Source organism: Agelaius phoeniceus, chromosome 10 (assembly GCF_051311805.1).
Source record: "Agelaius phoeniceus isolate bAgePho1 chromosome 10, bAgePho1.hap1, whole genome shotgun sequence".
Taxonomy (NCBI): domain Eukaryota; kingdom Metazoa; phylum Chordata; class Aves; order Passeriformes; family Icteridae; genus Agelaius; species Agelaius phoeniceus.
In genome coordinates, this window is record NC_135274.1 from 9629556 (window position 1) to 9773734 (window position 144179).

At 43.4% G+C, this 144179-nt stretch overlaps 1 protein-coding gene and 1 long non-coding RNA gene across 4 annotated transcripts; one reads left to right on the forward strand and one right to left on the reverse strand.

Moving 5' to 3' along the window:
* Nucleotides 1–14240: 14240 nt before the first annotated feature.
* Nucleotides 14241–119420, reverse strand: EPHA4 (EPH receptor A4). 3 transcript variants are annotated; one of them, XM_054639255.2, is made up of 18 exons: nt 119264–119420; nt 118260–118327; nt 113278–113941; nt 78262–78417; nt 62914–63252; nt 42688–42812; nt 41360–41519; nt 39423–39534; nt 34162–34220; nt 33283–33396; nt 32917–33102; nt 28949–29010; nt 28217–28426; nt 25554–25703; nt 22976–23169; nt 19923–20078; nt 18763–19638; nt 14241–16558 (listed from the first exon to the last, which is right to left on the reverse strand). In XM_054639255.2, the coding sequence occupies exons 1-17, from the start codon at nt 119352–119354 to the stop codon at nt 19524–19526; spliced, it is 2961 nt and encodes a 986-aa protein (XP_054495230.1). In that variant the 5' UTR covers nt 119355–119420; the 3' UTR covers nt 14241–16558; nt 18763–19523. The 3 variants fall into 3 exon arrangements, with proteins under 3 accessions (XP_054495230.1, XP_077039959.1, XP_077039958.1); XM_077183844.1 differs by lacking the exons at nt 14241–16558; nt 18763–19638; nt 19923–20078 and adding an exon at nt 22621–22695 and having other exon boundaries at nt 22900–23169; XM_077183843.1 differs by lacking the exons at nt 14241–16558; nt 18763–19638; nt 19923–20078 and adding an exon at nt 22621–22695 and having other exon boundaries at nt 22882–23169.
* Nucleotides 119421–124874: 5454 nt separating this feature from the next.
* Nucleotides 124875–133474, forward strand: LOC143694852 (uncharacterized). The gene is made up of 3 exons (XR_013183578.1): nt 124875–125115; nt 131258–131320; nt 133407–133474. It is a non-coding gene; the product is annotated as an uncharacterized LOC143694852 (long non-coding RNA).
* Nucleotides 133475–144179: the final 10705 nt, after the last annotated feature.

Below are 144179 nucleotides of genomic sequence, written 5' to 3' on the forward strand. Positions count from 1 at the left end.
CAGCCACAGAGAGTGGCAATAGGCAGCATGCAGGAAAACAAGCTTGCCTTGAATTAATGAATTGACAAACTGGTTTCTTATAATAATTATGAATCATCATAAACTGTAAACTTCTAACTCATTATATGTTATTAACTGCTTATTCAGCTCTTCTCTTTCTTGTCTTTTGTCTCTTGGGAGAAATGGGAAGGTGTTTCAGAGTTTCCTTGGAATCTCTGCCTTATGGTTGATTACTCCAGTGCTATTCCCAGGAGCATCTAGTTATCATCTCAAACAGGGCTATTACTCTAATTTAGAAGAGTATTAACAATTCTGGTAATCTGTCTATGCTGAAAAAAAAATGTGTCCAGATAGCAACTGCACACACTGATAAGGAAGTTTTTATAGCAGAAATCTGGTTTCATATCTATAATTCTATTCTGAGCTTCTGAGGGCATGGCTTCCTTATAGTCCTGAAATAGGAAATATAATATTTACTAAGCAAAGGTAAGCCTTCCTGGGACTACACATTGTTAATCATCAAACCTCACCCTTATTCCAGAGAACCGATGTCACAGAGCAGTTTAGGCTCTGCTTTAGTGACAGCAAGGCATGGCCAGAGCCAGGAAGCCTCCCAGGGCCTCAGCCACATCCACCATCTAAGCCCCACCTAAGTCAGTAAAGTGCACAAACACAAGAAACAAAAGTTATTATTTTTACAACAAGTGAATGTATTTTCTTTAGAGGATAACTACTTATAAGCTGAAGGTTAAAGAATAACTGCTTACAAGCTGAAGTTAGAGTCTGTAATTTTTGCATTTTAAGGAAACTTGTCACAACAGGTACACTCACAAAAGAACATTTCATGCCAGTGAAGTCAAGCAAGTAAAGAAATATTTTTCAGTAATTTCAGAGAAGACAAGCTAGTCCTAAGACCCTGATGTTACATAAGTTTAAGCATCTAACTCCAAAAGGGTTGAAATTTGAGTGAGGACCCTAAAAAACACAGAGGCACCCAATGGAAAGGGTTCACAGATCTAGAGAAAGATGGTTCTGATGAGAGAAACCAGTCAGGGTCTTTCACTACCAATTAGTCATGTGTCAATAGCATTAATTGACCTTGGTGCAAACCTTGTTCGAAGTCCCTTGGAGGAGCTGGAAAGAAGTTCATCAACTTGATTTCTTTGGATCCTGATTGAAGGAATAAAACTCTTGCAAACTGCCTGTTTTTAAAAAGTTATAAAACCTGATAACAAGTGTTTGTCCTGTTCTGTTAAAATGAGCAGCAACCTAAAGTGCTCAATCTACCAACCAAAAAACAAAACCAAAAAAAGCCACAAAACCTCTTTAGTTCCTGAAGGCCATTTTTCAACATAGCATATGAAAATGTAAAGATTTATTTGGAGTAGAGAAAATAATAAACTTTTAAATTGGGGCAGGGTTGTCTGGGCCAATGGCATAAGCATGACCACCTACCAACAGATCAAGGAAAGAAAAGGTGTTTTAAAGGCCCCATGACAGGTAATTTCTATTACAGCACAATGAAGATCAATCTCTTTCATATTGTATCCATTAGTCTGTTCAAATTGTCCATAACAGCAAAAAGATTAGCTTCAAGAAAGCATTACTTGTTTGAAAGTGTTAACACAATTAGTCAAACACTTTCATTTCAGGCCTGTAAGTATTTATCTCAATCTAAATACATCCCTGAGACAAGGCAGCTCCAACGGTATGCAATTACATGTGAAAGCCAGGTGAAACAGAGAGGACATGAAGCTGTTTTATCTCATTATCAGCCTGTGCTTCAGCTATATCCTGCCACAGCCTTGCCCACCTGTACCAACACTTCTGCAAGTGATTCCTAAAAGTCCTCCTGGGCTATGACTTCCCCTTCCTTTTAAATGCAGATGTGAACTAATGGAGGGGCTGCACATTTCTGAACCAAACTCAGGGAACATATTACTTGCCTATTCAGTGATTTGAAGGCTTTTTTTCTTTTCCTTAAGAGCCTTTATTTTGTTGTGTGTATTTTTTTTCTAATTTAAACAACATGGGCTTTTTCCACACTCTGTTAAAAGAGGAAGGGGGAAAAGAGCTAATTATATCTGAACTGAAGTGTAACCATGGCCCTATTAAATAGGTAGCAGTTATGGGCTATTGATTGTAGTTCACAGGAAAAGCTTGTCATGTAGTGTCAAGAGGTTAATGTAATTACAAGAGTGGGCAGCAGGATCAGCTGTGTCCTCCAATAGGCGAATAACTAAAAGCTGCTTTAGAGACACATAATATTGTCAAAGCATAAATAATTCATCCCAGCATTCGAGAAGAAATTACTGCTCTGTTCCAGCATATTATTCAGCCATTAAAATCCTGCCCTTGTAAAGTCTTTTGATGTAGTCATATTTTCAGTTCTAAGAGCAGTTTTGGAGCATTCAGCTTTTATTAAGCTTTATATTGTGCAGTTTTCAAAGTAGTAAAAAGGATATGAAATAGACTTACAATTTGTTTAATAACTGCATTGCGATTCAGATAAGAGGGAGAGAGCTGTGTGGATTTATGGAGTGCCTGTGCAGCACGAAGAGGAAGCTGTGGTGTGATGTGATGGAATTTTTAACTCCCTTAAGCTGGACAGAATTAAAGGGCTTCAGCTATTTACCAGCATTGATAGCTGCAGCAGTGTCCAGAGTTTGGTGATCCATTTCTCCAGAGACAGCTCAGTAGGAGCCAGGCTAATCTTGACTCCGGCTCTTTGCTTGTCCTTGGTAAAGTTGTGGCAATTTGATGGTGACTGGCTTCCAGTTTACAGCTGCATTCTGAACTTTTTGCTGAACTGAAGCTGCCCAGGTTGACTGTCAGGGCTATGGTGCTGATCCATGCTGGATTACAAGACTGTTCCACCAGGCTCTAGGCAGCCCCAAGCACAGGGATAGCTGGTGGAACAACAAAAGAGACAGAGGAAGGGCAGGGTGTCACAAGGGGCCTCTGCTCTCCTCAACTCTCCTGTCCTCATACAAAGTTAATCTGAAGCCTGGACAGTTCTGGTATGCAAGCAAACCCCCCAAAGTGCCCTTCACTAATAACTCCCAAATGAAATTTCTAGATACAATTTGCAAGTAAAACACCTTTGGGGTCTCAGCCCATCTATTCACAGACTCAGGCTTGCTGTGACCATGCATGCAAAGGAAAAAAAAAAAAAAGTGGAATCTGAATATATAATTCTGATCTCTCTGGTTATTTTTTATTTCCTCTTCCTGTTCTTGCCCTGCCCACAAAGGCGCCTAGAGCTGGAAAGCTACAGCTGGAGGCAGAGCCTTACCCTCACCTCTGCTAACAGCACTTCTGCAAGAATGCTGCCAATATCAGGAACTCTACAGTGAGCTCTCAGGTAATGATGGCTGTGCCCCACTGTTCACTCCTCATCAAACACAACAGCAGCCTGTATTTGGTACACAATTACAGAAAACAATTGTGGGATGAAATACTGCAGCTCTCAGACACTACAGGGATCGGCAGCAATCTGACCAAGGAAGAAATTGAAAATCTAACTACAAAGTCAGTACAGGAACAAAGGGAAAATATAAACTAAAGGTAATGCTGAGAAGACCACAACTGTGTGAAGTAAAAGCTGAGAAATTATTTCAGGGGAATGGTTCACCAGAAAAGAAAAAATATACAAAGAAAACACCAAGAGGACAAAAAATAATCTCTTATCTTTTGCCTTAAGAAAGCCCTTAAAACACCACTATTCTGGCATAGCAGTTACTACTCTAGCTTATTTTCAACACATAAAAACCAAGTGAATTCCTGCCAAAAAACTTGTATTCTATTTTTAATTCTACTTTTGACCAGAACATCCCCAAACTATAGATATTTTGTCAATGCCACCTTAAGAGACCACATTTCTATACCAAAGGGGAGTTTGCATTTTTATCCAATAATTTCTTTTCAAAAACAGAAAAAGAAACAAATTTTCAGGAAAAAGACTCAGAGCAAGCAAGTCAGTCCTCCCCAGGAATATCCTCATCCCTGAGCCATGTATAAACTGCTTTTCTGTGCCTGTTTCCCATGCAGTCGTGTGCGGATGTGTGCTGGGCTCTGAGGGGAGTTTGTCTTGGCTTTGTGTGGATCTCTGTGGTGTTGACAGTGGGATTTTGATGTTCCTTGCACTGTTTCAGCCAGAGCCTGAGGAACAGAGCCAAGTTTAATCCTCGGGGAAGTTGAATTTAGTATCTTAAATTCCTCATACATGAGTAAGATAATTAGGAATGTGTCAATATTCTGCATACACAGGTTGCAACTCCATGTAGTTAATTAGGAGGCTAAGCTTGAAACTGCCAAACCAAGTCTGAATAGCAACCTAAAAGCAGCTTTCTGATGGTTCAGTAGTTACAAGGCATGGGAAAAAACCCCACAAAATATGCAAAATAGGATCTTTATGCTGTTTTTCTGTCCCTTAGGGTTTGTGTGGCCTCTGGCACCTCTGAAATCTCAGCAGTGGTGCTTAGGGACAGCCAAAGGCCAATCCCACATTGAGTCCATCAGGTAGAGATTTGTCCAGCCAAGGACTGTACTTTTTGTCATTAAATCTCATCATCCCCCATCACCTGGCCTGGTTTACACTTTATAGTTTGTATTCCTTGAATTTACCCTCTGATAAGCCAGGATCAACAACTGCTTCCCATGCACACCACGTAGTGCAAATGAGATCTGTGCCTTGCTCCTGTGTCTGTGAGCAGGAGCTCAGCTGTCTGCCCTGGCCCTGTGCAAACACAGCATTCATTGCTGGAGGTTGGACACAGACCCAAACTCGTCCTAGGAAATGAGCCAAGAGCTGAAGTTTTCACCTGGCTTGGATTTGAAAATTTTGCAGTTCAGCAGTTTTGAATAGTAGCTGTGAAAAAGCATCAACTACTAGGATGAGACAAAGGCTTGTTTGGAAGGTTTTTTACAATTTTTGCAGAGAGCTAGTTCCACATTTCTAGTTCCTAAAGCACTCTGACCCCTGCTCCCCCCCAGGGAAGAGCTGGCTGGGCCCAGTTCTTTGCTGTGAAGAGATTCACTGGGTAACTGAATAAAATAACACACAGGTTACAATCTTTCTTCTTTTGAAGACAATGACAAAACTCCCAGTGGGGCTGGGATTTAACTTGAGGATTACAACTGCTGTGAATCAATCCTCTACCAACTTTAGAGGAGTTGGACCAATTAACACCAGCCAAGGGCTCAGTCCTTTCATTCTACCCATATCCATTATTGTTTTCCCCAGCCAGACTCTGTCATTCTTTTTCATCAGAATTTCCCCTCTATCTCCCACCTTTTCTCATTTCAAGTTCTGACACTTGACTTGCAGAGCCCTCTGAACCCTTAAAAACATTTGTTCTCTAAAAAGCAACAGAAATAAAAATGTTTGGATTTTTGCTTTGTCAGGAATCTGCTTTACTTGTGTCCAATTAAAACAAATATAAAAAAAATAATCTCCTCATCTTCAGTGAGGAAGGAGCTGGGGCTTTTAAAATATACAAATCAAGTGAAATAACAGCCCAGACTGCCAGCCCCAGATCAGATGTGCATGGAGGGACATATGCAATGCATTACAAACATGCACTCCTCAGGCCATAGCCAGAGATGTCTTGGGTCTATTGTCTGTGTTCTGAACTCCTTAACACACAACAAACTTTATGTTCTTAGATTATCTTTTCTTTTGGCACTTAGTAAACACAGTTATATGATTTTAATTCATCAGAGAAAAAAGAATACTCTTCATTTGTGACTCAATTTTTCATTGTGACTGCTCTAAAAATGAGCAAATTCTCCACTTTGAAAAAGTCTGTAACATGTTTTTTTCCATGTTTTTGTGTTAGAAGTTTTTCCTTTGCCTTTTTTCTCCTCCTCTTTCTTGGCCTCCCTTTTGTTTCTCAGCCTGGCTGCAGCTCTGTCCCAGCTGCCTCCTCATTTCAGACCAACTTTTCACAGCCTGGAGACCAGACTGAAGCAGAGACAACCTCCTCACTCATCAGGGCTGCTCAGATTTATACCTGCTTACAATGCTGGGACTGAACTAAAGTGCTGTAAGACAAACTGCACTAACTCTGTGCTATTTCATGCCAGGAAAACTCCAGCTGACTTCTTAAGTCTTCTTTAATGCTGTTTTGCACTTCTAAAAATCCAGGCCTTAGAATATAAATAGGGTTTTTCAGTTTTGTGTGTTTTTCTTTTAAATTACAGTTTCTCACTGAGAAAGTTTGATTGATTCAGGCAACATAAAGAAAAAAATTCTATGCAACCCAGTTGATCAGTCACACACTGAATTTCAAATAGCAATGAATCAAAGAGGACAGTTCATGAGCTGAATGCTTGGCTGTACTCTTCAGCAAATCCATTAAAACAATAGCTTTTAGTTTACAATATGATACATAAACAGCAAGGGCAGCACCATTGATATCAGATATCATCTACAAGGGAGCACTGCTGAAAGGCAGCTGCTTTAGCTGGGTTCCACTTGAACCAAAGCCCCAGGACACAGCACTGACTCCAAAGGGGAGGGAAAAAGCTGCAAAATGAAACAAATGAAGCAGGGCAGCTCCAATCCCACCAGTCTGACATTGCCCTTGGTAAACACTGCACTGAAAGCCATTGCACCTACAGGATGAATGCAGTTCATGCAGTTACCTATGGGAGAGGCACGGGGGGTTTTCTGCACAGATTCAGACTTTACAATGAACACAATTTGTTCACAACCAAGACCTTCAGTTGCTCAATTTAAGATTCCATATGCTGTTCCTGCTGGTAATGAGATATTAAAGATTATGAGATAAACCAACATGGCATTCTGATTCAAACAGGCAATCTTATAAGCCCATGGAAATCCCTTTTTTAATACAAGCAGAAAGGGCTTAGCATTAGTACAAGTTTGTTCAACAATCAATAAAATTAGACCCAATAAGGAAAAGGATGAGTGAACAAAAAGATTTCTATCCCAGCAAGAAAATAAGAGTTAGAATTACAAAAATCATCTGGTGGCTTTTCTTGTGCTGGGGAGCTGTTTGGGTTATGTGAACACTTGGAAGAGCCTGGGCAGCCCTGTGTGTGTTGACAATACCACATAATGCTCCTCAGTCACACATGGGGGACAAATTCCTCCTCAGGACATGAACCACACACAGCAGAACGTGCTGGGTTTGACAAATGCTTTGTTAGAGAGCAAAGGGAAGAAGCATTCCAGTGCCCAGCAGCACATTGTCCTTATTTCCTCAGCAGTTTAAGGAGAGCTGCTTTCCTTTTTTCCCTGACATGTGTCTGTATGTGCAGTGGGTGCTGTAGTGATGCCACTGCACGTGTCATTGTGACAAGCACAAACCTCTCCAGCCCTGAGACTGCTGCAGTGGGGGCAGCCAGGAGCTCACAGTGCTTTGGGAAAAGGGAAACTCCTCACCAGTGGAGATTCAGGAGTGAGGGATGAAGGAGGTTTAAAGATGGAAAAGAAAAAATAACAGACATAAATGGGAGCTGAAGAAGAGGAAGTATGATTAATTTGGGATGATTGTAGTAAGGAAGCAATCAGCAAACCAATAAACCAGGACTTCATCAGACAGAGCTTGACTTGGGGCTGTCTGCATGGAGGGAATGGAGACCCAAGCACTGGTGCAGAAACTCAGCACTGGCACTGCTGGTAACAGTGTGGGGAGCACACTGCATTAACAGTTAATGCAATGAAAACATGCAGGTTTCTGGAGAGAAGAATGTCAGGTAAAACCTGCCAAGGGCATCTCCTGCCTCTGCTGCCAGCCCAGGCCCTGGCTTTGTCTGCTGCTCTCTCTGGTGTCTTTGATCAAGGCAACACAAACCAGAGCTCAGGCCCAGAACTGGCTGTGTGTGCTTTCAGAACATAAACAGATCCTGCTCAGCTTTTCTTCTCCACTGTGAGAAACAAAAGCTTATTTCAGTTGGCTCAGGGTTTGACAACAATTAACTTTGCAAGGAGGGAATGGAGACCATGTAATTTTTCAACAAACTGCAAAACTCTAAGCCAAGAAAATATTTGCCCCCACTTTCATTTAAAACACACACACAAACCCTGCATAATTTTGCAGGTGTTTCTGATTTAAGCCACACTTGTTTGTTGCTTGCTGCTTTCCTCGAGCAAATGCTAAACTAAAGGTTTGCTATAAAACAAAACACACCTACCACAAAAGCACCAGGACTGCTGTTCCCCCACATCTCAGCCCAGGAACATCATCCCTTGGGATGTCCCAGGACACACAGGGCTCAGGTGCATCCCTGGCTGAGCTTGGGAGCACAATGAGGCCAGCAGGAACTTGAATCAGTTCAGCTGTTAATTCACATAGAAAGAGCATTTTCATGTCCTGATACCATAACAGCTCCCAGACCTGCTACCCAGTCCAAAAAGGGAAAAATCACATTTTATCCTCAGGGAACTGCTCCTTGTGAGTTCTTTCTCCCCTTCCAAGCAGCTGCTGGCTGGGGAACCAAGAGCAGGGCAGCAGTGTAATTGTGGCTTGCAATTAAAAGATGCCCAGCAGCTGTGATACACCTTGGATAATTTCCACAGCTGGCAAAGGCTGGATACACATTGACCACTGCTGATTTTATACACCTTGAAAAGGGCATGTTGAAGAAAACCTGTTGTATTATCCACAGATGGAAACAAAAATAATGCAGCTGAAAGTCAGGGTAGCAAAAAGATGCAATGTCAGGAGTGTATTTGTCTTTTTCCTTAACCAAACTACTGCTATTCACAGGTAAAAAGGGACCCCAGAGAAAGAATTTTGCCAACTGAATTTCTTTCAATTTACTACATCAACAGTCCCACCCCAACTCTCAAGCCAAGCTCAAGAACATATTGATGTGACTTGATTGTTTTATGACAAGAAGATATTTTTTTTACTAAAATACTCCCAAGGAATTTCTTCCTGTAATTAGTAAAATGAGGTTGACCCAGGAATAAATCTGTGCTTTACAGGGAAGGTGATTGCTCCTAGGGATTCTGATTGTTAGACTACAGACTAGAATTCCCAGGTTCAGAAGCATTTTTAAAAAAGTTCTCAATCAACCCACAAGAGCCTTGGTCCCAACCCATCAGCAAACAGGTCTGAGAGCTGAAGGTGATGACTGAGCCCTGTTCAATGAGGGCTGGTACCTTTATTTGGGTCTGAGTCACCTTCTGACAGGCAGCTCTGTATCATACCAAAGGCATCCCTGTGTATTATGCACATTCATTGCCAGCTGGAGTTGTCTAACTGTGTTGAAAACAAAAGAATAATGACATTAATGATTTGCCCTAGAACATATTGCTGGGAAAGTCACACTTCAGAACTTGACAGGTTCCTCCTTAGTTCTGTGAGTACAAGTAGCTGTCAGTGAGGTAAAATACCAGGAAAAATCCGACACTGGTGTTACAAAGCCTGCCTGAACTGTGTCCTAAGGCAGCCCTGGGACAGATAAGCCCATGCACAGTGAGCTCAGGCCCCATCCTCCAGAGCAGCGTGCCCACTCTGTGTGTGTCAGTGCAGAGTCCAGCCTGCCCTCAGCAGGGCAGCTCTGCCCCAGGGACACAGAGGAGCTGAGCACAGTGCTCAGAGCTGCACCACCCCAGCCAGCCAGAACACAGCTCTCCTCCTGCACATGTGTGTGCAAAAGGCAATTACACTCACACACACAGATGCAGGTAGATTTTGTGCCACTTTGCTGTGGTGAAAGGAGCTTCTGTTTGAAAATTCCATTGCTAGATGCTACTAGGCATCTCCTAGGAGCTTTTAATTGAGAAAAACTCCTCAAACCTTTTTCAAAGGATCCATAAACCTATGCCTTCCACCATTTAACTTGTTACTAAGCAAGAAGAAAAACCCACCCATTATTCCAGCAGAGCTCTTGCACAACCATCTGTATATTTGGCTTATAACACACAGTGCTGTTGAAGACAAACACAGGTTTAACACATCACTTACAAGTTATTCCAAGAATTGAAACACTTGTGTGGATTTCCTTGGGTTTCAGAATAGCTCCTTCTTAGAACTGCCACAGTCAATCAATTAAGAAAGCTAAAAGTAATCAGTCACCCACGGTTGATTGGATTTAGTACTTGGTGAATGCTTTTTTGTTCTTGGATCAACTACACCCACTTTCAAAGCTGATTAAAAATTGTTGATGATCTCTTCCACCTGTTCAGGGTGATAAACTGGCTCCAAAACTAATAATTTCCAAAACTCTGCCTAAGTCAAAAGTGGCTCCTAACAGGGTGCAGCCTGGTGTGAAGACAAAAGCAGGTGAAATGTGAAGCAGCATCTGTGGAAGAAAAGCTTATAGACATCACTTTTTGAACCCACACTGTAGAGAGCAGTGTCTCTGGGCACAGGAAAAGTGGAGTTGCTGCCTGCAAATGCTCAGCAGCTGCCACTGCTCAGGCTCTTCCTGCCTGCCTTCCCCAGAGCTGCCCTGCAGGGACACGGTGTGGGACAGCATCAGTGTGGCTGAACCTCCAGCACTGGAACCAGCCCTGCCCTGCTGGTGCTGCAGAGAACACAACAGGCAGCTCATTGAGCACTGCTAATCCTGGCTCTGCCATTCCCAGGGCTCCTGCAGGCACATGGAGCACAGTGAGCACTGGGAGAGTCTGCAAAAATGGCAAAAATGGTCTCTGAGGATGTCGTGCTGCAATCCAAACCATTTGGGCAAATAAAACCCCTCTGCCATCAAACCTGAAAACAGAAGCTGACAAAGCCAGGAGCTGCAGGACTCCACGGAAACCCTCCTGTCTGTTGTTGGATACCATTATTTTGTATTGTTCAACAAGTACTTCAAATATTTGTATGAGTAATGGCAACATAAAAAAAAATCAACAGACAAAATACCAGCCTAAATGTGCTATCACTGCTTTAGTCATTGCCAAACCACAATTGAAAATATATTTTCTGGTGAAATATACAAACAGAATTACCTAAGTTTCATGTGGCACATAGATAAGAACTAGATCTTTGAGATGATGCAAGTCAGGGCACTCCCAGTGAAATCAGTTCATACCACCTGCAGGCTCAGATCAACTCATTTATCCTTATTTCCTTAATTGTCAGTGTCACCTTTCCTAGGCCATTCATTTCTGCTGCTTCAATCAACCCAGCAGCCTCTGTAATTGTGGAAGAATATTAACATTCAATTTTAACCCTTTTTTTAGAAGCACTTTTTTCAAACATAATTTTAACAATTTTCCAAAAAGATAGAGGTAAATGATATTTTATACTTATCACCCATTGTGAATCTGCTGGCTGGGTAAGGTCTCAGACACAGGTTAATGTGCTCAGCAGATGAACCAGGCACTCCCTGGGGACTCCTGTGCTGAATTCTCACATGTTCAGTTTGCAGGTGACTCCACTGGCACATGGCATTGAGAGGGCACAGGCCTCCACAGCATTCTGAAAACTTGAGGCCAGAATCCTGAAAGGGCTTTTGGATTTAAACCTGCTGAAAACTGGCACCTCCAATGCCCACTCCCCTCCTGCTATCTGCATTTCCAGAGCATGAGAGATTGGTCCAGCCTCAGGTGCTGAGCAGCCCAACCTCTGATGATGTTCCTGGGATGGGGGATCTCATCCCAGCCCTGCAGTGAGCTCAGAGACACCTCCCTGTGGCACCTTCGACCTGCTCAGGCCCCCTTAGACCTTGGTGGCTGTGGGGAGGAGGCAGGACACAGTTTCACCATCCCAGGGACATTGTCATGGTGAGGAAGGGCTGGCACGGAGCAGGGGAGGCAGGAGGGAAGAGGCAGCTCTCTCCAAGGCTGGCTCAGGGCACGGATTGCAGCAGGCTCCAGGGCATGAGAGGCACCAGGGCAGCACAGCAGGGCCCCCCACACAGCTTTCGAGCCCCTCTGAACTCATGTGGCTTCTTTCTGTCATGGTTGGCTTTGAAAAGTCCCTCCCCAAGGTGATTAGAGTGCAGTTTAGGTAATTTCATCAGCAGGATGCTTAGTGCAAGGCTGAAAATCCAAGTGGGAAGTGGGAGCTCATTACCTGAACTGCTGCACCACTCTGCCAAGCAGCATCATTAAAAATTGGCAGTAGGCACCTACCCACACCTATAAATGCTTATTGACCCTGGGGGAGGCTGGTTACCTCGTCAGAAATGGGAGGGGAGCTGGGTTCCTCATGATGGCTTTGTTCTGCTGACCAGTGGGATTTTTCATTTTAAAAATAGTCTTCAAAAAGTGAATGTCTCAAAATGCCACAGCCCATTTAATTAATTACAAGATTTTATAGAAGAGAGTAATGAGTAAGTTCAGGAGAACTATAAAAACAAAGATTTATATCATCTTTTCTTGGTCTGGTTAAAGGCTAGTAATCCACAGCAGATTACTGGGATATAATTGACCCATATATATATAAATACATGTATATGTATGAAAGCAAGTTAACGTAGCATATTCCTATGGCTACTCTCTCCATCCACCCATGGAGAATACATTTTACTAAACTGGTTGGAATGAAGTACTTTAGGTTTTAATTTTACTTTTAAAAGTCTACATATAACTTTCTTGGAGGCTCCTATAAAGAAAGAATTATGTTCAGGGCCACTGCCAGAAATAAGGTATGTCAGGGGTCTGTAACCCATTCAATAGAGGATCAGCCAATGGCCCAAGGGTACTTCCCTTCAAGGGAAAGGGTAAAATAACTGAGGTCAAGGCCTCAAACCCAGCTCTAGTTTTAATCATGTTGCTGATTTAGAGCATAACAAGCCTTTTTTTTTTTTTTTTGCAATTGTCAAAAAACATTTTGTTTTTCCTGACATGTCTACAGTGGCCCCCACATCTGTTTTTTGCACTACTCCATGCTCAGCTCAAGGACAGGGATGTTCACCATGAATGAAATGCAAATATATAGGCTTTAGGTGGAAATAGATTCACTTGCCTCATGCTACTGTATAAATTTGTGGATAGAATGAGTGGCAGGGAGAGAAAAAAATGTCTTTTTGGCAAGGAATCTTTCAGTAAAATCCATATACTTGGAAGTAAATTAAACATTGGAGTAAAAAGTTTCTAGAGGATGATTTCTTAGATTTGGGAGCTAAAAGGGGAAAAGAGCAGAGAATCAGCAAAAGGAGGGGAAGGACCCAAGTGTTCAACCCTCAATGGACATTTTGAAACAGCAGTTTCTTAAAAAAAGATTTAAAGGTTCTTCTTTCATTTCACAATGAGGCTAAATAATTTGTAAAACATCTTTGTGTGTGTGAACTGGAATCTGTTTCTCCACCCATGACACATCTCCCTCAGTACCCAACTGCTGAATCCTCAGAGACACCTCAGAGACACCCAGCTGGCTGCCCTCCTCACCCAGCTACTGAACTTCTTTTAAATCACAACCACCCAGTGCTAGCAGCAGGGCTTTTGGCCACCAGCACTGCACAATGCTGCTCTGCTGATATCACTGGAATCTTTCCCAATTCGCTTGGTTCAAAATCCTCTTCAAATAGCTCAAAATCTCAAGGAAAATTCTACAAGAGCCACGGCTGTTTCTTTGCCTGCAATGAACGGTGTGCATGTGTAGTTTGGGTAGTTAAAGGCCTGTGTATCCCAAACTAAGCAGCAGCCCTGCTGTGGAGGTGGTGGCTGAGGCCACTGCACCCTTGGCACCCACAGCCCACACATCATCACTCAGCAACGTCCTTTGCACAGCATCCATGCTCTCAGCTCCTGGCTTGGAGGGAAACTCCTCAGGGAAATTGTCCCTCTGCATTTTCTGCTGCTCCTGACACCTTTCCATGAGTGTCCAACACGAGTTCCCTGGCACAGGCAAAGGCAGCCCCTGAGCAGAGCACTGAGGGCAGTAACAGAGCAAGGCCATGGCTGCACAGGAGGGGTGACAGCCTGGCCCAAAGGACACGGGGATAACTGCAGGAGTTCTGCCAAGGACACCTGACCTTAGACAAGGTCCAGCTGGGGAGCAGGGGACAGACACCATCCCTAGCTAATCCCAGTCATGAACAGGAAAAATTATGGCCCCGTATCCATTTTCCCATGGATAGCACCTGGTCTCCAAGGAAGGATCATTGATGTTATTTCCAAGCTGGCTGCAGCACCCCACCCACATCACAAACACCATGGCTCAGGACAGCAGCAAGGCAATCTGAAATCTGCTGAAGAGAATAAATCCCTTTGGGGCAAACACCAGGATTGTTACTCTGAATTTTCTATCTGTATCTGTTGTGGATAAACTCTAAATTAAAAGCAACATGCAATAATTAGAAATAGTCCATTTCAGGTTTGTACAGCAACTACTTTATTATTTTCAAATGCAAATGTTTGCATTGTTTGCTATTTTACAATTTTACAAACTAGGTATAAAAGACCATAAATAAATGACATAAGTTATGTGTACCTAAAATTCACGGAGGGAGAAAAAAATTACAAATTAAAACAAAATAGAAAAATCTATATATCTAACCCAGAGATCGTTCAAATGCACGAACCAAGAAATGCTGTTAGATTTTTTTCAGTATGAACTAAATTATAATATGCCTCATACATTCTAATTTACACAGTCCTTGCATATTCCAACATACTTGCAGTGATACAAAAAAATAAATGCACTCTCTTTTTATTTGTCTGATTAGTATTTCAGATTTTTTTTCTGGTTATGAAAATGTCACATAAAAGAAAAATACTGCTTTTTAAGTCCTGTTTACTGGTTACTTACCAGCTTTTTTTTTTTTTTTTTTGTATTTTATACATATATATTTTTAATACATAAGATCCATCACAAAATTAGCACAGCAAGAAACCCGGACAAACATCAACCATTGGTGTGTGAGCAGGACAATTAAAGACACTCATTGTGGGGGACAAGCTGGCCTGTCCCCGAGGGCAGCAGTGTCTGCAGCAGCCTGTGGTGGCCCATCCTCGCTGTGGTGGCCACCTCTGGCAGGCACAGCTGGCACATCCTGGTGCCTGCCATGCCCAGCTGCCCTCACCTCCCTGCCAGCCCTGCTCCTGCTCCTCCAGAGCAGGAATTACCATGGAGGGTCAGCGAGGGGGGAAAGAGGGCACAGGAGCAGCCTTGGGCACCAGGTCACAGTTCTGGGCAGGGCTGAGTGCCCAGACTGCCCCACGTGTGCCCAAGAGCCCCTGGCCCACGTGGGCAGCACGGCCACCTGTCCCTGGCCGGTGCTGGTGACCCTGTGTCCCTGGGTGCAGGCACTCAGCTCCACTCCAGCTGCCCACAGCACACCAGGGTGAATTCCCCAAGCACAGCAAGCTCTCCTCAGGCGGTGTCAGCATGCTGCAGCACTGCTCCCTGGGCCATGGAGTGTCTTCTGCTGCTCTTCAACTGCCCTTCAACTGCACAAGGAACAGGACACACTGCACAACTCTTGCTAACTGTTAACTTTACAGGTCTTGTTGCAATTTGTTCCTTATCTGTGCTGGGAACCAGGGAAGTGTTCTGATTATTACGTTGCACACAGAGCAAGGTGCTTCTGTGAATGGAAGAACTGCATATATTTGCTAGCATTCAACAAGTCTTTAAAATCCTATTTTTGAAGATAAAAAAGGCTACGTAAGAATTCAGTTCAGGATTGCCAGTGGATGGAGATGCAGGTGTTGCCTCCACCACCTTGCCACTGAGAGTCTGGTTGTTCTTGGTCATGAGCAGGGCACTAGTACAAATAAACAACACTTAACAAGAACCTTTAGCACCCTTTAGATCCTGCATCCATTACTCCAAAACTAACTTGAAATTGCCCCTGTTTCAGGCTGCTGAACTACTCAACAACGTTAGTGTGGCAGCTAAAAAATACACTTACAGATACAGAAATTTCAACACTTTCTTAATGTGTGTGTTCTTGCTATCATTTCAGACATGAGCTATCAGCCTGGTCTCACAGGACAGAGGTGTTTGGGGCACGGTCACAGGGAGTTCTACACAGGAGGTGACTTGCACGCCGACACACGCACACAAGCACACATACACACCTTTCGGAGGAGATAATAATCCATTATCCATTCAAGGAAAAAAATATATTTATATCACTGCAATGGCACCTTTAGTGTAAAATGTCACTTCAGCAATGTACACAGGCAGCTCACAGGAACTGGGTTCTTTGCTGTGGCACCTGGCCTGGCGTCCATGGTAAGATGTGTAGTGCTCTGTCACCTTCATTCGTCCGGGATGCAGCGGTGACAGCCAGGGGAATGAGGAGAGACAACAACAAAATATATAAATAAAACCAAAGGTAAGCAGAGAAAGCAGAAGAGGAGGAAAAACAAAATCCAGAAGTCTGCAGGGCTTTGACACAGTACATTCCTCAAGTGACAACTGGGTGCTGAGTCTTAACCAAGTCAGTTATCGCTCAGTGGAGAAAAACAACGGAGTGGGTGGCCCAGGGAAAAAAAAAGAGTAAGTAAAAGTCACACTCTCTTCAGGGACTGATGACTGTTCAGCATGTGTTTTCCAGAATCGGTGCTATGGAAGACGCAACTGTGGGTTCAGAAGGCTTCATGTCTGCTCTGTGTTCCTCCATGGTCAATGTGATCAACAGGACGGGCTACGAGGCTGTGAAAGCAAAATCCATTTCCCTGCACGAAAAGAGAACCCAAATAAAATGTATTAAACCACATGCTCCAAGATAGACACCCAAACCTGCCCAAATGGCAGTGCTCAAAGGGTGGGAACCATTTGCCTTCCCTGTCCTTCTTCCTTCCCTCACACTATTCCAAAGTCTTGCTTTCATGGCATACCTTACATACAGGTATGTAATCAACCAATCTATCTTTCTATCTATACTTACATGGGGCACCTTTTTTTTCCCCTCCATCTGCTCTCTTCAAGCTAAAATCACATTCCAGTGGATGCCCCTCCTTGGCCATATTTTATCTCACAGGAAACACAACCACCAGTGGCAGTGCTGAAAACCCAGCATCTGAGCTGCCTTCACAGTTTTCATTCTATAGGGACACAGTTTTCCATTTTGTGTAGAAAATATTGCACTGTTTTGAATTACCACTACTAGACTCTGAGACAGCAATTTAACAAACTGGCCAGAAAATTGGGTGTATTTTGGTTTTAGATAAAAAAGATGATCTCAACAGAACGCAACAGATTTACAGCAAGGAAACTTCAAGTATCTCTGCACTTGAGAGGCAGAAGAATTTTTCCTGCTGAAAGTACAAATGTCAGGTCTTTAAGATGAGTAACTACTTCTTATGTTGCCTGGCAAAGTGACATTAAAACATGCTGGTTTAAATAGATTTTTTAAAAGAAATCTTAAATTTCTTGAAATGGAAAAGCTTTTATAAGTAATACTGCAGAACAGTTTATACTGAGCTGTCATGACTTGACAGGATCCAAATTTAGCATCTCATATTCAGAACAAGTTGTTCTCTGAGAGAGTTTGGAGTGAGGGAGAGTTAGTGGTTAAAATCAGCAAGTTATTGTTAAAAGTGACAAAAAAAGTGATGTGAGTGACAATACAGTATGTGTGATTTGTCCAACTGAGTGAACTGCTTTGGATTTAGGATAAACTCAATTATTAAGAAAGTTTGACCTATAAAGCCACTAAATCATTTCTGAATTTGCTGTCAGGTGTGGAATAGGACCAAAATATTATAGACTAAAGAACCAGTCTTAGTGCCATTAAACGATAAATCTCACCTTTCTGACATTGTGCCTGGCACAGCTGAAATGCAATGTCAGTTCTAAAGGACATGTCATGAAAATCCTCCTCCTGCTCAGTACAGAATAAGTGGCCCATCTTTTTTCTAAGGTCATCTCATCACTTTGGTCCTCAGAAGGACTTTAAAGAATCTAACTTACATACTCTGTTCAAAAAGAGTAATAAAAGCTTCATGACAAATAATTCAAGCCTCAGTGTGTTCAGAGCTTTACTGGATGAAGCTTTATCCTGTGTGACCTGCTGAGGACAACCACATTGCCATAGCAGTCTCCTCCACCCAGCAAGCCAGGACATGCTTTCAGTCACCCAACTTCCATCTATCCCCTGGAGGAGGCAGAGGGGGCAGCTTTTCCATGCTCCCTCCTGATGGCCATACCTGCAGAGGGGGGTCAGGCCCCAGCTGTGCAGTCTGCACCTGGCACTCACACACCCACAGCTGCCCTGATAATCCCAGATACCCACCCTACAGGGCTGGTTTTCAAGTGGAGCTTGGTTCCCACAACTGATCCAACAGGATCGTGGTGCATGAGCTGTTACCCTGCCTGACACCCAAACTGCACAAAACCTGCAAGGCTGCATGCTCTATCCCATTTTTATCTGCTCCCTTTCCCATAAAACCACTGACACCACAACTGAAACACATCTTTCTAAAACCCAAACACTGTTTTTACTGCTGTTCATGAGAATGTAGGAAAAGACTTTGGTTCTTCTCAGTGCATTTATGACCATTTGTACTTTACACTGTGGCATCCATTCATGTTGAGCTTTTCCAACCACAGCATAAGGGCTCTCAGTGTGAATTGAGGTCAAGCTTTCAGCACTGAGCTGAGCCCCAAGACACTCCTACACCTTGTCTGCACACCCTACCAGGCAACAGCTTGAGAGCAATTTGAGATAGTGCAATTTTCACTGCCATCAAATAGAGCAAACAATGGGAAAGGCTCAGCAATTAGTCTGGGAAACCAGCACAGATTCTTACAAACCAGTTAGGAACCCCAAACAACACATACCACAGCAGTTTTTATTTTCCCCCAGCAGTGATGAAATCCTAACCCAGCTTACAAAATAAAGCACCATGAATATGTTGGACACAGTACTTCCACTGACCTTCCGTGAGGCAAAGGGAGTAAGCTTCTTGAAAGAGAAAAGAAGTCTGAAAGCTCCACAGCCACGATTGTCACAGCTGACTACTGGCAAGATGGTCACAAAAGTCTTTCAGTGACAGGCTTCAGCATGGCACAACAGCCAAGAACCTCCCCAGAAGTCCAGTTTGGCCCAGTAATCCACAAGGTGGGTCACTTCACGTCTCAAGCCCATAAACGGGTAGATCACTAATTGGCAGGCACTGATTAGCCACATGATATTCTCACTGAGGTTTTTGCAAGGTGTTAGTGATGCATCAAGTCTGCAAAGAATATCCTAGGGCAGATTCTTCATTCCAGTGAAAGATACACAACGGTGGTTTCACCCACAAATAAAACACTATGGTTGTAATCCTACAGGTCACAGGGAGAAGGAAAGTAATGCTCTTGTTTTTTAAGCACAGTATCTGGCAGCAAACATAGCATCAAAACTTGAATGTGACTTTATATTTATATAGATACATGTATTTTACATATCATTGATCAACAGAGAAGTATGTTCCAAGAAACCATTTGTTCCAGGTCTGGTTTCAAACGACGGCTCGTCATTTCTGGAGGCCCCCTCCCAACACACACGCTCGGCTTCCGCAATCTGTACATCAAGCAACGCTGCAGATCTTGATTTCCACGGGCGAGGAGACGAAGTAAAAAAAGTGCAGTTCTTCAATTAAAGTGCATGGATGAGGTAAACTAATTTCAAGAGTTTTGAGTTTATTCAGTGCTGGCTCAGACGGGAACCATCCTGCCGTGCATCTGTTGCATTTGGGTGCGCATCGCTTGGACGCTGCTCAGGATCTTGTTCTGGTGTGCCAGGGCCGTGATCCCAATCCTGGCCAGGTCCCTGTGGAAGGCAAGAGAACAACAAGGGGCTCAGAGTGGTGGATCAGATGCTGAGATGCAGAGAAAAATATTAAGAGTCAACCACAAGCAGCATTAGCAAAAGCAGATGTACAGAAATGTTTAATTAAATAAGTGGAGGCATTGTGGAGGCATTTTAAAGTTATCCTCCATCCAAATGAAAGGCATTCCATTCCTTTAATGAGTGTAATGATATGCAGCACAAAGCAAGAGAGGCTGATTAAATCCAGATTTACCAGTTTTTTTGTTATATCTCTGAGTACTTACTCCTGGTTCATATGCACCACAGCCTCTAGGGTGGTATAGCCAGCAGCTGTGAAGTTATCCTTGTATCGCTCCATTTTCATGGCTTGGAGCCAGTCACTGACAGAAACAACCGCCGAGAACTCGGGGGAGCTGGGATCCAGCAGGGCTGTGCTAGGTCTGGATGCCAAACAGTGAAAGGACAGAGAAATGGTGTCAGCTGGATTACAAACCACAAACCCAAGTTTGGTCTCTGCAACAATTAACCTAAATGATGAGGGAAAGCAAGGGCAAGAGGCTGTGCCCAAAGAAACTCGGCACATCAACTCAGATCAAAACTGAACAAGATGCAAAGGAATGGGCCAGTTTTTGCTAAGAATGAATTTCACCTGAGGTTTCTAGTTTTGGTTTGAGATCTAATTTGAACCACAATACAGCTTATGATTTCCATCTCAGAAATAACCAAGCTCACAGAAAATGCTTTTACTCCCCAAAACAAAGAAGATGGCAATGCTGGAAGGCATTTGGCCTGCTGGGTCTGTATCTCATGGGCAGCAGTGCCAGACCTTGCCAGCCCTGCATGAGTCAGACCAGCTCAGCAGCTATAGAAACACTGCTGAAGTATGTGCAAAGAACTGGGAGCTCACACCCTGCCAGACTGGTTTAGAGGGTAAAACTCTGGGCAGGTTCAGATAACTCCTGTTTCTAGCCAGGTCTGCTCAGTGCATTCAATCAAACTCAGGACAGCAGGGAGTTAATCCCCTCTTTAATCAATCCATTCCTGACCGAGTGTGTGCCAGGAGTGGCGGGAATCACACCAGCTTCGATCTTTGTTTGCACTGTGGAATGTGCTTCTCATTTTGCCTTGCACGCTTTTGCCAATAATTATTTTTACAACATTTTCTTCTCTTATTAATATTGCATTTACTATTTCATGTATATCATAAGTCACAGTTTCATTAAAGCACTATAAATTAGTGTTATCTATCTAATCAAAACAATTATCATTTAGTAATTTATTTGAAAATGCACATCATCAAAGACTAGGTGTGCAATAGCATGGTTAGGTCTTGCCTGAGGCATTGAGTACACTCTGGCAATACTTGGTTCAACTCTTTACTGCATTATCTAACACAAGACCAATGATGATAACCTATTTATATATAATTATGCTTTATGTATAAAGTCATATATTAATAATGTTATATGCATATTTGAAATTCCTACTCTGAAGACAAAAAAAATATTTATAAACAGCCATGAATGTGAGATGACCTTGAATAGGCTGTTAACTTACATACACAGAGAATGACCTTGAACAGGTTATTAACTATTGGAAAACATATATATTTTCAAAGACCACCTGTAAATTGAAAAGAAAGCAAAATGGAGGAGTTCATACTGTGATTTCAACCACATTATCACAGCAGATCATACTGTGATTCTCACCACATGAATTATTTAAGCCTCGAAGGAGGATACATTTTTGCCAGGCTCCCAGTGCGATTAGGGCAATCTGGAAGAGGTGGTGATAGTGGCCTCACAGGGTTAATGATCCCTCTTCTGGTGACATACATTGTAAGCAAGACTCACAAAGGGACATACAAGCTTAAAAAAGGACATTGTTCTGTTGGAGGCTGAGACAGAATCTCTGTTACTCCCCCACTGATTCAAGAAACTTAATTTTGCATTGTCTAATGAATATTTTTGGACCTTTCCTCCTACTAAAAAACATTTTCCTATTATCTTCCTTGCTCCTTTTAAACTTTTTTCCCATATTTGCTGTAAGCAAATCTACCTGACAAAGCAGAGACATTTGGAAAAAATGGACCAGCACTGGTAGAGATCAGTAAAGCTCCTATTACTTCAGCAGTGTTTCACCAGCTTACACAAACTGCTGATCTGTCCCAACAAAGCTATTTTGGTTTTACCCTACAACTCTGGGAGTTTTCCTTCCTGCTGCACTTCTCTTGCACGTACCAGGTACACCATGCTCAGCAAACAAAACAAATGTAATGCAGGATCAGTGGAGACATGAAACCGGCTTTCCACAAAATTAAATTCAAATTCACATAAAAATTAATCCACACCTTCCCCAATGCCCGCGAGGGGTTGGCTGTAATGCTGCAATGCTCATTTGCAAATCCTACACAAATCTTAGGGTTTATAAAACTTGATGATGTGCTTTTCCTGCAGAAAACCACATCACTCCTGTTAGCTGCACTGATTGAGGTGACCCTACCCACTCAAGCCCCTTCACCGGGGGAACAAGGGGAAAGAAGCAGCAAACTTTGCTTTTCAGCAGAGCTTGCCTGTGTCAGGACGTGCTTAAGGCTGTGCTGGGAACTCTCTCAGCGTTGGTGTGATCCAGCACAGCTCTGCTCACTCCCCTTTCCTGCTGGCAGGGCTGAGCCTGGGTGCCCTGGGGGCCACATGGAGCCAGCAGAGCCCTGTGCTCACCCAACACAGAGCAGCAGCTGCTGTGCAGGCTGGCCCTGGGAGCTGGGTGCCACCTGCACTCTGTGTATGTCACCTGCACTCCTTGTGCCACCTGCGCTCTGCATGTGCCACCTGCACTCTGTGTATGTCACCTGCACTCTGTGCCACCTGCACTCTGTGTATGTCACCTGCACTCCGTGTGTGCCACCTGCACTCCACCTGTCACCTGCACTCTGCCTGTGTCACCTGCACTCCATGTATGCCACCTGCATTCCGTGTGCCACCTGCACTCTGCCTGTCACTTGCACTCCATGTGTGCCACCTGTACTCCTTGTGCCACCTGCACTCCGTGTGCCACCTGCACTCTGTGTGCCACCTGCACCCTGCCTGTCACCTGCACTCTGCCTGTGCCACCTGCCTCCTGTGTGCCACCTGCACTCCACCTGTCACCTGCACTCCGCCTGTGTCACCTGTACTCCTTGTGCCACCTGAACTCCTTGTGCCACCTCTACTCTGCCTGTCACCTGCACCCCGTGTGTGCCACCTGCACTCCATGTGCCACCTGCACTCCGTGTGCCACCTGCACCCTGCCTGTCACCTCCCTGGTGCTCCCTAGTCCGTCCCAGAGCAGGGCTGACCTGGAGCTCTCGCTGCCTGTCCTCTTGAGGCTGTTGGGGTTGCGGATCAGCTTGTCCAGCATGTTGACGATCTGCCCGAACTTGGGCCGGTCGCTGCGCTCCTTCTGCCAGCAGTCCAGCATCAGCTGGTGCAGCGCGATGGGGCAGTCCATGGGCGGGGGCAGCCGGTACCCCTCCTCGATGGCCTTGATCACCTGCAAACGGCACAATCAGGGAGACATTGGAGACCATCACACCCTGCTCGGATAGTACCAGCTGAGTACCAAGTACCGTTTATCCCAGGGCTGTCCAGACTACGGTGACAAATCCCCAGTTAAGCGATACAAAGTGGAAAATTGCACGCGGACTCAGACAGCTGGTGGTCTCAGAACTGTCATTTCTCCTCAGCAACTCAAAACTGAAAGTGTACCCAGAGCAGACATCAGATACAGCAGGGCAATTTGTCACAAAAAAGCACATGGGATACAGGGATGACAGAAGAGCCCTGGTTAGAAATAAGCAACTAGCCTCGTTGGACAGAGGGCTGGAGAAGAAACAGCTCTACAGCAAGTCTTTATTATCAGTCAGTTTTGGGTGCAGTATGTTGAGACTGTATTTTCCCCATAATTTTTAAGGTACAGCAGGTCACTCCCTCCCCCTGTCCTCCTGGACTAGCTCATCTCTGTCAGTAAGAGAGGCCTTGCAGAGAACCTGCTCCGTCACTGCTGTATGCTCTGAGCCAAGAAATGCAGAGGTGGGAACCCTTTTGTGCAGCTTTACAAAAGTCCAACACATCTTAAGTATATATTTCATATTTAACAGAACCCAGAGAAACTCAGAGTGAAATCACTTCAAACCCTCTAAAAAGCACTCCAGAGGCTCTAATGGCTTCTTAGCTCTCTCAGGAGAATGGGACACAACCAGAACTCAATTCTGACATGACAGGGACATGACCCAGGAGCCTTCAGATCTGAATTAATCAATATGACACTGCTGGCAGGACTCACCATGAGACTAGAGACCACGAGTGCTCAGAGACTGAGTTGCACTAAATTCTCTCCTTCTGGACTTGTCCAATTAGTGGCTAAAATCCACTGGGAGGACAAGGTGAGCGATATGCTTGCATTATTAGCAGCTATTCAGTGACCACAAATAAAGTGGCTCTCACTCCTCCAGGAAGTATGAAGATCTTTTTGATTTCTCTTGATTCAACAGACACTGAGTATGATTTGAAATCCCCTTCTGCTTTGTTGTGAGAGGAACTGCTCTTGCCATCATTAAGGAAGAAAAAAGGCATGTCTATGCTCTGAACTGTAAAGAGTGTGCACAGACAGTAATATTGGCTTTCCCTGTCTTGTTCAAGCCAGCTTTTCAACCTGGTCTAGCAGTGCACAGTCTCAGTGAACACCGGCCTAACATAAACAGCTCTAATAAAAGCAGCTGTTTGTTGCAGGGAGCTCCACTGTGCTGTGCAGACATGCCTGATATAACCAAGACACATCTGGTGTTTTATTTTCTTGCTAAGTCTTGATGACTTCCTGTTAGCAAAAGGAAGGCAAGATTGGGTGCCAGAAGAGACATTTCACATCAGAAGGAAATTAAAATTATATCTCCCATTTAGATTAAATGCCATCCACATCTAGACATTCTTTGAAAACGTTCAGCTCTACAGAAGAAAGCAGATGACTTGTAAAATGCCTTAACCACTCCCATGGCTGTATATTCAGATTACCATTTTCTTCCTACCTTACTTGCTTGTAAATCCCCTGGGAAAAGAATTATGGATAATCTAGGCCTCATTTTCAGTGGGATTTTTTTTTTCCATTTAATAAAAATTCTATTAGCAAAAGCTCTTATTAGCATTATTATTAAATACTCTTGTGGAACAGCAGCCATTGTGCACAGTCCCTCTTGGATCACACTGAAGTAGTCCAGATGGTATGGTTAAACAGGACATGCATAATTTAAGAATGGTCATTTACAAAAGCTGCTTTTTAATGCCCTCAGGGGGCAGCTATGCCATTGTCACAAAGATGCTCTGACTGATAATCAGAACTGGATTTCCTATGTGTTGATTTAGATATCCTATAATAATAAAATCACCTAGAAGAGTTATAAGCATAGTAGAGCTTCAAGAATTAACTACCAATAGGAAGCCCAATCAAATTCAAGTGTTTTTCTCTTAAAGATATTCAGTAAAATCAAGATATAATATGAACATTCAAATCTTCCTTCTCTTGACAGTATTATGATTTGACAGTTTAAATATATTAGTTTCCCTTTCCTCCATTTTTCTATAATTGCTATTTTTTTTCTACATTTAAAAGACCAAACCAAATAAACCCTTGTGTATAGACCCTAACTTGAGAATCCCCTATTCTGTGAACTTAGACAAAGCTTGAAGTATTCAAGGAACTTTAGTTCCAGAGAGGTTCCCTGAGAAAACAGGAGTCTACCACCCATGGTATCCTTTTAAAAACCTGGAATAACCATCTTATAGCTACATAGCAACTGCCACAGAAACACATGAGCAGACATCTAAGTGCAAAGATGAAGGCACGGGGAGGGGAAAGGCAGGGGGAGCTCAGCAGACACTCACATCCTGGTTGGACATGTCCCAGTAGGGCCTCTCCCCGTAGGACATCACCTCCCACATGACGATGCCGTAGCTCCAGACGTCGCTGGCCGAGGTGAACTTGCGGTAGGCGATGGCCTCTGGCGCTGTCCACCTGATGGGGATCTTGCCCCCCTGCCACCAGGGAAAGAACCACAGGCTGGTGAGTCAATGCAGTGCTCTGTGTGGCTGACACTGCTCTATGTATTCAAAGTACAAAATGTTTTTTTGTGTACAGCTCCAGAACCCTTCTGAAAAACGCAGCCACTTTCTCTCCTGCTCGCCATAAAGCTGTCAGATCCAACCAGGAGGCAATGCTGCCCATCTGCTTGCTTCAGTCACCAGGAGGAGAACCAGCAAATTGTTAAATGTATTTTTATCAGCCCTCCAAGAGATCTCTGCTCAGGGCTATGCTGAAGCCTGAGAACAAGCCAGGGGTTTTACAAAGTATATATTAGAGATTTAGTTGACAAAACAAATAAGTACACACTGTTAATTACTATTTCCTTGCTTGCCTGTCTGACCTGTTTGGCCTGTTTCAGAAAAATGGGATTATAAACATTTTGCTTTTTAAAAAGGTAAAATAAAGAGAGGATAAACTGGGAAGATTTATGAATACAGTGGTGTTTCCCATGGGCAATATCCCAACTCCTACCAGAGATGTGAGAAGGCAAGCAAGCCTCTGGGCTCTCCCAGACCCTGGAGGACGAGTTCAACACCAAACCAGGGTACAAGACTGCTTTTGATACCTGTTGGAGAAATCTGCCTCTTCTTACAATACTTTTTTTTTTAAACAAATAAAAACACTTGGCCATTTGATTTGGGCCACTGAGGTCCTACACTGTTTAAAAAGGAACTCACTCCATCCTGTTTATCTGATTTTGCCTTAGCTGAGTGATCCCAGGCCAGAGATTTTTCCTTTTGTTTATGCTAATATGCAAGGTGTTTTTAATTGAGCTTTTGGTTTCCTGCAGTTCCATCTGGGGAATGACTTAAGCTGAACAAAGGTTTTTGGATTTTTTTTTTCATTTGCTTTTATGCTTCTTTGATTAAGTTTATTTTGGTAGTTTTTTTCCCAGCCATCTCCTAGATAGCTTTTATCCATAACCGAGTGCAGTGTGTGCATACTTAATAGTATATTGTTCTACTATATCTCTCAAGTGTTTAATATGGACTGGTTCCAAGCCAAGGGAAATCAAAAGGGGTCCTTCCCCTGGCTGCTTCAGCCTTTGCATCAGGCCCTTTGTGAATCAGGTTGTGGCAATATGTGCCTTGGTGACTACAAGATGCTCTCACTTTAATGAGTTACTAACAGGAGCAGAACACATCATTTTCTTAAAAAATGTTGCTTTAAAAATTGCATTCTATTGCAGCCTCTCTGGTTATGCAAAAGCTTTATTCCTCCTTTCAGACACAGATGCACTGACATTGTTTATACATGGTTGTCACTCTAAAAATTGTCAATAAGCTCTTTATATTTAGCTGCTTGAGCACAGTGGAGTTAATCCAAATATCCCTGATCCTTCATTACTGATACCAAATGAAGACAATGACTGTAAAGCAAATGTCATTGACTCTCTCTAGTTTACTCCTGAGAGCCAACAATACCATATCTTCAATTGCTAAATTCAAAGAGAAGCTTTTCAGTCATTTCTGTCTTGCCCTTGTGTGCTTGTCTAAACTCTGATTTCCCGGAATGCAGCTTTTCAGACCTCTGCTTCTGCTTCTTCCACTCGCCACCCTTATGAGTGAGAGAAATCAAGGCTGGCCAGCATTTAATACTACAGGAGCCTATCCTTCCCTGTAATGAGCTGAGAATCCATTAAAGGATGAGTGTTGGGATTAAACAGCAAGATCTGAGTGCTGCAAACAAACTCAGCACTAGGGAGAACAGATGGAGAATGGCAGATATTTAAAAACGAAGAAAAGAAGCAATTAAAAAAGGAGACTTTAAAAACAGAATTTTTCTCTTTAGGTGCATGTTGATATCAGAGGTATTGGTACAAAGGCTGGTAATGGCTGGGATGTTGTTTTGTGGCCAGAATACTTGCATTAGCCCTATTCTTTGTGCAGCATATTAAAATGGCTTTAGCAAAATTACCTAACAGTGGGATGCTGAAATATAGATAAAATGGGAAAGAAACAAAAATTGGGAATGCAGGCCTAACACTTTTCCCAGTCCAAATTATTTGACCAAATAATTTAGGTCAAATTGATGACTGGCTTTGTGACAGGCGAAAGTGGAATCATCTTTTTAAATTTTTTGTGGCGTGTCTACACCTTCTGTATCAAACATGAGTATGAGCAGCCATTTGGAAACCCTGTTTGTAGATATCAGAAGGAGCAGAAATCCAGGCTCTAATTTCTGGCACCAGATTCCTGTCATGTGCTGTATCATGATGAAGGAACGAGGAATACATGGGTCACATCCTCAGAAAAGAAATACTGCTGTGGCCACTGCTGTAGCAGCAACAGCACATCAATTTATAGGAGCTGTGGAGCCTGGGCCAATGTTTACTTTTAGGCTGTGATTTAGGTTTTCACTTGTGACTGAGACTATTTTAAAACAAACCACTGACACCTCCCACACAGTCAGACAAAACCAACATGCAGGCACGACAACATGGCCATTTTCCTTCCCTCCTTACCCGTGTGGTGTAAGCTGCCTCAGGGTCATCCTCCAGCACGCGGGACATGCCGAAGTCAGACACTTTGCAGACCAGGTTGCTGTTGACCAGGATGTTGCGAGCGGCGAGATCGCGGTGCACGTAGCTCATGTCAGACAGGTACTTCATCCCTGAGCCAATGCCACGCAGCATCCCCACCAACTGGATGACTGTGAACCTGCCATCGTTCTTCTGCATATGGGGAAAGGAGCAAAATCACAGAGCATTAAGCTAAAAGCCACGTTATTGCCACTGCTGAAATTGGCAAAGAGCAGAGCTGTGGATTCCCATCTTCTCTCCAATAAAATGCAATGTTATTTCCTCGCTCTCCTCACCAGGATCTATAATTCACCAGTAAAGCAAAAACCCAGAGGTTCTGTCACAGCTTTCAGTGATGCAGTACTCTGTTTGCAATGAATCTGATTTTAATGAGTGTACAGCACTGCAATGCTTTCAAAAATGGAGCAAGTCAGAACTGTTCACATTAAACACGGATTGTTTAAAATCCTGATATTTTAAAAATTAATTTATTTTATATTCTTCCACTTTATATTAATTCTAGTTTTCGATAAAAGCAACACCAGAAAACAGAATTTCCCAAGTACAAACATAATTTCTTTAAAACTGCGCAAATTTCAGTATCTAAAAGAAACAGAAACAGAAAAAGATGTTTCCCAGTATAAAATCTCCTTAGCTTTTGAAGAAATCACCTACCCTGAGGAAGGCATCCAAGGAGCCATTCTCCATGTACTCAGTTATGATCATTACTGGCTTACCTAGAGTGTGCAGAAAGAAAAACACAATTCCTTGATGAACACCAATGTTAATGGGATAAAAATGGCTTGCACATGATTTTACTGCCAAGACACCTGGCTTACACAATCTAATTTAATTTGAAACGCACCAAGCTTATGCCTCAGCTGTGGGAAGCAAGAGATGAAATATTACAGGACAGAAACATTTAATGGGCCCATTTGGAAGGTTAACCCTTTGGTTGATTCATTGACAAGGTCTTTAACTAAAGTGGCTCCGGTTCCCTAAGGAATATGTGAATTGATAATTGAGAACTGAGAAACAAAGATCTGTCCAAACCTGACAAAAATCTTTAGTATTATATATTGTTCGCAGAGCAGAAAATGGAATTTGTGAACGCTTTGGTCTTTCTGTCTTTTTTGAAAGATCAATGCTTTAGGCAAGTTGGAAGCTGCCAGAAGCTACAAGGTATTCCAAGACAACTGGATTCAAGAATGAAAAATGCAGGCTGTTCCTTTCAACCTTCTCTGTCCCAAATTTGTATTCTGTGTTTCTCTTGTTATTTATAAATGAGCCAAAGCCATTTGCCTCCTGAAGTCAGCCAGGGGCAAAATGATTCAGAGCCCTGTGTCACACAGGGGGCACAGAGTTCAGCAGCACCCAGCTCCCCATGCTGCAACAGGGGCCAAGCTGGGCAACCTGAGGAGAAATGCCATGTTACTGACAGGGCGATGCTTTCCAGGCACTCTCCTGCATAAAACAACAGCAAATACACCAATAATGTTTGATGTTGCCTTGCAGAGTTTTATAAAGATCACACAGTGCTGAAACTGAGAACACTTAGGTGCATGCAAGGAACACTAATTATTTCATGGAGTTAAATCCTACTCCAGATTTGACATGCAGGTAGAAATAGGTCTGATAAGATCTCATTTGTAGAAATAGGTCTGATAAGGTCTCAAAAGAGCAATGGCCGACGTACAGAAGTAACTCATCAACGGCTGAATGGCAAAAGCCCAGTCCCAAGATGAGCACTTTTAAGGTGAGCACCTGACAATCAGTGCACCTGACATGGCAAACCTTCCTCTCTCTTATGCTTTATCTGCAGGAACTATAGTTTTCTTCCTAAATAAAAGATGGTGTCCCAGAGAAACTCAGCTTTTACTTCCTGGAGCAGGTCTGAATAAGGGAACAACATAGGGATAGAAGGCTTCAAAGGCCAGGTCACCCAGACTGTAGATAGCTCAACTGAATCTTGGTATGGGAAGTATCAGAACTACTTAATTTTTCCTTGCTTCTGTCACCAGCAAGGATCTGCTCCAGAACAACCATCTCTAAAAATTACCCTACCGTGAAATGTTGCAGCATTTAACATTCCCCTAATAGTTTCTACCTCAGTGCATCTTTCACCAAGATTCTTTTCTCTTCATTTGTCAGGGATTTCTGGTTCTGAAGTAACCTTTTTTTAATTAGAAAACCATATGCTAGAGGGACTGACTGTAGGAACATTTTACCACATTTCACTTAGGCCAACATCTATGTGCGATACGTAACTTATTTCACTCATCATTACTTATTTCACCTTTCCGGTCCCAACCTACCCTTTACAGGCCTTTTACTACTCCTGCTTTTACAGCCCTTCCCTGCTGGTATCCAAATTATTACTGGTTTGGTCCCAAGCAAGCCAGCATGCCTGGGAAATGCCATTACAGCATGTTGCAGAGAAGCAATGGTATTGCATAAAGCAAACTGCTCTGGATGAAGGGCTGAGTGACCTTGGCTGAGCACATCTCTAAGTAAAAGGATGTGATTAAACATCATCCTCCCTCTAATTCACCTTTGAAAGCATTCTTTGGTAGAAAGAGAAAAAACTTCAACCAAATCTGCACATGGCACTGTTTCATTTATGCTTTGCAACTGCGACGGCCACTCTTCCACTGAACAAATACAGCTAAATGAGTATTAATTAACCTTCTTCAATCAAAAGATACTATGTCAACGTAGAAGGGAAAAAAGGAAGACTCTTTCAGTGCATTAACATGCAATTTCATTACTCAGACACTTCTTTAGCAGGGGAGGGGGATAGAGAGAGGAGGGAGAAGTTACCATCAGCGAGTCAATTATTAAAGTACTTGACTAGCAGCCAATAATTTATTCATGGTTTTTTGCTGCCTCTCTCAACCCCCATCTATACCACTATTTATCTCACATTTTAATTTTCAGTTTATTAAATGCATCCATTTATCACAGCATTCAGCAAACCTATGGAGAAATGGAGATAAATGTGTTCTTAAGTGGCCCTGTTTCCCCAGGAGTGCAGCTGGCAGTAACGGAGCTGTGCTGCTGCTGGAGCATCACTTACTGGGAGCCAGGAACGGGGCACTGCCAGGTCACTCTGCCACCTCCTCCCTGGGTGAAAATTCCCAATCATTTTAATTCACTGACAACTGCATTATGCAAATGCCTACGGCCATTTATAAGTGCTGGAGCTGTAGCAGCTCAGGGGCTTCCAGCCTCAGTGGGATTGCAACACAAAGATTCTCCTGTTGTCTTTCTTTTACTGAGGTGCTGAAAGAATCACTGTCTGAGGAAAACACTGTGGCCTGATCACAGCCCCTTTGTTATAACAATCACAGAGAGAGACACTCAGACCTTCCAAATTTAAACAGAGGGCTGTATTTTAATTTTAGTTTTGAGGGAGGCTCTTAGTAAAGGATGGCTGAAATTAGTCCAAACTGCTCTTTGCCTTTAAAAGCAAACTGCCACACACTGTATGAGCCATTTTCTACTGTTGAGAGAAGGCAGACCAGGAGGCAGCAACACAAATGAGCAGGGGTAAGATTTCCAGAAACAAAAGTGGCAGAGTAAGTATCAGCTCTCACTGACATTCAAGAGGGACAGAGTTTTACAGTGGAACTGATGGTTTTGATAACCTTTTATGAGAGGTACTTTTTGTTCTTCTAGTGATATTTTACTTTTAAACTTTTCATCCATCTCAAATTTTAATTGCTCTCACTATTAATACCCTGCATTCATGCTCCTCATGCTGCAGAAGGTGAGGTTCACAAAGTCCACTCTGACAGCAGCTCACAAGATCACTGCCTGCTTTCTATGGCAGCCTGAGCATGAACCCCAACACCCAGAGAGTGTTTTAGGATCAGCAATGAGAGCCAGGCTTTGCCACCATGCTCCCCTGGGCAGAGACAATACCTGCACCATGGCAGTGGCACCATTTCAGCTCAGCCCCAAGCACTGGTGTCTCACAGGTGCATTTTCAGCTCTAGCCTACAGACAGCACCCAGCCAGCACTGTCCCTCTCTAAAGCACTGTCAGACTTAAAAAACCCCAAACAAAGCAAACAAAAAGATTGTCCAGGTAAATTCTGCACAGTGAAATTAGCACACCTGTAAATCAGAGAAAACAAATAAGCAAGTTTCACACTAAAATACCCTGCTTCATTTCAAAGGCTTGCTCCTTACATCTGTGCTTTGTACTTCAAACATATGACTGTGTAGTTTTGTTTTGGTATTTTTCCCCCATCATTTTGAATTCTTCGCTCACCATCTGCTTTTGCCTATCCTGTAACAATCATCTCAGTCTAGCAAAGATGTGAAAGATGCCTGCTTGGCATAGCAAGAAGGGATAAAAAAAAAGCCAACCCCTGCAGTATTAATTCCCTCTACAAAATCTTGTACAAGCTGCCTACAGATAGAATATCAGTTGAAACCGTAAACCCATTTATAGCTGACAACAAGATTAATGACTTGTCCTGCACTGATTTCCTCCTATTAGCTATCAGTGGATCTGTTCCATCTGTCATTTTACAGGAAAGAGGGTAAGAAGGAAAAAAAAAAAGCCAGCACACACCATACAGACTTAATTTCTCAGTGACTTCTAAATTGGACTTGTCATAAAAATGACCTACTTACATTTAGTAACTACACCTTCCAAGTGGATGATATTGGGGTGGTCAAATTGTCCCATGATACTGGCCTCACTCAGAAAGTCTCTCCTTTGTTTATCAGTGTAACCAGCTTTTAGAGTCTTGATAGCAACACAGATCTCTCTTTTTCCTGGCACTTTGAGACGTCCACTGCACACTTCACCAAACTCCCCTTGAAGAAAAAGGCACAAGAATCCATGGTCAGGAGCCTGAAGCATGCACTTGTGTTGTCAAACTGTAATGTCAGTACATTTGGGAGAACTGTCATACAAAAATCATAGGATCACACATTCCCTAAAAGCAAATTTAAAAGTGTATTTACGGGAAAAAATGCAAAAGTTCTGGCACTTACCCACACCAATAACTTTTTCAATCTTTATGCAGGAGGCATCAATTTCTTTGGCAAATTCCCTCACAGCTTGGTTTGGATCCTCATATGTAAAAGGATCCACATATGTTCTAACACCTGCAAGGCAGAAATGTTTTATTTGAAGTCACTGATCTACATGCTGCTGAACACAGAACATATGAGACTGAAGCCTTAATGATATACAACAGCAAAGAGAGTGTACAATAAAAATGTACTGTAAGCCAGGAATGACTGATAAGGAAGGAAGGACTTAAGTATTTTTTCCCCCCAGTACAATATTTTAAAGTGTAAACATTTAATATTTCCCATTATTGATGTAAGGAATCAGGCTTTTGCCAATTAATGAGCTCCAGAAATCACAGCCATCACTAGCATAACCTGTCAGGGACCTGGGAGACTAAAACACCAAATCCCTTTTTCCTATGGGAGCCAGGGAATTCTGAGCTCAGGTCCTGGGTTTGGTACATGGAAATAACAATAGGATTCAGTGCTGGAAAAAAGGCAGCAAAGTTCACACTCCCTTTCCTGCAGGATTGCCTCTGGCCCATTCAGAAACTGCTTTAGCAGAGTGTTGTGGGGAAAAACCTTGCCTAGAAATCAAGTGGCTAAGAACAGGTATCTTTCAATGGGAAGGAACAATGTAAAAACTTGATAAACCTTTCTCCCCTCTGTACCCTCAAAACATTTTCCCCAGACACTTCTATTTTCCCTGTTACTAGAGTAAATCAATTTTGAAGCAGGAGGGGAAAACAGAAACCTGTTCTCCTCAAGAGGAATGCAATCCCTTATTTCCTGAGCACCAGAACATGAGCCATGTTTCACAACCCAAACCAAAACCCCCAAGCCCCAGGGCCTTTTTACCTTGGTTCAAGTGCTTCTCCTCATCTGCCTCTTGCTTGGCCTTGCTGTACTTACTGCGCCTGTCAGGACAAAGCACAGCAGTGAGTGCACAAGGAGGATCTCGCTCTGCACCCAGCTCAGCTGTCCTGACCTGCAGAGACTCGAGCTGCTGGCACCTGCCACAGCCATGACACAACACACAGCCAGGGCAGGAGGATCCTCACACTCCCCTGCGTGATATTGGCATCAACAGAGCATCAAAGGAAGCACAAATCTATTTGTATCTCAGCTTTTAAAGAAAGGAAAAAAAAAAAAAGTTTGTGCTTCTGCCACTTTTTCTTCAAACTTACTTTTGAAATTGAGAGCCCAAATTGCTTTTTATCCCTACCACATAGGGATTCAAATGCTACACGGAGGTGTTTTGGTAGATTGACTTTCAAACATCATTAGGCAAATGCCAACATCAATACACTTATTTAACTGCAAATTTAAAACTGGAAACAAGTCTCTTAACACAGAAATCGGGATCTCAGCAGAAAAAAAGGAAGAACCACCAACCCTGACCATCAAAAACTAAGATCCCAAGGATTTTGCTTATTCTTTAAATCACTGCTTAATTGAAGGGGCTGAAAAACTCCTGATGGCAGAACTCTTCTACTAACTCTCTGAGCTGGAGGCAATAGCATAGCAGAGTATGTTAATTCTATAGATTACTACTTCTACACCTACACCTGTGATACTGTAGTCTAGTTATGCATTTAATTACTTCAGCTTTCAGCTCCAATGGACAAGGAGCACTACAAAAAGCTAACACCAGAAGTTAGTCCATTAGGAAGGATATTTAGGATGCTCAGCCAAATGTGTAGGAATTTGAAGTCGCCCAGCATCCAGTGGTATGTAGATGCAGAGAAATTATTTGGGCTTTACCCACCCATCCTTGAGTGTTCAGAACCAAGCACAGAGCAGACACTGATGGAGAGAAGGGTTTACTGTTGCTTACTCTCAGTTTGCCTGTTCCCAGGAAATCCAAATTTCCCAGTCAGACCCAGGAGAGCTGACTGGCAAGAGGCTGGGGTGGAGAGCAGAGGGAAGGCAGAAGGAGAAACCAGCCTGGAGAGCAGCAGGGGAGAATGGCACTGCCAGCAATGTCCAGCTGCTGCCTGGAGTGGGGCAGGGGACAGCCAGGCCTGCCAGGGACACCAGGGTGACACTGGGTTAACTAATAGGCTGAAAATGGTGAATAAGGAGAAGAGGAAAATGGGAGCAGGTACAACAAAAACCTGTAAGATGTGAGTTGAAAGGGGTCAAAAAACTCACAGGTAACAGGAAGAAAAGACACAACTGAGAGCCTCACTTGCAGCAAATCTCCCTGAGTCCTACCATACCTCTCCTGTCAGCAAAACCCCTCTGCCCCTTAGCAAAAAGCATCTCACATCCCACTCTGCACCTGCCCTGTGGGGAATGGCAGCTTCCCACTGCTGGCAACTGGGAGCCCATCCCCAGCCCTTCCCTGTGCAGCCCTCGGGCTGGGTCATACAACACACTATGCCAAGAATAAAAAAATACAAATTAACCATTAAACAGAAGGAAAAAAGTCCTGTTTGACATGTGACAACAACCTGATCTTTGAACCAAGGGTCACAGCTCCCAGCATTGACAGGACTTGTGTCCAGACAGAAAAAGCAGGTACACATCCAACCAAAAACCAGAGGGAGCTGCTTCTCTTGGAACACAAATGGCTCCAATCACAAGAAGAGCATTATTGAAACCCACACTGGATCCAAACATCTACTTAAACAGTTTATTTGCCCAGCACTGGTATAACAGAGCTGAGTGAAATAATGGGATGATGTTCTGCTCCCAGCTGCTGAACTGAGTAAGAAGGAAGGGGCAGCACAAATCTCACCCAAGGCCACAAAAGGCCAGGCCAGCTAAGGGGACTGCAGAGATGGTTTCAGGTATTGTACAACTTCTCTCAGAAGAAAGGAAAATAAAGGGAAAAAGAAGATTCTGCATTTTAATCAGGATCCTTTAAATTAATTTTATTAATGTTCAGGCACAGATGGGAAATACAAAATGCAAACAGACTTTGCATGAAAGCATTTTAAGTATGAAAAAAATTCTCTTTATTTTATTTTTAAAAAGTTCAAGCACCCTCACAACAGATTAAAAAATAACCTTCCCCCACCAAAACTTGAAGGCAGCAAAAAGCAAAGGGAAACAAAGGGATTACTGTTCAAGCAATGTAATTGTAGCTTATTAAGTTTAAATAATACCTTCTAAACTAACTACCTACTTCCACCTCTCGCCGTGTCACCTGCTGACCTCTCCTGCCTGGCTTTGGGCAGGACACTGCTGTGTGCCATTGTCCTGGAGAGCAGCCCAGGAGCCCCAGCCTCTGGGGCAGCTCACCTGAGTGGCAGAAGGGAGCCTTTGTCACAGATCCGAACCCCCTAATTACGGGGATTTGGGCAGTGCTGATTAAGTAGCCGGCATTCAGGAAAAGAACACAGGAGCTTTCAGGAGCTGCAGGGGTCAGAGACAGGCAGAGCTACAGGTGGGGCTGGTGATGAAGAGGAGTTAACAGCGGGGGGAATTAGCAGGCACTGAGGTGAAACAGCAGGACCTGGTTGCCATGGCCCTACTCCTCCCTCCTCCTTCCCACACCAAGAGGGGATGGGGGGCTCAGGAACCAGGCTGGCAGAGCACCTGCTCCAACACCACCGGGAAAAGGTGGGCAAATGTGTCAGCAGAGCAAAGATAAATCAATCTCTCAGCTGGAAGAATTTCAGACAGACGCTTTCAGATGACCAGAGGATTTGGTCAGACCATCTTACTACACACAAGCCTTTTTAGAAGGTGTCTCTCTCTGTTTTACACTTCCCCAAATCCTTTGCAACTCGTTTTGAGATGCTGCAACTTCCCTCAGCATTCCTTCAGAGCAGGGTTTAGGACCACCCACGCCCTGTCCTGCCTGCTGCTCCATGGATGTCCCCATCCAAACCTCGGGAAGTTTGCAGGAACATTAGGCAGATTGCTTCTCGCATAGCAGGACAGAGCCAAACAGCCTGAGCTGCCTGAAGGCAAAGTCCTTGGACTAATTCTGCTGGAAAGATGAATTTTGGGATTTGAACAATGTCTTGAAAAAAGCATGAGGCTAAATTATCAGTAATAACCCAGTGTTCAAAAGTGGGCACCCACAGCATATGCCCTGTTCCCACACTGGCTCATGGATGCACAGAGGCCATGTCTGCAGGCCAAAGCACAGGCTTGATTGTACAAATATGACTTTCAGGTCATGGTTAGATTACAAAACCTTCTCATGGGGACTCTCTGGACAGAAAAGCTTATTCTCATCTGAAGTAATTTTGTAACAAAGTATAATTATTTTGCTATTAACTTCTGCTGGCGTAGGAACATCGTGAAATATCCCCAAAGTCCACACCTCTAAATGACATTGTGATGGTGGTTAAAATCATTAGAGTAACAGGGAATGTTAAAGTAGATTCTGTTTATTGAGAGCTACTTCCAGCTACTGGAGAGCTGTGTATTAAGGGCTATTAATTAGCAAGGCACCATTAGTATGCACAGAGTACTTTCACTGTCCTAGTATTTCATTCATCTTGCTCTCTTTCCCCTTCCAAGGCCCCTCTGAGAGGGACCAGCACAGAGCCAGGGGACATCCCCGAGCCCAGGGCCACCAGGATGTTTTATATCCATTGCCACCAGTGCCTGGACCAGGCAGAGCCAGGGGACATCCCCGAGCCCAGGGCCACCAGGACGTTTTATCTCCACTGCCACCAGTGCCTGGAGTGGCTGTTGTCCCTGCTGCCACCTGCTCTGAGGTGCCTTTGTGTGACTGCACACCCCTGGGCAGAGATAAGTGAGCAGACAGCCCTGGGCAGAGCTGTCTGAGCCCAGCAGGTCTGTCAGTACCTGGCTCCAGGCAGCCTCTCCTCTGACAGCTTTATGGCCGATCCTAACGAGAATCAATACCAGGGCAAGGGGTTGACAGTTCATTTTCTAAAGCGTGATCCATTGAGGGCCAATCACCAAGCAGTGTTTATCAGCCTTGGGAAGAGACATTTTTTTATGGGGGGAGAAGGGGAAGGAATCATCTCAAAGCAGCTCGACAGGCTCAATTCTCCAAGGTGGCGACTCATAATTAGAAATCCAATGTATCCTGCTATCAATCCTACCTTAAATAATAAAGTGATCAATAAAAGCAAGAGGAGATTAAGTCATCAAGCTCAGTGATGCTATTTTCTGTTGCAATGGCTTTTAATAAACCTGTCTCTCCACACCACATTTTCATATGTTCTGCTCGTCTTTGCTCTTGCCAGCACGGAGGCTTTGAGTTGAACACCCACAGAAAGTGATCACAATGCATGTCTACTTTCCAGATATTACAATCATAGTCACTTAACTGCTCCCCAGGACAATTTAAAGAGAGCAAATGAAGAGGAGTTTGAGTGCATTTACAGCTGATGCTATTAAACTGACCAACAGAGATTGACAAAATGTGCATCACTCAGATCCCAGGCTTCAGATGCAGTAATGATACAAGCAGTTTTATCTCAAAATTACACTGAAGCAAGATCATGCTGATCTTTTTAAATGAGATTGAACACAAAGATGAAGACAGAAACACTCACACTGTGTTTCTGCTACACTGTCCTCCCACTCACAGAATTGTTCCTGATGCCTGGGTTGAATTTGGGAGAATGAACAAGCACTTGGTGAAGATTATGGTGCTGCATTGATGAAAATACCCATCGATCCAGTTCTGCTGTGTTACTGCATCTGATGCTGAATGACTGTGGCTTCCATTTTGCAGTCATACTCCCTCACACACAGGAAGGACTAGTACAGACTCACAGACTAGCACAAAAATCACCAGCATAGCAGTCTGATGGCTTAGTTAACAAAACTGCCATTGTTTATTCCCTGTCTGTCAGGAGTCAGTCCAAGAAAATCTACTGTACCCATACCCATTAAACTTAACTTCAAATTACACTAACCACAAATCTCTAGCTGGCTTGCTTCTCAATGCCAGTTATTGGAATCAGCTTTGCATTTGAAGGGCAAATAGAGCTGGAACTATTGCCATTACATCACATGCTGTTTGGTACTAACGTCGAGAAGATCAAAGCTACACGGGAGAAGGCTTGTAATGCAAATGTACTGTTTATGATGCTAATCAAAGAATTTAGCTTTGTTTGGAGGAGACAAAAAGCTGCCTGATGAAAGAGAGAGAGGGAGAGAGAAGCTTAAGTTCTTACCTCCTGCTGATGACAAAGGCTGCAATGAGAATGACCACAAGAACAACACTGCCAGCCACTGAGACAAGAAGCACTGTGGGATTGGTACCATCGCCAATGATGGGGGAAGGAACTGAAAACAGAAAAGGGAGCATTTGTGTCAGACAACCTCAAAAAATCAACCTAGGTAGCAGTCAATGAGCTCAATGAGCTTTCTGGCTTATGAAGGCAGTTTAGAGTAGCACTCACATCTACTTCCAGGCCTTTATTATATAGTCATTTGACACAATTTTTCCAACTGCTAATGAGCTGAAGACATGATGCTTGATAATTATTTGGGGAACTTCAGTTCACCAGGCACAAGGACTCCTCCCCTCCAGTGCTGCTCAGAGGGTATAATGACTAATTTTTTTGCCTTTCTAATTGCTTTCCACACTTCTTTCCTCCTCCTTTTTCTTTCAGGGGGCCCAGATGATCACTCCAGAGTAGGAGAGTAATTTTAAAACGTCTACTCTCTTCCTGATGGATTGTTTTCAGTTGTTAACATCCTGAATGATATTGCCACTAACTGGCATGACCTTCACTTGATTTAAGGAGACCTATATGTCCGAAATAAAATAGGTTTGGTCACAGTGCCTTTCTGCCACTGAAAAGCAAACATTTTGGGGGCTAAATCTGCATGTTTCCTTGAACAAAGTGAAAAGCCTTACTGACAACATAGTTTGAACATTCTTGTCTTTATATAACTGTCTAAAGAAAAGTGCAAGTATGGAAGCTGATGTAGGACACCTGACTGATCTGTGTCAATAGCTTGTAAAGGAGAGTAACAGGGTTCTATTCTCCTTGAAATAAGATATTCCAGAAATGTGCAAATGTCTGCTTTTCAGAAAACAAAATCTCTGAAGCATCAATGGCTTCCAAGTGCTTATGGAATGCCTATTTCCCTATACCACAGTGAAGCACTGTCACTGCTAGAATCTACAATACAATGTGGAATTCACATTCTCTGGAAAAATCCCTTTGCCCAGGATTTTTCTCCTAGGATGCTGAGAAGCCTCAGAGAAAAAGGAAAACTATTATCTCATTTGCTTCTCCTGTGTTCTGCTCACATGTGGAATGTGTTTGGAGATTGTTCACCCACAGGTGATTGTTTCATTGGATTCTGGTGTGAGTTGTTTTCACTCATTGGCCAATCAGGGCCAAGCTGTGTTGGGACTCTGGAGAGAGCCAGGAGTTTTCCATTATTATCTTTTTAGCCTTCTGGAAGTATCCTTTCTGTATTCTTTAGTGTAGTTTAGTTTAGTATTCTTTAATATAATATAGTATCATAAAATAATAAATACAATAGTACAGCACATCCAAATAGATATCTTGGGCCAGCATCATGCTTTCACCAACAGCCATGTGGCCATGCAGGAACATCTTCTCAGAGCACACACACCACAGCCCAAGTGTGAGAAACAGCTACTCACTTTTCATAGTTTAGGAAGGTTTATTAAACCTTCTCAAAAATACAACAGAAAACTGAATAAAGAAGAAAGGTTACAGCGCCAGGAGCAAAAGATTTTTCCCGCCATGTGCTCAGCCCCCTCACAATAAAGGTTTTCCCTTTTTAACCTTTTAACCCCTCCCAAAGTTCTGTCCATCAACCCCTTCTTTGCTGTCCAGTGGTGGAGATGTCTTCCTCAAATCCTGATTGGAGGTCAGGTGTTCCATAGTGACAAGCCAGCCCGCCCATTGTCCCTTGATAACCATGCCAGGGGGTACAACACAACTATAAATCTATAAAACTTTTCTTAACCTATATACATGATATTTGTCTATTAATTGTGAGAGTCAATCATGGCATTACTCATCTATCACACAAGCATCCAGCATGAAACTCCCCGCACACAGCCCATTATATCAGCACTCCCTGCAGGAGGAGCAGCAGAGGGACAGGGTGGGGATGCCTTTACCTGTGTTGGTGGTGAACTCGAAGGGCCCACTGAAGTCCCCATAGCCTGCTGCTGTCCTGGCCCTCACGTGGAACACGTAGGAGGTCAGGGGGTTGAGCCCTTTGATGTCCGTGTTCCTGGAGGCCGTTTTCACGATGCGATAGCTGCGCTCGTTCTGGTCCTGCCAAGGCAGAGCACGGGGTGATGGAGTGAAGCTGTGAACCTGGAACCCTGCTGCCTTGCCAAAACTGTCTGATCAAAGATGAGTAACAGCAATGGAATTCTCAAAATACACCCTGAGGGCTCCTGCTGCTGGCCTTGCTCAATCCCCCTAGCACCGTGTGCTGCACGGGGCTCTGAGCAAGCCAAAAAAGGAGGATGAGGCAGTAAGTATGATGCTCATATATCACTGATTATTTAAGAAGTCACACAATGAAAACCCTTGGAAAACAGCCAAGCATTCAAATAGGATCCTCTTGATGAACAAGCACGTTTTACTCACACATGCTGGCACTTTCCTTTTCTTCCAACCAGCCAGAAGCCATTTAAAAAAATGATAAAAATATTTTAAAAAAGAAAAGACTTAGAAAATATCTTCCAGAAAGTCCATTATTAAAAATCATTCTATTTCTGGCTGGAAAAATCTATCAGGAAATATAATAATCTAGCTTCCCTGCAAAGCAGATGCCTTTTAATGTATGTGGAAAGCAAGTAAGTGATTTTTTTTTAATAAAAAAATTAGAAGTATTCATGTGCATGTGAGAGACAGCACGCACAAGCAAGAGCAGGTAATTGTTCATTTTTGCAGAGACCCTTCAAAGAAAATGGCTCTTTTCATAATTCCCTACTTGAGAAGTTATTTGAAGGAATAACATCTCCCTCTAACTTGGAAAGTATGAAGAATCTAATTTTCTCTCCTTATTCTCTATTAAAAGCCAGCCAGTCCACGCTATCACTCTAAGCAGAAGCTGTCGGCAAACAGACCTTATTATTATGACTCTGTTATATAGTTCATTATTATACTTCTGTCTATGAAGTAAAGCTAATGTCTCACTTCTGCCCAACACTATTGACTCTCATTATAAATGTGATTGCTATAAAAGCTCAGTTTCTAGGCAGGTAAGAAATAACAAAATAAATTCATACTGTACAGCAGGAACAGCCTATGAGTCTTACTCTTTCAAGCAACCATTCAAGTGCATGAAATCCTTAATTGGATTTTATTAAACTGAATCTATTTCGTTTCAAATGATGGAATCCTATCTGGAAATAAACCACAGTAGAATGGAGTAAAAAAGTTGTGCCCAAGCCCAAAGGAAACTCCTGGCTTGTCCATTTTTGAGCAGTACCTTTTCATAGTATTTGACCTCATACTCCAGGATGACTCCATTTGGCCTGTCAGGTTCCAGCCAAGCCAAGGCAACACTGTGCCTTGTTATCTCCTTAGCCTGGATCAATGCAATCGGGGACGGAGCTGCCAGGAGAAAAAAAACCAACAAAAAACAAAGAAACATTATAAGCAATCATTTAGTTTTGATGAGGAACATGTATTTTTAGTTGTAACTTTCACAACATGAGCACTTTCAGAAATTGTGTTTTTCCTGGGGGGTGAGGGGAAATTAGAAACATTAAAGATTTTTCCTGTTTTCTCTACCAAAATGACATTTAATCTTCTCTAAGAAGGATTGGGTTTGGATGCTGGACAGTACTAGATAGGTGGGTTTTGAAGTAACAACACAGTTGTCTAAGCACTGCAGTGTTCATGAGACCCAGGTAAAAACCTTCAAAAGAGATCATGGTACTTAAAGGATCTCTTATTTTTGTCCTGTGTCATTTTGGTCCACAGTCGCTCTCTTCTTCCATCTCCTAAAATTAACTGATGTTATTCCATTAGCTATTTACTTTAAAGGAACTATGAAGTACCTGAAGTTCCAATCTTGTTTTATCTAAAGCTGAGAAAATATTGCCACTGAATTCAGTAAGGCCAGAGTAAAGCTGAATACATATGAATTTGGGCCCTCCCATTAAAACCAGGAAACTTGTATTTCAACAATCTGAGCCAATTTGTGCCTAATAACTTGCCCTGCTTACACCCAAATCTGTGAGCAGTCCCTGGAAAATGGCCAAGGGCCAGATTCTGGCTTTGGTAGCTCCTTCCCAGCCAACAGGTACCAGAGACTGCTCCAGTGTGTGCCAAAATGGCATCTCCTGACCCTGTCCCACGTGGTGCTGCAGTGATGCCATGAACAGAAAGAGCAGGATTGCACCACCACGGGTAAGGGCTGCAGCATTTTTGGAAAAACTCTACCTAGCAACAAGCTAAACTCCGAGACCCTTTAAACTGTATCTGTGTCAGTAATAAAGGCTGCAATGAAGAAGATAATGGAAAACATCTCTTTGTGCACCGTGCACTGCTTAAAGAGCCCCTGCTAATGCTGAAGTTCAGGTTTCTGACTGGCTGGAGGACAATGCCTTCTCCCTTTGCCTGTGATAGCAGCAGATTCATGGCTGAGCTGGGGAATGGGCTTTCTGAAGATTTATGAACCCGGCTGCCCCTTTCTTGCTGTTGTGTTGCTGTGTGGTCACATCTCTAGCCAGCTGTTATCAAGCTCTTTTGATGCTGACAATAGCTGGTATAAATGGTGGAGTCTCCAGGGATAAAAAGGGACATTCATGAAATTTTTAATCTTATCTAACAAAGCTGTCCTGTATAACCAGAGATTAGAGGTCTTCCTAAATTGAATATATTTCTTCTTTTGTCCCCTGATGCTGTAGCTGCTCTTTTTCCCCCCCCCACTTCCCTTTCTTTTTGTTTCTTTTTCTACCTTTAACTTTGGAATGATGATCCATGAAAATGTTATAAAGTTAAAAGTATCCTTGAAAGAGATATCCTTGAAAACTACCAAGAAAGGCAAATAAATAAAACAGTCACTATAAATGAAAGGAAAATTGAATGTTGAAAGCCTCAAACCTACTTGACCATATCAGACAGTTCTGATGGAAGTGAAAATAACCGGTAGATGCTGCAGTCACAAAAGGGTGTCTCCTCTTGATGTGAAACCATCAGGGAGCTGCTTCCCGATTTACTATTTGACAGTTTGGCATCTCTGTTAGAAATGCCTCCAAAACCTTTATCTCTTTTTTCCTTGTCTGTCTCTCACAGGCAAAGGCAAATACTGAATGACAGAGGAGACTATAAACACACAGCCAACAGGGAGGATCCAGGTGTGCTCCATCAAATTATATCTGTGGCACGACTGCAAACCTGCTTAATAACCTCACACTTCCTCAAGAGAGAATCAAACCTTTTTTTAATTCCCCTCTGCAATAAGAATACTGCTCAGCTAATAAATTAGAAATCAGATTTGTTACCCTAAAACACACACGCACACGCCATTACCGATAAACCAAGCGGAGAGAAATCTGCTTAGTTAATCGCTGCCTCATGCAGGGCAGACAAGCAATTCTTTTTACTGAGAATCCATCACTTATGCTGCTCTGACCTCAAGAACTGTAGAGAGAAAGTTCCCTTTCTTTCCTTTATCCTCTCTTTAACCTCCTTGGTTTGCCATTTCATTTCAGCCAGCATCTATATTGGAATTTAGTGAGTCCTTCAATATTGGGCAGGTAAGTGCTGTATGAAAACACATTTCTTCTCTGTAAAATGGCTATTTGCAGCAGAAGAATTTATATTAACTAAGTCTTCTAGTGAAAGACTCTCAGCTTTATATAGCTTAACAAGTGCTTTCTCACTTCTCACAAAAAATGGACAGCTGATCTTAGGCATGGCACCATACTGCAATAAGCAACATGCTCCTGGCTTCCAGAACACAAAAAGGACCTGTACATCAATTCCTTCATTACTCCTTACACTTTTAAGAATGGCCATATTTTTCCCTTCCTGCCCTTTATATGCAAATTCATCCTCCTTAACTTTTAGTATCTTCTTTTGTCCTGGATTCTGCAGATGAGCCATTTGTTCCTTTGTTTTGACTGCACACCCTGCCTCTCCATAGCTATACAGAAATCCTAAGGATGCCAAAGTCCAACTAGAGAACTGCAAGAAGCTGTTCAGGAGTGACATCCCTGCAGCACAGACCTACAGTGGTCTGTGCAATAGGATGGTGAGCTGAAACTCTGAGGACCTTGAGGAGCTGGACCCAGTACCCAGAGGATACTACAGTTATCCCACTGCATATAATCCTCATTTACCAATTCCCTTTTATTTCTGCAAATAGCCCTACAAATCAGGTTTATTTTTAACCCTTGCTTTTCAGGATCCACCATCTGACCTGAAAGACTGGACTCCTGGAAGAACACCAGTTTCTCCTTGCACATGTATTACCAAAGGACATAAGAGTCTGGTCAATATTGTGCAGGATAAAGAGGATGTCAGCACTGCCAGCTCAACATGGCACTCCAGGCAGCAGACACAGCCTTCTGAGTAAGCTTGTGCAAAATATTTACATTCTTTCTTCTGCCTTTTGCCTTTAAATTGCCTCTTAGGGATGATGTGAAGATAAACGTGTAACAGGTTGTAAAATGATGCTTTGATCATAAGCAGAATAAAAGACAGAATACTCTCTCCTATGTGCGTGGGCTAACTGTTCATTAGATGCATACATTCCTACATAAAACACGTTGAGGACAGCTTGACCAAAAGTAATAATGTTCACAATTAAGGTGTTCACAGTAAGATCCCATGAAACTTATGGAAAGGAGTGGGAGATCACTTCTTCCTTCACCTTTTGCACTTTCCTCCACCCTGCTCCTTTATGTTTGGAAAGGAACAGTAAGCAGTGACTTGTTTCTCAATCATCACTGCTTACAACAGCCAGCTTTCTGCCACACGTGCACAGACTGCACATACCAAGCACCAATTCTACCAGAACAGCCCATTTCACAAAATGAGGTATTTTGGTGTCTAAAAAGGGGTCTCTCCTTGAACAAAAGCACCAAGTGTAACTTTCCTGAGTTCAAAGCTCAGCAGTTCCTCTCCCTTAAAAACCCCACTCCCTACTGATGTGAATGTTGCAATTTTCTTTCATCTACTTCCTCAATAACCTGCCATTAAACACCTACTAGTAGTTTTATTACCTCAGTTCTGAGCTTGCGGCCTACAGAGAGAGAAAGAGCACAGATGTACTACAAAAACTTCACCCAAATGCCATAAAGCCATGTCCCAAGGCTAGCCAGTGCTGAATTGTTGCACTTTTGAGGCACTTTAAAGGATGGCAGAGGCAGAGTGTCAGTTTTTCATTACTGGTTCAAATTAGGAGGGGTGGGGGAATGGAAAGAGGAAAAAAACAGGAAATAAATAGATGCAATAAAGTCTCTGGCATGTAGGCATCCATGAGTGAAAACAGCCCTTTATGAAACTACAGCACATGAGTACTCAGATATCAAAGATACACAATGCCCAGTGTTTTATTGAAGATGCCTTCTTACCCACAGCGGGGTTTACTTTCCACTCCCCATGATTTGAATTTAAATGGATCATGTTTACTCAAGGGGTCTTTCACTGACTGAAAAATATACCCACAGTTTGTACATTATCTCAGCTAAATTCAAATAACATATTTAAATTTAATTACTTGAAGCTTAGGGGTTTTCATGCTTTTCTTTATTCCCTCAATTGCACACAACACTTATTTGTTCTTATCAATGGCTATGCACTTTGTCAAGCAGCAAAATTAAATGCTTGAAAGCACTAATGATGTTACTGTGATTAAGGGTTTTTACCTTCCAGGGTAGATACTAAAAGCCTGCTCCATTATTAATTACTTAAAAAAAAAAAAAAAAAGAGAAAAAAAAAGAGAAAATATTTCTGAGAATCTAACACTGAAGAAAAGTCCTCTTAGAAATCAAAGCAAGAAAATAAAAGGTCTTTCATTAAAAAAATCTTCTCTTGATTAGGACACAACATATTTAAGGGAACCTGGCCCATTTCAGGTTTTCTCTTTGACTATTTACCTTGTAACACTGTGGGCGTTTACATGAGATTTTGTAAATTATATTAGTAAATAATCTCACAGCAGGAAAACTATATACAGAACAAAGAATCAAATACATTTTTAATAATTTCTAAAGGCCCATGCTCTGGACCAGATTCTGATTCTTTTATTCATGCAGGAGGGCATTTTAGTTGACTAGCTGTCACACTGACTTCAAATCGAGGGAAGAGAGAAATGTCCAAGCCTCTTTAGTAACATAAAATTATTTACACAGTTTTACATAAAACTAAAACATATTTATCAGATTAAATTAAAAAGAAGGCAGTTCTCTTTCACAGAATCACAGCATTGTTAGGGTTGGAAGGGACCTCTGGAGATCATCCAGTCCAATCCCCTGCCAAGGCAGGGTCACCTGGGCAGGTTACACAGAAATTAATCCAAATGGGTTTGGAATGTCTCCAGAAGGGGAGACTCCATGACCTCCCTGGGTGGCTGTTCCAGTGCTGCTCTTCCTCATGCTGAGGAACTGCTTATGTTTTAGTTTATGGCCTTTGCTCCTTGTCCCATCACTGGGCACCACTGAAAAGAGCCTGGCACCATGCTCTTGGCACCCCTTTGAGATATTGGTATGCATTAATGAGATCTCCTCAGTCTCCTCCAGACTAACCAGGCCCAGACCCCACAGTCTCTCCTCATAAGAGAGATGCTCCAGACCCCTCATCATCTTTGTGCACTCTCTCCAGTCACTCTTCTTCGTTTTTGTACTGAGGATCCCAGAACTGGACACAGCACTCCAGATGTGGCCTCACTGGGACCAGAAAACATTTTAGCATGACCACAGTTCCAAACATATGCAAAGCATATGTACAAGGCATGTATGCTCATCAAGATAAGCACAGCAAAGGCTCCTGCACATGTGTGAGGTGATGTGCACTCCCAGATTAGATGTCTGTGCACGTCTGAGGAGCCAAGCTGGAGTCTGGCATTCCCATTCCTCACTGTCAGCATGACAGCTACGCCTTCTCCCAGGGACCTGCCAGAGTCTGTGGGCTGCCTCTGTGCTTTAAAAACTAACCACATGCATATTTGGGGCTTTTTTCATTATTCCCTCTGTAAAAGTGGAGCAAACACTTGTGCTAGTGATGATTGGGCCAGGTTAGGACTTGGACAAGGATCTAGAGGCCTGATTGCTCAACCAAGCCACTGGAAGCTTCCCAAGACATTCCCGAGTCCTCTGTCTTCCCACCGTCTGCCTCTCCTTCCCCCAGGAATGACGACTGGCGAGGAACACCTCCAGCCTGGGGAGTGAGACAGCCAAGATCCAGGGCAGCATGTTCACGCTTTTAGTGTTTAAAGCAAAGACTTTAAATCTCCTCCCGTGGAGTAAAGTGCCCCAGGTTATCCACCAACACACCAAAACCCCAGCCAGTGAAGGGAGAAGCAGTGTGACAGCTGAGCTTGGCCTCCTTCTCCCAATCCCTTTAACCAGCCCTAATGCTGCTGATCTGAACTTTCCCTCCTTCTTGCTAGAAATTACACAGCTGAGGGAAAGCACCAGCTTGGCCACAGGATATTCTCACAGGACACCTTCATCCCAAAATAACAGGCACAAGGGATCTTTCCCTTGCTTTCCAGGCTCTGCAACCCAGTCACAGACCTCCGAGGAAAACAAGTGACAGGCTCTCAAACCTAGGGACCAGCTCACATCAGTTGTTTGTAATGACGTGTTCATAAAGAAAGGGGCTAGAAAATGAGATTTTAAAGACTGTTAACACAGTATTATTATGTTTTAAACATTTCCTCTGTTTTACAGTTTTCATTTCTTGCCTCTCCCAAAAGAACCTGTGCTGCAAAACTTGCCAAACCACAAAAGCTGGCTCTGACTTGCATCAAATCAAAAGCTTGAAGGAAAACCCAGGCTCTCAGCAGCAACAAATAGTAGTAGTTGAGGATTATTAGAGGCTGTACTTTTACTACCTAAGTCCAGATTCATTTCTTGGCGACTAGCACTGGCTGCTGAGCATCCACAAAGAGCCTGTGGATTTTCTGGGCTGCACATCCAGTTCTGTGTCACTTTTAGCACAGACTACTTCAACATACCAGAACCCCTCTAATTTAGATGAAAACTATTATAGGAATTGAGATGTGATCAGAATTCCCTGTGGTTTACATCAGAAATGAAGGGAGGATGAAGAAGATTTTTGCAAGCCCAGGAGATGGCTCATTCTGGGGATCAAAGAGGGCCAGCTCTTGACAGCAATACATTATGCTCAGGTACTGGCTCCTCCAATTTTGAAGGCGAAATAATGATGTCAGCTTATGCAATGCAGGTCTGGAATTACTCCAAAGATCTGAATCTGCAACCTACAATCTCAAAGATTGCCTTAAACCAAAGGATTATAGAATCTACATAGCATTTAGCAAGAGATTTGTACTACAACTCAAGCATGGGGTCTGTTTCATCTGAAAACTGCTTGTTTTCTTTCTGCTAGCTTGCTAAGAAATCTTGTTGGCATGTTCTGACAAGGATAACTTAATAGTTGCCAAGAGAAACATGGCAGAATACTGTGTATTTCCTGTATGTACCAATGCCAGTTTAAAACAAACAGGAAAACAAGCCTTTCAGTTGGAAGCAATCTATAAAAATCTATCTGAACATCACAACCACTTAAAAATCCCAGCACCAAAACATTTCTAAATGCTAGAATGATTAACATGGAAGGGTGAACATACTTTGAGCTGTGAGCTGCTCTAGAAACTCTAGAGCTATAAGTAATTTGTTAAGATGGATAATTAGTCAGCAGCTGTCTGACCTGAGCAGGTTTGGAGCCGCTGGTCACAAAGCAAGTCACGCTGCACTTACTCTTCCCTCTGGTTGAGCTTGGAATCTGACCCAGTATAAACAGCAATAAATTTTGTAGCCTAAAGAAGCCAACACTGATGCTCCACTGCATTATATTGGCTTGAGAGAAGCAGAAAAAATGGGCCAGGGAGTCCAGACAAAGAGAGACTGCTGTGGTCCAGAGCTGTCATACTTAGAGGTGGGACCCCAGGACCTGAATTTGGGCGGGACACTTGTGGGAAGGATGTGCTGGAATAATCCTCTCACTTCTCAGCTGCTGGTCCAAGCAAGCACAGACCAGCAGAAACCCCTGATGGTGTGACACAATGTACAGCACCCCTGAGGACAGTGGCTCGGGAGGAGCTGAAAGGAGGAATTAGAGACCATAGCCCCTAGCTATTAAAGCAGATGATAAAGTTGGAAATGGAGCATTCCCCAACAGTTCAAAATAAGTAGTCTGAAGCAAAATGCTCCACTTAGCATCTTTCCCTCAGGGCAGCTCTGCCTCACCCACATGCCCTGCTGTTCCTCCCAGGAAGCCAGAAGTAGCCACCAGAGTTAATTCCTGCCCAGAAATAGCCTGTCTTTCACCCTTGCACAGGAGGAGGATCTGCTGAGCTGCCTTTTGTAAACAAACTACACTCCCCCTCAGCCCCTTCCACCAGGAAATCAAAGCTACCCTTAAAGAAACACCAGCTACCCTGAAATGAGACCCCATCTCATTCTCTAAGCCCTTCCTCAATCAAACAACCATCCACTGCTCCTCCTTCATTGTGCCATCCTCCTGCCCACAGTTAAGGCACGTTTGCACACACATCATGAGTCAACACGCAAGAGGGGAAGAGCTGTTCCTAAATTGCACAGAACCAATGAAATAACTGACTGTGTCTGTGCAAACTGCACTGTATCTGTGCCCTGCAAACCACTTGTTGTGCACAGCTTTCAAACCTCTTACAACAGTGTTTCAATAATCCATAAAACAACAAAAAATAGTGACCCTGCTGTTGCAATAGCCCAAAGGGGCAGCCCTTTGTCTCACAGGGCATAGGACAGCTCTCACCTGATGCCCCATGTCTGTATCTATTAACAGAAAGCCTCATTTCTGCTCCCTGGTCGTTTCTTATACTTACCACCAAGTCACCTGAGCATGTGGTTACCCCAACAGTTATGGCATAAAGGTTAATTCATTATGGGGCAAATGTGTGATTTGGCACCCAAGGCATCTCCTAATACTGCTCTCCCTGGTTCTCACACAGTTACTTCTTATTTACTTGAAACATGGATGTCTAGATGATGTATATACATGTGCTAAGTAACATCCTTTGTCACTTACCTTCAGCATTAAGAATATTAGATTTTGTAAAAAGTGCTGCTTAAAAGCCTTTTTAAAATCCAGACAAGCAGAAGCCTCTGCCCTATTTGCCACTTAGATGCCTTGGAAATACTGAAGTATCTTCTAAACAAAATAAATAAATAAATAAATGGCATGACTCATTCTGCTAAAGCAGCATTCGCTGTTTTAATAAATAGATTTGGCCACATTGCCTCATCCTGGTTTCTGAAGTGCTGCAGTAATAGCAGAGACTTAGACTTTGCCATTTGGGTTTCTCAGATCAATCATCTAAAGTCAGAAATGGCAAGATTCTTGGGGGAAGAAAGTAATAAAATTATAAACATTTTACTCCCACTGTGATCCACAGCTCCAACAGCCACTGCAGGCTGGGCCTGAGCCATGCCCTCCTGAGCCTGCAGCACCCAACAGAACCCAAACCAAGGATTCACTCAACAATAAAAATCACAATTCTCACTTCAACACTTGAGTGCATAAATTGTTTCAAAGCCACCAAAGGTAAGGAACTTCAGCCATATTTAGTTTCAGCTCCATCACACAGAAAAGGCTGGTGCAGAAGGTTTGCATTTATGTATTTACATTTCAGCTGAACAAGCTATACATTTTAATTATAGTTGATATTCAGAGTGCTCAGTTGGAAGTCCAGTGGAGTACCTTCTGTACAAAGGTTAGGTGGATTTGACATGATACCATCTCTGTGCTGTTGAGAAATGCTTGTGATTGAATCAAGGTTTGGGTTTCCTGGGCTCAGGTTAGTAGCACTTTGTGAAGAACACTGCTCTGACAGCCCTTGAGATCCTCATTCTTGCAGGATGCTGCAAAACCCTCTGCCATGCTCCCCCATCAAAGTGTCTCTTCTCCAGGGAACAAAGATACTCTGTGCTGTTGGAAAGTACCACAGAGAATCAGACTACAGCACACTTAACTCACACTTGGAGCTCTCCCACCAGGTCCTTTTACTACAACTGAATTAAACCCCCTTTTCTTCACCCACGACGGGCAGATTTGTTCAGGAAATTAAAAATCATTAATAGACCCAATGAGAGAGAAAAACCTCTGCACACAGTGTTGCTACAAAAAGCAAAATTACCTATGTTTGCTATTCATTAAAAACAAAAAAAAGTGATGAGGTACAAACTGGGGAAGAGTCCTAAGCTTCCTGAAACACATAAACCTTAAAATTAAAATCTTAGTTCATGATGTCAGTAGCCAATTACATCATAGGTGGCACATAATTAAACTTATAAAGGGGTTTCATTATTTTGGTTTTACTCTGGATACTGAAAACCAGTGCATTATTTGTTTTAAAATTGTGTCAATTGGAAAAACCCCAAGTGGAATCAGCAATTAAATATTAAAGGTGGTTGCCTCAGTGTAAAACACTCCAAAGAATAATTGGTTTCCTGTGCAATGCAAGTGCAATTACAAAGTCTGAAAAATTTCAATCCTAAAAATAAATAAATAAAAATTTGAAAAAAAAATTAACCTTGTGTGGTTATGAGGATGTTGACCTGTACAAAGACCAGCCAGATTTATGTCCTGGAAGAGTACTGAGCTACAGTCTGGGCAAATAAAAGCCCATGGAAACAATAACTTGTGCAGCAGTCAAACAGACTGGTCTGTATCCTGAGTTTGGACCTTCATTTCCAGTCCCATATTCCAGCAGACAGGATGACACTGCCTGACCTCTTGCAAAGGCACCACTGAGCCTGCACCCCCTGTCTGGAGAGCCCACAAACCCCTGCAGCTCCTCCAGGACTTCCCTTGGCTGCTCCATCCCTGAGTGCCCAGGGAACTTGAAAAACATGGGATTTCACACCCAGCCACTTACACATTCCAGTCACTTTCTGCCTTATTTATGTGCATGCACAATATCCTGATAAACTATAAGGGAGGCTGTGGCTACTCCATCTGCATTCCCTTTTATGCTGGGAAGATAAATTGGGGCTGATTCAGAGGACAGATTTAAAGAACGCAGTCTGTTACCAAGACAAGCACAATCTTCCCAGGGAGCCCTTGTAGCGGGTTGTCTCCAGATCATGCCTTGATTTGTTTGCTAAAATAAATGGGACAGCACACAAAACTCAATTCATATACCAGACACCTCTTCCAGCCCACTTTACTTTCCTATTTTGCTCAGTCAAAACTGTCTTGTTCTATTATCTCGCAATAAGACCACTTAACAGCAACATAGAAAATTAAAAATAATAAAGAGATCATTAAAAATTTCAGTGCTTTCCTTTTAGCCTTTGGTAATCTGTGGAATTGGAAGACATTTATATCCAAAGCACATTACAGTTTAAGGGTTTTTCTGACTGTAATAATCCATGGATACTTTCAATAGATTTTAATACAGACAAAACCAAAGATATTTTATGGAGCAGTAGAAGAATTTAATAAAAAAATCAGCATCAGTCAATTGTCTTTTTAAGACTAGGTGATAGAATTCGATAGCAGGGATAAAAGTCCTAATAAACTCTGCAGGAACAGTTCAGAAGGCTGAGACAAAAGCTATCATTTCCTTTCAAATTAACAGTAGGATTTTTCCATAAGGGATGGTTTGAAATACAAATAACCACAGGAATGAAATACAAACGCTTGAGCTTCCTACACCTCTTTTGACTGCATTTAAAAAAGTAAATACAAAACCGTGGTCAATTTTGTTATCACCAGTTTCCAAACCACAATTTTCAGAGACCCTGAATCCATTCTCAGAGTGCACTCCAAGTTCTGGGACTCTAGTTCTTGAATTTAGTAATGAAGACAGATTACCTTAATCTAAGGAGATGCCATGAAATCCTTCAAGTGGATGCAGAGAGAGGCTCCCACTTTGTTTGGGAGGGGAAGCCCACTGGAGCCCTGCCACGATAATAAAGCGCTGCCTGCACACCAGTTCACACGTGGGGCTAAATCTGAAGTGACATTTCTCAATGAAAGAAGCAGTATTCACTCGTGTGCTCAGCATTTTGATGTCCACCAGAAGCTGGCAAACATGATTATAGGGAGCCAGCAGGCATGCCACAGCTCTATTTAGCCCTCACGGTTTAGCACAGTGCTATGCAACACATAAATAAAATATAACGGGCTGCCTTGGGACGGCATTCTGGGAGTGGGATTTCATACATATGGATGGACTTGACACACATTTCACAAAGACAGAATATCTGAACCAGAATGGGCTGCTTCACCCACCCTTTGGGGTCAGTTCAGCATCCTGCCCTCCAAACTATGAGCCAATGCAGAAACTTTTGGGCTTCGGGGACTAGCGATGTTTATTTGTGCTACTCTGCATGGCATTTTAATTAGTAACTGTGTGGATTTAAAAACTGTGAATGGACACACAGGGGCAGTTGTGCAGCCTAGTTTTTGTGTTTCTACTCTCTCAAAAAAATCCTGTTTGAGGACATCAGCAGGGGGTTAATGGAAGCTTTGATAAAGTTCTCCGAAGCCTTTTATTGTTGCTGAACTACCGACTGGACTCTGCTGTCTCTCTGGCTGCTTTCCAATTTATTTAGTCAGCTGCAAAAACAACTAGAGAATCTGGAAGCCCATCTAAACGTTTAGTAGCCACAAATATTCTTGGGCAAATTCTGCTTCCACATGAAAATATTTCTGTGCCAGTTATTTAAGGGAAGCGCTCACACTGATCGTCAAGCTCCATGAATGGGAAATGTCAGTTTGCTGCCAGGGAAAGTGAGCACACAGTTAAATAGTCCAGGGCAAATAAAAGCTGCAGGACCACGTCTCCATCTCTGTCAGTTTGGTAACTATTCATCTGTACCAACATCACTGAGACTAGAATTTTATTCCTCTTTGAAGTAAATTTCTATGATTTAAATATGATCAACACTACCCAATGATGAAATTAAGCATCTCTTTCCCTAGGAGGGTGTGTAACTAACTTCCATTTTCCATAGCAAACCACAAGATCTTTTAAAAAATGTGACTAAACTTTTATTTAAATGCTGCAATTACATCTTGGCTCTATCTGACATGCAGCTTGTCTAAGCTGTTCACTGAACCCTGAAGCTGGTTATTTACTAAGGATCTTTAGAAAGCACTTTTTTTTCCTTCCGACCAGGACTTGTATCCCCCACCTTGAATACAAATTCATGGAAATGGGTGGTGCAGACAGCTTTGCCAGAAAGCAGGCAGTTGTTATTTTAATTATTATTTCTTTGTGGAATGCTGCAGTTACCTTAAAATAATAATTTAATCCTTCTCAACAATAGTTTTCCCAGTTTTGTTTTTAAGACGGGAGCACGTATGCCTATAACTACACATTTATTACAGACCATCAGTTAAAGCCTCTGCAAGAACATGAAGTTGTTAAGAAGAAACTCCCACTTGCATCTGCCAGCTTGGAGAAGCTCCTTACTCAGACACTTAAACTTACACACGTAATTAAACGTGCAGCAGAAGAAACCTGAAGCAGTCAACACATGGCATCTTTAAGTCCCTGAGAAATCTCATGCTCATTGCTGAAATTTGCCCATTCAAAAGTATCCCCTCCACTGTTCAGTTCCACCCAATTCCCAAATTTCTAGCACTAGGATCACTTTTCTTTCTAGATCTCCCACTGCATTAATATTTGAAAGATCTGTGGTTTCCCAAAATACACCACTGGGTTTGCAGCAGAAATCTTCACAGTAACTCATCCAATGTAAATCTTCAGATGTCCAAAGCCAAAACACCAGTCCCTTTGAAAGCCAAAGCAGGGGAAGAAAAGGCAGGTGAAGAAAAGGCTGCCCTGCACGTGCTGGCAGGTCACCTCACTGATCAGGGCAGATAAAACCCAACAACAGCAGGCAGCTTGTCCCAGCCCTCCTGCTTGAACAATGTGCAGGAGGGATCACTGCTCATGTCTAGCAGAAAAACATGAAGCCTTAGAAACCCCACTGACTGGAAATGAGAAAAATGCATATAATTACCCTGGAATTCTGCAAGATGCTGTAAGAAATCACTCAAGAGTATCATGCTCATGGATCACCCCTTTTCCAAGTCCATGCTTATTTTGATTTTCTTTCCTACTGAATTCAGGCTTGACACAGCTCCATTTGGGGAATAATTTGCTGGTCTATCATCCTTAGTACAAACACCTTAAAGCAAAGTAAGAACACCCCTTTGCAGCTCCCTTTTCCCATTACCCTGACGTTGTACAGAAAAAAGAATGCAGCTGGTAGTATCACACACACTTCCCATGCTCTGGACAGCTGGCACACATCCAGATGTTTGCCAAGAGATTATTTTAAATCAGGTTTGTTGGGAAGTGGGTGGCCGGGGTGCTGTGACTGTTTATACACACCCAGATACGTGCATGAGTTTCCTCACGGGTTTGTGTGCCTGAAAAAGGACTACTGGAACAGGCTATTTGTATCCTTTGGCTGCAGGGAACAAGTAACTGGAAAGGGTGGGACTGTGCTGGTAGCAAGTACTTAGAATAAAAATAAAGAACTAAATTGACTCTTGGATGCCTGTGAAGGCTACAGGCAGACCAGCTGTGGCCAGCATCTGGAGCGCCACTTGCTCCTCTGCTGGGCAGTGCCATGAACTCACTCACCCTCCTGCACCTCTCCCAGGTGGGCCATTGAGCTGGATGTCACCTCAACACCCTCCAAAGGTCCAGAGACTCCTGAGGAACAGCCTGGCCCAGCACCTTAAGCCTTCCTTCCACAAAACCCCACAGCACAGCCCCATCCCCACATCCAGGAACTCGGCAGGGGCTGGGCTGCTGAGCTGATGTGCACGAGCATCCCCACAGCTTCAGCAGGCACCAGGGAAGGGGGATGCCAGCACAGAAAATGACTGATTTTGCCAGCTTACACTATTTCATAGGGTCTGTGAAACTGTGACACGAGTGCATGATGAATTCTGTCTTCACATTCACAGAGCTCCTTTGCCGGCTATTTGGAGATGAAGTCTTCCTTGGGGTTATACAGCCCTTCAAAAATTATGTTTCAACACAACAATAAACAGCTCTTCACCAGGACTGCATTAAAAAAAGGAACATTTCTTGCAAGAGCTGAGCATAAAACTAGCAGTCTGAATGACTACAGACCTTGCAATTTTTAAAATCAAAATTAACTTCCTTCAGCACCTCCCTATCGATAAGATTTTTAATATGCACATAAATATCACCACACATAAAATCAAAAAATGTTATGTTCATTCTCAGCAAACAGAAATTATTTACTATTACTTGTATTGAAACCAGGATTATACTCAACATACGGGAGCTTAGAGAATCAGATGGATTGATCAACCTTCACAGTAACAGTTAATTTTATTTTCCAGTAGTAGTTTAAGGGTGCTCATGCAGTCACCTAAAGAAATCTCTGTGACTGAAATCTACTTAACAATGTCTTTTGATGTTTCACTATAGAGCAATTCTTTATGGGTAAGTTATAAATATCCAGGAAAATAGTGCATTGAAAAGAAAACACTAAAATCCCTTAGCTTTCCTGGCCTTGGCATGCATTGCTTTTGATCTGCCTGAGCAACTATTATTTTTTTGACATGAGGAGTGCACACTGACCAAGGGCAATGTATGTCCATGAATTTTTACTGACTGCAAATGCAGCTCAGCACAGGCTAAACCACACTGGCATAATGTAAGACCTTATATGCATTTTCTGTGCTGCTCTGTACAACACATGAGGAATGCTAATCAGCATTTGAAAGGAAACGTGGGCTTTCAAAGAAGACCCACCAAAATGTAAAATGGGAATATATATTCCCCAACCAAAAAGTCCAGTGGAACTTATGAGTCATAACTCCCAATTCTTTCCTCCTTACCCTTGCCATTTCTGACTGAAAATACCATCATCCTCAAAGGATTGGGATCTTTCGGGTTTGGGTTTTTTTTTCCTTTTAGTAAAGGAATTAAGAACATAAACAACAAACAAACCTAAAGGCTAAATAAAACTGAGTAACAGCTGACATTTCCCTTCCCTGCATGGAAAGTCAGTATTTTGGGCTCACCACAACTGCAGCCTGTCCCAGAAGAATACCCAATTCCCATGGATCTTGTCGGGGGTGCTGAAATCCTGGTGGCACCGTGACCCATTTTAGCTCTTGCCTGGAAAGGGCACGGAAGCACTGCAGGGCTCCGAGTGCCAGTGCAGGATTTGGGGAGCCCACAGGAGAGGGGCAAGGGCTGCAGCACTGCCAGCCCCCTGCTCTGCCAGGGATGGGGCAGCCCTGGGACACTGAGCACACAGCTGCACAGGCCAGGAGAGGGGCACTGCACACACACAGGGGCGAGGCACAGCACTGACAACAGCAGCAGCAAAACCAGGACACAGAGCCCAAGATAGTCTCCAGAAAGATCATTTCTTGATCTTGAGCACAGGCAGCTTGAAAACATCCAGGGTGATGCAAGGGGAGAAGAAGTAAGTTTATTTATACACACTGTATTTTCATCCTAATTGGCACATGCTGCATCCATCCAGCTCTGCTGATCCACTTAAGGAAACACAGAGCCCAAGGTAACCTAACAAGGTAACAAATCACCAGGCAGTTTGTTTATTCAGAAATATCAACTGCTTCAACTCCTACAAGCAAAGGAGCAAGCAGGACACCCATCCCTCATAAAATGCAAACAAAACAAAGGGAGCCAAGCAAGCAGGAAAATAAGTTTGGATTTTAAATCTCATTTAAGCCTGTGCAGGCTCTGCCCCCCACACCACTCCCCTGCCTTATGAATGCCTTCAGCATCCATGCAAAAACCTTGTCCCTGTGGCACTGCCCCCACAGGGGGCCTGAGCAGGGAACCTGCATCTCAGGCTGGAGACACAAACAGCTCAGCTCCTTAAGCCTTAATAAAAATATAAACTGTTCAGTGCATCTTCAAAAGGAAACCACACAAGCTTCCTGCATGCTGTGAACAAGATCTCTTTATTGAGAGCTTTTCTTTTCATTTTGAGCAGCTTCGCAGTACTAACCTCAGCAGAATAAAAACCAAAAAACCCAACCAAGAAGCCCAGAGATTTCTGAGCTACTCAGTCAACAGCCTGATAGAGTTCCTCACTGAAATTAGCTTCTCCTAGCAGCATCACATGAGAATTGCTGGCCTGCATCTCTTCCACAAATCATTTCACGAATTTTTAAGGATGGGCAAAGTGCTGATTTCATTTCATTGAAAACTGAAAGGCCAAAAGCCACCACTGCCAGTGGTGAGACCCCCAATATCAGCACTTGCAGTACTCATTGTGCTAAGGACATTGGCTTCAAGTTTCAGCCACTCAGTGTTCCATCCTTGCTTTTTCTATTTTTTTAATCTCACAGGGGAAAAGAGTAATGGTTCCCAACTCAAAAAAAAAAAAAATACTAAACATGCAGAACAATGAGCTGAATTAATTCAAAATTCTTAAAAAGTCACAACAGTGAAGTATTTAATTAGGAGATTGAATTTTTTACTTGCTAAAAAGCCTGAAATTTAGCTTTTTTTTGGAAAAATAAGCAATCTATAATAACCAATACCTTTTCCAAAGAAGCAGAAAAATACTTTTTCAAACTATTTTTGATCCTACTGTGAATGGCAAATCTTATTCTAATTTGAACACTTTTCTATAGTATCGGAAACTGAAAAGAGAGCTTCTAAATGAAGAGTGGAAAGCAAACTGCCTCATTTCATTATCTCAGGAGTAAAACGACAAAAGCAAACAAAAACCCACCTGTGCTTTTCAACTGCACCTTTTATGTCCCTGCAATGCATTCCATCAATTTTGTGCTGAATATACCACAAGCGATTTCTCATTGCTTTCTGCCTGTCTCCAAATGCACGCCTTGCACAGGGGCTGGCACCATGGCAAGCAAACACACAGACACCCAGATTCCTGATCCTCACTGCTCAAAAACTGCTTGGAAAATTCCTGCCTACTTTGTTCAGATTATACTGAAGGAAATTTGAAAGGTGAAGTTGTTGTGAGGAAGAATTCCCTGTACTCTTGTATACTTCTCATCTTTACTGAATTTAACTCAGGAGATACACCTCTTGCAAAGAGTTCTAGCAAATTCTCCAGAAGACAACCCAAAAGCACTGCTCATATGTAAAGAATTATTAAAAACTCCCCATATTGACAACATTTTTTTTTTTCTATCAAGCACAAGCATAGAGAACACAATCAATTAAGTAATTTACAAATTTTCAGTGTTGGTGGCTTCATTTTTATTAGTAAAACAGGGAAGAAGTGCTATTAAGGGAGGAGCTTGGCTCTAATCTGAATTTAGAATTGCCTTAAAGAAACCAAGGCAGTTTTACATTAGTGTAAGGAAGGTGCAAGATGAAAACCAAGCCTGTGGCAGTGCACCATCATGACATGATTTCTTTATAATGAAATATAGTGAAAGAAAATTAGTGGCACAAGGATTTTAATGCACCCCAGACACACATTTACAATGATTAAACAGATGAGTACTTGTAAAACCCAAGGGTCTAACTTTACAAACCTTTACTCAAGCAAGCAGTTTCACCAAAATCAATGAGACAATTTGCATATGTAAGGCTATTTATCTCAGCTGGGATCTGTAGGTTTAGGCCACACATTTCTGTTTAGATCTTCTATGCAGCAGAAACCACGAAGTTGTATGAAGAACAGAGAACAGTGCACCTTGGAGTTAATTTTCATTTATACCAGTATAATTTTCTCTGTCCCTCTGACGCATTTGATAAACTGGGCATGTTTCAAAATTGGAAAAGTTGGCAAAAATACAAATTTCCTGATGGGAAGAATACTACTCATGGATAATAAACAAAATCAATTCTTATTTGCATATTCAATCAGATTTTGGTTTGCATATAAAAGCATAAGATGGTAGAATTTTCACACGGTAGATGGATCCCGCTCACTTATTCATGCATATATGCATCCACTAATCCTTAGACATGCCAAAATCAGTCAGAAATACTCTCTTTGCTAGGCATTCACAGCACAAAAACACTGTCCCTGCTGCTGTTCTCAACCTTCTCTTTTCGTAGAGCGTATGACAGCACTCTCCCACGGCTTTCTCCCAAGACTCCCTAATAGCCCCTGCTCTCTATTAGTCTTCTTTTCACTAGGCAAAGTGGTGGTTTGAATTTTTGAATCATAATTTAAAAGGGATGCTGTCAACTGTATATGAAGAACAAAAAACACTGGACCAGATTTTCAAAGGCACTTCAGCACGGACTTGACAATTTCGCTTGTAACTGTCACTGCAAAATTGAATGTATCTCTCACTGGTAATACTGACACGGCCTGGACTACAGCTAAAATCTGCAGATTTAGACTATGCCTACCTATTTTTCACACACATCTACTAGGAAACAGAATTCAAAATATTTATATGGTCTGATCCTATCAAAATATGCAATATTAATATTGTCTCATACACCGTAAGCCTGGTAATAAATGATACCCTGTGAGCTACGCTCCGAGGTGCTGAATGCCTGCAACATCTGTGGGACCTGAAGGCAATCAGCACTCTGAGCCATCAGATAACAGGTTTGACGGTCTTGTAGCCAGTCTGACAGTCTGGAGATCTCATTTGCATTTAGAAGAGTGTCATATTCAAATGTATATAATTTTGTGCATTAAATTAAAAATTCAACTGGAACCCTGTGCGTTCAACCCGAGCTGGCTGCAAACTAAGAAATGTTTTCATGGAATTAAAGAAAAAGATCAAACAAATTAGCATCAAAACGAAACGGCAATCTGCTGCTGCAGCCTTTGCCCTTACTAGGTCAAGCATGGGGTACTAAAAAAGCAGAGCTGCCCAGGGTATCTGAAATAATCTAGTATACACAGAAATAGTATTTTGCTCTCCCAGATGAATGAAAGGCAAAAATCAGTCAGCATGAAGTTGAAAGCTCATATAGGATTTCTACAGCAATGCCAGCTCTGATCAATCGAAACATTGTCAGCAGCAGGTTAAGGAGGTATTTATTTAACAAGGGGACAGAATCTAATTGACTTTCCAGGAGAGGAGAGCGAGCAGGCAGGCGAGCGGGCGCCCACTCGTTCCACTCATTGAATCTTACACTGCCCTTTTTCAAGGGGGGCAGGAGCACAACCCTGTGCTCCTCAGGCACGTATTTTTCCCTCTGCAGACACCAAGGACATCCTTGTGTCCCCGTACAGGGGGTGACAGCAGAGCTGCTGGTGGGCCAGGGGGGATCAGGGCAGCTTTGCTGTAGTGCTTCTGCAGAATGCCTCCCAGCGTCCTGCCCGCGTGCTGCAGCACAGACACAGCACCCAAACCCTCCTCTCTCCCTGCCTCTGAAGTATTTAAAGTATCCATATAAATCACCAGAAAATAAGGGTTTGACCCAGTTACACATCTTAGGGCTCCTGGCATTCATTTGCTAATGCTAAATGTAATGGAAATCACAGCTTTCCTAAAAAACAGGCAGCAGAGACAGGAAGGGCATTGCTATTTATGTTCCTACCTGCTTGGTTAGTTGTCACAGTGACTGACACAGCCTGGTCCTGGCTGGGGTTTTGCTTGGACACTCCATTCACTGCCCAGACTTCAAAGGTGTAGTTGGTGTGTGCCAGGAGGTCGGTGATGGAGACTTTGGTGGTTTTCAGGCCGTTCTGCTGGGGGCTGAAGTGCACCCCACTGCCACAGGAGCGGCAGCGGCTCAGCTCGCCCGCCCCGCAGCGCTTGCACACCACGTTGTAGGAGATGTCCTCCCGGCCACCCTTGTTCTGCGGGGGGCTCCACTCCAGGTTCACTGAGGTCTCGTTGACATTGGAAATCAGGTGCTGGGGAGCAGATGGAGGGCCTAAAAAGAAAAAAAGTACATGTGTTTTTAGTTGAGAGGAAAAAAAAAAAAAAAACAAAGCCTACATAGTAACATCAGAGTTGCACATCCCAGATGCTGTGCAACTCTGATGTTGAATGAGCCTGAGAGCTCAGTATTGCAATTAAACAGGAGTGGGACTTTTTCCTTTTCACTGTTTACACTTGTTTTGAAAAATGTTAAATTTACATATCTTACACTCTTTTTTTTTCCATTATCTCCTAAACAAAGCATCAAATGCACAAACTTCTGCTTCACTTGAGATTTTCAAAGTCCTCCATTACCTACAGGCAGACTCTCATTGAAATTATTATAGAAATATCTCAAGGTATCTTTTTCTGAAAAATATAAGTGCAATATTTTCCAGACAAGTTGATGTCAAATCACATTCAGTGAACACTGCAGCCCATCAAGCAGGGACCTGAACATGACACTTCAGCATGCAGGATGGAGATTTGAGTAGGAAGCCAGACACAGAACTAAGGCTTTGAAAGATGGAAAATAAAGTTTACAACAGGGAGTGCTGGAGAAAGTGAAAGAACTGAAGAGGAAAATATGGCAAGCATCTGAAGGAAGGGCTGATAAAAGAAACCTGGTTAGAAACAAGAGACCAGACAGAAAGCTTGGCAATGAGGCTGGATTTGAGACACAAGGTCAGCTTTTCCACCACAGGGATGGGAAACTTCATAAACACGCTGCCAGAGAGCTCCCAGCAGGTTCCAGCACAGAGCCCAAGGCAGGCTGGGCAGGACCTCCCTGGACAGGCTGGGCAGAGCCCAGAGGCAGAAACGCTCCTGCACCTGCAGCACCTCTCCCTGCCCTGCCCCGTGCCGACCAATGCACGGGCACAAATCCTATTGATGTGCTTAAATCCCCACGGGCCTCAAACCCACAGGCAAATTGAAAATGCAGAAGAGCTAATCCTGCAACTCTTAATCTAATTTCAATACAGTTGAGACACACTTTTTGTACCCTTAAATTTTCGGCGGATGATTCAGAGTGAAGCCATGAAAGAGACGGGTATTTCATCCATCCCAAAAGGCTTCCCTGACCATTGCCAGGCAGCCTGCTCTGGGGCAGAGCACACAGGGACTCTGACACACACAGGGCTTTGGGACAGGGCTGCAGGTAAGCACTGCATCAAACTGAAATGAGACAGAATGAGAATGAAGATTGCAAAATGTATCAATCCAAACCAGAACACGATAAAAATAGCTCTGCTTACTGATAGTCAGAGCTTTACGTACATATATTAGCAGAAAAATACTGGAAATAATTTTGTAAAGTCACAAATTCAAGACATAGGAAAGCTCATGAAACTTCCTAGATTTCATCAAGATACATCTGATGGTTGCAATTCTAAAGAAGTTCAACTAGATCTCCTTGCAGGAGAAAGGAAAGGAGAAAGGAAAGGAGAAAGGAAAGGAGAAAGTTCTCGCAAATTTATCAAACATTATGAAATGATGAACCTGGCAAAAAAGAATCAGCCAACACCAACAGTTTCCATTAAGTGTATAAATAAGTAAGTCATAATCTCTCATATGCCAAAGGTACAAAAACAGTCATTGTGGTAAGACAGGAACCAAATACATTGAAAATGTGAAATTCTACTGAAATTACAAAGTGGCTCATCAAGTGTAACAGCAAAAAGGTTAAGCTGTTAAGGGATGACTATGGGGAAGATTAATTGTGGCTCCCTCCTCAATTTATCGGGTTCATCTCAAAGGAAGCCTGAGGCCTGAACAGGCTGCATAGGACAAGGTTTTGAGGGCTGCATCACCTCATCAGGTCTGTATTTGAATCCACCTGATGTAACACATGCTCAACAGGAGACAGGACTTTTATTTCGAGAGGTAGCTAGGTTAAGAAAAGAGTCTTAAATGACATAGAGCTCCAATGGGTCTTTGGTACCCAAACAAAAGGTCTCTGTGGCAGGGGTAGCTAAACAGGGGTTGTTTGTCTGTGTTGATTTCAAAAATACAAAATTAATATATTTATTTTGAAAGGAGGGAAATCCTCCCTTCTTGCCAAATCTTTGAAAAAGTCTCTGAGTTAATCGGGGTTGACAGATAGAATTACTGCAAGAAGAGAGAGCTGAGTCCAGCCCCTGAGCCAGGGAGCCCTCTTGCCTGCTGCACCACCAGGCTGCCATTCACGGCTTTTATTTATGCACTGGCAGCATTTTGGACTCCTAAGGAGAAAACCCTTTTGAGTAAAAGATCAGTTACTGAACACAGTAAGAGATGTTTCCTGATCCAAAAACCAGACGAGAAAGAAAAAGGAAAGAAACTGGTTTAAATCTCTATTCACCATGTGGAAATGGAGGCAGAGGGAGATGTGGTGAGACAAGGGCACACAGGACATGCTTTGCACATCTGGGCAGTGGTCAGAACTGTCCCATGTCCCAGCCCAATGCCTGTCCCATAAGCAGCTCTCCTTCCCCCGAAAGCTGGCTTTGCCAGCTCCCCTGGGTACGAGAAAGTGGTCTCTGCTTAGCCTGCAAATACACAAGCTTCCTTTTCAAAAATAAACTCTGAGTGCAATGAGGTGGAAGACACTCCTGAAATCGTGAATTCAAGCGTCAGCACAGGAACTGCTGAGCAGGGACTGAACCAAACTCTCTCCAGCCTGGGCTTCCCCAAACTGCCTCACACCTGGGCTCTCTTCAGGGCAGGCAGGTGCACAAGGTAACAACACCTGTGCCTCTGCACTGTCAAGGGAACGGGAAAACCAACACAGGCCTCTGGGGGGAACAGCAGCCTCAGCAGGCTGCAAGCCCAGGTGCACATCGTACGGTGAAGGTCTGCCCTGCACGGAGCAGCAGCCAGAGGCTCTGGGAGCTGAGGCTGTGTGTCCTCCCAGAGACTGCTCAGCACCTGGCAGCAGCAAGCCCTGAACAGAAACTGCTCCTGAGGGAAACACCAAGAGCCTGATAGCGAGGAACAGCAAAAGGCATTTTCTTACAGAGCGTTCACTCGCTGCAGCCACACACACGAGAGCATCCACTCAGAGCACAGCCAGGAGAGCTGAGATGAGGTGGTGCCAGTGCAAACACCTCCTTCCCCAGGCAGCACCAGCTCTGCCAGGGCCAAGAATATCCCTGTTTCATGAGGATATTCCTAAAGCAAAGACCCCCATGGGGGGAGGGTTCACACTACCACAGCTGCAGTCAGAAAGATGTGCCTCTTAGCTCAGATACAGCAGCCAGTTTGGGGTTAAACTCAGACTTAGTCTGATGTCCATTAAGATATTTTCCAAGGCTCTAAGTCCAGTTTCACATGGGAAAATGTGCCAGAATGAATCAAGCTCCTCAGAAGCAAAAAGTCAGTAATTAGTATGTGGGACAGGGCACTGCAGTGTCTAAACAGAGATGCAGTGAAGTGGAAAACCAGGGAAGCAGATGCTTGCAGGTCACAGAGATGAGTGCACCACCTCCAGCATGAAAAGGAAGATGTAGGGGAGTCTCCAAATGGTGGGCTGACATTACAGTGAGAGGAAAAGCAATTTCTTTTCTTCCTGGAGTATAGTCATCAATGGAGCTGTTGGCACAGGGAGCAGGAATAGCTTCAGATTGATGGGCCTGGTTTCAGATGTTAAAACACAGGGCGGATCCGCTCCTTCAATAGTGATCAGGATTTGCTTTGTTTCTGACAACAGAGCCTCTGCCCATAGATGAGGCAAACCCTTTTAGGGCCAGGGCAGGCTGAAATGCCCCCAGGATAGTACCTGGATGAGCCCAGCTAGCAGGACTCCACAGGGAACAGCATCCTGACAGCCAGACCATCACCCTCCACAAACCTGTGTCCTCTGGCAGAAGAATCTAGCTACAGGGCAGATGAGAGAGGAGACAAGGACCTGTGCTTCTGAATCACCACCACCATCTGTAATTTTGTCACAAGTCCCACGATCTACAGCATTTTTCATCAATTTCCTGCCAATGGAAGCTTGCTATTGCATGGGCTATTTGGCACTGTGGAAGAATGGAGCTAATACTGCCACACTGCCTGGAACAGTTTGAAAATGCGACAGTTCCTACAGGAAATCAAAATTAAATCTAAACATTTTAATTCTGAAAACAGATTAATTTTAAAATTCATTTTATGATGTTAGGAAGGCAGGTGCTGTTGTTTCCCCTGCACAGGACAACAGAATCTGAGGGTGGATCTGCAGAGCCAGTCAGTCTTCTCACACCAGTGATTGCAAAGGGGACACAGTTTGATCATGGGGCCTGAAAGCCGGATCCCTCTCCAGCCCCTTTAACCAGCACCCTGAACGGACAGGGGGCTCCTCTGTGGGAACACAGGGAACGGAAGTTTTCAATTTTATTCCTTCCTGGGGCTCCATAAATCTTGCTTCACAATAAAACCATCAAAATCAAGTGAGCCATGAAGCAAATGGGAAGGCCCTGGGTGGAGCAGTTCATTGTGTGTGTCAGGGCTGAGGGAAACACTGCAGAGTCTGTTTAGCAACAAATAATCTTCATCAAGCTAATCTTGCCATCTTCCTCAACCCTCCTATTCGATTTCCTTAAATATATTGGGCAATGCAGATTGTTTGGCTTTCTCTTGCTGCAATAGGCTATAGCCATTCCAGCTGTCTTTCATCCACAGATAGAGAGATCTGTCTGTCTTAAGGACAACACACCCTATGTTAAACAAACATTCAGCAAAACAAGAGTTTTTAAGGCATTAATAGCATAAGCACTACTTGTATTAAAAGGATGTATTTTAGCACGCTTTCTACAACTTCAGGCAGTATTTTAACTTTTCATTTATCAACATTTCTCTCCCTCCCTTCCTACACTCAAGTCTCTCTCCAGTCAGAAGCCTCCCACACACGCCTGTACAACTGACAAGGACCTGGTGAAAACCATGACAAGGGCACATACCAACACCTGACTGTCTCCTTCCTTCCTTCCAGACCACAGGAGATCCCTGGGTGCCAGCTGTCTGTGGATTACAGGTCTCTGTGGGCACACTTAAGGAGCTTTCATGATGCACACCAGGGATCTGCAGTGACTCACAGAGAGCTTCCACAGTGAAGACCCAGTAATGAACTCGCTCTCCAGGACTGAAGCAGCACCTGTGGGGTGCAGATGGCAAGGGGACATAGCTGGGAAGCAAACCAGGTTGCAGACTAACATGGGCATAATAACACCTCAGTAAGCTGTTTATTTGCAAGGAGTACAGTATTTTCCATTTAAATCAGCTGCCCTAAAGACTAAGGGGCATCAGAGATAGTTGAGTCAAACATCACCAGGTTGCTTGCCTGCTGTTTGGATGTCATCCAGCTGAGAACGTTATCCCAAAGTCCCTTTCTTCCTGTCCCCAAAGGACAGCAGCACAAATGTAGGAGGCTCAGCCTCACCAGCCTCAGCATCTGGCAAAGCCATTCTGCCAAGGAGAAAGAATGTCTACCCCAATGCAATGAATGATTTCAAAGAAAGATAGCACAAAGGGGATTAGCTACAACTGAGTGAATATTCCTGCTGCCCTGAAGGATCAGTGTGCCCAACCCTTCATGCACACCATGGAGAAAACACAGACCCCAGGACCGCAGTGTGCCCAAGGACAGGGTCTAACCAGGGCAGGCCAGGACTGCAGGGGCAGCACCACCCCAGAGGCACAAGTGGGCAGGAGAGAGCCCCTCCCCTGACAAATGCCATACGCCACAAACCCATCCAAAGCCATGGCAGAGGACATGCTCTAGCTGGGCTCCAGAAGCTGGAGGGGCTCCAGGAACACAGGCAGGCAGGGTTGGTTGGTTGTGCAGGGAGACTCCAACCAAGTCTTTCCTCCCTTCCTCCCTACAGCTGCAAACCCGACAGATCCACACAACCAAAAAATATCCCTGAAAACTAACCCTGGGATCTGAAGGTAGATTTGTAAGGGCACTGTGCTGGGGAACTGTATTTAAATGGTTATGACAAAGGTTTTAATATCCCTGGTTTTACATCTTCCTTTTTTATTACTGATCTGCCCAGCAAGGTGTTTCTCTAAAAGTCTCTGTGGGTGTATGCGGTAAATTCAATTACAGTTTTCTACAAGGAGACCAGACAGACTTGTTTGACATCAAGAATACTGTCTTCACTAAACCAGTTAATTTAGTTCAGCAACAGTGTATGGTTAGGAGGCGTGGATTAAAGCACAGAGAACGGAGATGAGAAAGAAATTATTCCCAGCAAAACAGCTCCTGAGTGACCTTGTTGTCCCATAACATGAGAAGAAATAAGAAAGACCTTGCAGCTTGGTTCTCTGCTGCACCAGGGTGACAGGACTCCAGAATCCTACTCTAGACAACTAGCAGCTCCAAATTTTGGGCAAACAACTTTTGTTCACCAAAGACAGACAGGAGTAAAAAAATTCTTCTTTCCTTTTCTCAGAGGTCCCATGGCCACAGGACTGATGATAAAGTGGAGGGCTTTGGTTTGGCCAATTTTATCAGACACAAGTAGCCTTTATATACTATTTTCTTGTGTGGAGAAACAAAAACATCACAAAACAAACCAAAAGGCACTTCAGCACAGGGTTCTTTCTGACAATTAATTCCTTTAAAGTGAATTTAGCACTTCCAAGAAACCCACTCTGGTGACACCCAAAATAAAGCTCTCTTGGCCACAAATAGCTGCCTGTCTGCACGTTTCTGTCACAGCCTGGCAGAGGGCTCCTTGAGGAGCTCCTTTTTGTATGCCAGCTTAGTCTTCAGCCATCAACAGTGGTAGTGAATTATTCTGGCAGACACATTACCCATTAAGGACTGAACTGATATTATCAGTATTAGGACTGTAACCACATCTATTTACTACTAGCCTCTGTTATAGTTAAGATTTATTACCTTGAAAGATCTGGCTGTGGGAGGAGATCTATTAAAAATGCAAACTGAAACCCACACTCTCCATGGAAGTGCTAATGGAGATATTTCAAACACATACCTTCAAGAAGGCAAGCCTTTGTTAGGAGCATCCTGTCAGTCACCAGATCAGTGCATTTAAAATGTACCTCCTTTAAAACAGAAATGCTTTCTAAAGGTATGTATGTGACTAAGTAACTAGCATGATGAAACTTTTGAGCCCTGGAAGGAGAAAATGATTAAAAAAATAATTTACTCCATCTGCTTGGGCACGTGTGTAAAAGCACATTTCTGCAGCAGGTAACGGATGTCTCTGCAGCCAGGGCAGTGGGGATAATTATTTTCAAGTGGGTTGTCACACTGCATTCAGCCTGCGTTCGCCTGACAGTGTGAAATCAGAAGGAAGCTTCATTGGCAATTCCCACCAGACATCAGAAAACCTCAAGCATGTAGAAAAGACTTTAATCTTCTTTAACCATTCCCACACTCTTCTTGAAGAAAATATCACTTCTTTTTTGAGGCAGAAAAAGCAGACTTTAGCTTGATACCATTTCAAAATTATTTTAACAAACAAAAAATATTAAAATACTGTATTAAAATTAAAACAATAATCTGCTGCAGTTTGAAGCTTTCTAGCTTCACCCTAAAACTGTGAAAGCCCTGCAAAAACACTGTTCAATGCAGCTGTGTGCCAGCTATGGGTGTTTGCTAATCAAAGTCAATCAGGCAGACCAGCAGGCCTCAATGGGCTTTGGCCCAGGACTGACAAAAGGATCCTCTTTATGAGCCTGCTCCAGGGACGCTGACCCTCTTCATCTGCCCTGATTTCAAAGGCAACTCGGGGCATTCAGAAATCTTGAGCTAATTCGCTACATAATAAACAAGATTCATACAACAGGGAAGGTTGCTATGACACACCGATGTTTAAAAGGAGCCCAGGATGAACTGGCCTGTTTTGAATCGGCAGCTTGGCCTTGGCTGCACTACAGAGGAGCAGCAAAGTCTTTGATAAGTTAAAGGAGCAGCAGGCACCTGGGAGCAAGCATCCGACTGCCTAATGGCAAGAAAACCTGACTAGAAATGCTCTATCAGAAGCATGGAAAAGTTTAGCACATCTGCTGTACAAGATCTGAGCGCCAGCTTTTGTGTGTTACACAGCAAGAATAAAGAGACCAAATAAAGAGGTGTACAAAAAATAAAAGGATCCATACAATGAACGCTTCCATAGATCTTTGGAGCATATCTGGAAGTACATCAGGTGCCTTTGAAAGGGCTGGCTCAGGCACAGAGAGACAGCACTGGGGCTCTGCTGAGGCTGCTGGTCGTGTTGGCGGCCTCATCCATGGGGTCACACTGCTGCTCTCTCAACAAGGCCTCACCCCACCGGTACTGTATGGATGGCCTCTAACAACTCTAATCAATGCTCTTTAATTTGATCATGATCCTAGAATCACCTCACCGGGGGCAGGGCTGAGCGTGAAATAGAGAGTATTTCAGAGAGCATGAAAGGGAGAGTATTTCTCTACTATTTGTAGAGAGGGTGCAAAGAAAGTAATTGTTAAATAATCAATGTCTTTAAACACCTTAAAGTTCACTGACTAAAACGTCTGGCAAAGCCATGCCAGGTACAGTGTTCAAGAGGAAGCACTTTGGCCTCTTCTTTCCATCTTATACAGCTTTATTGAACCTGTACAGCAGTGGAGCTGTCGATGTTTCAGCATGTGAGCTGTGATGCCCTTCAGATATGCCTTTGTTGTTGATCTCTAACCATCTGAAAGAAAAGTTCTAACACAGAGTAAATACCTGGGTCCTGTACGTTTAAGCTTGCAAATAAAGCCCACACTTTCCTCAGACAGTTGTATATGTTGCTGCCACTAATTGTTTCTTTCAGCAGTTGTGGACAGGTCCCCTGTTGTTGTGGGCTAATTCACACAAGCAAAGGCAGCTCGGACAGCCCTCACTTCTTGCCTGCCTGGCTATTCCTGACCATTTATCATCACAGATTATGTGCTTTACAACTGGAGAGACCAAAGCCAACAGGCCGCAAGATGCAGCAGTCACTTAAAATACCAGTAATCTGCTCCATTTCCACCCTCTCTCCACTCTGCATAGTCAGCTTTACAACTGGGTTATAATAAGGCAAATGATTTGGTAAACAATTCTTCATTTATTTACTTGGGCAAGATTCCTTTGACTTCAGCGGGAGTCCTGCCAAGCCAGGGATGCTGGAGCAGCGCCAGTGACAAAATGCCCATTTCACTGGAATGTACGATTTCCTATTTACTTGCCAGGAGTAACCCAGTTACCAGCTTCACAATAGGCTTTGTTCCTTTCACCCAGAGAACAATCCAATTAATAGCTCCTCTCCTAAAAAGGCTAAAGTTAAGCAAAGAGCTCCAGGTACCTCTGGCAGAGGTGTGGGGAAACTGATGCTCGCAGGTACCACTCCTTTGGGCTCTAGGCTTCCCTTCCAAGAGCTGCCATATAAGAACATTTTGCATTGTCACGTATGCTAAGCCATGTTATCACATCTACTCTAATGCACTGTGCTGCAGACAATACCACCTGTGTTCACTCACGCTTTCGAGATAAAAAGAATTCCACTGCGGAAACCAGAAACTTATCTGACAGTCTGACAGGAAAGAAATCCAACCAGAAAAATAGGCTGTTCTGTAATTGGCCCAACTGCTGAATTTCTTATGCTGTTTGCCCTCTAATTTACTTCAACAACTCTACAGAACTAGATCCTGACTAACCAAATCAAAGCCCCCATTTAATTGAGTAAATGTCTCTGTTAATTTAAGGCTCTGGCCAGAAAATCAGAAGACAGCTAATAAACAGTTGCTGTATTTAAAGGAGTGATGATTTCAAGTCTACTGATTATAAACACACACTGTCAAATTACTCCCGTCTCTTCTCAAGCCATAACCACTCCCCTTCTTATTCAATTCCTTCAGCCCATCACCACACACAAGGGGAGACAGCTTTCTCCTTTGAGATTCCCATCACTCACAATCCCTTTCTCTCAGTCTGGCAGCAATGCAGGGATGGATGGTCCATTTTCCCAGCCTACGTGGAGAAGAAAAATCATTCTCTCCTTACAGCCTACCCACTGTTCCCTCTGCTCTTGTAACTGCTGTGCTACAGCTTAAAAGGCATTCTGATGTGCTATTTACATAATGAACAATATCACAGGATGTTTTAAGAACAAAATCATTTACTGAAGGTGCAGACATATATATAAAGATGTGGAAGAGTTATTATGTCATAAATTTAAATTCTGAAGATCAGAGGCTCTACTGGCATATACCTCATACTACAGAGAACAGTCTCCAACAGCAGAGGACTGAAGTAGTGCCAGCACAAGTGTGGAAGTGTGGCAAAGCCAGTGCAAAGCCACCTAAAATGCAGTAGCCAGCACAACTGTGTGGGGTATCCTGCCTCCCTTTTTCCTGGCAGCCACAGTGGTGATAATCCATATCTGACTGGAAACTTAGAAAAGGAACAAGTTCAGCTGAAGGAAAAAGAGCACATTTGCCTATTTATATTGTTTATAGTTTAAGCAATCATTATAAACATGTGCTCAAATAATCAGGTCCTACGTAATTACTCATTTGCAGCCACAGTTATTAGGTAGGTAAATTCACTCTTTTTTTGAAAATGCAGGTCAAATATTTATCTCTGAGATATGTTAAATGTAACACAAGATTAAGTTAAGGGTATATATTACACTGCAACATTAACAAAATTGAAGTGTTTAGACCTTTGAAACCTTTTCTAAAGCCTTGACCTTGGAAACAAATAAGGACAGTGTTATTTTAATGCGCATTCAAATTTTAACAACACAGTCACACAGCTCTAGTGGAATTCACATTGAGTTTCCACTGTAGATTGCTCATCATTTCATTATGGTTCATTATGCTGATAACTGTCAGAAAGCATTAGAAGCAGGAGCCTTGAGTAATAGCACTGAAATGGTAATTTAAAAACAATATACTTTCTGAAGGAAATACAGCAGTGCACTAAATTCAATTAGAAGAGGGGAATGTAAAGACAAGTAAGTGATGTTTGCTGTTTGAAGTCAGGCTATTCAGTTTCTTGATAACCTAGACTGGAGAAGGTCCTTTTAAAGCAGTCACTCTTCTCTTGCATCTCACTACATCTGCTCTTATAATCTCCAAGCTTCTCTGGTACAAACTGTCTTAAATGCAACCGTTTCTGAAATATTTCAGGCCATGACAAAATATCAATCAATCCATCAGTCCCTGTTTGGGTGACACAACTGACTAAATTATTCAGGGTCATTTACTGAGGCAGATTTCAAGCTGGACAGTCCATGATGGTAATCTCTCTTTTGTAAAGGGCTCCCAATTAAAAATCATTAATAATTTGAATTGAACAGACAACATAAACAATACAAAACCGTCCCATTCTGGCTCATAATGTGAGCATTGTTTGTTAAGAGTTAGAGAACCCAACTCATTAATGGTGGGGACGCAGGAGCAACACCCATTAATTTGGGTGGGAACTGCACCTGCCTGCACCAGGCTGCAATTCACAGGGTATCTCCTTACAGAGAAGGGAATTCAGGGACAAGGGCCATGACTGAGACTGATTTGTTTTCCTGCCTCATGGATTCATGTGTGGGTAAGGCAATTTATTCTCCATTACATTGCTAACCTTATGAAAGACCCCTCCTCTCTGCAAGTACTGAAACAGAATGAAGGCCTGTAGAGTTGCCTGGACATTACTTTTGCTTCCAAAAGGGAAAAGTGTCTCCCATGGTTTGGGCTCAGGTGTATTACAAGTCAATCATCCCATCTCCATGCCCAAAGGACTCAGCTGACAAGCCCACTGTGCTTCAGAGCTCAAAGTCTGAATTCCCAAGTTTGGCCCAAGCAGCAGATCCAGGCTGGCTCTGCCCCTCGGTGCTGACAGACACATTGATGATTATCCCCAGGAAGCAAGTTTGAGGGGAAAGATGCACCAGTACACACGTGTGTGTCAGGGTCTCTGCCTGGCCTTTGACACAGCCCGCTCTGCTCTCTCTACACCCACACTGCCACATTCTGCTCTTACTTGCACAAACTTTACACCAGACATAGTTACTCACTCTAGCAGAGCTGAAATAGAGCAGAATACTAAAACCAGAGTTTGAGTAACTCGCTTAGGAGCCTGATGCCTGGCTTACCTGAGGTTAGACACAGTTTTTACAGCTCAGCAAGGGACAGCAATGTCAGAGAGTAGTGCTATGGGAGGGTGAAACTCTGGAGCACCTCTCCTGGCCAGCACACCAGGAAGTAGCTACTGCTTTTGTTACTTATCATGGGAATTGCAAGAAAGGAAAAGGAAGGGAAATTCTCTAATTCCCTTTCATCTACTAGCACAATCAGTCTAATGGAAAGTCCTAACAGCCTTCCTCCCCCAACCTAGAAGGCAAGATAAATGACAAGGCCAGCCAGTTTACTACTAAAGGAAATCAATAGCCAAGGGTCAAAGCTTTACAAAAACACATCTTAAGAAGGCTGAAGTTCTTAATCTTAAAAAGTGCTTAGGAATAATAAAGAAGGGATCAATCCACAGTCCAATCCAGGTGTTCTTTCCAAATTATCCAATGTTACTTTTATTCACCTGGTCTAATAGTTCTCCAAGTGAACAGAAACCTGATTTTACAAGCCAGTGGAGCAGAGTCTATCTTCTTGCTAGAAGAATGGATCTCAGATACTGTTTTATTTCTTCATTAGTGTGCCGTCACACTGAGTGATTACTAAATGCAGGCCTGAATGAGAATACCAGAGTTAAAGAGAGCATAATGAACAAAGAAGGTGCCTGATTATTATGGCTGTCAGCACAAGGGAATTGGGTTTGTCACCTGGTTTAACCAACTGGTAAGAACTGATTACAGTCTGAATCCACCTGAAAACACCTTTGATGTTTATGCTCCCTTCTGTCTACACGTCTTGTCAGGAAAGTCAGACAAACAGGGACCCTCTTCTGAAGGGCCTTCCGTCAGCAGAGGCCCTCTGAATGCTGTCACTTGCCTGGGATACATGGGCAGAAGCCACTCAGAGGGGCAGCATGGCAAGGGCAGAGCCCCCAGAGCCCTGCACAGCACCACCCTCCCAGCACAGCTAAGGCAGGGCTCAGAGAGGGGCACAGCAGGGCTGGGGGGCAACAGCTGCCCACAGGCCAGCTCAGAAACAGCTCCTGTGGCATCCTTCACCTTGCATCACAGAAATACAAGCCCTTCAGCTACAGGAAAATGCAAAGCTATGAACCAGGACCTCCAGAGACAGGCCTGTTTTCCAAGAGCAGGCGTCCATAGGATTGTGGTGTTGGCTTGCCTCTGCCTGCAAAGCCCTCCTAGGCTGCTGCAGAGATGAAGACTGAGGCCAGCACCACCACAGCCTTTGCCTTTTCTCCTTTCCTCTCTGTATTTTTGGGGTAAAAGACCAAGATCGGGAACTTCAGCTTTGTCTGACCTGCCAAGACAGGAATGGGGAGGAGTGGCTGCAGCAGGCCCAAGACTTGACAAAAAAGGGCTAAGCTTGCAGGGGTACATTTTGCAATAATACCAGCAAACATACAGATCATTTGCTTACCATTTCCCCATCTGGAAATGTTTTGCTCTCTCCTCATACTTCCCTAACTGCACATGCCTATTTAAATTCAACCAGTTGATTACTAATTTGATTTCAATTTGGTCAAGATATCCTTCACAAGGATCAGGGCTTTGAAAAACTTTTGTTGGTATAATGTTATTCAGGGTGTACATTTCACACAATAGTTTTGTTGTTGCAGAAAGACATTTTCTCTATCAAACTGGTCACGTTTTAGATCTAGTAGTGTAAATTATATTATAGAAAGCATGTTCTTGCCCATTTAGACAAGGTTTCACAATACAGTTAGACTCCATTCCCAGTCAATACTTGGCAAGGGATACATGCACCACTCTGCTTCCTACTAAGCAAAAGCAGCTGCTCTTGGCTATGCCCTGGCCTCCTCAACCACCACCCAGCAGAACTCACTGCTGAAAAGAAGGAAATCACTGGAGAACAGCTGGAATCAAGGGGGGGTGTGGGGAAGGGATGAGTGCTAACTTAGTTATGGACATGCTCTGTTTCTGCCTTGTAAGGGAGAAATTAAAGTTTAAATAAATGTGAGTCATCTCTCACAAAATTAATCCTCAATATATTAAAATGTTACAAAAGAAGTATCTCAGCTTTTCTTCACTCAGACACACACACACTCTCTCTCTACATAAATATACAGCTGAACTCCAAAAATCTGGAAACACTTCCAATAGTTTTCAGAGAATGCCACACATGGATATCCCCCTGGTAAAATACAGCCCTTTCACTTATTGTTTCAAACTGCTCTGCTCCTAAGAAAGTGAAAACCAAGGAATTGACGATCACAATTTAACACCAGGACATGCCTGGAATCCCAGGTCTTCAACAGCATGAGCCATTAACCAACACATAGGACAAGGAGTTTATCTAGCAACGCTGTGACTGTGCTCAATGCTTCTCTCCTTCTCCCTGATGAAGGCATTTTGGTGGAGCTAAAGGAAATTCCATTTGCTGCACATGATGCATTTACCTACACAGGATAAAATAAACCATGCATTGGGGGTTTCATTAAAGTTTAAGATTTATTATTACCACCCCTTTCAGATGAACACTTGGGTTCCTAAGGGTCACCAGCTATATTTCAAGCAAATTAGAAATATAATGAGATTATAAATATTGCCTGTTTACCTGAGGTCATATTCATATCTACAAATATTCATATTTAAAGATATGAAAGGTGATGTGCACTACTGGCCAGGTGCTCAGACGGGAACTGAGGCCTGTACTTGACTTCTAGCTGTGTTACTAAGGTGTGCAAGTCCCTCTTTTGTAGCTGTGTCTCCTGATTTATTTATACTACAGCCTCACAAGGGTCAGCACAACCATGCCACCATTAGGAACTGAGGGCTGAGAACTAACACTGTCACTCAGAAGCGTGACCCAAAATGCAAACTGCATCAGCAAAGGGCCACAAGGGCTACTGAATGCTGCTGTCAGAAGCAGAGCACATTTTAGAGACACAGGGAATAGGTGATAAAAGGGGCAGGAGATTGCTCAAAGACCAACTCACGAGTGCAGGGCATGGAGGCAGCGTCGCTTTCGGCTCGGAAGAAGCCGCGATCGCAGGTGCAGGACGTGGAGCCTTCCCAGATGGAGTAGCTGTGGGGAGGGCACTTGGCACAGGCAGCGTCAGTCGAGAGAGCCTTGTAGTATCCGATTTTGCAAGCTAGATGGAGGAACAGGAAGGGAGAGTGTTACTGGCCCGGGCTGTGATCATAAATTGCTAGCTTACTCATTCAAAATCAAGGCAGGAGACGTTTCAAAGAGATCTAATGATGTCCTCTTAGCCCCAGGTGAAGAATTAACAATCATCACACTCTTAATGAGTAGTCCTACGTCAGGGGATACTGATTTCTAATTCCAACAAGGAGCCATTTTAAAAGCTGGCTTAGAGATGGCAAAAAAAAAATTGTACTCTTCTGTTGACACTGCCAGAAAATCAGCTGCCTCTTTGTGCTTACTGTGGAGTCCCATGTGGCTTAACCCATGTCCACCTGCACCCCACACACACAGAGCGTGACAAAAGGGGTGCAATTGGTTTATTCTATGACCACTTAAGGAATGGCAGCTGACAGTCAGACACTGCCAATTTTTAAGAGGGAGTGGGACAGGAACCCAGCATGCCCGGAAATGGCACATCTCCCTCCTGGCAAGGCAGAATTCATTTGGCTCTTTCTCCCCAAGGGAGGAGATCAGCAATGCTCTCCCCTGCTCAAAGCTGGGGCACAGCAGTAACTGCACCACTGCCACCCGGGCCCACGTGCAGTTGGCAAGCTTTTGGTGACTTCAGCTTCATAAAAGCTACTTTTACATCACTTGGAAAAAACTCATTAGCATCATTAATAACACATTTTCATGGTGGCTAACAGGTATGTCATCCTAGAAATTTCTCCCTTGGCTAGAGAAAAAAGCCCACCATCACCACCACTGGCTTTTAGCACTGCAGAGAAGAGAGAAAACTCCCAGGCATGCAAACCAGTAAAAAAGAAATGCTGTTCCCAGTATTTACTGTGTGACTCACTCCCACATCTTGTCATTTATCACCTACACTACCTTTAGGGTTCCCCTGCTACACACAGGCTCCTGTTGGGAAGGCATAAGTCCCCTCACAGCTAGGGCTCACTCTTGCTGTTCCAACCTTCCCTTAGTCCCCCTCGCTCTTTCCCTGCTTCTCTTATGAAGCTCTCCTTCACAAGAGGAAATAGAGGGGGATATTAGTAACACGTTTATAAAAGAGCAAGTTACTTCATTCCTATTAGCCAAAGCCATTTATGAAATGTCCTTAACGAGTCCTGACTTTACGATGTGCCACATGCCGTGTGCGAGAGCGCTGGGAGATCAGCCTGGTGACACTCACTGGGGCTGCCACAGGACCAGAGGAGCCTGGGAAAACACATTGCTCAAGTGACTGAGATTTACAGAGCTCACATGCATCGTGGTATTAGATAAGGTTTGACTTGCAAGGTGTGTTTTGGCTATGCTTCAAACAGCCTTGGGGTTTCCATTAAAATCAGCAGCTACAGCTCTGGCAGGGAGAACTGCAGGGGTTAAACCCAGCCTGCCCCATGTCAGGAACAATTTTGGTCCCTGAACACAAATTCAAAGCCCCCATGTCTGCCAGGCACCATCAGAATGCAAAGGCAACTCCTGGAAAACAGTTTATTCTGCCTGGGATGGGAATTGCCCAGCAAAACAAACAAACAAACAAACAAACAAAATAACCCTTCTTTTTTTAATATATGATTTGCACTATCTGGTGAGCAAGTTGCCATATCACTATGTGTTCTGGGCTTAACGACAGCAGCAATCAAGTGGCAGATGCTGGTCTTAGAGATTACTCCTGGTTTTCACTGTCACAGCTCAGATGAGAAATATGCCTAAGTCTGTGTATGACCAGGAGAGACACCCACAGGAAGGATCTTGCTGCCACATATAAAGACAAGGCATTGAAAAACAGAATACAAGAGGAAACCAATCTGACTGCCTTTATCCACAAAATTCTTTCTATCATTCACAGTTTTAACACTAAACACGTAAACTAATATTACTCTTAATATGAGCATCACGAACCACAGAAATCATTGAACAGTGAGCTATCTTTAGCATATTTGGGGTCTTAAAATACTTCAACAATTCAGCAATTCAACTTAACAATTTGGCTCAAGGCTGAAAATCCTATTTGGGCTATAACATGCTTCTAGAAAGACAAGAAAATATTGCAGGTAAAGATTTTTGTGACCATTCCTCCCTATCTTTTCATACTCCATGGTCCAAAAGGGAATAGATGTATTCACTGGGTACTGCAAGGTCAACACTCTGTAACTCAAGGATTTTTTCCCCCTCGTTTCATGCACTGTATTTTCTTTTCTACTATATTAAGCCAAGATCATTAATATTTCAAGACCTGAAGAAAGCTCTCCATACACACTGGCTGCTCCTAAAGCACACACAGCCATTTTGCTTCAAAAATCAACTACTCCTGAAGACAGTTTTCTTCATTTTTGTGCGCTCAGAGATTCACCACATTTCAGAACAGACATAAAAGGGCATTAGAGAATGTGCTGCATTAAACCAGGAGTTCTTTGCCCCCAAGAGCTCCATGGTAGCACCACTTAAAAACTCGAACCTAATCCTGTAAAAGCTGTTCTTAGCATGAAGTGCTGCTGACACACCTATTACAACTACAGATGGACTTTTTTTTGAAGGGTAATGATTTAGTAGGCAAACAAGAAGCCTGTACAGAACTCATTCCCTGGAAGTCTTTATTGCTTGCTCATGACAAATCTTCATGCAGCTGCTTTTCTAGGAAGGATTTGCTGGGTGAGACCCAGCATGAATGGGGTTCTTACACAGTTTTCGAAAGATGCCTTTGTAAAAAGATTAGTTCACATGTGCAATGCAAACTTTGAGTTCAATTTCTTAGCTTTGCCTTAATTAGTTCTTTCTGTGAGGTTTCTTTTTGTTTTTTGAAGGAGAAAAAAAATTTTCTCACATTCAGGTCACCCCCAAGTGTAACACGGTTACAATCCACTGCACCACATTCAGGGGAAATTCTCAAACAAAAATATTTTCACCTCACAGTTTTTCCAGAACAAATCACATTAATTTAAATGGACATCAGCTTGAAATAATCATGCTGATGTCTTTGAGTTATTATTATAACATCTATATGATTTCTATTTCTCTTAAAGCAAGACAAGATCTGGCAAACATTGCTGATCATTATTACATGCCTTTTTCCTTCTTTATTCCAAATATATCAGATTGATGCATGTCAAAACTTCAAAAATTGCTCTGAAGAATTATGGAACTTCAGTCAAATCTAGCTGCAAATTTTCTCAAGCTGTTTTTCCAACTCTGTTTTCACATTAAAACCTGATTTTCAGACTTAAAGATTCCTCAAAAAAAGAGAAAGAATACGTGTGTGGGCTGCAAAGTCTGCTTGCTTGGTTTCTCCAAATGCTCAATTTTTGACTAGAAAATTTCAGGCAGCAATTTCAGAATTTAAAAACTCATCTCATAGTGGATGGGGTTCTAATCACATTCTTTTTAAACAATGCTACAACAAAATACTTGGATTAAATTGGTTTTAACTATTTTTAAATAAGCTCTGCTCTGTTGTTGGTTTTTTACTGGGGGCAGGGGAAATATTTAAGAAAATTATTCTTTCAAATTTAGAGTTGTTTAAAAAAATATCCCCCAGTACTTGCTCTTAAATTGTTCCTTTATCCTTGTGGAAATGGCAGTAATTCCTTCTGAGTTAGGAAAAGGCTTGGCACACCTAATAGTCCTTTAAAAAAAAATTAAATTGTGTAATGTTCGCAAAGGGCTCAATAAAGACATAATCCCAACCCCTTTGCTGACAAATTCCTAAACTATTAAAAATGCAGTGCACATCCTAAAAACATCTCAGGGAGCTCCAGGCAGAGGCTCTGGCAGTGCCTGGAGGCAGGGATGGGAGACACCCCTGAGCCTGGCTGGGATCTGAGCAGTGATGGGATGGGGAATGCCCAAGAGGGCCAGCCCCGAGCTGAGAACTGCTGGGCAGGAGCTCTGGCAGCAGCCCTGGACACCAGGGACCAAGGGCAGCAGAAATCAGAAACCCTGCTTGAAGCCTCAGCCTCTGCTGAGGAGGATTGTAACCAAGAAAATACTGATTTCTGATTAGGACCTAATAAAGTGACTAGAGAGAAAAACAAGCACAGAAACGTGGTTTTATTCAAGTAAATCTAGTTAAGTCAATAGACTGATATTAGAAGCAAATGTGACAGAGATGTTGTGAAGTGCTCATCACAGAAGCCCCGTGGGATGCAGGCCTGCACAGGCCAGCAGCACTGGCTGCAGAGCCATGGCCATGGCATCCCTGTGCCAAGGGCTGAGCCCTCCACACAACAAAAGGACCACAACCAAACCATGCTCCTGCTGCACCCTCCTGCCCAAAAGGAACCCTCTGTACCCCCAAGAACATTTATTATCACAGGCAAGCAATGCTGCTAAAACCTGTGTAATCAGCTCAGTTCTCTGAAGCTATGCATTCCAGTTCCCATTTCTTGATGCAGAAAAATATGTTAGCTACATACCCAAGAAAACTTCAAAATTCCTTGAGAAGTAATTTTGAATCAAATCTCTCTCTGCGTACAACAGAAGAGGGAAAACTACTTTTAAGTCAATGATTGTAGCCAACTTTAAAGAAAGACTCCAAAATAGTACTCTTGGTGAAATGAAGGACAAGGCATATAATTTAATAAGAGATATTTCAATGTCACGTTCATACATTTCAGTGAGAAAAGAAATTTGTGTTTAAAGACTTGAAAAAATACTTTGATAGCACATTTGATGTGTTTCATCACTGGTTACTTTTTCTACAGCTCTTCTCCCTGGAAATATTTTGAGCTTACGTTTTAACTGCAGCCTCAGGAACAAAAAGTTACTTTTACTTTTCCCCTTGAATGTTGTTCTTAGACTTTAAGAGGATGGATTTTTTTCTTTCTCATTGTAACAAAACTACATCTGCCACATAAGAAGGCAGCATCTTCTTAGCTTACTTTTACTGTTATTACCATTTTTGAACAGATTTTTGTGTGTTAATTATAGAACTCAATTGTTTGGATAGTCTCTTTTGATGAGCTTTCTGCCCTGCACCATGAACCCTTCCGTTATTGTACAGCTGTTTTTCTTCCAAATGCTCATCAGGGTTTTCTAATTGTCAAGCTGTCCCAGCAACCAGGTCTTTTGACCTAAAAGTCAAAGAAAGGGAGTCACCCTTGTCTCCCCGACATGAATACCCCAGCAGTCCCAGTGGGCCCCTGATACCTACGAGACAATGCCTTTCCAGATCATTGCCACTACAAGCATAATTGGGTTTGGGGTGAAATGAGAAGATTTAAAATAGGATGAATTAATGAGTTTCTTGTAAAATTAAGTCATTCTCCTGGTCCAATCTAATTACTCACTGTAATGCCCCTGAGGGTGATAAATAAAGATCCTTAGAAGCCAAGCAGGAGGGGAAAAAAAAAGCTTTCTCTTGAGCATTTCTTAAAAGTCAAGTTGTAGAATGTGATGTGATATACCAAATGCTCTTTCCAAATAACATCAGATTCCTTTGATGTTCACACTGTAAGATCTTTGGCTCCTGTTAATAATGACTGTACTATTGCTACACATAAAAAGGAGCTCCCCATCTTTAGCTGGTATCTCTGATGAGAAAACCAGTATTTCTACACACTAGGCATGTATTTTCGATGCTTGAGTGGCACAAGGAAACACAAAAATCCCACTGGGGAAGAGTCTAGACTGTTTGACTGCAGAGCACTTTTACTCCATGACTGGGTAAAAACTCAGGAAGTTCAAAACAGAACTAAAGCAACCTTGGAACATGAATGTAGTATGATTTGAAATCCAAACTGAGTATTCAAGCCACTGGACCTGTACATGCAGCTACCCTAGCAGGGTAAGCACTCAGACCTCCTTTGCAAAGCTGCAGCATAAACCAAGTGGAGGAGCTTTTCACACACCTAATCTGAGCAATCATTAAAAAAAAATTAAATCTCTTGGGTTATTTTTTCCCCAGTATGGCTTCCTCAGCTGCAGGTCTGTTGCTAGTCCTGTGGTTTGCTGATTTAAGGCTGGGTACTGATCCCATGATGCCAGTCACAGCAGGACTCAACATCTTTGGCAAATCTCAGAGTGCCTTGCCTGATTGTGCACCCATGGAGACATGATGATCACCTCACTGACAGGTGGCCAGATTTTTATTTGGCTCATGGGAGATTAGAAAGTCAGCTGCCTACTTCAGTTTAAGAAGTGAGGAGCTGGAGCGATCTTTGGTGTGGACACAAACCACCATCGCCATCCAAGGTCTCTCACTGAATCCTCAGAGGGGAGAGGGATGAGGCACTCACTGCTAACTGCAAGGTGTCCATTCCATTGCCACAGCCCCTCAGAGACAGGAGGGAACCGCAGTGCCTGACCTCAGCCAAACCCTGCTGCAGCATCAGGCACATCCCACCAGGGCCACCTCCCTTAAGTTCCTCTGTGCTCAGCCCTCTCCTGTGACACTTCACTGTCACAGCCTCTGGTGGACCTGCAGGGCCAGCAGCCAACACTGCCGGTGAAAGCCAAGGCAAAAAGGCATTCAGTACCTCTGCCATGTCCTTGGTCACTAGGCCTGCTCCCCCACTGTGCCCTGGGACCGTGTTCTCCTCAGCCTTCCTTATTGTGCCTGCAGGAGGAGGTGTCCTTGGTGTCCTTCATGTCCCACACCAGACAAACTCCAGCCAAGCTGTGGCTTTCCCAACACCTCCTCTGCATCCTCAGGCAATGGCTGGACTCCAGAATCCTCCTGGGTGCTTCTCCTGTGTGTCTGAGCTGTGCCAAGGGCTCCCTGCCCATCCACCTTGGCCTTCTGCAGCTGCTGTACATGTGCTTGCAGCAGCTTGTCCTTTAAAACCCACCAGCCCATGTGGGCTTCTTCACCGCCCTCCTGATTCCTCAACAAGCCAAAATCTTACGACCTGAATTCCAGAGCTTTATTTTTTTTTTTTTTAATATATATGAAATCCAGGGAAACAAATCACAAAAAATGAAGTCTCCAGCTGAGCAAAGGGCACAAGCACAACAGGACTGGACACCTGACACAGCAATCTGTTCAAGAGAGAGCTACAGGCACTAACAAAACTCCCAGGTGTGTGACACAAGAACCAGAATGGCCTATTAATCCCAGCCAAGGAGGTCCTGTTCACCTGGGTATCATTTTCTTTGCACAGCCTTTACAGCCAATTGCCAGATGTTTTTGCCATGCACTTGGGCACTGCTCAATGCTCTCTGCAGGGACAGGGTTTGTGGGTTTGGAGTGCCACTCCTAAGCAGCATCACTTCTCCTGTGTTTCACACAGAGAAACATATTGCTTGTCTTCTACAGAAATATTACAAATCAACTTGTACCTCATGCAAAAGAAATATAATTATGCTGATAAGGCAATCATTTGAAAAGCTTAAATCTGCTTCATTGGTCCCCTTTTTCTAAAGAAACTAGATAGTCAAAATCATAAACCAATAAATTAAATACATATGCAATCCATATATTAAGTTTAATAGGTACATACATAGAAAAGTTAAAAAAGAAAAATTAGCTTTAATTCTTAAAAATTAAGAATTATTCTAAACTTTGCTACATAGCTGATAGATCACAACTGCTAAAAAAAATTCTTCTTTAAAATATAAGAATTTGAAAATCTCACATTTCTATGCATTAATAATAATAGCTTATCTATGCAACCCTTTTCTCTGCTACAGCTGTGGTAGCTGGGGGAGTAGATGGGAATAAGCTTGACATTTCTCACATCCTGCTCACTCCTGGTCTTTGACAGCACCCTGATCTCACGTCAGCGCTGTCAACCCCACCAGCACACAAAGCTCCCAGCCCTGCCCCAGAGGGGAGAACAGCTGGAAAATCTCACCAAGGAAAATCAGCCCCTGGACAGAACACTTGCTGCATTGGGCTTTTGTCTGAAATAAAATTAAAAATAGAAAGCTAAAAAATTCAAGGACTAGGCGAAAAAAAAAAGTGACTGAAAATAAGCATAAAAAAAAGAAAAAAGCCTTTCTCAGTGAGAAGTCAGCACTTTCCAGGAGAAGTGAAAATCCCAACCTGCTCTGCTCTCTACAGGAAGATATTTGCTAGCACTGGCAGCGCAAGCGAAGCGGCCGACGGCCACCAGCAGGAAGCACTGGGGACACTGCTGTGCCTGCACAGTGGCACAGGGACCTGTGCCTTCCTTGCAGGCAGCAGAGCACTGAAAGCACACACAGCTTCACATTTAAGTGCTTTAAGGAAGAGGAACATGCTGCTGAACTGGGGACTTGGCAGGTCACTGTTTGCATTTTTACTTTTAAAAAGTATTTGAACACTGAACAGATGCCCTGGCAGGATAAAGCGTCTCTGCTCAGGAGCAGCACTGGAGCAGCCGTGTCCCTTTTGGGAGCAGAGAGCACCAGCACTGACCCAGGTGCTAAGGGCATCTCTAAAACACTGCTCTGAGCCAAGGGTTCTGATGTTCTGCTCTTCAGAGTACTCAGGCTGTCACTCTGCCCTATCACAGACTCCATCTAACTTTGAAAGTTTAATCACCTTTCTACAAGCTGTGAGATTTAAGGGATGAGTCAACTAATCAGTTTCAAATAATTACTCAATTAGAAAAACAAGTTGATGGATTCCCTTGAACAGAAGCAGCATGAGGAGAATCACAAAACTGACAGATTTTCAAGCAAACCTAAGATAATAAGGTGGGGTTTTTTTTAATAAAAAAACAAAACAGAAAATCGCGATTTTTGTTCTTTAGCAACTACATTTTACAGGGAAAAAAAAAAATCCCTACTGAAGCTTTATGATATACTCCAGTGAAAGCTGATTAATTGGCCTGAATCTCCACATTAACAAGCCCTAATCCTCTTGTCAGGAGACCTGCTTACAAGCTTCTCTCCCCAGTGGTGTAAAAGCACTGATGAGAACAGAGATCTGTATCTCAAAAGCACTGTCCAGCCAGCCTGGGATTATCTCTCATCTCGTAAATCTTAACAGCTCTGTAGAAAGGCAATTAAACCTCCAAAGTTAGATAAGCCTGTGATAGAGCACAGCATCAGCTTGAGCACTATAAGACAGAAAGGCCCACCACAGAGCTCTGACATTCCTGTTTAAAATGTCTGTTTGCTCCTAACACAAGCATCAGCTCAGGGTCCTGGACTTTGCAAAGATTGTACTTGTAATGTATTAGAGAGCACCTAACACCCTATTCCCCATTATTTTAAAGGTGCTTGTATTTTATACAGACTATTGTGACATTGCAAGTTGGCTGAAATAATTATTACATTAATACCCCTTAACAAATTGTCTATTGCAAAGAACTGGAGGATTGATGCTGCCCTTCAATCCCTTAATGCTGTCTCTTTTGTGCAAGTGGAATTTCACTCCGCAGCAGAACCCGGCATAGCTGCAATGTTTCCTGCTACTGTTTGAACTTATATCATGAGTGTGATGGAGCCACGTCATGGCAGCAAACTAAAACCTACAGTGTTTTTCTGGGCTTTTTTTATTCTGGCTTTAACTGTGAGCAGCCTGGAACACAATTAAAGCTCCTATCTCCAGAGCTATAGCAAGATGTCTTAATATGGTTTAATCATCACATCCTCTCTAGATGGCTGTACAACATTATATATAAACAACAAAAAAAAAAAAGCTATTTTGGTCTCCCCAGAGAATTGCTTGACACAAAGGTTTTGGAAGATGCCTAAATATAGACAGTTCTGGTGAGATCCGGGTCTATGCAAGATAACAACTCTGCACTATTTTTGACTGTTTAACAAAGATGCTGGAAACACAATGACTTCAAAAAACCACTGCTTTGGCTCTCCCCAGCAGTAAAGAAAATAGACAAGGTGCTTACAGAGTAATTTAGTTAGGGAAAAAACCGAGTCCAACTGCTAACTCTGCACTGCCAAGTCCACCACCAAGCCATGTCCCTAGGTGCCACATCTACACACTTTTAAATACCTTTGCTTCTGAGAGACTCCCATCAACACCACTGTAAAAAACTATCAAACCTCTACTAAGTAGTACATCAATCAAAATAGTGGCATGCAAATCATGATCCATTAAGTACTTCACACTTGATTACCCACAACACTTTAGAGAGGGTCATACATTGATGACTGGCTTCTCTCTTCTTTGCCCTTTGCTGTTTGGAGCACATGAGCACTTTCAGTTCATTACCAATGCAAAATTTAGCACAAAGCTCAACTTCAGCAAGAGCAAAACAGCAGCTCAATTGTTTGTCCTTTTCTCCCTAAATCTGCTCATGCTGCATGTTTCTCTGTTCTACACAGATGCCACCTTTTCAGAACTGTTGGACTTGAGGCACATGCAGCTGCACCCTTGTTTAAACATGGCACTTGCTACCAAAGAGGCTCTGGAAAAGGAAGTCTCAAACCACCCTGGATTTCCCTAGATGCCCTTTTCCCCTCAACTCTCTCCTAGATGTGAAAATCAGTTTCACAGAATGGGTAAGGTTGGAAGGGACCACTGGAGGTTCTCCACTCCAACCTCTCAGCTCAAGCAGGGTTCTGTAGAGCACATTACTCAGGATTGTGTCCAGACCACTTCTGAGTATCTCCAGGGCAGGAGATCTTCCCCTCACTGGGCTAACCTACAAACCCCCAAACATGCCAGGAGCCATCTGGAAGCTACTCACCCACACTTCTTCTCCCTCACAGCCTGAAGCTTCTCAATGAGGGGCAATCTCCCAGCTCCATGGGAGACCAAGGCAGGTTTAACTCCTGGCTCTGCCAGGGGCTGAGAACAGCTTGCCTGGACTGCCTCTGGCATTCATGGACACAACAGTGTGTGTCATTGTCTTAGAGAGGAAAAATTATTCCTTTTCCTCCCAGCAGATCTGGCCTCACCTTCTGCTCACTAACTTCCAGCTCAACTCTCTACAGATCATGGGAGATTTATGGAAATCATGGGAGATTTATGGAAAACCCTCTCACAGGAGTTATTGGCATGAAAGAAGCAGGGAGCAGAGGAAGAGAAAGCAGGGCTGCTCCTTTGGGCTCCCTAAATTGAAAAGGGTAACTACACAGACACCCAGAATGTATGCTTCAATATCCCTGCCTCAGTTTATCCACTTAGGAAGTGGCAGTAAGATTCACAATACATGCACCTAAAAGCTGTTGTGAGGTTTAATTAAGCAATAGAGCACTTGGAGATCTCCAGATAACAAGATGCCCATAAAACAAGAGGAGGTGATTACTTCTGATGAAACAAATCATGGCAACAGCCTTACTCAGCAGGGAATACCCAGGGCTGTCTCAGCTCTCCTTTTACAGCCTTGATGGAGGAAGCTTGTAGAGATTGTTTAGCTGCTCTTTTGCATCTCAGGCTTTGGTAGGACATCCAAGAGGATGCAGCAAAATGCCTGCATGGGCTACAGTCTCAGGGATGTGAAATACAGCCCCGATTTAAAAATCAAAGAGCTGGGAATCTTCTCCTGTCAACAAGCCTTCCAACAGAGAAGAATAATTTAGCAAGAATAGCTGAAATCTCCCACCTTAGGGTGATTGGGTGGCTGTGAGGAGAAACGCGTTTTGGCAGTTCCCACATTCTTTTGTCAAACTTCTGTTGTCTGGGAAAGAGCAGAGTGCCAGAAGCCCTTGCAGGTGAATACCTTGGCTGTTTCATGCTCATTTGATTCAGAGCAATAGCGTGTTTATCTAGATGTTTGGAAAGTTATTAATGAGATCAGCAAATCCTTTCCATGTATAAATTGTAAATCACCTTCAGCAATGCCGTGTAAGTTATCGAGTCAAGTGAGAACATGCCTATTTATCTGTGATAGTCTTTTATCACCAATAAATAAAAGCAAGACAGGGAATTACCTCAGGAGAAATAGCTCTGAAGCAGAGTCTGTTAGGTCACCAACAGAAACAGCAGCACAGCAGAAGCCCTGTGAAGTTGTGTATAATGACATTCTGAAGGACATGCCCAGGAGCAGCACTGCACCAAACCAGAAGGAGGAGAAGAGCAGCTCTCACTCACTGCTGACCCCATTCAGGTGCATTCAGAATGCTTTCCACCACTCTGATTCACCAGCACTTGCTCTGCAGAGAGCAGATGTCTCCCCCAAGCCTGCACAGAGTGCCTCTTTTCATCCTCACACATCCCTGCAGAGTGAGGGAAAGGCACTTGATGTACAGAGGCTGGTTGGAGGACCTGCTGTCACAGCCCCAGCAAGCAAGAGGTTCAGAAAAAGAACAGCCAAAGAAAGTCCAGTTTTATGAGTGGCTGCTGAGGGTTCTGGACAAGAAGAATCACAATTTGAGTTGGACTCATCTTTTAAATCCTCTACTAGCCTGAATTCATAAGATGCATGGTGTCTTTAAATCGGAGCTCTGCCCATCCATCTTACAGGTCCAGGCAACCCAGAGATTCACAGCACAGCTGCTGCTCCAGGAGTACAGGATTTGGCCCAGTTTTGCAATGGACATATCACCTGGTAAAATTTTAAAGTAGGGGTTTTTATGGAGGCAGATATTTAATGAATGCTTTAAGAACTCTTCAAGGGTCCTGCAGAAAGTCTCCCTTTTGATGAGAAGGTAAATTAAATAAAGTCCTGAGGGAAAGAAGCCAAAAATAGCTGTGATAAGTCTCTCCTGTCCCAGCTTAGCATTTGCCAGGCAGCTCCAGGGAGGCTCTCAGCAGACCAGTGAGCAGCAGAAACGATGAATTACAAGAGCATGGCAGGGCCCTCTGACTTGCTCCAGGGGAAGCATCTGGAGTGTGAATCCACCTGTACCAGAGCAAAGCCACCGTGGCTGAAAGCCTGCACGGTGGAGGTGCCTGTTGCTCCTGTGGGAGCTGGAGCTCACACTCTGGGCACTGCAGGAGGCACAAACCATGGCAGGAGAACACAGTTTCAAGACCAGCTCCAGCATGAGGAACCAGCCCACAGCTGAGCCAACTGCTAAAGCAAATGAAGACTTCTCAGGTGACTGGGTTAATGCCAGCTAGTGCTCATGAGGAGTTTTATTCCCTCTCTCCATACAGATGCCAGGATGCCAACCCCATCCCCAGTGGGGTTTTGTCAGGTTACCCCAGGCCTCCTGCAGCCCTGGTCACCAGAGCAGATACCCAGAGGGCACACACAGTCCCCAGGCTGGGATCCAGGTCAGGACACAGCCCAGCCCACAGAGCCTTCGCTCCAGCAATGGTGACACACAAGAAGGAAAGCTTCCCTTTGAATTCCTGCTGTGTGTCATACAGCTGCTAATTAGGAGAAAGTGACAAAACAGAGTTTTGCTTCTTAATCTGGAAAAGCATCTGTCTCCAACAAAACTACTGGCAATTAAACTCAAGTCACATTCCATTTCAGCTTGGAGGCCCCCATGGTTGACACGATAGAGCTATTTATTCAAATATCTACACAATACTTAAATTAATGCAAGATAATAAAGAAATTAATTATGGTAACCATGGAGCTATTTAGAAATGGCCAAAAGCACCACTGACTTCATTCCAGGCCACAAAAATTTACTGCAGCCAAGAGAAGCGGTGGCAAGGCTGGCGCTGGCGCGTGACTCACGCCCGCCCCGATCAGCCCGTGCTCTTCCTGCTACGATAAGCTATCAGCTCAGAGCTCCTATGAGCACCCCCTTATCTGCTCTCACTAAACCATATCAAGGCTTTGTTTTGCCTCAACAATTAACAAAATGCTATCACCAACATCCCAATTGTATCTAAGATAGCTCAGGAGAGCGAGGTTTTAAAATGCTCTTGACACGGTGATCTTACAGAAGTTATACAAATTTGATTGGGTATGCAGGACAATGCAAATCTGTTTTCAGCATATATTTCTCACTTTTCTAGAGATCCCAAAGCCACACAGAGTAACCTCCACTCCCACGTTCAGCCAAGACAGAAGACCTGAGGCAGAAATGGATATTTTTTCCCCCTTTTTCTCTCTGCCTCTGTCAACTACCAGTAGGGTCTTCCCAAAATAGAAATACTTTGAAAATTTCATTGTCTTCCTGGTGTTCCTCTGACTGTCGAGTTTCATACAGAGAGACACCTTACAACTACAGATAGATAATCCTCTAGAGCATCCCCAGCATCCACCTATGGACACCAGAGCCTTCCCCTGTGCCCACCCCACAGAAGGGTTACTAGCACTCTGCCTTTAACGACCAAAATTCCCAGAGGATTTGTTAGGCTGCTGAAGCAAGGAGTCCTCCAGGGACCACCATCTGCTTGAATTTGCAAGCACTTTGTCACTCGTTTACCAAAATTTTTATTAGACTATTAAAAAAGGAGAGCCTGTACTTTCAGAAACTAATGCTCAGCTCAGCATAGCAGTTTTCCATGTTCCTCACTTGTAATTACTTAGCACTTTCTCTTGCATGCATTCATTAAGAAATATAAATTTAAATAAACAAACCCCAGATTTTCTAGCAGAACCAAACCATTAAATTTGTACATAATCAAAACTCGAGGCAGTTAAGCAGAACAGGAGGAAATGTGCTGGCTGCAATGATTTAGTTATGGCGTGTCTGATGTGCCAAGTTTATTTTCTAGACATAATTTTCCTATGTGGAGGTGCAGCCAAACAGCAGCCACTAATGGATCAGTAAATCTGCACTGTGCCAGGCAGAGCCCCAAATACATGAGATCAGCAACCAACTGGGGGAAGAGAGGATTTTTGCTATATTTTATTCTAATGCATTTGCTTAGGTTTTGTGAATGAGATACTTATGGCTATTTTTGCCGTTGTACCCAACCCATCAGGGGAGATAAGCAATCTTTCATAAGACCCATATGAATCATCTTTTCCAACACTAAGTGGATTTTGGTATTGCAAACACTTAGTGACTTTATTCAGGCATGCACCAAAGAAGCCAAGGCCAAAAGACAGAGCAGCTGCTCTGGGACATGAAAAGGTTTCCCAGAAATGCTGTCAAGGAGCAGCCTCAGCATCCAGACACCTCACTGGTTACCTGAACACTCACAGAGAGCTGCTGCTGACTCATAACCCAATTGCACTGGAAATTCTGCAACTGGGGAGCACAGGGCTGCCTCAGAGCTCCTCCACCTTGTTACGTACACAGAGCCCATGACAAAGAGCATTTGCAACTCAGAGCACTCACAGGTTCAAGGGCAAAGTTTCCAAGTTTCAGGAATTCACCCTAAGTGCAAAGTCTAAAGCATGGGTACCAACAGATTGATTTTTTAGCGTCTGCCTGAAGAAAGCAAAGATGAAGGCTATCATTAGTTCAGCTTCTTCAGGGGGACTTCCCTGTCAGTGTGTGTTAGAGACTCGTTAAACAAACTGTTCTGCAGTAAATCACATGGAAACGTGAACTCAGCAAATGCCAGAGGCAATGGCAGGCGGATATGAATGACAATCAGAAAGGCGTGTCCGGATGCTTGAGGTATGAGCCATGATGAAGTGCTCGTGAAATTTCACCTGCCCACATTGGGACAAGAGGCTGTGGCCTTCAAAAAAAGAAAAAGAAAAAAATGAGGGGGAAAAAAAAGCACTTGATGTGCTAATTAGAAAGTAAACTCTGTGTCTGAACAGACATCCAAATACTCCAGCCTCAGTAGGGAGTAAAACCTAGAGATTGTGGGAATTAGTCTGAATCAGACCTCACTAAATGGTCATGGAAAGGTTGGAGGAAGAGAGTGCAAACCAACAGTTACAGCAAGCAACTCTTTAGTCAGAGAATGAATTTTTTTCACGTAATCATTCATTTGTACTCATGGGCTTCTAAAATAGATTTAGCAGACCTCTGTTCATCTTCTCTGAGCTGCTTTTGATTCTTAGAAAACACATGGAGCTGATAACAATCCTTGCAAATTTCGAGAAAGAAAAGCAGACAGACACATACCTTAGCTGATTAAATGTTGAACATTAACATCCATTACCATCACCAGCAGCTAGAGATAACTAACAAAGAGGAACATGAAATCACATTACTGCATTCAGCAAACCTTCAGAAAATGCTTCTTTTCACAGTCAAAAATAGCATACCTTACCAGCTCAGATTTCATCAGTCCATTCTGTCAGCAGTAAAAGCTGTTTTCTAGGCCAGACATTTTCCATTAATGCAATCTGATTTGCCATTGCATTTTGAGAAAGCTAAGGTGAATGTGTGATACTGAGAGAGGATGGCTGGTAATCCAGAAATGAAAGCCTGAAACTCCTCATGTAGGGCAAGGTCAAAGAACAGCTGCCCATGGAAACCCCTATACAGACAGACTTGCAAACCACATTCTCACTGTTATTCCCAGGAGGTTTGTACTAAGGGTATTTTAAATAAACAGCAACATACATCTCAACAAATGATTTAAAAAATGTGAAGGTAATGACTTCTCATATGGCTTTACTACAGCTTGCACTTAGAAATATGTCACCTGGGTAGTTTTATCTCCCACATTAGTTGATATTTAAGAAGTTCTGATTATTACTCACACTGTTCTGAGTGTTATATCTGTTCCTAGCAACTGAGAAAGGAAAACAAGCCAAAATAAAACACAATGGTATTTTTGAAGCCACAATGTAATAGCCACGTGGGATAAAATCCTGCCTGCATGTTTCTAAGAACTGTGGTACCATAGAGAATTAGTGATGAAAGAGCTGGTGGAAGTTTTTGATAAAGACAACTACCTCTCATAAACTACAAGCAAACTAAACAAAAATTAACAAGCTCCATAAAGCAATTAAAATCCAAAGTGTAAAGTAGATGTAATGACTCAACAGCCTGATCACTGCTCTCATAAAACCGCCCTCATAATGCATGGCCTGTGTCTCCTCACCCTGATATCACCATAAAATTAAACAGCAAATTGAAATTCTCTTCCTCTGTCAGTGGAGTCAGTGGATAGAAAAGTTGTAAGGCAGGAGAAGCAGGGCCAAGGGCCATGCACTGAGAAGCCTCACAAGAAACCAGATCTGTGCACCACAGGATGCCTGAGTTTGGCTTGCCAGAGGCCAGCTATCAGCACTGCACTCCCTGCACACTCTGTGCTGCTTTATCAATCCCACCCTCCACAGACTATTAAGTGGGCACTGTCACTCACATCCTAGAGGCAAAGCACATCCCTCCTGGCAGTGAAAAAAAGCCTGGAATTGATTCTTCAGTGGGTTTAAAAAACAAAAAAAATTAAACTAACCAAGCAACCCCTGCCCCAAAGTGCAGAAGGAAACAAACACCATGTAAACCCCTAATTTCTGCATTTTAAACCTGTCTCATTACTGAGTGGACAACCCTCCTCTTTGCATCCTGCCCTCTGCACTGCCAATAGAATACTGCTTACAACTCAATGTGATTCAGCCTTAAGAGAACATTCTCATTCTAGACTTGCACCCAGCTGAAAAGTTTCAAAGATGTTGTAAGATTCAATACAATAAAACAACTGTCCTTGTTCTCCCAGATAACAAGGCTTTTTTAGTGTTTCAAATAACCAATACACATTCCATGCATATTTAAACACATCTTTGTATTATTTCTTTATAAAGACAACTTTGGTCCTCACAAAAGAGGCTGTTCATGGTCTTAGGTAATGCAGAATACATTAATTGGGCAATACCTCACACTTATTTTGGAATGCTAATTCGGACAGAGCCCAGCTCTCACTGCACCCACTGTCACTTGCTGACTCTGTAGAGGGGTGGCAGTGAACTGGGAACACAACAGCACATTTGTGAGGTGAATTTCAAGCATTCTTTGGCATCACAGAATGGCTTGAGCAGTGCCCCTGAACCACCAAAGCTGATGGGTTGAGATTTAACCACCCAGTTTTAGGTGGTAGATGTCATCAGCAGTTTAGGATCAACTTTTAACTTTGGATGGAGTAAGAGAGTTCAAAAATTAACTAGATAGCCCCTGCCAGTGTCTATCACCAAGGCTCTCCCAGGAATGAAGCAACTCTTAGTCCCTGCTTATGCAGCTCATATCAAAGTTAACACTCAAATTCATGATATTAAAGAGTCCATGCTACATAATAATTTGGGGCACCACCTGCCTGCAGAAAACACAAGCAGCATGTTTAAACAAATGGAACGGCCCATGAAGCACAAACCTCCCCGGCCTGGGTTGGAGCAGAGGAGCTCAAAGCAGTGAGGATTTGCATAGATGCCCCTGCACCCCTCCCTCCTGCTCTCCTGAAGCCATTCCTGAGGCTGTGCCCTGAGGAAGGCTGAGGAGGGAAAGTGGAGCCTGGCTGGGGCACCACCCTGCAGCACAGGGAACTGAGGCATCAGAGCGGTGCCCTCTGAAGCTGGGATTGCTCAAGGAGCTCCAGGATGGAATGGGGCAGCCCCGGGCTGCTTCTGCAGTGTGCAGGCTGCTCCTGGCTCCCCAGGGCCACAGAGCTGCTGAGCCCTCTGTGCCTGCCCTGGGGACTGCAGGGGCTGGCTCAGCAAGGCTTGGGTGCTTCAGGCTGAGAGCAGCCCGTGGGAAAGGCTTGGCTTAAAGCACCTCCACATTTACTCTTTAGCAAAGCCTGCTGCATAGCCCCAACTCCTTTCCTTCCCTTCCCATCAGTATTACTGCCCCAGAAGCAGTGTTAGTCAAACCCTTGCTGTCCTCAGCAGTTTCAGTACATCAGTTTGCCACAGGTACTTTGTCCCAGCAAAGCCACCAGTGACATACTGTGACTTGTAATGCTGCCTCCCTTTATGCTTCCTTAGGGCACCCTTACATGGCCTTTCCTCTTTCTCAAAACAAAACTTGTCTAAATGCACGCAAAATTAAACATAGAGGGCCAAAAAGACCCTTCTTTCCTTTAAAGACATTCCACTGAGAAGTATTTTTGGCAACTGGTGTTTTTTATGAGCTGGGTAATCACTTACAATTCTACAAAAGACCCCGTTCAGGTTTTGGTTATTTATGTGCTTCTTTCTTACACAAAAAGATGCACTGAAGCAGACAGAAGCTCCCCCAGCCAAGCCCTGCTGTGAGCACCATCCCTGCAGCCCAGGTGAGGGCTCTGGGCACTGCCACCCCTGCTCAGCTGACACGTCCTTTCTCTCTGCTAGGCAAACAGCACTGTTGACCCCAGCCCTTAATTTCCTGCTACTCCCTCCCTGTTGCAATGGCATTCCCAGCAAGAGCTTTAAATAACAGCCTGGGGTACAAGGCAAGTGACTAACTCTCCACATTTCCAGTCACACACGGTAATCTCCCAACAGCAACAGCACTGACAAGCCCTTCCTGCAATACCCTACTTAGCAGACATTTTTTTTTCTGTGGAAAGATGCTGGTAATCATATCTTAGAGCAATTAGAAACACAAATTGTTTTTGCCCTTTCTCCTGGCAGGCCCTGGCTGGCGGTGCCCTTGACGAGCAGCCAGGACAGGTAGGGCCAGCTGCTGCAGGGAGCAGGAGGGGCTGAGCCCCAGGGCCAGGGCTCAGCTCAGCCTGCTGGGCTTGGCAGGACTGCTCTGCAAAGCAGGGCTCAGGACCAGATCAAACCAAGCAGGAAAGGATGACTTTTAATGGGAAAGAGCACCCCAGTGGCCAGGGCAGGTGACAGGCCACGGTGAGAAGATGCTGCCCTCATTAGGGCTCAGTGTTTTTCAGACAAGGCTCACTGGACAGCAAAGCATCCACCTAGGATGAGAATGTGAGCTCCAATAGAAGGTAAACAGGGGCACTGTAAACTTGTCATATTTTATTGCATTGGTATTGCACTCACCCATGAGAGCACTACAATGGTCTTTATGACTCTAAGAAACTTCAGAATGTTTACACTAAAATCAGCATGAGCCCTCAGCTAAAAAATACACTTCCAATTTTATTAAAAACTAGAAACCCAGTGATTTGCTCACATTCACATAATTCAAAGGAACAGGCCTTCTCTGGCACTTCCTAAGCTCAGGAGTTTGTACTAGCAAACAAAATTAGTGTTGTAGGTTGAAGCTACTCTTTGATCTGCTAAATAAATCCATAGTAAATTCAGGTTCAATTACAGTATTCAAATTTATGACATCCACAGTGCTTTGTGAAGTTAGTGACAAATGCCAGTTTCATACAGAAAACATGTATTAACGTGCACAAGCCACAAAAAAAGAAAAAATCAATTGGCTCTACACAGATGTATCAAAATGTACTTTGACAGTTTTATACAGTCTTTTACATGCATTTGTCAATACACTTGATTGCAGCTGTAGATACTGTGAACTACTCACTGTTACAAAGAAATTTTTCGTTTGATACACGGAAAAGTAAAATTTGCTTTACTGATACACCTACATGCATATTCACCAATGCATTCATTGTTACTGCCAAAATTTCATTTGCATGCAAAATACCTCTGGTGCAAATTACCAATAACATAAGGGAGCCCATGAAATGTTAAAGACTTCAAAGGATGAGAGAAAAACTATTTGCATTTTGGGCCTGATCCAAAGCACATAAAAGTCAAGAGGAATCTTTCCATTGGCCGCAACAGATGTTCTGACTTGAGGAAGTTTTGATGCAAGTCACTGACATAAGAGCAGACCAGCAGGACCACAAAATCCACTTTCTAAAGAAACCGAAAGCTAACTCTGCTAAATACTGGTTTAGTGTGTGGCAGCTGTCACTCAGCTTCTCCCAGGACAATTTCTGCTGCCTCTCCTGCTGTCCACAGCACACCTTTGTTTGATAGCACTTTCATTCAGCTTTTACACCTACACTTTCTTCTCTCTTGTTCGTGGCTTTTTATTTCTTTCTTGCTCTGTAGATACATAACTTCATAATAGTGCTATTTAATTCCACAAAAGTGACTTAGGAGACAAATACCTAGGCAGGACAATACAAAAGCTGTCAAAATATGTTGTGATAGATCACTACCTATAGAGCATCAACTGCTTTCAGTCCTTGAAAAACAGCTAGTGGGTCTCATAAAAGAGGCAAGCTGCTAGCTGCTCTCATCTCTTTGGGGATAATCAGCTTAATCAATGTTGCTTCAGCAACCTCTGCTCTATCCCATCAATGTTTTAGGTGCAACTTTTCATATGGCATGAATGTCATAATGGCTCCTACTCCAGGGCAGGAAAAAACCTGTTCACAGAAAGGACAGGAAACACAGCGTGGAAAATGAAAACAAGTGATTGGACTTGCAACAGTGCAGGTACCAAGCAGATAAATAATAGCATGTTTATTTACATAAACTTGAATGATTTATTCCTTTTAGGAAGAAACATTTTTTCCTAGCATGACCCAAAAAAGAAATTAACTAGTAAAAAGAGCATTTCTCTACCACAAACATTAGCAAATGCTGTATCTAGTCTATGTGTGTCACCAGTAAGCAAAAACAAACCCCTACAATAAAACAAAACAAACAAAACCAAAACAACCACCAAAAAACCCAAAAAAAGAAAAGTACTAGGACATAATGCACATTTTTCTGCCTCTCTGTGCTTCAAAATCATAAGCACTCCTCACATTTCACTGTAAAGGGTTTTATTTCTTGGTCCCTGCAGCTCAGGTAATGATATCATAACTCAGAGGTGGTGCAAGGCTCACTATAGCTCTGACCTCATAAACAATTTTAATATCCCTTCTCCACATCCTAACAGATATAGGACTGCACCTGAACAGACAATATCTCCTCAGGAGTTACTTGTTTATTCAACTTGTAAGTGAGCACATGTGCTCCACATTAAAACCAACCTGGATGCAAAGAGAAGGCTTCCTTTGCCAGAAGGGGAGCATCCTTCAACAGGCTGAGATACACCTGCCAAGTATCCCACAGGAGGGAATGCAAAATTAAGCCAAAATCCAGCACAGAGCCACAAAGCAAAGAGTGCAGCAGCATTTCTGCTGCACACATCTACTCTGGGCTCTTCTGAGTGCCCAGGAGGCTCCAGAGTGAGGAGAGCAGAGCAAGGAGCCAGGCAGCAGCAGCACTTCTGCTCCTCTTTCCAGGTGAGCCAGGCAGAGCTCTTCAGGCTACTCCACAGCATCCCTGACATTCTCTATCCTGACCACAGCTCAGATGCTCAGAGGGGATAGTAAGGCCAGGAAAATGAAGCTGTGAATCTCTTGTGTAGGGCCATGATTCACTGGAAAAGCCAGGGCCTGTCCAGGATCCCTCTGGCTCCATGAAGGACTGGAACACACACAGAGGGTTATCCAAGACACCTCAAGAAGGTTCTGTTCAGCTGGAAGGAGCTGGTTAAACTGGAAAGCAGAACAGCCCAGCAAGAGCTCTAGTAGCCAAGAGACCTCTTCAGACTGAAAACCTTTCTCTTGAGGGAAAGGAGCCAGGAGACAGTATGATCAAATCTCTTTCTAGGTCAGACCTCAAGAGCTGCTTTTCACCTGTAAGGCAATGGTGATCCCATAACAACTGTACAAAAGCAGTTTCCACAAGAGACACAGGTAGAGATGATCCCAGTCAGCCTGCTCCCAGCCCCACAGAGGATAAGATGTAGTTAAACCATGCTACTGGATGTCTAATTTACTCTGAAAATCTTCTGACATTGAGATTCCCCCACATTCCTGGGCAATCTGCACTGGAACTACAGATCTCAGTAATTTTTTTTTTCCCCTTGGGTCTAGCCTAATCTTTTGGTTTTGCAATTTAAGCCCATTTTTTCTTGCCCTGTTTATCAGCTCTTTACAGCCAAATTCTGTGCACCTCTGGTTAAAGAATAAAGGTGAGAGACATTTCAAGATATCTTCAATTTTAAGCAATTCCAACCTTTGAACTACTAAAAGTGAACTGGACAGTAAGCCCTACCATAGGCAGAAGGGATGCCTTAGTCTCTTAAGCCTGCTTAAGGGCTGCAAATCCATCAATCAAGCTCTGGACTACTTAGAAAGCCAATGCGTAGTGTTTCAATTATTTCCTCCTGGAGTAAGGCCAAAATAAGCTTGTTGATGTGAATAGGTAAAACAGAATCTATTACTTTCTGAAAAATCTCTTTGAGAAGTGCTCTCAAAAATTTATCTCCCCTTACCTTACCAGGAGGACTTATTTGTTATTGAAAGCCTGCCTGTAAGCCTCATGCTGCTGAACTCAGAGCAATAAACATTTTATTTTGAGAAATCACAGAGTGAGTGAAGATATAGAAATTAGAACCTAATACAGAAAGAAGGTACATGTCAAATCAGCACTGGGCCATCTCAAAAGGACCTCTATAAAGCATCAGTAATGATTATTAAACTTGAATTTATGCCATAATTGTGGCTTTTCTGAAGGTTTTTACATTAAAAAAAACAGCAAGAAGAAAATACCTGGCAGAGGACAGGGGCTATTTTCCAAAAATAGTAATGAGGTCTAACTTTCTATTTCATTGGCACAACTGATCCATAGCCTCACTCTCTGGCTGACAACTTCCCTGGACAAAATCAATCAGAGCAGTGGCACCAAGCAGGGCCAAGTCCCCAGACTGTGGAAATACTCCTTGGAAACATTAGGAGCCTTTTTCCAATTCCTGCCAACACTCTGGCAGGGGAGAGGAGGAGCTTTTATCCTTTTAATCATAAAGAGTTATAAATTGTCAGAGCATCACACCTCCATATACACTTCATATTTTTTTATAATGGGCAAATTCTGCCCTCTTCTATACTCTGACAACCCCTACTAGCTCTGAGTGACATAGATATAGTATTTGACCTAATTGCATTTTAAAGCCCAACTAAGGTTCTTGCACTCTAAGCTGAGACAGACAACTTTTTTCCTCCCCACAACTCCCTGTGACACAATACTTCTGACACATTGCAAATTTCTGAAGCATTATTCCTTCCAAACAAGTATCTTCCTTGTTATTTAGCCAGGCTGAAGGGCAGTTCACTGTCATTTATGGCACAGGCACAGAAAGGAGTGAATAGCAATTACTCAGCATTTGTTAAAGGGAAGGCCTCACCTTTAATAATTGCACAGTCACATTTCTTTCCACAGGGTCAACCAGAACTCCGGAAAGGAGACTTGCTGATTGACACAAATATGTTTGTATTTCAAAGGGCAAACTACAAAGTCAAATAAAAGGCAATGTTTGCACAAGAGTTAACTTTGTCATTCGGCATTCTCAAAGAGCTCAACAATCCCACGGAAAAATGTCTCTCCTTTGCTACACTACATTTTTGACTCAAACTTTAATACAGGTGTATAGGGAGGTCAAATTAGCATTACTGCAAAAGGCTAGCTAAACACACAGCCACAAGAAAGAGGAGTTAGTGGCAACCTTTAAAGAAGCAGAGGAATATAGTAGGCAGAACTCTTTCCCCCACATCCCCACAGTGAGCTGGGAGCTGCCAAAAGCTCAGCACAAGTTATAGCAGCAGGGTCCTCTGATTGCACAAACAGACAAACCAATGCCCAACCAAACAGGAAAGAGGGTGGAGATCTCCTTTTGCACGCTCTCATACCCCAGTTACAGATCATCTTGAATAAAAACACTGCACAGTCACCGCCTCAGCTCAGCCTAATGGGAAGGAGATGAGATAATAAGGCCACATACTGCTCTTGGGACTGTTAAGACAAGGGCAGGTCCCTGCAGTGCTGGACCAGCCCACAGTGCATCCCCACCAGCCTCTGTCACAGCCAGGGCTGCTCCTGCAAGGTGGACAAGGGCTCCTGCCCCTCTCTGAGCTGGCCAGCCGCCCTCCTTGGCAGAGCTGTGACCCTGCTCCTTTCCCTTCTGCTGCTGGGACTGGAGGTGGATTTTGCTCTCTCTTCTCTCCCAAATTAAAGAATCCTAAATCTACAAATGGGTGCTTTCACAGTGCCCACAATCCTTTGAGCTCACTTTCCCAAGCTATTGGGTGTGTTGAATTCAAGGTTACCAAGTGCATTAATTCTGGGCACATTAAAACTGGGCACCAAGAGCACGTCTTCAAAGAGCCACTGAGAACTTTAGGGTGAATCAACTAAATGGATAAAGGATCTGCACTGGGGTAGATTCAGATGAAAAGGATGGAAACAGTCTTGCAGGTAATTAGTGATGCACCTTCAGTTATATACGCTGACTTCACCCCTTTAGCTGATTGCTTTCAACTTTCTTCCCCACATAGAGAGGCCTTTGAACCTCAAAGCATGACAAAACTCTACATTATCAGCCATGTCTGTAGGCATGTGTGCTGCACTAGCACCCACTGAAATGTCATGTCCAGCCTAAAAACTTGGATCCAGTATTTTCACCTTGTATGAATTTTTGGAAGTAGTCCAAATTTGGGCCAGCCTGGCAGAACAGCGCCTGGGAGTAGCAGAGGGAATGGGAACGTGCCATGGGAATGACTTCAGCAACAAACCACAAAAAAAGTTCTTTCACATTAAGTGTAACTATTGCTACTCTAAGATTAAATATTACCTGGAAATTACACTCATTAACTGCAGAGCCCTTGATTAATGAGCAGGTGGAGTGCACACAGGGACCTGGTCCTGATTTCAGCTGTCTTATTAGCTCTACCCTGGACACTACTGATCACCACAAAAATAAATGAGAACATCCAAGAACTAATTATGAGTGGACAAAATGTGTCAACCTAATAACTGTGTTAGGGTACTTCAAAGATTAAGGGAAGGCTGGCAGATGTGCAAGATGCAAATACTGAAACCACTAAAAAGAAACAGCAAGAGAACTCTGCTATCTTCTGGTATGTCTGGTGAGTGAGACCACATGATGCCTCTCAAGAAACAGTCTCCATTTCAGAACAGTCCAGAGCCATTCTGATTACTGCAATCACCTGTTTGTTGTTTTAACAGTGGTGGGCAGAGGAGGAGCCCCTAGCGCTGCCCCACTCCCAAGGCAGGGGCTCTGTCTCTGCCAAGGCCCAGGGAGGGAGGTGAGCAGGAGTCTGGCAGAGAGAGCCAGGGACAGGAGGGAGCAGCCCACACCAGCTCCAGAGGGTGCCCTGAAGGTGTGAGGGCTGGGGCTCACACGGGGAAGCCAGAACCACCTTCTGCAGCTTGTTGGCAAACACAGCTGCATCTGAGCATCTCCTGCTACGCTTCTCCAGCAGCCACTGCCTCCAAGCATCGCTGTGAAACAGTAGGGACTGCCCACACTCTCTCTTTTTAATTGGTGTTTACTTGTCTCTTCAAAAAGCCCAAAGAAATCTTCTACACACAGCAGCTAAGTACAACAAAACTCAAGCATCAGAAGAGGAGTTCAGACAACTTGTGCCCTACGATTGATCTCCTATTTCTCCCTCCACTTTCCTTCTAATCCTGTTTATAATTACACAAGCTGTCTGATCTTCCCAAAGCTATCAATTGCCTCAAATCCATTTTCAAATCACCATCCTTGCAAGAGCCTGGGCACCAGATCAAGCAGTCTCAGCCTGACACAACCCACGCCGCTATTGACGGCTCCCCTGAAATGCTGGGGTGCAGCTCGCCGGACCCCGAGCAGGGGCTGCCAAGACCCAGCCCCAGCAGAGACCAGGAGAAGTATTGATCAGCTCCTTTTAACATGCTAATTTGCCCAGTGGCTGCTCAGTCATTGCCAGGCTGGACACTTCAAAAGGAAACTGTTTTTAAAGCAGCGATGTCTTTTTCAGCAGCAGAAAAACTTAAACTGAAAACAAATGAATTCAAGCCCCAAATTCACAGAAGCACTTGCAGGTATTCTTCAGCTCCCCAGACAGAGATGTTTGATGTATGGAAAGACAGACTTGTTAATTAGGGTTATTAAAATGTGGCCTGGCAAAAACCCTCTGGGATTTAAAATAAGAAAATCCACGCCCTCTAAGTGCACACTTTAATATAAAGATAGCCTGTATTTTGTATCAAAAATATTCAGCCATAACCTCTGAAAGTGTTCCATTGATTCCCCCACACATGCACTTCTTAGAAGAAGAATAAAATGTATTTAAAATTAAATTTCTGTAATTCAATTTCTGTAATTCAGCATCAACACTGGAGAACATTTTGGCCTTTCTTAGCATTGATAATGGGGAGAATAAAGGCAATTGTTCAATCCCTTCAGGCTGCCCAGAACACACAGGGAAGGCCAGACAAAACCCTCGGTGTGCCAGAGACATTATTGAAGTATTTCGGGAAGCAGCAGCGTTATTGACTGACGCCTTTGCTACCAACACTGGCCTTTCAATCATGGGCTAAATACAAAGTGAGGAATGGATAAAATAGCAGGGTTTAATTAAAGATCTGGGCAAGTACTGAAACATGTTACATTGCACAAGTTTTGCAGGCAGAACAGAAATCAATTCAGTGTTTTGCATCAGTGTTTGTGGCTTGCATCATGCTCCTAGGAAAACCTGATATGAGCTATGAAAAACAGGAGTGTTCTCCAAACTAAGGGAGATAACGAGCTGTAGTTCTGACACACAGTGTATTACTCTGTTTGCAGAGATTGAAGAGCCAAAAACTTGATTTTCCCTTGAAATATGTCTTAATTTCCAAATGCAGGAAGAGCTTAAGTCACCAAGCTCAGCGTGCTCCCTCTCCTCTGGACCCTGCCCAGGACAGCCCCAGCCCAGGAGCCCAGTGCCAGCTACACCAGCAGCACCAGCTGTGCCCCTCCACACTCACACGCCCTGGCAAAGGAGGGAATTCGGGATGCTGCTGACCTCTAACCCCTGGCTGCAGGAGACAAAAGCTGCAGAGAGAACAGGCGAATGGGGAGAACTGACTATCAGCCTGACCCTTGCTCTGGAGCAGGCAGCAGCATCACAGCAAACTCATTCACAGAAACAAGGCGTGAGGAGATAACACCAGAAAATACAAGCAAAATGGAACTTGTTTCCTTGCCACTAAATTGTCAGCTTTATGGGACTTCATGCTGAACAGTATGAAAAAAAAATCCAATTTGCTTTGAAGCACATTAGTCTAACATCCTAATTATTGTTTACATTGCCATTTGCCTTCTATTAAGAATTGAATAATTACCCAGCGCTCCATAGTTTAAAAATACAAGCAAACAGGATTATCTGGGTAATTAAGACACTGTACTGCAGCTTTGTAGTGTGGCTGTACAAAGCTTTCACATATACAAGCAGAAGCGATAGGTATTGATTGCCTTAGCTCAAATGATGTTTTAAGGATGTGTTAGATGGGTCCCTCATTAGAAAAAGGTGAGCAAAAACTTTTGACAAGTGAGGAGGGGCAGAAGCTATCAGCACATTCATCTACATTCAGCCTTCACTCTGGTCTTATCTCAGTCACAGACATCCTGTGTGCCTCTGGGAAAGTTATCCAGGCTTTATCCCTCCATCCTCTGGCTGCTGCAGCATGGGAGCATCCTTCATCCTCCTCCTCCTCCTGCTGCCCAGGACCTGCCTTTGCCCAGGCTGCTGAACCTGCAGCCTCTCCCAGCCTGAGCTGGCCCCCAGTGAATACAAAGCCTGTTTCCCAGCACACCTCTTGCACCGGGTTTGTACAGATCCACTCAACGTTAGTGAGGTTTACACACACCCATCTAAGGGAAGTATAAAAAGCAGACCAGCAAATGGGTTTTTTTTCTAGGCATCCATGATTAAATGAGCCAAAGCAAATACCAACTGTATAGTATAGCTTTTTTTTTCTTTTTTTTCCCTCCAAACCTTAATAGCCCATCCATATTGTACTTTGAACAGCATGACCTCCCCTTCTGGGTGACTGTTAGGACAAAAGCAAAGTTTTTGCACGTTCCTTTGTTGTTTTAAAGAGCCTTTCCTCCATTTAATTATGCCACCAGGTTTCACACTGCGCAGTTTACTACCCCTGTGAAATTACCTTCAAGTTAAACACTAATTGGACATCCAACAAAAATGAAAACCCCCCACAACCATGTTTTTCCTTCTGGTTTCTTATAGGATGTAGCTCCAACACGATCGGGGTCCCAATTTCATACCACTGATTTATAAAGACACAAAATGAATACCAGTCCTTTAAAGAAATACAGTACATTCATGCAGCATGTGTTCTAAGTTATATCAATAAACCTTTCAACAAATCCATTCTGAACAAGCCTGTGTTTTGGGAGCATTTAATGAGCCTCAGCTTTATTTCAAGCCAAAGGCAATTTTAAGTAAAGTTGAAATAAAGAAAAGTTAAAAAGAAAAGAAAGCCACTAAAACCAAAAATAAAATAAAATATGGGTTCTCGTATAATCATGAGGCTTAAGAAAGCAGAACTTTTCTCACAGATTATTTTCATTCAATAAATAAAGACAGCAGAGCATTTCTGCATGTTTACTTACCCGAATGCTGGGAGCCCCTCTTCACCACACTATAACCATGGGCCAAGGCCAGCCCACAAAGGCAGGAGCACTAGCCCAGGCCTGAGCAGGCACTTGGCCCAAAGCACAGGAAATGTCAAATGTGATGCTGCTTTTTTCATGCCCTAAGTGCTCACTTACAGCCCAGAGGGGATCCCACCTCCAGAACCTCATCCCCCCCCAGCTGCGGCTGCAGCTACAGGAGAGCTTGGTGACCACTGGTGAACATCTGGAGGAGAGAGAGGACACCCAAGGGCCTGCAGCCCCTCCAGGCACAGGGAGTGGCTCTTCCACACCCAGCCATGGTTTTGGAGGTGGTCAGGGTGTGAGCACAGCACTGTCACACACACCAGCTGCAAGGGAGCTGCTCAGGAGGTGAGAGGGACAACCAGCCATGGTCAAGACATGAGGAGCACACTGAGAAAATACCACACTGTCTCTTGAACAAAGAGATCAAAAAAAAAATCAAACCAGAATTCATTTGCATAAAATCCAAATCTTTTGAGCTCTGCATAAACAGAAGAAGATTCTGGCTGGCGTTTCCAAAGGAAGCTCTTATCTCCTTTGTGAAATGGGGAAATGGGTGTGCTGCTTTGCATGAGGGTGTATACAAATGATGGAAATGAGGAATTTGCTGCATGCAAAAGGCAAAGGGGCCGACAGCTGCCAATCCCCATTCACAGGGAGAGCTTCCTTAGTCTCCAGCAGGAGGAAGGAGAAGGGAACCAACATGTTTGCTTCCCAGGGAGGTGAAGCAGGCTCTGAATATTCATAAAATGGCCGTTTAGTCATGGGAGTGTTAATTGTCTCTGATTCACAAAACTCTGTGACCTCACCTGCTCCCTGCAACATATGAAAAGGATGTCACATAATGGGAGGAAACCAGATAAGATATTTATCTCACAAGTTTGGGGGGCTTTTTGATGCAGTCTCAAAAGACCTTAGAGTACTGCTGAGCATTTCTTTAATCACTACTCACAAGCACAATAAAGACCAAGCTCAGTGGAGCATATTATTAGACAGATAATAACCCTTACCCAGCCAAGACCTAAATACTGAACTCATCACACACTGGATGAGTTGTCTGGAAAGTTTTGGGTTGCCTGTTTTTTTATCCTAAAAGAACACACAAACCAGAAGATGGGCTTGAAATCCCACAAAAGACTACCCAGACCTACCATGAAATTCATTACCACCACAAAGCTCATCTGGCTTTGGTTGTGAGGATTGAGCTTTTCACCAGTAACACACAGAATAAGGACCAGATATTGCTTCCCTGTGCAACACTAGCAGAAATCTTGTCAGAAATTCAAAAGGAAGCAATCACAGCCTTTCTCCAAGCAATACATGAAGGGACAATTGTTTGACAACTGTAACTTGACTTCGGGAGGAGGCCAGGCAGGAGAAAAGCAGCAGAGTTCCTGCAATAACATTTAAATGCTGATTTTGAAATGCACCAGGTGGTACAAGAAAATCACAGAGGGAGTAACCCTTGGAAGATCTATTGAGCTACATGAGAACATACCATAACCAAATCAGCAGAGGAGAGAACCAACTAAATTTGGTTCAGACAGACTGTGTTTCAGTATCGCTCCCAGGCCCCGCCTGTAGCTTCCGTCTTCTCAGCTCCTTTTAAAACCTAACATGTTGAGTCTGTGCATTTTCTCCCCTGCCAAAAATAATCAACCTGAAAAAAAATCCTCCTGAAATCTCAAATCTGCACAGTCTTAGTCACCCTTCTGATCACCCTTTTGTGCAGACAGACTCTACATCAGTGCTATTTTGACAAAAAGAGTTATCTATGACTAAAATGGGAAAGTACACACAAATTACATTGCTTCCCCACCCTTAAAAAACCCACCATCCAAGAATCTTATCACAGAAAAACATATAATTAGACTGTACACTTCTGATGCAAACTGAACTGCTGCTTTCAATGATCACAGCCACTCTTCAAAGCCTCCAAGATTAAAAGAATCTTATCATTCAAATTATTACTTCTTAGGGATGCTCTTATCAAAGTTCGAAGGAAAATTCTAAAAACAGCCCTGATAAGAAACCAGGACTGAGCCATATTTTAAATGACACTGGATTTTCTGCCAATTGGCCAATTCACAACTCAGAAAAAGCAAGTGTAGATGAAGACAAAGCTGTTGGCTCTCATAACCTTTACAATATCACAGTAAAAATCTCAACTGTCTCACATATTTATACTAAATGGCAGGTCTAAAATTGAGATTTGTAATTTCACAGCATCAAAATCATCACAGATGGCTACAGTCTATTGCTTCTTTAATCTGTCTTTTCTCCCTTCCTGCTTGTTTTCTCCCCTCCTCCTTTGAGTTAGAAAGATACGTGTTTTATCATAAGGAAATCGTAACTAAATCCAAACCACATTTTATTAATGTGTAACAAAACAATTTACATAACAATGATGTCTACAAGTGAAGTTTAAAATTACTTTATGTCTCAGCTTTGCCCTAAAGCACTAATTGCCTTAGTCTTGAGATGTGCCACTATTTGGGATAGTCGTCTTCCATCAACAATATTCCACATTCATATTCTCCTAAATGGATAACCACTAACACAGAACATTTGAGGGAGAATAAACAGTAGTACAAATAGCAAATTGGAATTTTCTTTGGCTAATCTAATTCCCAGCTACAAGTTCATTTGCAAGCAAAGAATCAGAACTCAACTAAAACTTTTACACATCAGGACCAATTTTGCAGAACTACTGCCATGACACACTTGTGAAGCTTCCCAACTAAATATGGATTTAGTACTTAGCTCCTTTTCCTTCCTGTCCCAGGTTTTTGCATATATACATAAACACACACTTAGGGATGTTCAATAAGAAAATCATCATCAATAAAATTAACTGGGATAAAAAAGCAGTCAGAGAAAGGGCAGCTTTTTGTCATCATATTCAAACACCTCCACACCACCGACACAAATTTTTAAAAATCCCATTTGAGGTCAGAAAGTCATTAACTCCCACTACAAGAACTTTAGATGTGAAAAGGCTTTCCATTATGCTTCCTACACACACACACACACATCAGAAAACAGGCAAAAGAATCTCAAGGAAAACAGATTTTTTTTTTTATTTAAAAATTGGGAGGGCGAGTGAACTTGAAGCAGCTTGCAGGACAACCCAAGGGCCAGCTGGTCTGTCCCAGGCCTGTGTGCAGGGAGCAGCTCCCAGGAGAGGACGAGGAGCTCCAGCACAGACTGGGGATCTCCCAACAAGTGCAAAGCCCCAGTACACTGGCCCAAACTATTCCTGCCCACTGAGCTTTTGTTAAACATTTAAGATCTTAATCAATCCTCACTCTGACCCTAGGATCACAGGGGAAGATGGATGAGGAAACGGACAACCTCTGACCTTTCCTTGTATTTGTCCTGCCACAGTCAACCTATTGAAAAACAATTGAGGTGGAACCTGCTCACCAGCTCCCGTCCCAGACCAGCGCCCTTTCACAGCCTTTCCCAAACTCAAAGTCTCTTCCCCTGCCCCCAGTCCTCTATATCAAAACCACAGGAATCCTCCTCACTTCATCCTCCTCCTCCCCTCCAAAAACCTGTCAGAGCAGAACATTAGCTAAACGATTAAGTTAAGAGTGGAAAGAAAAGGGGAAACCTCATTCAGTAGTGTCAAAGGCCAAACTGCTTTAACAGCCTCACTGGAAACTGGAGAGAAGCTGCACAGTTCTGGTGAGCTTCATGAATTCATCAGGAGGAGCTTCCCAGTTAACTGTTCTGGCTGGAGAATGGCAAGTGTGAGAAAAGGAAACCACAAGTAACAGCTGATGAAATGAGTTTAGCACTTTCAATTATGTGCTGGCTCGAACGCTCTGAAAATGATGAGCACAGGCCAACTTCACTCTGGAGAGCCCAAGAGACAGAACATTTCTAACACCTTTGTCAATATGGCATCACCTGAGCTCCTTTTTAATTGGGAAATGGAGAATTGGGTTTCCTGAGCCCAAACGTCCCCAGATGCAGCTGAGAGCCTTTAGGTAAGCTGGCAGTCATCCCCAAGGTCTGCTTCAACACTACAAAAATGAACCTAAAAAGCATGCCACTATAACCACTGCCCATCAGCAAAACCTCAAGAGATTTCCCCCAAACAACACAAGATTTGTTAGACAATTAGCTTGCCACATCTGGGCCACTGACAATGAGAAATGGATGATCTGTGTCAGTCAGAACGACCCAGTACTGACCTAATAGGCTGTGGGAGAAGGTGGAATCATCTCCATGCAATAAACCAATAAATGCTTCCCCACTTCACCTCCTCCTCTCACAGCCCAGGCTGGTGAGGTGTCAGGAAGCTTTGCTCAGAAGCTATTGAGCTGTGAGAGATTAACAGCATCTCCCCAGCCACCAGCGGCTCCCCCAGCAGCACCACAGGTTCACACACTTGGTGACAAACAGGCTTTTGAGTTTCCATCTCACAGGATGGAAAAACCAACAAGAAAAAACAGCATTTTACCCCAGACAGGATGGCCTGTCATTGTGCAGCTCATCTTTCAGTCCTCTGTAATTTCAGCCCATGGCAGTTTTGTTGCCACTATGCCACATTAGGCTTCTCTCATAGAGCAAAAACTCGGGAAATTAAAGCTGAAGGTCACACATAGCAGTTCTTTCCTACCAAAATATAATTTCAAGGCATAATAACGAACTTCATATTGACTGTAAATTACCATTTAAAAGAAATCAAGTAGGACATTCAAAAGACACCATTCTCTCAGGAATCCATCACAAAAGCAGCCATTACTTGCTTTGCTAACTTGTTCTCAGTCTCAAGATGATAAAAATGCTCTAGTAAAAAATACCAAGAAGATGAGGCAACTGACTCCAAAGAACATTTTCTAAAACATGGCTCCAAATCCCTGAAGGAGCTAAGCACCTTCAATTCAGCACCCAGCAAAATTAAGCTCACTGACCTGTGCAAAAAACCATTTAAGTTTGATCTTAATTTATGCTTACATGAGCAAGACTTTCAAAGCAGAGGCTAAAGATATTTTATTTATAAACTGTCTTCTCTCCTTCCCTAACTTTCTACAGCTTCTTTATCCAGAAAAGGAAGGCGAAGAGAATATCGGTATTGAAGGTTTTTCTTTTAGGCGAATCTCTCTTTTATACAAACTTTAATCCCTAATTCTGCAGCACACAGGATAGTGTGTGTGTGTGGGAGGGTGGGGTGGAGACTTCTAGCATTTCTAAGAGTATCCTAGCACCTCTATTATTTAACTGACAATAGAAACTCTCTGAGAAATGAAAATATTTAACAAAGGCAGCAGTGTCAAATATCAAAGGGTATTTAGTGCTAAAAATTTGCGACAAGTAAAACACCAAAGATTTCCACTTCCTAAAGTGGGAAAGTAATCCAGCTAAAACTCCTGTGCTGCCTCCCAGACTGGTTCTTAACCTACTGCATTATCCAAAGTCAACTTTGCCAGAATTTCCCGTGTTTAACAGAGTTCCCTTGAAAGATTTCTCTCTTCAAACAATGGTAGCTCAACTGCACTGCTTTGCAGTCATCCACATTTTGGTGACTATCTCGAGCCAAATCAAATTTAGGCGTCTGCTAGAAAATGTGTTTCACCTTCTGCCTATTACAGCAGTATAATTTGTTTTGCATTATATAATTCTTAGCCTTGCCACCTGGAGCTGTTGGACTTCTTCATTAAACCCCTCTGTCCCACCACATCCCAGAGGGCTGCTAATTGCTGGCTTTAGTCCATTTACTCTCATCTCTGATTGAATTATGCATTCCACTATGTCCTAATGAACAGTACAATATGGCTCATCCTACCTTGGCATTCTCCATTGCGCTCCTCATAGCCAGCATTGCACAAGCAGTTGCCAATGGGCACCAGCCATTCGCCATCTGCCCCACAGTACATTTTTGGCACATCCTTCTCTTCCGAGTTGTTGACACAGGAGCCACGAACCTCCACCAGAGAGGAGGTGTCAGCCCCAGTAATGGTGTCTGGAAACTGCGCCAGGTTCCGAACCGTCAGTGGGCACTTCTTGTAGAACACGCGGACAGAGACCAAAGCAATGCAGGCACCGACGTCCTGGAAAGCCAAATAAAACCCCTTCTTGCTGAGTGGTCCCACGTCCCTGATCTCTGTATTCAGCTTCATGATCCTGTCACCAATGTCCACCTGGGTGAAGCTCTCATCAGCAGCAATGGTGTCGATCTTGGCAAACTGGCTCTCGCGAATAAAACGCTCTTTGTCGTTGTTCGATTCGTAGTAATAAAGGTTGAAAGTCTCCTTGCAAGTTCCCATGACACCTGGCAGGCTGTTGCAGTCTCTGAGCGTGAACTTGATTTCAATATAAACCCTCTGAGCCCCCTCTCGGGGAATCCAATCAGTTCGTAACCAATTATTCTGACTGGGCTCCATCACGTTGCAGACTTGGTAGGTTCGGATAGGAGTGTTCTTCTCATCCATGATGCTCACTTCCTCCCACTGCAGGGAGGAAAAGGGGGAGAAAAACACATCAGTGTTAAAAGGAACAACAGAGCTTCACAACAAAAAATAGGCACTCGTTCCATTACGGGGAAACAAACAAACAGACCAAAAAACAGCTCAGCAGACCAAGCCATAGCCAGGACTTCAACTGCTTGGACATTAAAGGAAGCATCTGTTCAGAAGAAACAAATTCCAAATCCCTCATGCCTCGAGGAGCAAGCATGTGCTTTAAGGGCCCTCTGAACCTATCCAAGAACGCTAGCTCGACTGACGAGGTTTATTTCAATACAGTTCAGTCTACAGAACACTGCCTGGAGCAGGGCTACACACAGAACTTCACAGACCCACAGAGCAGCACTGCCCTGCAGTGTTTTCTCTGCAGCAGATATCTCATGGACCCTGCCTCACACCTGGAAATATCCAGCAGGTGATACAGTGCAACTTAGTCACACAGAGAGGGTGACATCCACATTTCAGGCATCACTACCACTTATTTTCAAAACTCACAAGCCACTCTCTTATTCTTTCTCTAAGCTGCCAACTACTTTCCTGGGCTACCAATGTCCCAGACAGACTCAGTAAATTCTGCTTTGGAGCTGGGCAGAAATAGCTGTCTACAAAGAACTTGGGTAGCTCTTAGAAAGGAAAAACAGTTAAAAAGACAATATCATCAGTCCACCAGCAACATCACCATAACTTCGTTATCCAAACAGAGTTTCTTACCAGTAGGAAGGTAAAAAAAGAAGAAACTCTACACATTTTTTCTGGAGGAAATGTCAGGGAACAGCTAAATTCATACTATCAAAATCCCCAAAGATTTAGCAGAGAGGGAAATTGCTGAAAGATCAGGATAGCAGCATTCTTCAGAATTGTTACACCCCTCAGATCAAGTTGAGGCATCTTCAGAAGTGCCAACCAGGCAACATGATTATGAAACAACAACAATATGTGTAATCCAAAGTGGGTTTGGAAGGAGGAGATACAACAGTTTAGCATAATGAATTCAGAGAAGGAAAGCACATACTCAACAGTTCTGAAAAAAAATGGTCAAAGTATTATCATAGACAGAAGAAACTTTATCAGAGTGCTCTACTGGCAGGGAGAGAAAGGAAAGTAGAGGCATTAGGAAAAGAAATCTCTCCAGGAAATAAAACCAGAACCATAGCACTTCAATTCACATCATTCAATTTATCCTTCCCTATAACAATATTAGATAATGATATGCTGACTAGGTTTGCAAGCAATACAATGAAGCATATAAAATTATCCTTAGAAAACAGTAATAACTTTAAAGAGACTTCTCAGAAGTGCTTTTCAAAACTACTGAAGCCATAGCTTTGATAAACAGAGGCCTTCTTAAGATGAAGGGGCTTCTTGTATAATATCCTGCATTCTTCTCACAAGGATTGCTCTTATGCAAGTGATTTTTACTTAAAAAGCTTCCAGCTTAGCTGAATCCGTTTATAGAATGACAGCAGTTAGCACCATGAGTCACTAGGAGCAGAAAGAATAATATTTTATTTGCTGCCTAGAGATAACTGCAAATTAAAATGAAGGAGGGGGGAAATCAATACTCAGCATGTCACTCCTTTCCAGAGAAAAGGAAGAAATAAATCTTAAAAACCCATCTATCAATGTAAAGTGTAACATGTTGTTAGTAAGAAGACAGACTTGTTTAATTTAGAGCACCACAGAGCTAGTGCACTGTTACAATGTTGTCTTTATGATCCATCACTTTCCATCCTGCTTATCTTCAGATTGCCTATGCTACCAATATTGTGTGTGGTACAAGAAAAAGGAAGAAGCAGAGGGAAATAATACTTGTTGATGGGATTTCCTTTAGTGCATTAACACAATGGAGGATGCTGCTGGAGGATTCAATGGTGAGACCGCTGAGGTCACAGACACAGCAACTGAATGCAGCAAGTTTTTGGATCCTGTTCTCAACACACCCATCTGCTGACCAACACACAAATGTACAGGGCTGGGCTTCTCATTCCATTTACACAAATACGAAACAAACCCAAGTGCATCTTTCTGGCAGAGCTGAAAATAACGACAGCCCAAAATGTCCAGCCCAAAATGTAAATTACTTGTGACTCTAAGTATGTGGTCAAAGCTGTAACTTTTTGCTTTCAAGCTGAAATTAAATTTTATAATTCAGCTCTTCCCACAGTTTAATGATGCAGATTAAAACTTTCTGGGCACAAAACCTGCTTTTCAACTGTGAATTGCAGGAGTAAATCATTAATTACATTTATAATGCAATTCAATAATTCCTCCAGGGCTACTATATAGCTACTATATAGCTAGCTAAATGACTAAATCTTTATCTCCAGCCCTTCTTGTCCACACAACCCAGGAACAGTGTGGTTCAGATCTAGAAAAATACTTTTTTTTAATAGAAAATAAAGTATACACAGGTAAAGAAAAACGCTGAAAGACAAATTCTTCCCAGGAAGAAAAAGGAGTTTGTTTCTGCTGCTTGAAATAAATCTGCAGCATATGAAGTAAAGTAAATGCTTTCCAAGCACTATATCTCAGAAACAGACCATGTACTCTTAAATTTTTCACTACAGGCTTAAAAATAGAACACACATATGTAGGTTTAGTGAAACGAGTCACGTCCACAATAAGAGCACACATTTTTCCTTCTCAAGCTTGCATGGCGCTTTCAGAAAAAGCATGTGGAGAAAGGGGGAATCCAACAGCCATTAATAATACACAGCTGTCCTCTGACCATTGATTCCACTGCTGACTTATTAAAACTTGTATTTTAGGTTCTGTTTGAACACACAGCGTAGATATCCCTTGGAGAGGCGTCCAAAGACCCCGTCTCGTTAAGCGACACTTCCAGGGTGTGGGATGAACAGGGAAGCCCGGCCCTGCCCGAGATAGAGCTGTACCTTTCCACGCTGTCAAAAGATGAGGGCAATTGCCTGCAATCAGCGCTGAATGTGCACCGTGGGCGCTGCCAGAGGCCTGCCAATCACATCCCCACTCTCTGAAAAAGCGAGTTTCGGGGACAGCACAGCGTGCTCAGGCGCAGCACAAGCCACGACTGTAGTCAAGTTCACCCAGAACGACAATGGGGGAGCAAAACAATCCCCCATTCTCCCGTGTTATGGTTATTCAGAGCTTATGCATAATGCATCAGCAGCCAACGCAGCCTCGGATTCCTTCCGCTCACTGCTGTTTCCTTAGCTCTGCTTCTTCTAATTACGAGCGGGAACGCACACACAAAAAAAAAAAAAAGTAAATTTGTAGGTTGCTGAAGAATCCAGTGCTTTGTTGTGCACAGGTCCTGATCTTTCAGCATTTTCCTTTTTCAAGCATTTTGACTTTGTTACTTCTGCTTAAGGATTCCAAGCTGCTTTTACTCCTTTAATATTAAAAGGATTTGGGATTTTTTTTTTTTACATTAGTGTTTAGTGCACATTGCTGGCATTTTTGCTTAAATTGTTCATATGAAGAAGGAAAAAGCCTTTCTAATTGCTTATTAAAAGCAAGTCCCATGAAGTACAGTCTCCTCCAGATCCCAGCAATTCCAGAGTCCAACATTCGAAGGAGTTTCCCAGAGAGGCACTGGGCACCCTGTAGGTCAGGGCACAGATGAGGGAGCAGCAAGGAGCATCTAATAATATAAAGCTAAACCAAAAATTAAAGCTCTCTTAGCAAAGGGACTCTAAGCCAAGCAATGAACCTCTTAATGTCATCACATCAGCACTGGGCAGTGCAATCGAGCAGCCTTCTCTTCAATAAGATAATTGTAAAAGTACATAAAAAGAAACTCCAAGGAATCACAGTCAAGCACTGGGTGCTGCAATTTATCTGTTCAGAAACCAAAACACACGATGTTTACACCCTGAAACAGGACAACTGTCCCATCACAACAAAAGGTCTGTTGTGTATATTGATCCCTACTCCTTCATCCAGAAATAGAACAGCAATTGCCCTGAACATCTCCCAGCCGAGACAGTCCACAGATAAAATAATAGCAGTCAAGAATGCCAATTCAGTCGGCAGATCACATTTCTTGTTGGTATTTCAGTTTTAAATAGGCATCTAAGCCCATGCCTCAACCAATCTCTTAATTCTGAAACCTCTTTTCTGCCCTTTTGGTTTCCACTTATTCCATGACAGAACTATCCAAAGGGAGTATAGAGTTTCTCCAACAAAGAGTAATTCACTTGGTAAGCCAGGGAAGAAATCTGACCTCCTCACCACAATCAACAATAATCGAGCCATTAGGACTCTCTGAAAGTTACTAATCACCCCCTTTACCCTTTTGATCAGATAGCGGTTTAAAACTTACCCCTCCTTCCAGGGGACTTGCTATCCACCCCAGTTCTCCCTGAACTGATCTGGAATCCAGCAAGGTAACTGCAGAAAGGTATAAATAAAAGAGATTAAATTCCAGCTGCCAAAAGGCAATACTAAAATAAATGGTTTACCTGAACGTTTCCATATGTGCGGAGCACATCGCATCCACCTTCCACTTGAAACGAAATGTTATTTCCGAACGCGTCAATATCAAAAACACTTCGAAACTCTCACAGAGGAATAGCATGTTGGTTTCCCGGCGCCCTGGAGCCGCTCAGGGGCGCGGAGGGGAGCGGCGGAGTCCCGGCACACCTGCGGGAGACACCGGAGCGCCTCTCGGAGCGCTCCCCGCCGCCGGGCACCGCACCTCCCGCCGCCCGGGACAGCGCGCCCGCAGCCAGCGATGGGCTCAAAGCGGGTACATCCCGAGACACCCGGGAGCGCGGCTGGGCACCGAGAGACCGGGCAGGGGCTCCCGAGGGACCGGCGCCGCACGCCCACAGCGCGGGACGGCCGCGGGTTTGTCCCGCGGAGCCGCCGCCGGACCGTCCCGCAGAACGGGCTGAACCGGGGCCCCGGGGAACGGCGCGGAGCCGCCGAGCGCTCCCGGCAGAACCGGTTCCATGAGCCGCCCTCCGATCCGGGGCCGCCCCAGCGCGGCTGGCGGGAGCGCTGAGCCTCGGCGGCCCGGCCCGGCCGGGGCAGCGGCAGCGCTGGGGGACGCGCGGGGCAGGCGGCGGCCGCTCCGCTCCGCTCCGCCCCGCGACACCTGTGCCGGCACCGCGGGCAGCCCCGGCAGCGCCGCTCGGACAGGTCCGCGCCCGCCAGACGGGCAGCGAGCGGCCGGAGCAGCGCGGGGCAGGCGCCGTCCCGGCGGCGAGAGGAGCGGCGGGGCGGGGAGGGGACGGGACAGCACCGCTGCCTGCCCGGGGACATCGAACTTCGCCCCGGCGCCCCGCCGGGAGAACGCGCAGCCCGGCCGCCGGCAAGGCTCACCTTCGTTGGCGGGATAGACCCGAGAGCCGGTGACGGCGCCGCAGACGCCGACGAGGAGCGGGAGGAGTGCGCAGATCGGGACCCCGGCCATGCCGCCGCCGCCGCGCTCCGGCCGCGCTATCCCAGCGGAATAACTGCCTACATGGGGCGCGCGGCGCGCGCTAGACATTGCCAAGGGGGCGGGGCCGGCCCGTCCGTCAGGCGCCGCCGCCAATCGCCGCCCGCTCCGCGCCGCGCACCCCGCCCCGTCCCGCCCCGCGGGGAGCCGGGCCGGGCTCTGCGGGGCGCTCCGGCCGGGCCGTGAGGGGAGCGCTGCCCCGGGCGGCCGGCGGCAGCGGCCGGTGAGCGCTCCGCGGGGCTCTGCGACCTTAACAGTGTCCGAACTCCGAAAGATGATGGAAAAGACGAAAAGACAAAGTTAGGAGAGGCAGAGCGGCGGAGGAGCCGCGGCCGCGGCGCGCACACGGACCTGCCCCGCGCCGAGCCCGCGGCTGCCCCGCGTCCCGGGAGTGTCCCGGGAGCGTCCCGGGAGCTGCCGCCGCCCCGCCCGGCCCGGCCCGGCGCCACCGTTGAGCAACAGCGCCACCTGGCGGGAGCAGCGGCTTCAGCGGCAGCGGCTCCCCGGGGCCGGGCAGGGACGGACCGGGACGGACTGGGGTGGACAGAGATGGGCAGGGATGGACAGGGACGGGCAGGGATGGACAGTGCGGGCGGCCGCTCTCAGCAGCGCTTCCTTTGGGAGCGGCAGAGGCCGGGCCCGGCGCTCACCGCGAAGGTGCCAATCGTTCACGCTTTTATGCACCGGGGCAGCGGCTGGGCGGGCTGGAGGGAAAGCCAGGCTCGGAGCGGCTCCCTCTGAACGCTAAGATCCATCGGGACCCACAAGCTCCTGCACATCCCCCTCGTACACGGAACGCGTCCCCCCGAGCCGTGCCCGGGGACACCGGTGCTGGCTGATGCCCTCAGGCTGTCCCCGGGATCCTGCGCTCTGCAGCCACAGCCGCGCTTTGCTTTGAACGCACTGAACACCTGACTTCTTCAATAATGCTCTCTAAACGCGCCTTGACAACAAAAGCGTAGTTTGTAGAAGCCCGCTAAGCCTTGGGTGGGTCAGGCAGCGTCAGGGGGCTGAGCACCGTCCTTGAACAGTCCGCACTCACAGAGCAGCCCCCAGACCTGTCTGTCTCTCTGTCCGGCCACCCCAGCCGCCTGCCGGGACAGCGCTGCGGGACCGGGGGAAACCGAGCAGCTCCCCCGCTGCCCTCCCTGTGATGCTCCGTCCCTCAGGCGCTATCGGTACCGCTGCCTGAGCCTCGGGAAGCTCCAGAGCCGGCGGTTCCCGCAGCGCATCCCTCTTCGGCCGCCGAGGCCCCCACGCTCCCGCCGCGGCTCCCGGCGGCGGCGCTGCCTCGGTTTCCCGCAGGTTCGGAGGCGGTAGCAGCTCCCCCTGTCCCGTGGAGCAGCCCCCTTGTCCCGCGGCGCTGCCTCGGTTTCCCGCAGGTTCGGAGGCGGTAGCAGCAGCCCCCTTGTCCCGCGGCGCTGCCTCGGTTTCCCGCAGGTTCGGAGGCGGTAGCAGCTCCCCTTGTCCCGTGGAGCAGCCCCCTTGTCCCGCAGCGCTGCCTCGGTTTCCCGCAGGTTCGGAGGCGGTAGCAGCAGCCCCCTTGTCCCGCGGCGCTGCCTCGGTTTCCCGCAGGTTCGGAGGCAGTAGCCGCAGCCCCCTTGTCCCGTGGGCAGCCCCCTTGTCCCGTGGCGCTGCCTCGGTTTCCCGCAGGTTCGGAGGCGGTAGCAGCAGCCCCCTTGTCCCGTGGGGCAGCTCCCTTGTCCCGCGGCGCCCTCTCGGCCCGCCCGGCGCTCCCCTGGCTCCGTGCGGGACCCGGCTCCTTCCCTCGGCTGTGTCCCAGCCCCTCGCACTCGGGGAATCGCACCCAGACGCTCCGAGGATTTTTCCTCCGTCTGGGATAAAACGAATCCTTGCCAGAGTTAGCTGTAGCTTCCGCACAGAAGCCCTTTACAGGCCCGATTAGCTAAAAAAATATTTTGAATGCGGCTTAAAGTCTGACTAACTATTCTGTGCATCGGGAAACACGCCTGCTCAGAATCTGCTGTTTTCTCTTTAAATCACTCTACTTTTCCCCAAATCCAAATATCTCTGAAACATAATACTTACAAACACGCCCTTACTGACACTTTTTGCTTAAAACATAGAGTATCTTTCACCTGGTTTAATTTCAGGTCAAGATCTTGGGAGGATGCAATTTTTTGGCTCTTAAAAGTGCTGTTAAGAAGGTTTGGTAACACCGTATTAACAATGAGGTTCCTATTCCTGAGGCTGAGAATGTTTTCCTTAGCCTTGAACATTTCTTTTGGAGCTCCCACTGGCCGAACCTTTAAGATAACCCTGCAGAGATAGCTGGTGCGTTTTTCTCTTTCCGTAGAAAATAAATCTTTTAAGCGGCTGCTTGGATAATGGGAGTTAGAAAACAGTGTAGCACAGTCAATGCAACTGTTAAAACTTGTACTTCCTGACTTTAATTATCTACAAGAATTCTTGGCCTAATGAGAAGGAAGAAAAGGTTTAGTGCCTTTTTTATTATTTACAGAGAAATATAGGCAGTCCTCAATTAAAACTATCTGCATGTTCTTTTCACATCTTTGATGCCTCTGACAGATCTACTACTAGTCAGGATAAACTTTATGGGAATGGTGAAGCATCAAAACGTCTTCTTTTTTTAATTAAAGTTATTTTTGTGGCAATGCCAGAAGACTCAGTCGTCATTAAAAATATATAAAATGCTTTGAAACCTTAAAAATTTTTCTGTAATTTAATGCAACTTTAATTTGTTAAAAAAGTCACATAAAATAAACACAGACAATGTAAAAAAGGCCTGCAAATGTCATAAAATAAAATGTTTGCAATCCTACCAAAACTACTATATTTTGCCTCCAGTATGTGGGGCTTTTTTTAAGAAGTCTTGCCAAAATAATCGCAATTTCCTTACTTTGTGTCATTTCAACAAATCCTAAAAGCCCAGCTTGGTTTTAACAGATGTCATTGATACTTGGACTAAATCCTTTTCTCAACTTCAGCCAATAACTCCACCCTTCAACAAAGTATCTGACATCAAAATTTATTCCTTAAAATTTTGTTACAGCTGTTGGAGCTGTTACATTTGTCTTAAACGCCTATTACCTGAGCAGCCTGCTCTGCTGCCAACCTGACAACTTATGTTATTCTAACTCACTATCAGGAGTGATTTGGCTTTGATGGGAACTAATCATGTTTGCACCATCATCAAGTTTACACCATTTAACGGTCAATTTAATGCAGCTCAATAAAGCACAGCCAGCATCTCTGGTATTTGTCTCAGAGCTTGTATTTGTCTCAGTTCCTCGGTGAAATTGTATTCATTTGCAACAGACATTGTAATAATTATGACAGTGTGTTAAATGTTTGATCCTGCCTGCTTCAGAGAGTTCAAGCCCAGCCAAATTATTTAGAGATCAGGACTCGAGTGGTACAGACAAACAGGCACATGAACACACAAACACAGACCCTCTGAGAAACTGTAAATCATCTTGAAATGTAAGGACTGAAATATTGCTGCATTTCCTACTCACTCACAATTTGTTCTCCTCGTATTTTAAAGCACTGAGGGAATATATTAGTGTATAAATAATTGGGCACTGACACAAGGGTGTTGTCTTGGATGTATCACTGTAGTTAATATAATTTCTAGCAGAACACTGAATGGATATCAAATGTCTTAGACACATGTATGCTTATACATACAGAGTTGTTTTATGCTTTTTCCAATCACAAACACAACATTTGTAAGTTACATTAAGCCCCTGAAAGGGCTGTGATTTTGGATGAACGTTTGGTTCTATTTTTACTTTATCTTTTCATTCTCCATTTTTCTATGTCCACCTACTCATGCTCGTCCATCTCCCCAGAAGCTTTTTGCTGTCAGTCAAGTGACAACCTCAGTAGGAAGCTCTGTGTGTTCATGGGCCTCCTGAGGCCCAGCACTACATTTAGAAGGGGGAAAGAAAAAAAAAAAAAAAAAAGGAAAAATAAGAAAGCAGGGGGGGGAGGAAGCTCTTCCTTTAGTATGCAATTCCACAGCCTGCAGGAAAAATTCACCCGTCTCTCCTCTGAAAAGCCTTTTCCTACAAAAATTCAATCCTATTTACTCCACTCCCACACAACTTCCACACTACTTGGATATTTGCAAAAGAGTGTAAAATAACCCCAGGAAGTGTAAGACTTACACACAGAGTCTCATTGTCAAAGGAAATAATGCCCCAAAGGTGCACCTTTATCAGGCTTGGCACCAGCCAGTCACTGCCGCTCCTTCCCAGCACAAGTGCTCAGATGTGCCCAGCCTTTCCCTCCCTGGATTCACTGATTCTTTTGGATCTGTGAGTATTAAACATTTGCCAGTAGATTACTTGACAAAATTTATTGCTAGCTATTTCAGAATAACAGCTTTTTATTTGATATGTGTAAGATTTCATTCCTCAGGTCATGTTTGCTTTAGATGAAGTTGCAGGCTGTAATACAAAAAGCTGTAGCGGGAGAACATCTCCATGAAGGTAATATGCATTTCTATAAACATCAAGCTGGCAGAATGATTTTATTTCAGCTGGGATTAGCAGGAGTTTTGCTGCTGACCTCAATAAGAAAAGGATCAGGTTTATAGCTCACTTGCAAATCCACTCTGCAAAAAAAGTGAGCTTTAGGCACTGTAGATTATTTACATTTCCTTTTGTTAATTGTGATGATCATCACAAGATTTTCCTATTCATTACTGCCTTGATGCTGATTACAGGACCTGTGACAGTGTCTTTATTCAGAGGAGGCACACGGCGTGACTTGACAATATACAGACAGACAGATGCATAGATTTTTTGCCTTTTCTAAGCAGCAGTGCTAAGGGAAACTAGAGAAGCATAAGTGAAATGTAACAGGATTTTAATGACAATTGAAGGAGTATCTTTTATTACACTGGTCCTGGCAACACAACTCAAATCTCATAGTTAGTCTAAAATTTATAATGTGCCATTACCAGGTCCGTGAAAAGAAATCCTATCAGCAAAGCTATTTACAAATCCAGGAGTGTTTACAATGCAGATTATGTTTCCTAAAATAAATAAACCTAAAAGGGCACTGGCAAAAGATAAAATCAGCATGGATGAAGCAGTGAAATAAATGCAGCAAAATGTCAGGACAGGTATTACTGCTTTTCACTGAATGAGCAGATCAAATGTAAGCGGTGCAAGCTCCCACTCTGCAGCAGAGGTGTCGGCTTGGCTCACCACAGCTCTCACCCTCAGCAAGGCCAGGGGCAAGCAGAGACCTGCAGGTTTTTCCTGTGAAAGTGTGACCAATAAACCAGAGCAAATAACTGTGTAAGGCTGTTTGCAGTGCACAGATGCTTGGCAACCTGGAGAGGAATGCGCCTGCCCACATTTCATTGAAAGGTTATTTAAAGCTGTGGAGGTTAACAGACACCTTAATTATTACAAACTGCTCTGGAATATCTCCCTTTTTGTACTGCCTGTCCTCAGCAGCTGCGCTCCTTACTCAGGAGCATCTGGGAGTGGCTCAGCTTCCAGAAATGAAAAATTGGCGGGATGGTGATGTCAGCCTGGCACAGGAGCAGTGCCAGTGGCAGGAGAGCTCTGGCAGGGCCAGGGCCACCAGCCAGAGGGGACATGCAGGGACAGCCTCCTCCCAAGGGCTCGGTGTGCCATTAATAAGGAAACAAACGTCAGCCCAAGAGCCTGTGCCAGAGCGCGCCGGGGATCGCCCGCAGCAGCTTCAGAGGAGCCTTGGCTGAATTGGAAAGGTAAAACTGAAACTGCAAACTGCATCCAGACTTCCTTAAAAGCACCCACACATTTTTCTGCACTGGGAGAAACAATCAGTCAGGCAGACTTGGGTTTTGTCTGTCAAGAATAGGGTCGCAGTTTAAGATTCTGCACCAGCCTGTTCTAAAGTTGAGTTTTACCAGCAGCTTAGCTACTAAGCTTTAATATATGGGCAGAATTGGGGCCTTCATGTGAAAACAGAATAAATCTAAAATTAATATAAATTAAAACAAAGTGTTTCCCAGATTTTTTTTCATACAGGAATTTTAGGTTTCTTGCCATAATTTACTACAGGTATTATTAAAAAAATAAAGCATTACTTTAATTGCACCAGTAAAAGTTCAGTATAAGCAAAGATAATTTTTGTGCAAAAATCTTTGAATTGTCTTTTTTGTAAAACTGTCAAAAGAATAGAGTGTCAGAGCACTAATTCATTTTTATTCTGTGTTCAGAGACAGCAATCTTTTCAGAGATTATTTATGCAATGATGGTACCAATCAAACTGCATCAGAGACAGGTTCCCTACAGAGCACTGAAGCTTTCTGGCACTTCTAATAGAGTGTAAATTCTAATTAACTCAGATTAAACCATCCTATCTGAGATGGTCCACCCATTATTATGAACAAAATATTGGCAACCATATAGGAGAAAACTCTGTAAAGTAAGAAAAAATATCAACTCCTCCTTCTTTTTTAATGTGTGCTGTTTTAAATAGGAGGGCAGACTCTTTGTCCTTCTTTACAATTAAATAAAAATTGTTGCTTTTTTTCCACAAGGTGGGAAGTTTTTTCTATGCATGCAGGCATGACTGATACATTCACAGGACAGGAGAAAAATGAATTTTGTGAGTTTACCTCTGGGAGAAGCACTCTGCTCCAAGTTCTGCACAGATCTTCTGAAACAGCCACTAGCAAGCTGGATGTATGTGATTGCCCACATTAAAACTGTGATGCTAAATAAACAAAATCAGAAAGCTCTGTAGGAATCCAGTGCCTGTTGTGCCATCATTGCCAAGAATTTGGAGATGTGCAGTTCCTTGTGGTAACATCTGTAAGGAAGTGCGGAACTTGTGGTCTAGAGGTTGGCCAGCCTTTAAGTAATGGTGAACTTACTCAGAATCTGAAGCATTCCTGTGTTTCTCTGTCCTGATTTCAGATTATGTGTAGATACAAAAGAATGGTTGTTTATTAGCTAAGAAACTACTTGTCCTGTTTTAGGGAGCCACTAACTGGAAGAAGTGAGTATATGTACGTGTGTGTGCTCTAGTTCACTGTGTGCACTGATTTTGTAGCAGAATACTGCAAATTCTGGATTAATTTCATGTAAGCAAAATAGTAGGCACAGAGATGAAAAACTGCAAGGACAATGGGAAAAAAACCCCATCCCTTGCTTTTATATTAGAAAAGTGGCAGCCATTATTTTCCTCAGTGCTGCCACTGATATTGGAATAGTTCAGAGAATAAGGCAGTTTGTTGTGCTGGGCACTGCTGCCAGAGTATTTCCTTGTTCTCTTTTTATTTATACCCATCTGCTGGGTCTTGTCCTGCACTGAGATATTCTTGTACAGCTTTTAGCACAACCAGACCTCAAATCCACTCTCAAGGAGCTGAACATCACTACTGCATTAGAACAAAAGGTGTTCACAGGTCTTATACCTGCATTACACCTTGCACAGGCATGAAATTCATCTTAAGAATTTTTAAATTTCTGACATGTAAATTAGTTCTTCCTATTTCCTACACCAAAGGCACCACAAACAATTTTTCTCCAGCTGCAAACACTCTTTGTGTGTCCCATTTCCCTCTGAGTTTTCCTGCAGCAATAACTATCTCATTCCCTTAATGAAAGTCAGACCCAAACCCTGAGCATATTTTCTTGTAAGCAGATCAGTAACAAAAATAAAGAGAAGGGACAGAGCTCCCTGAATTCTACCTTAAGGCCAGATTTCCATTAGAAAATACTCATTAGTGTTTTACTGAGACAGTCAATTGTAAGGCTTTCCTGACACATATGCAGTTGATATTCCCGATGATATTTTTTTTCCCAATGAAGTCACCTTAAAGTATTCTGAGGTAAATAGTAAAAATATTAAGTTTGGAGAGAAATGTGCAACCACTACAGCTTTTACAGGCACAAAAATGCCACCCCTTCAGCTACCTCCCGTGCCCACTCACCATTACTAATCCTTATTCACACAACCACACTGGCCACAGTTTCCAATGCAGACCAAAATTAGTAGTGGAAAACTTGCTTGCCTTGCTTGAACAATGGATTCAGTTCTAAGAGAGAGTGTGACTGACTATTTGCCTTGACCCATTGTGATCCCTTGTCCCCCATTTCCAGGGCTTGCACAGGACCAGGAAAACAGCAAACAGTCATTTGCAGTGTGTTGAAAACAAAAGGAAAGGATTCTTGGTCATTTTTTGTCCTCTCCCTTCTGCACAAAAGGAACACCCATAGCAAAATTTATGGGTTTTCTTCCCTGGATTACTATTTGAAGCTTTAATCAAAATATATATTTGGGAGAAATCAAGTAAAAGAAAATATAGATTTGTTTGAGTTTCACACACATCCACACCCCATTCCAAAATATCAAAAAATGCCAGCAAGATACTCAAACAAAGAGCTGCAAAAGTAAAACAGATTCCCAGTGGTGACATCTGTTAGTATAAGGATTATTTAAACATCTCTAGAGTTTTTCAAAGAAATGCCAGGATGGCTTCCTACCAAAAGGCAACTCAGTCTAATATCCTCCTTAGCTAATCTACATACAAACCATGTCTCTATATTTGTTGGCACTAGAAAACCCACATGCTTGTCTTGACATGGAAATAAAAGCAATTCAAAGGGAATCTGAAAGTGTATATATAGGGGAATCAGCTTAAACTGACCTTGGGATTAGAGAATTATCTTTTTTGTGAAGCTGAGCACAATTGTCAATGCATGGTTTGGTAAGAAATGCATTTCTTCTGAAAGCAACTTTATCATCTAGTGCAAGACAGCTTCAATTTAAGGGTACAGCAGCATGATAAGGTGGTCTGTAAAGAAATATTTTCAGTCTATTTTTGATACATTTTTTTACCAATGAACACAAACAGGCATGCAAATGTGCAAAACCTGAATAAACATGCTGCCAAGCACATGGATGGAAAGTAAAAACAAAAGGACTCAGTAGAAACTGTGCTGTGAACAGAACCAGAGGGCCATAAAGCTACTCCAGAGCTGCCCCAGACATGGCATTCTCCATTCTCCTCAAACTTCTCAGGTGGCAAATGCAAACCTACATGTAGAGCCTCATGGAGAGAGCTCTGAGCAAGAAGGGGCACCATTCCCTCTGTGTCAGTGTCAGAAGTCCCAGGGCAGCGGAATTGCACCAGGAGTGGCGCGAAGTGTGACGCCAGCACCTCCACACCCCACCTGGAAATACCTGATGGCTTCATCACACTGGGAAGCTCCTAGAGCTCATAAACTGATGAATAAAATTTACCTGAGGGTTGCAACAATATTTACAGCATTGAGAATGAATACATTGGAACCTGAAGTTTCCAAAGCTTGGGCATAGAAACTTAATTTGGGAGACATTTACCAACGTACCAATGAAATCAAATATAAGTAGACAGCATTTAGCCTGATTCCAATGCATGGTGTTTGTAAGTGCTAATGAATTTTTTCTCCTTTAATTAAAATTCCCTTTAAAGTGTTCTCTAAATAAAACATTGCTTAAAATGCATCTGCTTCAGAGTCTATCACTCACACTAAGCTTTCAGAAAAAAGATTGTCGCAACTTAAAAGGCACTATAGGATATTTAGACTAGAGTTATCTCACAACATGTTCTCTGGCTGCTCTGTTATTTGAGCTCTAAATGTTAAACACGTGAAAGCAACATAAAAGGATCTTCCCTTTAAAGCACATTTTCCAAATTCTCTCTATCTGTTATTTAGAACCCCATAAAGATCTGTGTGTGTCTACCCATCTGCAACCACATTTATTTTTGCATGTTTTTGAGTGCATATCTCTCAGTGTCATAAGGTCTTCATAAATAAATCAACCTACTTAGATCTGCATGCTTTGAATAACAAGTCAGCCACCAGCAGATGGATACATTTTTAATTAGGTAAGCAGTCAATGCCTGTTGGTTTGAAAACTCTCTTGTTTCTCTTAAAAAGACGGAAACCAACCAAATTAAATCCAAAACTGGAGTGGGACAGCAGAGTGGTTTTAATCTGCATGTAGCTGCAAATCGGCTTAGGTCCCAGCCTGTGAGACAGCTTGAACAAATGCAATATTTTATATCAAGCAAACCTCAAAGTGAAATATTTAAGGATCTTGCAAGAATACATTGTAAACAGTATGTATTTTTCAATACCACATGTGGTTACTTATGCAATCTTCTCACTTGAGCAAGACTCTGATCTTAATTCATTTACTGTGTTGCCTTTGCAATCTCTCAAGCAAAATATTTTTAAGCAGCAACTTTTGATTTACATAATCAGACATACTTTCCCAAATAACATCGAAGAAACTCAGAATTAACATCTTGTACCGCTTAAATAATCCATGAAAAGAAACTTCATCAGTTCCAGTTAACTTCTTCCCACAAAAAAAAGTTTTCAGTTTTGGACTGGGAACAACATTTAGTATGACAGATACACATCTTACTTGTACCAAACTTTCCACACTACTCTGAACTTCTCCAGCTCCTGAAAGTGCAGGTAAATGCTCCAGAGAGCACCAGGACAGGCTGAGGGCTGGCCCATGGCAGAGAGCTCTCCATGTACCAAGGGCTCCCAGGGCACCCTCCTGCCTGCAGGCAGTGGGTCTGCCCAGAGCCACCTCTCCCACTGTCCCCATGTCACCTATCCCTGATGTGCTCTCCCCATTGGCTCCCATTTTCCAAAACAAGGCCTTTTGTGTCCCTTCAGATCTTTCTCCCACAGGAGTTTGGAAGTTTTCCTATAGTTTCCCAAGTGTCTTCTGTCACTCTTCTGAGCTAGTGAGATGAATTAAAGGAAACAATTCTGAGCCCAGGAAGGCAGCAGAGCTGGGAACAGGCTGTGGCTCCATGGGGTGTGAGGAGACAGCACGGCACCTCTGCCTGCCCAGACAGCACTGGCACTCCCACTTCTCTCCAGACAGAGCAATGGCCAGGAGACAACGTTATCCCACACAGAATTACTGTCTCAGTGTGACCAGGTAGTGCAGACAATTGTCCTTGGAACAAAAAAGCTGCTCTGGTGTGGTATTTTCTGGGTCTCCCATGGCAGGAAGGAAAGATGAATCTGACTCCATGTTCTTAGAAGGCTAATTTATTATTTTATTATATTATATTATATTAAAGAATACTATACTAAACTATACTAAAGAATAGAGAAAGGATACAGACGGAAGGCTAAAAGATAATACTCAAAAAACTTGTGACTCTCTCTTCAGAGTCCAACAGAGCTTGGCCATAATTGGCCAATAAGTAAAAACAATTCACACATTGGATAAACAGTCTCCAACCACATTCCAAAGCAGCAAAACACAGGAGAAGCAAATGAGATAATATTGTTTTCCTTTTTCTCTGGGGCTTCTCAGCTTCCCAGGAGAGAAATCCTGGGCAAAGAGGATTTTTCAGAAAATATGATGGTGACATGCTGGCAGTAGGAGAGCCAGGAGAGCTCTCCATGGACACACAACTGGCTAAACCCACCCTGCACCACAACTGCTGTGCACACTGACCCCAGTGAGCAGCTGCTCTGTACCCAACACCCAAAACTGTCTAAAGAATTTCAGGGGCCAACATGAGAGTCTGATGTTGGCATTGAGGCGACAAAATCAATTCTTTTTGATCCTCATTCAGTTTTATGCTTACAAAAAGGAATAAAATTCACAGAATAGAGAAAATCTCCAGACATAAAACTGATACTTAAACAAAAACAGATTAAAAGTAAATGGGCCAGGTTTAATCTTTGATGTCACTTCCTTGGATTTCATGATACAGCACCTGAGGTGAATTTTTTCCATTTTACTGCAGCACACTCTTTTTCCTGTGTAAGCTTATGGTAAAATAATAACCGAGTTTCCCATATGTTAAATAGTAAAATTTAGTTCTATCATTTCTTTCTATACCTTTACAGTTCTCTTCAGTTGACTAAATGGAAAATACTGTATCTCTGGAGCAGGCTGGAAAAGAAATAAAGGTCTGACTCTCATCCTAGTTTTATGGGGATTGTGCTGATGTAATTGTACTGATTTCTAGGAAATTGCTTCAGATTTGTGCCATTAGTTAGATCAGAATCTAGATGTCAGTGCTCTCTGAAAATACCCAGCTCTGTGACAAGGTTCTGGATTACTCTGAGTTTTACATCCTGAAGTCTAATTGCACTGTGTAAAATAACATTTATTAAAGATCAGATATGAAAGGTAAAGATGGCAATTATTTGAAACTTTAGGATGTAATATTTGCCCAGTGAGCTACATGAGCCATTGTGCTAAAAAACTGCAGTAGTACAGGAAATAAAATTTCTCTTATATGTAGCATGATTTTATATTCTTAGTTGAAATGAAAATACTGCAAGATGGAGAATATTACTAGGGCACACTGAGGCCAACTTGTATTGTTTAGAAAATCTTTTTAGCTGATAGTTCCTGTCCTGTGCTACAATTTTCCTTGTGCCTAGTCTGAGATATGTGTTGTAGCTCACAATTGAGAGGAAGGAAAATGCTTTAATTTAAGAGTTGCTGCTGATGAGAACTCACTACTTTTATTTGAAAAAGCAGAAGATTACAATGGGCTGTGCAGAGCCCTACTGCCCCCATGTACAGCAGCAGTGCTGAACGACTCAAGCACAGGTCTTGGAGCTCTGTAGGCTGGAAAGCAGGGGAAGGAAAGGGGCAATTGGTGAGCTGGGGGGCTGAGGGCTGACAAAAATGGGATGAAAACACCCCTGCTGTATTTCAGCTCTGCATTAGCAAATTAAAGATCAATATGACAGAGGGAAGGATAATTTGAGTTCTATGCATTCAAGTATTTTTGTACTGGGACCTGGAGCCTTGTGCTCAGACTGCCCTGTAGACCATCCAAATAGCATCACCCTGACTCAGAGGAATAGACCTCATCATACAACTACCACAGTCTTTGTTTTACCACTTTGGACAGTTTCTTGGAAGGAGCTAGGCAGCCAAAAATTCATGGGTTTTTTTATGGGCAACAGTAGAAAGATGGAGCCTTTCTATCGAAATAAAGGGATTTATGATTTACATTGATCTGATGATCAATATCAGAATAAGTTAAAGAAGGATTATGCTTGTCCCATTTAACAGGACTTCCAGACCAGTGTTTTAAACAATAAGAGTTGGTGTAAATTTCAAAACAATATTTTTTGTGCTTATCCTTCAATCCTGTCCTGACCTCCTCCCCCAGTCTCTTAAGTAAGTGTATAAAAGCCTAAAGAGCACAATACTATTGCTTAATTTTGTCTGCCTTTCATTAACATTTATATGAGTTTATGCTTTGCCTTTTGCTGTTTTCCAGCTGATAAATGTTTTTTTAATATATGCACGCAGATCATTTTGCTTCTAATCAAGGAAGAGAAATTAAGTTTAACATCTGAGAACTTTAGGCAAAAAATGTCAAGCTTGGCCCAGATGACCACATGAGAGCAGCAGCCTCTCTTTGTGCCCCAGATTGGCTGGTATTGTTTTGATGCTGCTGCACTGGAGCGACAGAACTAACGTAATTATGAGATCAAGCCACATCTGGCGGCTTTGGCACCCAGCTCACAATCGATTGCTGGCTCGGGTCAGGGCGTGAGCGCGCCCCAAGTGCACGTTAGGGTGCGCAAGCATAAAGCTGCATTAGCCAGCCAGGGGCAGCCCAGCATTCCTGGGTGTCATCGCCCCACAAAATGGATGGGCCACAAAAGAGCAGTGGCACAACACACAAAAGTGATGATGCCAGAGAGACTGATGCGCTGCGGGCGGTGTTTGACATCCCCTGGCTCTGGGCTCTTGTGTGTTGTGATTTATGTCACCCTAATGATTGATTACTTTCAGATCAGTCCCATTCTACCATATCTCTGAGAATTTCCCTCTTCTTCAAACATCTTTTTGTTCCACCAGCCCTAGGCTGCAGATGGCATCAACCCACGCATCTCCATTGTTTGAAGCCTGCAAGAACTCCGCCATTCTTTGGGGGAATGCTCATAGCCCAGTAGCTAGTGTCCAATTAAGTCCTGAAACTGTGACTGGGGGCACTTTAACCTTTTTATTTCCTTGCTCTCTTAGGAATTTCATTTCCCATGACAGCTGCAACTCAACAATACCTAAAAAAGTCATCAAGAACGAAAATCAGAAGGAGACGCATTTTTAAGGTTATGGAAAAGAGCTTCAAGTGATGGCTACAGCTGCATCTGTCACACCTCCATAAAGGTTCTTCTGATCATGTTTCACAAAGTGAATTATCATCTCTGGCATGCAGCATTACAGCAGACTCTGTGTAAAGACAACAGGCTAAAGCTTCTGCATGCCGGGAAGCCAAAAATGCCTCTGGGATGCTTATGCAAATCATTAGTTTTCTCTGATATCTCAACCATTCTGTGTGACACACAAAATATCAATGACTCAATATTCACATGACAGAAAAACACAAGAATCCAGTGTATCACGAAAACATCGAATTTTAAAAAATCGTTTTGATTTTGGCAAATTTAATAGGGCACAGTGTCAGGGGAATTAGTATAGTGGACGATAAATATCTCAACTTCTTCAAATCACAGCAAGCAATTACAACAGACTTCATTAGTTTGTATTTTCTCCTTCATTAGAAAGCAACACCACCAAAAAGAAAATATTTGTAACTATTTCAGTCACTGACAAGAAGGTAGCCAAAAGAACTCCAAGTCCACAGTGCTCTCTGAAGCTCTGTGTACTCTCACTTCTGGAAGCCCTTGCACATAGAAAGGGATATACCACAACTCCCAAAAAATCCTTCCAGCTTAAAGTTCCTCAAATAGCAGCAAACACCGTTAGTCAGATGCAATACCAAGAAGTAGCAGAAAGAGCTTTGCTTTTTGTCCCTCAAAGCACAGGCTAATTTGGGGTTTGGGTAGGATGTAACACAGCCTATAACACACTTCATTTATCAACAATATCTGTAGAGGGATCAGTTCCTGCATACACCTGGTCAGGATTCAAGCCACAAGGTACACTGAAGCCCATCAATTTCAGAAGGAATTGGGCTCCTGTCTGACTGTCACTGTATGTACAATGCAGAATTTCCTGCCTTCTGTCAAAAGCCAGTGAAAACTTTCTGCTGGACTGGGGAGCTCTGGTCATACCAGACAAAATACTCAAAGGATTCATATTGTGCCAAAAGTGGGGGGGAAATACCAGAGAAATAGGGTAAGAGCAATAGATCATCTTGTTCTGGCCAAAGTCATGACTGATTGCACTTTTTCTTAAAAACAAAATTATCTTAAACTATGGCATTTAATAGTTCCATGGACAGTTAATTTCTCATCCAGTGTTGCTAATCTCTTGCTATGTTTAATTTTTGCACAGGTAACAAGGGATGCAAGATAGCTGTCAATGGCTCCAAGCCTGGATGTGTCCTCAGAGTGAAGATCAGAAGCACTGATCTGTGTTTTCCTTTCTTATTTCTTTTTTTTTTTTTTAATAAGTATCTGAGGAGTTCCTGTGAAAGCATTTAATGTAACTGGGTCACAAAGAATGAAAGCTGTCCTTGGGCAGCCTTTGAACAGGCACAAATATGTTTTCCTCTTCATTTTTTTCAGCACAGTAGAAAACATAAGCCCCTTTCCATAAGCTTCATTTAATTTCTAACAGGCTCTGCAACTCCTGAGAACCCATGAACAGTGCTGAATGTAATTCAAATAGTCTTCAATACACTCACTCCAGGTCTGAGTCCCATTTAAACTAAGGCTTGCATTATCTTAACACCCACTGTAAAACTGTTTTCAGTGCTGGAGCTGCGAGGAAGGGTTTGATTTTCGGGAGAGGGCAGATCAGAATATTCTGGCACTGCCAGTTCAGACAGGAGGTCCCGTGCAGCAGAGACAGCCCTGCCACCCACAGGGGCCTGACCTGTATTGATCCTGTACTGGAACCCAGCCCTCATTGGTTTCATTTATCTAAATGCTGTGGATGTGTAGAACTTTTTAAATGCAAGAAAAGACAGTGAATATGTTTTTGAAAGAGGGCAGATGAGCCCATGTGCCCTGACAATGGTGAGTGATCCCTGCCTTGGTTCCCTTTGTAAGGGTGGGACAAGCTCACACTGTCCCATAACTTTTACCTTTTACTGCTTTGGGGAACAGTAATCTTAATCTTACAATTTAAATATGTTCAATACAACCTGGGTGTAATGAGTTAAAAAAAATAAAAAGGGATATATTTGGAGAGTTGAGAGCCTATCTATGGCTTTCTTGTGCCATACTGCTTTAAGCTGCCTTGTGATGGCTGCCCACAGCTGCCATCAGCTACAGCAGCTCTCAGGTAAGAATAACTTATTTGAGCTGACTGAATACTTGCATAGCAGGGTGAGGTGATGGGGAGGAGAGCTTCTCTTCTGTCTATATTGGCTCAGAAAATAGGTTAGACAACTCAGTCAAAAAAAATTAATAAATAAAAGAAAACTGAAATAACTATTTGGTCATTGGGCAAGATGGTGTTTGTCCAAAATCCAGTTTACTTCATTGCTAAGCAGTGAATTGTGTTTTGAGAGATGACTGTGCATCCATCAGTTGAGCATCAGGCTTTCAAAGGCTGTGTAAAAGGTACAGACTGACATGCACCCATCTCTCTGCTCACAAACTATGTGCTTTTCTCAGTACTGTTTCAGTAAAAATCAGGATGGCTTTAACGCAGCCAAGCACTTAAGCTTAAGTATTGAGCATAAAAGCACCTCTCTCTTGACTTCCTCAAGATTATTTGTGTGCCTGCCTTTGGCATTTAAGCACTAAGTTGAGCCAAAACCCATAGTATCATCTAAAAAAAAATTAGATATACTGGACTAAAACACTTACAAATTTTGTGAGCACCATTGCTGTGGGAAGTCCATTTTGTAGAATGGATAACATTTATAGAATAAAACAGGACAGAGGTTTCTATTGCTCTATCACCTGAATCCCAATGAAGAGACTGAGGAGTTACAAATAGAGAGCCACAGCCTGAGCCTGGCAGGGACTTGTGGAAGGAATTTTATCCAACCCCTTTCTCAAGGAGGGTTACCTACCACAGGCTTCCCACAACCATGGGCATTCTTGTTATTTTGAAAACATGTGAATTCTAGAAACACTTCCAAGCAAAAAGAAAAAATAGATTTCATATTATCAGTAAGTTTACAGGTTCCTGAGAGACCTGAAGTCAAAGCAAAGACTTGCAGGAGAACAGAAACAGTCATGAACATCACAAAATAAACTCTCCTCAGTCTCCAGATCATCTGACAGTAACTGATGATCTTAAGATAATACATCATACATCATTTTGGCCTAAAGACAGAAAGAGCTCTTTTTGTGAAGTAACATCCCCTGCAAAAGGACACAACATTCTCTCAATTCAATCCCTACACCTCTGTTTCATAAAGAAATTGGGGATACAACTGGAGGCAGAATTTGGTCTATTCTTCCAAAGAAAATAGGAGAAACTGTACATTTTTTGCTAAGAAAACTGAATTTTTGCCTGATGAAAATGATACAGTTTTACATTTATTGTTTTTGTTATGTGAGGAGATGTGCCTTGTGCAGGAAAGACCCTTTGAAGGCATCAGCTGGCACAGCACCACACCATGATGCTGATGGGGATTTTGCAATGGAGACAGGGATTCCATTGCCATGGAAAAGCAGGATTCCATCCCAGGCTGTGCAGCTCACAGATCCACGTGAGATCTGACACAGAAAATGGTTCTACTTCCACTGTTTGACTCAAAGTCACAGGCAGCAGAAACTATGGACAGCAGTGGTCCCTTCCCAAAACCAAAGCAGTCAGAAATGCTCATTTCTAGAGGCTGCACACGCTTTCCAGGTTCCCTCCAGGAGGTATTTCTGTGCAAAGATGGACTAGGCTACTGCTGAAATCATCTACATGCTAAACACTGTTCTAATAAAGTTTCTGTGAAAATAAGCTTTGACAGTAGGCTCAGCATACAGGATTTCCTTTTTGACCTCTTTCCCCAGTGAAAATAAGCCTAATATGTAGACCTGTGTCTGAATTTCTGTTTCATGTCTACTGAGAGAGAGGTAAAAATTAAACCAAACCAAAATTCACTCCTAAAACTTTCTGAGTTTTCATGCTCTCATCAGGTTTGAGATATTCATGGCAAAGGCACATCTTATCTGGAAATACAGGAAGGACTGATCAGTGTCCAGATCTATAGTATCAGAAAAAGAAAGGTTTATTTTTCTTTTCTATTTTTAGTGGCATTTATTTAAAAATCAAACAATGTTCTTGTATCTATGAGCAGCATATAGCTCATAAAGAAGAATCAGCAGTTTGCAATTTTAGCTCAGTCGCTGTAACTTTCCTTACACTCTCTTCTAGACTTCTCTTATTTATTTATTGCATTTCTAAGGATTTTCTGTTAGGGCCTGTGGACATGTGTACATAACAGCCATAAAAATCAAAAATACAATCACAATCCCTGACCAAACAGGGTTAGTGAAAAGAAATGATTTATGCTCTGCACAATTCCTCTATGTGTTAAGCTTAACTGAAGCAATTGTTTTTCTTCCAACTGCACTCATAACACAATCATTACATTTGCCCTTGAAAATGTCTGCCCAAGAACAACACACCTCCCAGGGTTAAAGAGCTGGGGTTTGGGGGTTTTTTTTTGCCCCAGATCAGAATCTTTTAGCATAAAAGGTTCAGAGATTTCTTTTGAGTTACTTCGATGGCTGCAGCCCTGCACAGGGTCAGGCAGCAATAAGCAACCCTGCTGTAATGGTGGGTTTCTGCTATTCCCCCTCCAGTGCAGAATAAATGTCCTTTTGTCACTCTGTGGAGCACTCAATTTCCCACAGAATGGTTTATTTCTGCAGAATTCTCCAGGCACAAACCATTCTGTTCTGGTGAGCTCTGCACGTCTTATTCATGGTAATTACGTTCACATCTTTGATCTCAGATGAGATCTCTTGTGCATATTTTGTTCTATTTATGTCTTTGATCTTGTTACTTGTTTTTCCCCCTTTTTTCCAGTTGCCTGTCTTTCCATTTGAAAGATATTCTTCCTACATCACTTTAAAGACAAAAGGTGAAGCAGTGCTGTATGTATCCTAAGTAACCTTGCAGAATATACAGGAGCACTGAGCAATGTTGTGAGCAGTATCACATCAGGGTTTTGTTTCCCGGTTTAAATGAGCAGTATCACATCATGCTGCTGACACCAAGAGTGTATCTAGGCAGCTGAAAACAAGATGTGGTACAGAGAAAAGTATATTAAAAAAAAAAAAAGAAAAGCTAGTTATTGTGATGACCACAGTGACAGCAGATTACCCTGGCAGAGAAGAGCCACACGGGAGTCACGAGTGTGCAGGACCAAACCTGCTCTCCATGGCAACAGGCAGGTGACAGGGGACAGGCTGGCAGGGGACAGGCTGGCAGGAGCCCAGGAGGAGCAGGGACACGCTGTCCCACAGCCCCACTGCCCTGGCCAGGCTCTGCAGCTGCCGTGCCCCAAAGTACCTCTGCAGCAGGCCTGCCTCACAACAGGCATTTACAAATAAATCAAAGGAAGCAATAAATACTTTTGTATCTTTTCAGGTGCTTGTACTGTTAATACTAAAATAGTGAAAGCATAGCTGTCCTGCTAGCATCCTGCACAGTGGTGGCTCTGGTGCTGAGCAAGGAGCTCCTCAGGGGGCACACAAGCTTGTGACAGCTCTAGCACTTAAAGTCAGCAGGATCTGGACTTAAGGTTCAGAGTAAAAATGCAATACTCTTTCACTAAGGCTGGTTCTTCACTAGTTATCAAAGCAGAACAGAGTAACATTTCCCGGGCTCTGAATTACCATAGTAAGATACCTGAATTTACTGCAGCATTTCATGGGGATTAAGCTGAAAGAGTAGCTGAATCTCCAATTATGAAAGAAAACTCATGGATAGTTCAGAGCTACTTAAAACAACTGTCACAACCCCCAAATTCAGCTCAAACTTACAATCAACTCTTTACTGTGAAACAGTTGCATTTATCATTCCCCTCCACTGTGCTGGCTTGGCTGGAATAGCAGAGACCTGACAGCAGATCCATGTTGTGACACAGGCATGGAAGAATCCTCTGCTCCCCTCCTTTATCTCCTCACAGACAACATTTCATACCAGTAATAAATACAAAGCCATCACAGAAGGCTGCTAGGCTGGTTAAGGGTGAATGACAGCTTCTATCTGAGAATTTATATAGATTAATCAACACTTTCATGCTAGAATCTCTCAAGATATGGGAAGCGTGTAGATTAGGGGCAGAAGGCTTCATTGGGCAAGTTCTTTCTAAATGCTTCTGCTTATCTGTCAGATCTCAGTGGAATTCTCAAGCAGCCAGTATGATCCTCCTATGTTGTAGCACTGCAGTAAATCCCTGCTTTCCTTCCTATGAAACACATGGAAGCTGTGCTAAAGCTCCCATGTTATGGTAACATAGAGGTACCAGTGCCAGAGTCACTGCCTGCAATGTGTGTGGAACTAATTTCTCTGAGATCTCAATTACCTCTCCACTCATCCTGTTGTGAAAGTGGAGCTGTTATCTCAGCAGGGAATATTAGTGTCACATTGCTTACTTTGCACAGGTTCCTCTCCACATGACTAATCCTTCACCCATGGATATAAAGGTGCAGGGATTGGTTGCTAAAAGCTGTGTGAAAATAGCAGACAGAAGCTATAACTCCCAGGTCATCCCAAATCCAATGGATTAGGTGTCACAGAAAGTATGAGCAAAATATGTTCTTCAGTTTTTAAAACTATGTATAAACATTAATTAAACAATTAAGACAGTGAATAATCTTTTCATTAGGATAGAGCTAAAAGGACACAATATTATTAGGATATTACTATTTTGAGAAAAAGACAGAACCTTCAAATTATTTAGTTTCTATTTGCCTTAATTCCAACAAGACAGAGCAAGTGTTGCTTTGGAATCTCCTCAGAAACTATGCTCATATTTTCTCCTGCCTTCCAAAAACATAGCAGAAATCTCACTTCCTTATTGTGGAATAATAAAGCTTCCCCAAGCTACTCTCATTCTAAAGCAGAACCAGTAAATACTCTGCAACCAAAACCTCTCTGCTGGCAGGATCCCTCCCCCTGCAATTGAAATGCCTTCTCAACCTGAGCCACAAATTGTGCAGCAATTATGGCACTTGTCTTTGATGATGTGCAGACTTCCCAGCCTTGTGCAACCCAACACAACACTCCATGGGAAAGTCCTTTCTGTGCAAATTTAAGGTAAATTGAATGAAACCTTCATGTGTGTAATCCCATTTTAAAAATAATTCTATGGCATGGGAGCCTGGAAATCCCCATTTGAGCTGAAATTAAAAAGCAAACAGAACCAAGTCATTTTAAATCCTCCCATATGTGTTCTTCCATGATCCCAGTAATATGGGTTACTACTGCATTTCAGAAACTTTCCTTTTCTCATCCATTGCTCGGCCAGACTGGTTCCCTAAACCCAAACACCTTGTGCCATTTTAATCACTGAATTGTTAAAAATAAATTGTGTGTCCAGCTGTGGGGGCAGCACCCACTGCAGCCGTGCCTGGGCATTGCCACTGGAATTCCCAGCACGGGGACAGGGGATGGGGGTGGCTTGGCAGGGGACAGGGATTGGAGTGTGGCAGCAGAGATAAGTGTGGCCAGCAGCATGGAAAACTGCCAGGAAGCCTCTTGACTTCATAGCATTTCTGCTGTCTGGGGAAATTGCATAAAGCACATTTTAATTTTAATTTTTATTGTTACTTTTTTTTGATATGTGAAGAACAATGCACTATTCCAGTTGAAAGTATTTTATTTTAACCATTTTCTGCCTGTGTTCAAGGAATATATAAATAATCTTACATTGAAATATATATTCCTGTTTAATATAGATGAAGCAATATTTTATATTCATATATATATTCTATATTTGCCTATAAAACAAAAGCTAAGACACAGCCAGAAATACCAATGTTTCAACATATTTTCAAACTTTTGCCACAATAGAATATTACCAAGAAACTGAACTCTCATTCAGATGGGAGTTAAAATTCAAGTTGAGCAGATTATATATATTTTTTCCTTCCCAGGAAGAACTGTGGTCATTTTAGATAAGACCTAAAGGTTCAGTCCTCCCAACACCAAATTTTGTGATTTTTTTTGTTCCCCTCTTTTGCAGAGATATTCAGTCAAAACATTTTGGCTGCAAGGAAAGGGGTTAACAACTGTTAATACCTTTCAACTGCAAAGATTTCCATCATGATCATTTCTTGACTATGTGAATTTCATGTCTTAGAAAAGTATCTTAATTTCACATTGAATACAATGGTTCAGCACTATAATTACAACCCCCCCCCTTTTTTCCTTCTCTTATGGAAATAAAATTCATAATTCTTCCTGTCATTTTTACGTATTATACTCATGTCAGCAGGAGTTTTAAAGTTTCTTTTTTTAAGGTAGTTACTGGTGGTATAATAAAAGAGAGAAAATTAATTTCCTGCAGTTTGAATCAAAGTGCCCCAGTGTCTCAAGATGCGATGTTATAGTAAAACTGTAAAGTTAATGGAATATTAAAATCTGTCAGTTGAGCTTCACAGGGAAAAATAGTTCATCATCCAAAGATAGAGAGTGTGACAGTAAAAGGGGCTATGTATTTAACCAATTAACTGCTCAAAATTAAAATGAGAGAGGACCTGTCCTTTCTGTTTACAGAAACAAGAGCTGTATTGCAACAATTAAAAGCTCCTTCTCGTTTTCAGGTAAATAATAATTATCCATTCTTTTTAAACATCATATGACAATAACAGTGCTCCAAACACAAACAGTTTTTCCGTGCCTTTGCTGGAGTGATTAAAATGTTGAAGGCATCCCAGCAAGTCCCTGAGCTCCTTGACAGCTGTCATTGCTATTGAACACAGCTATAACAGCCAGAGAGAGCTTTATTGGTAAACTGCTCTGCTTTGCCACAAAGGCAATCTCCCAGGCATCTGCTGCCATATTTCAGAGCTTTTTTCCTTCCCTCTCAGGCGGAGCTGGTGACTGGGTGCCATGTGCAATCTCTCCCTCTTTATCCGTACCATTTGGTGAGGCTTGTGCCACCAGAGCTCAGGAGGTTTTGTTTCCAGGAAAATGAGCAAGGAAAATACATTTTTGCTGAGTATAATGGCCTCTTTCTGGGCTAGTCATGTGCAACAATGGAGCCGAGGGCTTTTCAATAGGGAGTGGTGTGACTTCAGTGTTTAAATATAAATGCACAGAGTTTTTATGAGAAGTGCTGCTGTACCCTTCCAATTTACATCTCTTTTTTATGGTAGGCAGAAGAGAAAGCTTCACCACAATGAGCTGCAGGCTCAATAAAGGCAGGTCAGGCAGCCCCACGTCTGGCTGAGCACCGTGCACAGCCCCAGCCCAGCACTGCCAGAGCCCCCTGCCCAAGGCAGCCCCTCTTCCCTGGCTCCCCGAGCTATCCTGCCCCTCTCATCCCTGCACCCCAAAGCTTCCATCCCCACAACACCCTCAGGCAGTGGAGAGCACATTTGCTCTATTTTCTCTGTGTTACAGAAGCAAACCGAGGCACAGTGAAATCAGGTTACCTGCTCGAGGTCCCCTGTGACAGGGCTGGAGCTGAACCTCAGCTTCCCAAACCCCTTCTTTAACTGGGGGGCTGTTCCTGGCCTCTCTGCTGGCCCTTCCCAGTGTGTCACCTGCACCCTGGGCACACCAAACACCACAAGTCTGCCAGGGGTAGGTAAAGCTGTCCTCCACCCTGTCCCCAGCTCAGCCCCCCTCTGCAGATCCCACATCCCCCAGGTCCCTCAGCAGCACATCCCAGTGTGCAGCAGCACCTCCCTAGGCTCTTCCAGCACCTAGGCCAGTCACATTTGGCACCTCTTCCTCCCTCCCTTCCCCAGCCCTCTCCATTTGGATAGCCATGATGCTGCAGGAAGGGACCTGCAAGGTGGCCTCAGGTGGCAGGAAAGGCACAGCATCCCAGGGAGCAGAGGGAGGGAGGCTGGGACAAGAGCTGGGATTAAGGTGCACAGAATATTTCAGCCAGGAAAGAGGTGATAGAGTCAAGGGGTGTCAAAAACTTTTGGATATTTGTGGTGTGTGCTCCTGGAATGATAACCAGATTGGTAGGGTACAGGTTTCATCTGCTGACTGCTTAAATACTTTTTGGCTTCCCCCCTTTGTGGAAAATGGGAAATCAGGACAGAATACTATCAATCACAAAGACAAGGACTACTGCAATATCTAAAATATGTATATATATATCTCTGGGTGCTGAAAGCAGTTAAAATCAACCTGTATTTATGTAGTTCCAATAACCCAAAAAGAAACCTTAAGAAGAGCATGATTCAAACAGACATAAAAGGAATTTTTTCTCTCAGTTCAGATTTTGCAATTCTTCAAATTAAGGCAGTAAACAATTCTCTCTTATGAAGGAATCCCTGCCCGAACAACATTTTTAAGTTAGAGAATTATGACATCTTTCCTATGTTCTGCACCTTTAAATCTGTCAGACTACTACTATCCATTTTAGACTATTGTGTTCATTCATGTGTGCAGACACATACATTTTGTCATGGAGACTGCAGGATATTCTTTTCTGTTTGGTGTTTTTAAAAATAAAAATTATTCAGACTGCAATGATCTATTTACTGTTCATTGAAATATATAAAGCTTTATCTAGCACTGAAATGCATTTGTGATTAAGGTGCAGTGTGAGAGCTGCTCAGCAGCACAATGGAACACCAGAACTAGAGCTGGTTAGAAAATAGGTTTGATGTGCTCCAAAACACCAAGATTTCTTCTTCTTTGTTGTTGCTGTTTGAGTCAGGGCAAAAAGCTGTATTT

Bases quoted from the DNA above. Each gene is read 5' to 3' on its own strand.
- EPHA4 (XM_054639255.2), bottom strand. From the start codon at position 119,354: ATGGCCGGGGTCCCGATCTGCGCACTCCTCCCGCTCCTCGTCGGCGTC. The intron at 78,418-113,277 runs GTAGGATGAGCC...TCCTCCATCTAG, and splicing joins GCGCAATGGAGAATGCCAAG to CTTGCAAAATCGGATACTAC. The intron at 28,427-28,948 runs GTAGGTGATTTC...CCCCATATGCAG, and splicing joins CCTTGGATGCCTTCCTCAGG to AAGAACGATGGCAGGTTCAC.